Source organism: Oncorhynchus gorbuscha, linkage group LG01, assembly GCF_021184085.1.
Source record: "Oncorhynchus gorbuscha isolate QuinsamMale2020 ecotype Even-year linkage group LG01, OgorEven_v1.0, whole genome shotgun sequence".
In the NCBI taxonomy this organism is placed as follows: Eukaryota; Metazoa; Chordata; class Actinopteri; order Salmoniformes; family Salmonidae; genus Oncorhynchus; species Oncorhynchus gorbuscha.
Window position 1 is genome coordinate 65,680,341 of NC_060173.1, and position 144,179 is coordinate 65,824,519.

The 144,179-nt window shown below is 43.8% G+C and overlaps 1 protein-coding gene and 1 long non-coding RNA gene across 10 annotated transcripts; one reads left to right on the forward strand and one right to left on the reverse strand.

Moving 5' to 3' along the window:
• Positions 1 to 245: 245 nt before the first annotated feature.
• LOC124041089 (obscurin-like protein 1) lies at positions 246 to 82,658 on the reverse strand. 9 transcript variants are annotated; one of them, XM_046358261.1, is made up of 38 exons: positions 82,427 to 82,658; positions 78,094 to 79,212; positions 76,389 to 76,658; positions 75,902 to 76,162; positions 75,380 to 75,691; positions 74,429 to 74,695; positions 74,020 to 74,295; positions 73,539 to 73,814; positions 72,960 to 73,235; positions 72,371 to 72,646; positions 71,758 to 72,030; positions 71,273 to 71,548; positions 71,086 to 71,160; positions 69,413 to 70,378; positions 68,626 to 68,901; positions 58,032 to 58,307; positions 56,719 to 56,994; positions 55,837 to 56,112; positions 55,252 to 55,527; positions 54,313 to 54,597; positions 53,451 to 53,726; positions 52,926 to 53,198; positions 52,486 to 52,761; positions 52,009 to 52,284; positions 51,456 to 51,731; positions 44,680 to 44,955; positions 44,291 to 44,560; positions 43,919 to 44,185; positions 40,958 to 41,230; positions 39,556 to 39,822; positions 37,761 to 38,027; positions 28,808 to 28,920; positions 23,789 to 23,942; positions 13,333 to 13,494; positions 12,240 to 12,344; positions 9,375 to 9,641; positions 2,810 to 3,079; positions 246 to 1,530 (listed from the first exon to the last, which is right to left on the reverse strand). In XM_046358261.1, the coding sequence occupies exons 2-38, from the start codon at positions 79,109 to 79,111 to the stop codon at positions 1,520 to 1,522; spliced, it is 10,566 nt and encodes a 3,521-aa protein (XP_046214217.1). In that variant the 5' UTR covers positions 79,112 to 79,212; positions 82,427 to 82,658; the 3' UTR covers positions 246 to 1,519. The 9 variants fall into 9 exon arrangements, with proteins under 9 accessions (XP_046214217.1, XP_046214226.1, XP_046214207.1 ...); XM_046358270.1 differs by having other exon boundaries at positions 71,086 to 71,157; positions 82,316 to 82,658; XM_046358251.1 differs by having other exon boundaries at positions 82,316 to 82,658.
• Positions 82,659 to 140,057: 57,399 nt separating this feature from the next.
• LOC124041134 lies at positions 140,058 to 141,715 on the forward strand. Its single transcript, XR_006839853.1, has 3 exons — positions 140,058 to 140,349; positions 140,443 to 140,510; positions 141,287 to 141,715. It is a non-coding gene; the product is annotated as an uncharacterized LOC124041134 (long non-coding RNA).
• The last annotated feature ends 2,464 nt before the right edge of the window (positions 141,716 to 144,179 follow it).

A 144,179-nucleotide genomic window follows, 5' to 3' on the forward strand; every position in this document is an offset into this window, starting at 1 on the left:
GACTACTTGTCTGTGCATGCGAGTCTGCGTTACCCTAAAAGTAAAATGCAGCATTCATTTGACAAGATAGACATCTATCGATTACAAAAAATCTTTCAATTACTATAATAATTTGCTGTTTTGTTTCACTGCATGCAACAAGTGTTGACATCCGAGTAAAGAAACTTGAGCTAAATCAAGTGTTTGAATGAGTAAGAGCTGCTCATCAATTTTAAGAATAGAAAGAAGTAGAAAACGATTTGTACTTTACCATAATAAAGCATGATTTATTGAAAGAGGTAATATCCCATTACAATTATTCCTGCATACACTAATGGAGCTTATCAATACATTGTGGGGGGTGTTGGAAACAAATTAAATTGAAAAGAAAAAAGAATATGGAACTGACTTCACTTCATATGAAAACCATATTCATTAATTATTCAATACAATATATGTTATTCAGGTAACTCTGCATTTAAACTTGAATATAATCTAATAAAATGATCAATATTAACTACCTTTCTAAATTAACCAATTTTGGCCCAATGTATTTATATTACAAGCCAATACTACTTGACAGAACCCATTCTTCATAGTAGCTTGAATTTCTGCCTCCACAAAACAACTTCAAAATGTAAAAAACGATGTCTATACAGTGGACACGTGATGAAAAATACAAATGAAATTATGCAATTATAAGTAATGATGATAAAGAAATTTGAGAGCGAGAACGGCGCTGTTCCTCAAACAGCTTGACTGACTGACTAAATGGACACTTAGAGTAAATAGAACTAATGGAACCTTTTAAGAACCTTTTTAAACTTAGGACTGAATCCTAACTTGAGAAAAATGTGTATCTCAAAGTTCTAGATAAATGCATTGATGTCAAAGGGAGATTTATGTGAAAAAGTTGGTAGCTCATTAGGATTCGTCACTTCTAAACAACTTTCAGTTTCTCAATACTTGCTATAAGTAACCATTATGGCCCAAATTCTGACATAGTATGCCAGTGCACAACTCAGACATTTGCATAAAGCATGCATTCATATCTATGTGAGATTTGCAAGCAAATGCCACTCAAACATGGATCTCAAGTTAGGATTCGGTCCCACGCCTGTAATCAATTGCATTCTCCAACTGTATTTTACGATTGACTTCAGAACACATTTTTATATTACATAAAATGTTTATATTACATGTCATTTTATGGATGAATTACTTGCTCGTATTCAGAGAGACAATTTAGTCAACTCTGTACTTATGTTGGTTGATATTTACCAAGAGCCTCTTTAGAGGACATTGTTTCAAGTGAATAGGGGTATCTGCATTGGGAAATAATTATACAAAATATTTCAATAACTTATTGTTAATTTTGACAAAATATTCACCCCCTTTTTAAAGACAGGAATATATCTTACAATTCTATTCCATACATTCCAATTTCACATGACAAATATGAACACAAATAAATTGGTGAATAAAATATCGATCCATCTCATTCTGATGTTGACACTGCATCACGACGATACTGCGTCTGTCAAGGATCACCTGTTGAAGAGAAAAAATACACAAATACTCAGAACTGTCAATCCTATATGTACAGTAGGTTCTATTCAAGCGAAATGGTAAACAGGTTTCCCCAGTAAGACAAGAATGTGCATTTGTTATGCTAATTCACACAAATGTCTATAGTTATAGTTGATACAAGTTTTTTAAGGGATTTGAAGTTAAGACAGCCTGAACACGTGAAAGTTTGTCTTTAGCTTAAACGGTTCAAGAGTTATCCCCCATGTGTAACGATCATGATGTTTATTTCATTTCTTGATATTCCACACCTGTCATGTGGATGAATTACCTTGGCAAAAACAAATTGCTAACTAACAGGGATGTAAACTAATTTGTGCATTTTAGAGAAATAAGTATTTTGTGCTTTTTTAACATTTCTGGGATCTTTTACTTCAGCTCATGAAACATTTATATTTTGTTCAGTATAAATATTGTTTAAGTTCAGAAAGTATATAAATGCTATCCAAAATATTTTCTTGAGTAATCTAAATTGGGTCTGTTTGGGGTGATATCTTAACTCAAAATAGCAGAATAAACATAATTATAATACAACTATGAGAGAAATCTAGAGTTGTGCATAGCTTTGAAAGCACACCTTATCTCTTTGGCATGACAATTGTTTTTGTTTTATTTTATCCTGAAATACAATAATAACACAATGGTTTTGATTGAATAGGGACAAACAGCTGCATAAATACTACAATGCAGGTTCAATTGAATTGGGGACATCCAGTAATCCTCAAGTAGCCACCATGAGCCAAATCCTAATATAAGAGCCGAGCTTCGGTCTCCTGAAAAACAATAATCCAAAATATAGTATAAATGTTGCAACTGCATAAATACTACAGTAAAGGACGCTATAAGTAGCCTGTAATCTTAAGTCGCGCATAATGGCTCAAGTGATACAGTAGGAGAAATTAGCTTGAATTAAAATATTTATATTTTAGGTATAAAGGGGTTCTTCTGTATGTACAATCGGTTACACTTACGGCAAACAGACCACATTTAATGTGATGAAGGAACATAATACTTATTCAATTTTAGATCATGTTATAAAATTTAAAGTATTTTATTACTGTCAGCCTGTAAATATAGCCTTAGACGTCTACCGGGAAATACATTCCGTCTTGTCTGACCTAGATGTCAATGCCAATGGAGAACTGCACATAAACACCAAACATAGCTTACAGTATGTCACACTTCTCTCGCCATGTGCCGCTGTTATGCCAAATCACATGTAAAAGTTAAAGGGTTTGCCTACTCTTGACGTGGAGCTCGGCGCTGCTCTTGGCTTTTCCCGATGTGAACTCCACCAAGCCGTTCATGTCAACAGAGGTCTGTCGGAGGGTGAGGCGGTGGACCATGCCCATCTTCTCTAGGCTGACTTTGGGCCCCTGCTGCAGGGCCTCCCCCTTCAGGCTCCACACGGGGGCTTTGAGGACGGGGACCGAGACTTCACACTCGAAGCAGGCCTCATCCGGGGCAACCACCTCCACGCTCTTCAGTTCCCTCACCATCAGGAGAGACTGGGCTGTGTTGACCAGAGAAAGATAAATACATTGAGGGAACACTTAAAAGTACACTCAACAAGATGGCATCATAATCCATTACAAAACAACATAAGACCACATTGTCACCAAAATTCATATGTACAACTACTGCCAGTGTTGGCCTTTCACAATTTGTACCTTCCCCAATAATGGCTGTTTTGAAGTCTGTTGTCCATGTTGTGTGAGTTTACCCCTGTTGTGTTTGAGGATGTCACCTTGCTAAGTATACCGTTAAATATGATTATACAATACACTCTATTCATTATATGATTCATTAAATGAGAATCAAATTACTCTGTCATGTTTGTCATTTATTATCATGTCTTGTCCCTGTGCTCCCCATTCTATTCGTTTCCCTCTGCTGGTCTTAGTTGGTTCTTTCCCTCTTTCTATCCCTCTCTCTCCCCCTCCCTCTCTCACTCTCTCGCTCTCTCTTCTCTCTATCGTTCCGTTCCTGCTCCCAGCTGTTCCTATTCCCCTAATCATCATTTAGTCTTCCCACACCTGTTCCCGATCCTTTCCCCTGATTAGAGTCCCTATTTATTCCTTTGTGTTCCGTTCCTGTCCCGTCGGTTCCTTGTTTAGTATTCACCATGCTGTGATTGCGTTTCGCCCTGTCCTGTCGTGTTTTTGCTGTGATTGTGTATCGCCCTGTCCTGTCGTGTTTTTTGCCTTCATCAGATGCTGCGTGTGAGCAGGTGTCTCTGTCTACTACGGCCTGCGCCTACCCGAAGCGACCTGCAGTCTGTGGCCGCTTCTCCAGTTATTCCCCTCTACAGACTAGAGGATTTCTGTTATTCCCTGTTTGGACTTAAATAAACTCTGTTTCTGTTAAGTCGCTTTTGGGTCCTCTTTCACCTGCATGACAGAAGGAACCGACCAAGGAATGGACCCAGCGACTTCAGACGCTCGTTACACTGCCGTCGAGATCCAAGGAGCCATGCTCGGCAGACACGAGCAGGAATTGTCTGCTGCTCGCCATGCCGTGGAGAACCTGGCCGCTCAGGTTTCCGACCTCTCTGGACAGTTCCAGAGTCTACGTCTCGTGCCACCTGTTACTTCCTGGCCTGCCGAGCCTCCAGAACCTAGGGTTAATAACCCACCTTGCTACTCCGGGCAGCCCACTGAGTGCCGCTCCTTTCTCACGCAGTGTGAGATTGTGTTCTCTCTCCAACCCAACACATACTCTAGAGAGAGAGCTCGGGTTGCTTACGTCATTTCACTCCTTACTGGCCGGGCTCGAGAATGGGGCACAGCTATCTGGGAGGCAAGGGCTGATTGCTCTAACAAATTCCAGAACTTTAAAGAGGAGATGATTCGGGTTTTTGACCGTTCAGTTTTTTGGTGGGGAGGCTTCTAGGGCCCTGGCTTCCTTATGCCAAGGTGAACGGTCCATAACGGATTATTCTATTGAGTTTCGCACTCTTGCTGCCTCTAGTGAGTGGAACGAGCCGGCGCTGCTCGCTCGTTTTCTGGAGGGACTCCACGCAGTGGTTAAGGATGAGATTCTCTCCCGGGAGGTTCCTTCAGATGTGGACTCTTTGATTGCTCTCGCCATCCGCATAGAACGACGGGTAGATCTTCGTCACCGGGCTCGTGGAAGAGAGCTCGCATCAACGGTGTTTCCCTGCTCCGCATCGCAACCATCTCCCTCCTCTGGCTTTGAGACTGAGCCCATGCAGCTGGGAGGGATTCGCATCTCGACTAAGGAGAGGGAACGGAGGATCACCAACCGCCTGTGCCTCTATTGCGGAGTTGCTGGACATTTTGTTAATTCATGTCCAGTAAAAGCCAGAGCTCATCTGTAAGCGGAGGGCTACAGGTGAGCGCAACTACTCAAGTCTCTCCATCAAAATCCTGTACTACTTTGTCGGTCCATCTACGCTGGACCGGTTCGGGTGCTACATGTAGTGCCTTGATAGACTCTGGGGCTGAGGGTTGTTTCATGGACGAAGCATGGGTTCGGAAACATGACATTCCTTTCAGAGAGTTAGAGAAGCCTACGCCCATGTTCGCCTTAGATGGTAGTCATCTTCCCAGTATCAGATTTGAGACACTACCTTTAACCCTCACAGTATCTGGTAACCACAGTGAGACTATTTCTTTTTTGATTTTTCGTTCACCGTTTACACCTGTTGTTTTGGGTCATCCCTGGCTAGTATGTCATAATCCTTCTATTAATTGGTCTAGTAATTCTATCCTATCCTGGAACGTTTCTTGTCATGTGAAGTGTTTAATGTCTGCTATCCCTCCCGTTTCTTCTGTCCCTACTTCTCAGGAGGAACCTGGCGATTTGACAGGAGTGCCGGAGGAATATCATGATCTGCGCACGGTCTTCAGTCGGTCCCGAGCCAACTCCCTTCCTCCTCACCGGTCGTATGATTGTAGTATTGATCTCCTTCCGGGGACCACTCCTCCTCGAGGTAGACTATACTCTCTGTCGGCTCCCGAACGTAAGGCTCTCGAGGATTATTTGTCTGTGTCTCTTGACGCCGGTACCATAGTGCCTTCTTCTTCTCCGGCCGGGGCGGGGTTCTTTTTGTTAAGAAGAAGGACGGTACTCTGCGCCCCTGCGTGGATTATCGAGGGCTGAATGACATAACGGTTAAGAATCGTTATCCGCTTCCCCTTATGTCATCAGCCTTCGAGATTCTGCAGGGAGCCAGGTGCTTTACTAAGTTGGACCTTCGTAACGCTTACCATCTCGTGCGCATCAGAGAGGGGGACGAGTGGAAAACGGCGTTTAACACTCCGTTAGGGCATTTTGAGTACCGGGTTCTGCCGTTCGGTCTCGCCAATGCGCCAGCTGTTTTTCAGGCATTAGTTAATGATGTTCTGAGAGACATGCTGAACATTTTTGTTTTTGTCTATCTTGACGATATCCTGATTTTTTCTCCGTCACTCGAGATTCATGTTCAGCACGTTCGACGTGTTCTACAGCGCCTTTTAGAGAATTGTCTCTACGTAAAGGCTGAGAAGTGCTCTTTTCATGTCTCCTCCGTTACTTTTCTCGGTTCCGTTATTTCCGCTGAAGGCATTCAGATGGATTCCGCTAAGGTCCAAGCTGTCAGTGATTGGCCCGTTCCAAGGTCACGTGTCGAGTTGCAGCGCTTTTTAGGTTTCGCTAATTTCTATCGGCGTTTCATTCGTAATTTCGGTCAAGTTGCTGCCCCTCTCACAGCTCTTACTTCTGTCAAGACGTGTTTTAAGTGGTCCGGTTCCGCCCAGGGAGCTTTTGATCTTCTAAAAGAACGTTTTACGTCCGCTCCTATCCTCGTTACTCCTGACGTCACTAGACAATTCATTGTCGAGGTTGACGCTTCAGAGGTAGGCGTGGGAGCCATTCTATCCCAGCGCTTCCAGTCTGACGATAAGGTTCATCCTTGCGCTTATTTTTCTCATCGCCTGTCGCCATCTGAGCGCAACTATGATGTGGGTAACCGTGAACTGCTCGCCATCCGCTTAGCCCTAGGCGAATGGCGACAGTGGTTGGAGGGGGCGACCGTTCCTTTTGTCGTTTGGACAGACCATAAGAACCTTGAGTACATCCGTTCTGCCAAACGACTTAATGCCCGTCAAGCTCGTTGGGCGTTGTTTTTCGCTCGTTTCGAGTTTGTGATTTCTTACCGTCCGGGTAGCAAGAACACCAAGCCTGATGCCTTATCCCGTCTGTTTAGTTCTTCTGTGGCTTCTACTGATCCCGAGGGGATTCTTCCTTATGGGCGTGTTGTCGGGTTAACAGTCTGGGGAATTGAAAGACAGGTTAAGCAAGCATTCACGCACACTGCGTCGCCGCGCGCTTGTCCTAGTAACCTCCTTTTCGTTCCTGTTTCCACTCGTCTGGCTGTTCTTCAGTGGGCTCACTCTGCCAAGTTAGCTGGTCATCCCGGTGTTCGAGGCACTCTTGCGTCTATTCGCCAGCGCTTTTGGTGGCCGACTCAGGAGCGTGACACGCGCCGTTTCGTGGCTGCTTGTTCGGACTGCGCGCAGACTAAGTCGGGTAACTCTCCTCCTGCCGGGCGTCTCAGACCGCTCCCCATTCCTTCTCGACCATGGTCTCACATTGCCTTAGACTTCATTACCGGTCTGCCTTTGTCTGCGGGGAAGACTGTGATTCTGACGGTTGTCGATAGGTTCTCTAAGGCGGCACATTTCATTCCCCTCGCTAAACTTCCTTCCGCTAAGGAGACGGCACAAATCATTATTGAGAATGTATTCAGAATTCATGGCCTCCCGTTAGACGCCGTTTCAGACAGAGGCCCGCAATTCACGTCACAGTTTTGGAGGGAGTTCTGTCGTTTGATTGGTGCGTCCGTCAGTCTCTCTTCCGGGTTTCATCCCCAGTCTAACGGTCAAGCAGAGAGGGCCAATCAGACGATTGGTCGCATACTACGCAGCCTTTCTTTCAGAAACCCTGCGTCTTGGGCAGAACAGCTCCCTGGGCAGAATACGCTCACATTCGCTTCCTTCGTCTGCTACCGGGTTATCTCCGTTTCAGAGTAGTCTGGGTTACCAGCCTCCTCTGTTCTCATCCCAGCTTGCCGAGTCCAGCGTTCCCTCCGCTCAAGCGTTTGTCCAACGTTGTGAGCGCACCTGGAGGAGGGTGAGGTCTGCACTTTGCCGTTACAGGGCACAGACGGTGAGAGCCGCCAATAAACGCAGGATTAAGAGTCCAAGGTATTGTTGCGGCCAGAGAGTGTGGCTTTCCACTCGCAACCTTCCTCTTACGACAGCTTCTCGTAAGTTGACTCCGCGGTTCATTGGTCCGTTCCGTGTCTCCCAGGTCGTCAATCCTGTCGCTGTGCGACTGCTTCTTCCGCGACATCTTCGTCGCGTCCATCCTGTCTTCCATGTCTCCTGTGTTAAGCCCTTTCTTCGCACCCCCGTTCGTCTTCCCTCCCCCTCCCGTCCTTGTCGAGAGCGCACCTATTTACAAGGTACATAAGATCATGGACATGCGTTCTCGGGGACGGGGTCACCAATACTTAGTGGATTGGGAGGGTTACGGTCCTGAGGAGAGGAGTTGGGTTCCGTCTCGGGACGTGCTGGACCGTTCACTCATCGATGATTTCCTCCGTTGCCGCCAGGATTCCTCCTCGAGTGCGCCAGGAGGCGCTCGGTGAGTGGGGGGTACTGTCATGTTTGTCATTTATTATCATGTCTTGTCCCTGTGCTCCCCATTCTATTCGTTTCCCTCTGCTGGTCTTAGTTGGTTCTTTCCCTCTTTCTATCCCTCTCTCTCCCCCTCCCTCTCTCACTCTCTCGCTCTCTCTTCTCTCTATCGTTCCGTTCCTGCTCCCAGCTGTTCCTATTCCCCTAATCATCATTTAGTCTTCCCACACCTGTTCCCGATCCTTTCCCTGATTAGAGTCCCTATTTATTCCTTTGTGTTCCGTTCCTGTCCCGTCGGTTCCTTGTTTAGTATTCACCATGCTGTGATTGCGTTTCGCCCTGTCCTGTCGTGTTTTTGCTGTGATTGTGTATCGCCCTGTCCTGTCGTGTTTTTTGCCTTCATCAGATGCTGCGTGTGAGCAGGTGTCTCTGTCTACTACGGCCTGCGCCTACCCGAAGCGACCTGCAGTCTGTGGCCGCTTCTCCAGTTATTCCCCTCTACAGACTAGAGGATTTCTGTTATTCCCTGTTTGGACTTAAATAAACTCTGTTTCTGTTAAGTCGCTTTTGGGTCCTCTTTCACCTGCATGACATACTCACCTGTACAAGTTCATTGTAGATAAGGGGCATGGAACAATGCTTGAATTGAATTTATAGCACTTTACTTTCATACCTGAGTAACACAAAGTACACTAGGAACAACATGTTGATACAATGTTGTTACCTAGTACTTTAGGAACTGCATTATAATTGCACAGAACTAGAGTTGACCTATAATCCTATCAAATACTGAACTGAGTGAGTGGCAATGTGTAATGAATAGGAATGTCTTTACTGCCATGTTCCCAGTAGATGGAGCTGATATTCAGGATACCGATCGTTCTACACTCCTGGTAGAAGTTGCCCTTAGACAGACCTAATATCAGCCTACTCTCCCCAAATCCTAACAATTAGGGGGATGCAAAACTTAACTTATATTACTGATCTCACTGTATTACTGAATACAATTTCTATTCATTTGAATTTGAGACAAATACTGTGGCTGTATCAACACAATAAATGGAGTGGGACGTGGCCTCATTTTGACCAAATGCAAATGTTCATGTCAAACATCTGACAAACTTTGATTGTGGGGTGAACTGACACTTTAATAGATTATCTTACCTTCTACAGTCAGTTTTGCAGAGCATGTGTGCTCTCCAACCTGCACACTGTAAGTTCCCTCATCGTCCAGTGCCACCTGTTGAATGACCAGCTTGCGATAGCAGCCCTCACTGCAGATCTCAAAGCGCTCTGAGGGCAGGATGACATTGCTGCCTTTGTACCAGCGGATACTGCACCGAGGGTTGGATACTGAGCAGTCCATGATCGCACGACTCCTCTCAAGAGCTACCTTGTCCTGGAGAGGGTTCGTTATGTTCAATGGAAGCTCTGCAAGGATAAAATACAAATTTGCTTTATTTCTGAATGTGTCGCAAGGTTTGTTCTGAGACCTGACAATAATTGATTTGGACAGGTGGCAGGCACCAATATCAATAATTCTATATTTACCTACCGTACTAGTCAAAAGTTTGGACACACCTACTCATTCAAGGGATTTTCTTTATTTTTACTATTTTCAACATTGCAGAATAATTGTAAAAAACACATGTATTAACAAAAGATTCAAAATATATTTTCTATTTGAGATTCTTTGAAGTAGCCTCCCTTTGCCTTTATGACAGCTTTGCACACTCTTGGCATTCTCTCAACCAGCTTCACCTGTAATGCTTTTCCAACAGTCTTGAAGGAGTTCCTGCATATGCTGAGGAGTTGTTGGCTGCTTTTCCTTCACTGTGGTCCAACTCACCCCAAACAATCTCAATTGGGTTGAGGTTGGGTGATTGGAGGCCAGGTCATCGGATGCAGCATTCCATCGCTCTCCTTCTTGGTCAAATAGGCCTTACACAGCCTGGAGGTGTGTTGGGTCATTGTCCAGTTGCAAACAAATGATAGTCCCACTAAGCGCAAACCAGGTGGGATGGTGTATCACTGCAGAATGCTGTGGTAGCCATGATGGTTAAGTGTGCCTTGATAAATAAATCACAGACAGTGTCACCAGCACAGACCCCCCACACCATCACACCTCCTCCATGCTTCACGGTGGGAACCACACATGCGGAGATCATCTGTTCACCTACACAGCGGTTGGAACCAAAAGTCTCAGACCAATGGACAGATTTCCACCAGTCTAATTTCCATTGCTTGTGTTTCTTGGCCCAAGCAAGTCCTCTTCTTATTGATGTCTTTTAGTAGTGGTTTCTTTGCAGCAATTCGACCATGAAGGGCTGATTTACGCAGTCTCCTCTGAACAGTTGATGTTGAGATGTGTCTGTTACTTGAACTCTGTGAAGCATTTATTTAGGTGCTATTTCTGAGGCTACTAACTTTAATGAACTTATCCTCTGCAGCAGAGGTAACTCTGGATCTTCCTGTCCTGTGGCTGTCCTCATGGGAGCCATCATCACGCTTGATGGTTTTTGCGACTTGAAGAAACTTCCAAAGTTCTTGAAATGTTCCAGATTGACTGACCTTCATGTCTTATAGTAATGATGGACTGTCATTTCTCTTATGTTTATTGGAGCTCTTCTTGTCATAATATGGACTTGGTCTTTTACCAAATAGGGATATCTTCTGTATACCACCCCTACCTTGTCACAACACAACTGATTAGCTCAAATGCATCAAGAAGGAAAGAAATTCCACAAATTAATTTTTAACAAGCTACACCTGTTAATTGAAATGCATTCCTTGTGACTACCTCATGAGAAAATGCCAAGAGTGTGTAAAGCTGTCATTAAGGCAAAAGGGGTCTACTTTGAAGAATCTCAAATATAAATATATCTTGATTTGTTTAACACTTCTTTGGTTACTGCATGATTCCATATGTGTTATTTCATAGTTTTGATGTCTTCACTGTTATTCTACAATGTAGAAAATAGTAAATATATATTTTTTAAACTTGAATGAGTAGGTGTGTCCAAACTTTTGACTGGTACAGTAGGTCTATCCTATTGGGAACAAAGCATCTGATATTGACATAGATTTTCTATATCCGCCCCCATATGCCATTTTCCCCAAAAATATTATTTTGTTACTACAATAATATATATATATATATATTTATATATATATATATATATATATATATATATATATATATATATATATATATATATATATATATATATATATATATACACAGTGCATTCGGAAAGTATTCAGACCCCTTTCCTTTTTTCACATTTTGTTACCTCTTCACTATTATTCTAGTGTGCCAAACTTTTGACTGGTACAATTAAGCAATACGGCCTGAGAGGGTGTGGTATATGGGCAATATACCACGGCTAAGGGCTGTTCTTATGTACAACGCAACGCAGAGTGCCTAGATACAGCCCTTAGCCATGGTATATTGGCCATAAACCACAAAGCCCAGAGGTGCCTTACTGCTATTATAAAATGGTTACCAACCTAATTAGAGCAGTAAAAATAAATGTTTTGTCATACCCGCGGAATACGGATATACCACGGCTGTCGGCCAATCAGCAATCAGGACTCGAACCATCCAGCTTATAATACATATATATAATATGCCATTTAGCAGACAATTTTATCCAAAGCAACTTAGTTGTGAGTGCATACATTTTACGTACAGTTGTCCACAGGAATCAAACCCACTACCCTGGCATTGCAAGCACCATGCGCTACTAACTGAACTACAGGGATGAGTTTACCTGATATTTAAACGTGGGCCAGTATTTTCCTGCCTACACTACATCAGGAGATTTGACTACATGTCATATGTACAGGAAAGAAGAGGTGGTCGAGAATGGTTAGTGCCAGCAGAGTTGACAGGGGTTTAAATCTGAACCACTGCCCTTCCGACTCGCACTCCTCCTACCTTTCCTGTCTCTTCACTGGCCTATCCATTCAATAAAACCACACAAGTATGAAAGGAGTGTGAATACAAAGATGAAGTAATCATATTACCCTCCACCTCCAGATAGGCTGTGCATTCCACGTGTTTGGCGACAAACTTGATCTCTCCGGAGTCCTCTCCTCTCACGTTGCACATTAGAAGAAAATGCTTGGTCCCTAAAAAGACATGCAAAATCAGTTACCATAGAAGCTTTGTTTTTTCCCCGGCTATATTAGTGTGTTGAGAATAAAGTCATGTTTTTAAGAGCCACATGTTACAAAGCATTAGACATGCACTTAAAGCCTGAATCCTTAATTTAAACAATAACAAAGCTTTCCCTGCCCCTGTTTCGCTAAAAAGCTACGGGTTGGGGCTGGACAAACGTAACAACTCTCAAATTCTTAGACCGCTATGGATGCTAGGGACTGACCATACATGATATAAAATGTATAGTTTTAACCATGTTTTGCATTTACGTTGTTTATAAACATTGGAGTAAAACAAGCTCATATTTTGGGTTCTGGTGAGGTACGATGAGTTGAACTAAGCTCATGAGGCATTTATAAGTTATATCTGTATACCCACTGATTCTTGAAGAATATATCATGAATTTAGTCCAAAAATGCATTTAGCGACTAAGGATTCTAGCTTTAAGGTGCCAAGTGTCACCCCATAGGGCATTATAAAATGTATTATAAGCACTTATAATAGGTGGTAAAGTGCATCATAACATTTGTTTTAAACAATCATAGCTGATCCTCGACTATTCAAACATATATAAATACCTATAATGTATAAATAAATGAGCTGCTCATAGAAAGTATTGTCACTATCTACAGATCGACATGCGCAGACTTTGATATAATGTTTAAATCCTAGTCAGATGTCTTACTGGACCAAGACAGAATAATGTAATGTTTTCAAAGGTAGGCAGGTAACACTTTATAATAACTTTCACAACTAACTATAAATACAGCACATACTATTGATAAATGAGTTTATCATTAGTTGTAAACATAAATAATTTTATAAGCATTCAAATGCATATGGATTGGTAATATATATAAGAATTTATAAAGGCTTATATATGAAAGTTATTATCAAGTGTAAACCCCCAAATGATTACTACGTGTCATAAGAGATGATAACAACTGTAAGGATGACCTTCCTGGCGGATCTTGATGGTGCTGGTTGGTGTAATTCTCACTCCATTTTTGAACCACTCTCCAGGCACATCCTCCAGGGAGATCTCAACTACAAACACAGCATTCTGGTCTTCCTGTATGTCCAGGTCCTCCAGGCCTTGCAGGACCAACAGCTCCCGTTCTGCCAAGGGAGGTAAAGACAGAAGCTCTCATGTCAACACGTCATTCAAATATTTTACAAGGTTGATTTTTTTTTACCTGTTTGTGTCATGTGAAAGGAAGCAGTTTCAGAAGGGAAGCAATGTTTTAGATGTGCAAGTGTGAAAGAGTAGTTATAATCTTTCAACGTACTTCTTTATAAGCTTTGTAGAAGCAATGTCTGTAAGTACATTTGTTTATTAACACAAGATAAATGTTTATCACATTTAATTGTCATGTTTCTGTAAAATATTAATTGAGTTAGCTGTTAGCTACTTTGCATTAGATTTAGTGCTATTTCTCACTAGGGACACCTAGCTGAACAATATCAAGCATTCAGTTGCATCCTAGTAACTTCATTTTATATTTGACTCTAGATTGAGCACTCTTAATCCTTATTTCGCACATTTAGTGCAGTTATTGTGGAAGACATTCTGTGCTCTATACTACTGTAACTGAAAACATGTATTTATGTGTTTGTTGCAGTTTAACACTGTGATTCAAGTAAACTTCCAACCCGGCACCCTGCTTCCCACGGAGTTATTTGAATGAGTGTTTAGCTAACTGGATAGCTGGATAAGGGCTACTGTACATTTAGCGAGCCCAGTATATTACCCCTTCAAAACAATAAAATAGTGGGAAAAATGTCTTTTTTTTATAAAGACCCCATGTAACAATACTGCCCTACAAAGGCAAAACTCAGTAACTATGCCAATGGTAAAACTGAGAAAAATGGCTTTAAAATATGTTTGCTAACCTGCCAGATATGTTGTAGGTAGGTAAGTGATAATGCACTGATGTATCATCTTTATATCAAAAATATTTATGCATATCAACCATGACCACTGATTTGACCTATGACCCCTTAAATGCAGATACTGCACCCTGCGTTTGTATGACCTGAAACAACTATATGTGTAAAGTGCAGTATCTACAATCTAAATGTGTTAATCCAACTTTATTGTTGTTTTTCTGTTTGGCTTTGTATGGTCATTTATTTGACTTTGGGGTCATAGGTCAAATCAGTGGTCATGGTTGATATGCATAAACAATTACTTCATAATAAGATAATAAATCAGGGTATTGTCACGTGTCTACCTACAACATATTTTGTTGGACAGCAAATCAACTTTAAAGCCATTTTTATCAGTTTCATAGTGGAACAAAGCCAAAGTACAGTAACTTTAGTTACTGCTGTTTGCCTTGGTTTTTACTTGGATTTTGTAGTTACTGAAAATTTCACACGCCATTTTCCCTGAAACAGAACATAATTGAATCCGGATACTTTGTCACAAGATAAAACTGATACAAAAAGCCGAATTTCAGATCTTAACTAAATGTTGACCAAAAGTGTAGTTACTGCATTTTGCCTTTGTACGACAAAGGTCGGTCTAGGTCGGAACCATCCATGGTGGTGATGCTATTCGGGCGTGCGGGTGCAGGAAGCGAACGGTTGAAAAGCATGCATTTGGTTTTACTAGCGTTTAAGAGCAGTTGGAGGCCACGGAAGGAGTGTTGTATGGCATTGAAGCTCGTTTGGAGGTTAGATAGCACAGTGTCCAAGGACGGGCCGGAAGTATACAGAATGGTGTCATCTGCGTAGAGGTGGATCAGGGAATCGCCCTCAGCAAGAGCAACATCATTGATATATACAGAGAAAAGAGTCGGCCCGAGAATTGAACTCTGTGGCACCCCCATAGAGACTGTCAGAGGACCGGACAGCATGCCCTCCGATTTGACACACTGAACTCTGTCTGCAAAGTAGTTGGTGAACCAGGCAAGGCAGTCATTTGTGAAACCGAGGCTACTGAGTCTGCCGATAAGAATATGGTGATAGACAGAGTCGAAAGCCTTGGCAAGGTCGATGAAGATGGCTGCACAGTACTGTCTTTTATCGATGGCGGTTATGATATCGTTTAGTACCTTGAGCGTGGCTGAGGTGCACCCGTGACCGGCTCGGAAACCAGATTGCAGATAAAGTACGGTGGGATTCTAGATGGTCAGTAACCTGTTTGTTGACTTGGCTTTCGAAGACCTTAGATAGGCAGGGCAGGATGGATATTGGTCTGTAACAGTTTGGGTCCAGGGTGACTCCCCCTTTGAAGAGGGGTATGACTGCGGCAGCTTTCCAATCCTTGGGAATCTCTGACGATATGAAAGAGAGTTTGAACAGGCTGGTAATAGGGATTGCGACAATGGCGGCGGATAGTTTCAGAAATAGAGGGTCCAGATTGTCAAGTCCTGATGATTTGTACAGGTCCGGCTTTTGCAGCTCTTTCAGAACATCTGCTATCTGGATTTGGGTAAAGGAGATACCCCGATCAGGGTGACACTGGGGATGGGAGGATGGTCGACCTTCTGGCGATGAAGGGAGATGGCCTCCCAACGTTCTAAGCCCTTTTTGTCCACCCCCCAGCGATCTCGGGATCACCGCTGTCTCCGCTCCGCCACTCACAGACCCCCTCGCCCATGGATCAAGAGGACCTCAATATCCTGGACGACACCACCTTTATGAGCACGGTGACTCTCCCAACAGACTGAGCTCTCCCAACAGATACACATGGAGCTATCCCACCGGCAGGTTGGAGGTGGTGCCACCGCCTCCAATTCCAACCTCCTGTCAGCCCTGTCACCCTCCCCCTCTGCCGCCTCCCCACATGCCACCAACCTTGCTGCTGCCTCCGGAATATCACCATCTGGTGGTGGACCTGGGGAAATCCCCGGCAATCTCCTCGACTCTGACGGAGAGCATCCATCAGCAACTCGTTAAGGCCTGTCAGCCCCTGGCAGCAGGATTGCCCTGCTCCCCATCACAGGTTGAGCAGCGAGACCCCGGGCCGGCCCACCTGCCACAGCAACAGCCCTGTCAACCACATCGGCCCGACGCCGTAACCACCTTCGACGCCGCCACTCCAACCACACCAACAGTAACGGAAGCACCATCGACGCCTGACACAAGTCGCTTCTTGTGTCATCCCGGTGCTCACTACAAGCCCGAGTGGAGGGTACAGCCCCATTGTCCCATCCTCATCCTGGGAGACTCCAACATCGCCAGGCTCCTTTGGATCTTCTCCGACCAGATCTAAGTGGAATCCATCCCCGTTGCCCGCTTTTGCCACGGCATCCTCCTCCTCGACTTCCTGCGAACCGAGGGCTGTCCCGAGGTGGCCAAGGTCATCCTCTCCTTTGGCCTCAACAACCGAGAAAAGGGAATGACTACCACCTCCCAAAAGGCCTCAAATAGTCCAGCTTCCCAAACACTGCCATCTTCGTGCTGAAGATCAATTACTCTCCTACGATGCCGTTGGCCGACCGGATCAACTTGGATATCCTGAATGGATTGATCGGCCACAGACAACATGTCCCTCTGCTGCCTTCATCACAGTTCCACTCCCGACAGGATGGCCTGCACTGGACCCCGGTTATGGAGATGTGGCAATTGTGGAGCCTCTGTGCAAGTGTTCCGCTCACTGGCCCAGACCAGGGGGACAGTGACCCTCTTGACGGCACCAAGCCACCTGCCCACCTTCCCGTGCCCCGACCGGCGGGGCCGTACCCCACCATGACCAAGACCAAGACCCTCAGATGGACTCGGGTGCCGGGGACCACGCACCCGCCCGCCTCCGACCCAAATTCAGGTAGACCGACACTGACGGGCAACCCCGCCGATGACCACCACACCACCGAACCAAGAGGAGGACAACAGGGGGCTGGACTCTGCCACACCGCACCCACCGCACTCTGATCGAAGCACGGGGGAGACCGGCATAGAGGTAGTGGTCCTGTCACGCATCTTCACACCCATAAAGCCTTAACTCTCCCTGTCCAGACGAGGCCTCTAATTCATGCCCTCGACCCGGGCAAGGAGGCATGTATTCGGTTCCGACCTGAGTTTGCCGCCTACCACCGTCAGCTCAAAGTGGCCGATTACTTTGAAAGCGGCAAAGGCAATGCACACCGCGGAACCCAGAGGGAACAGCGACTGTGGAGAGGGCCCACCAGAAAATAAACAACTATTCACGGAACCTTCAGGGAAGGAGCCGCCCGACACGAATCTGCCGCAGGGCGTCCGCTACCTACTGGAAACCGACAGGAAAACCTTAAACCCCCCCGACCTACAAGGGTCACGGGACAACCTGCCCAAGTAGGAGGTGACCGCTCTCAGACAACTGGAGAGGAACACGACGATCATCAAACCGGCGGATAAAGGGTCAGCTGTGGTCATCCTGGACAGGGGTCAGTACGTGAAGGAGACTGAGATCCAACTTGACCAGGAGGAGAACTACTGGTGGCTGGAGCACCCCATCTTCCAACGGATGGCTCTGCTCATCAGAGGTGTGCTCGATGGGCTGGTGACGGACGGGACCCTGGGGCCCAAGCAATGCGGCAACCTGGTGGGAACCACGCTGGCTAAGAGCAGGAACCTCTACCTCTTGCCAAAAATCCACTAGGTGCCCCACGGTTGACTCATCGAGTCCGAATGCGGCAGCGAAACCTACAGCGTGTCGGAGTGGCTTGACGCCTACCTACGCCTGCTGGCGATGAGGCACGACAGCTACATCAAGGACATGGTGGCCTTCCTGGACAAGGTGGCAGCAACCAAGGTGGGCGCCGGTCGACTTCCCGTTTACCATGGACGTGGACAGCCTCTACACCAACATCAAAGTTGGAAACGGCCTGGCCGCAGTCAGCGCTCACCTCGAGCGCCACCCTCAGGACAGTAGACCGTACAAGCAACTGCTGCGGCTGTTAGAGCTCTCGCTCACCTGCAACGACTTCGAGTTAAATGGAAACACCTACCTGCAGGTCAAAGGAGTGGCCATGGGAAAGCGGTTCGCCCCCGCCTACGCCAACATCTACCTGGCAGAATGGGAAGCCACTGTGTTCCCCCTGCGCGCTCCGACCATCATGCTTCCACCGCTTCCTGGACGATGTGATGGGAGTCTGGCTCATTTAAGGACCAAGTTTTCTGCTTGAGCAAGAGGACAAGTACATTAGAGTGTCTTGTTTGAGAAACAGACCCTAACAAGTCCTCAATTGGCAGCTTCATTAAATAGTACTCGCAAAACACCAGTCTCAATGGCAACAGTCAAGAGGCGACTCCGGGATGCTGGCCTTCTACTATTTAATGAAGCTGCCAGTTGAGGTCTTGTGAGGCATCTGTTTCTCAAACTAGACACTCTCATATACTTGTCCTCTTGCTCAGCTGTGCACTGGGGCCTCCCACTCCTCTTTCTTTTCTGGTTAGAGGCAGTTTGCACTGCTCTGTGAAGGGAGTAGTACACAGCGTTGGCACAGCTGTTGATTTGTTTGGTCCTTAAATGAGCTACAGTAGTTGCTGTGGTAACCAAGCAAACACATTTGCTAGTTTAGCTAACCAAACCATTAATCCAAGCTTGCTATAAGTTAAATAAACTTCAACAATACCAATAATGTTTTAAATTAGACATTAAGAATGAACTATAGACATTGAGTTTGACCGTGCTGATATACCGTGAGTTATAGGGAAATAATGCATGCTCTAGAATGCCCTTCAAGCAAATAAGAAACTAATATTCAACAATGCCATGGTATAATAGTGTTTATCATGATTTTTTAATGACTACAACATCTCTGTAGATACAATTATCTTTAAGGTACCTCAGTCAAGCAGTGAATTTCAGCAACAAATTCAACCACAAAGACCAGAGAGGTTTTCAAATGTCTCGCAAAGAAGGGCACCTATTGGTAGATGGGTAAAAAATAACAAAAAAATAACAAAAGCAGACATATCAATTTGAGCTGGGTGTATTGATACCCAGTCAATACAAAGATACAGGTGTCATTCCTAATTCAGTTGCATGAGAGGAAGGATCAGTTGCATCTGCACCCAATCTGGACACCTTCCAACACTAGACAAACACTCGCTACCAGGAATGGACGGCGAGCAACCGGAAGCAAAAAACGTGGCACCTGACGTGGAGTGACAGTCCCAAACAGGAGCTGCCTCCTAACCGGGGATCACCCACCTCACTTGTCCCCATTAAAGGGGAACACCCTTTCCCTAACCCTAACACTACCTAAACCAAACCCTAACCTTAACCTAAGCCTAACCCTGACCCTGGCCCTACCCTAACACTAATGAATGGATGGAACCCACGCTCAGGAGGAACCCACAACACAGATACTTAACCATCGCACCCCATAAACAACTTTCCAGACGTGGGCGGCTGGTGTGCCGGCGGTGGCATGAGATGGATAACTGTTGCTGCAATAACAGGAGGTACACAAGACCACACTCTTCACCCCTGGGCTGGTTGTGCCTGGAACCCCCGGTGGTCCTGCTCGGCAAGAAGAGTGGTGCTCTCCCCCTTGTATCCACACTATGGATAAAGGGCAACTACAGCTGGCAGGTGTAGGACAACGGGTGCTACAACACTTAAAGGGATGGAACCACCAAGACCCCACTCTACCGTCCTGGGCTGGTTGTGCCCGGACCCCCCTGGCGCTCCTGCTCGGCAAGCGGTGTGCCCCTCCCCCCGGTCTCTGCACAGCTTGAAGGTGTCAGATCGACCCTGCGGATTCATAATCAAAACATAACCTGGCCAGACTCTTGGGTGTTGTGCACCTGGGGGCCCGGACATAGTCAGCCCCAGCATCGTTCCATTGCACCGAACGGAACCTCCACCAAACGGAACCTCCACTAAACGAAACCACTGCTTTACAGATAGAAAGGCAACTGCAACGGGCAGGTGTTGAATAACAAGTTCTACAACAACATACAGGGGATGGAACCAACATCTTTACTCAAGACCCCACTCACACAGAATCCCCCACTCACCGGAAACAAGGTGGACCAGAATGGACAGGTGTGGGACAATGGGTGCTGGTGCAACAACACAAAAGGGATGGAATCACCACCTTCGCACCAGCCAGAGGAGTGGCTAAGACGGGCAGGTGGCCAACACTCAACAACGCAATGGAACTACCACCCTTACCCTAGCCGAAGGAGTGGCTACTATGGATGGGTGACCAACACTCAACAACGGCTGGACACACAGCCCAACAGGAGAACCAACTGCGACACATGGTGGGTCAACACAGGGTGTTAAACACAACAACGGATGTTTCTATGGTGGATTTCAGTGGTTGGATGATAACAACAGGGAAAGAGGTTAGAGGTGGTGATTTGGAACCTGAGCTCATTAGACACCTTTCATTGGAATGGGGCCGCACACACACACACAAAACATACAACAGAACCTCAACACATCACCAAGAGGACAAAACCATGAGGACCCATCCAGGTAAGTATTGTTCGAAACAAGTGTGCCCACCCCAGGAAAGTATCTTCTTAGCATTGGTGGCACACTAAACGGACAGATGACTCACAGGTAGCGACCATTCACCAAACAGAGGATAAAGTGCACAGCTATGAAGATCCCATGGGACCACAAAACACCTCACAGAGGCTGCCCCCTGGGCTAGTTAGAACCCCACAGGGTCTGACTACTGCCTCCAACACTTACGGAGTCTATGGGTTGGAACCAAAAGAACACAGGAGGAGTACATCGGAACCCAAATTAGAAGACATTGTGAGGTTGCCAAACACCGCACAGAGACTTCCCCTTGGGCTGGTTAGAATTCCACAAGGGTGGACCACTGCCTCCAACAGGTCCTGAGCCTGTCGCTACCTCACAAAGGGAGCAGGAGTACATCACTCCCAAATCTCTATAGAGAGACCAATAGGAAAATGGAGGTCAAGGCACCCAACTTAGAAGGCCCCCTGTTTCAGAGCGGGGCAGCCAGGGACAGTGGGGAGGCAACAGCCTCCGACACATACCCGATGCCTCTGAAAGCGCACTGCCAACCCTATGGGGTTACGCCTCCTTCCCCTCGTCTTCCAACAGACACCCTATGGTTGGCAGGTACGGAGCAAACGGCACCGGTGTCCGGTGTCAAATGGCACCGGACACGACACTGGACACGACACGGAGGCAGGAGTTCACAATGGAGGATAAACTACCGACCAATGATCCAAAACACAGTAGGGCCGAGTCGGTAGCCACCTTCTTCTTCCACCCCAGTGTCAAGGCCACTGCCAAGACACTGCTCATCAGATCTTGACATTACCTGGAGGAGATCAACAACCACCTCTAGGGAGAGCCGTTGTTACCAGGATACCAGCGGAAGGCGAGGGAGATGATCGATGGACTGTCAGTGGCTTCGTCGGAGTGGCTGTGGCAGAGCAGCTTTGTCCATCCCCTCACCCGGGTGTTGGCGGAAAGTAAGGCAGAGGACGGGGAGTCCGATGGAGCGAGGGCGACACACGGGCATTGGCGGCAACAAAGGAAGCCTCATCGGAAGAGGAGGAGAGGAGTCCATCTCCACACTCAAGGCAGAACATATGCAACCTGGCGGAAACACCACTTGGCTGGAGCGCATAGAGAAAGGAGACTAGGGGCCACAAGGAGGACGTTGGGAGACACCACCAGAACAGACACGCAGATGTGGGAATAAAGAGAGAGCCCCTCAGACCGCACAACGTGGAGGAAAGTGGATCGGCAAGACCAATAGGCCGACACCACCATCCCCAGAAAACCCAAAACCCGGCCAAACCCAAACCCGGGTGGCACAGGGAAGGCTTCCGATGTGGAACACGACACAGTCTGACCTCGGCTCAGACCATGCTCCGACCAGGGTGACTGGACACAAATGGCCCTCGGCCACACGCCAACCAGGGGGGCAGAAGACCCCATGGACATCAGTGAGGGATGGAAGGAGAGCCATACCACACCCAGAACGCTGACCGGACCGATCCGTCATACCCCAAACAAGGTGACACCGGGGATTGGGAGGATGGTTGAGCTTCTGGCAGCCAAGGGGGATGGCCTCCCAATGTTCCAATGACCTCTCCGTCCAACCCCCGGTGATCTTGCGACCATCACTGTCTCTCCTCCGCCCCTCATGGACCCCCTCGCCAATGGATCAAAAGGACCTTAACATCCTGGACAACGCCATCTTCATGAACGCGGTGACAGAGCTCTGTCAACAGATACGAATGGACACACCAGAAAATAAACAACTATTCACGTAACCTTCAGGGTGGGAACCACCCGACACTGACCTGCTGCAGAGTGTCGCGTCCCTCTCCCACCAGGGGCACGGGGCAACCTGCCCAAGGAGGAGGTGACCGCCCTCAGACAAATGGAGAGGGACGCGACGATCACCATCAAACCGGCGAAAAAAGGGTCAGCTATGGTCATCCTGGACAGGGGTCAATACGTGAAGAAGGTGGAACGCCAACTCGGCCAGGAGGACAACTACCAGAGGCTCGCAGGACACGGCGGCCTTCCTGGCCAAGGTTGGCACCAGCGACTTCCTATTCACAATGGATGTGGACTGCGTCTACTCCAACATCAAATTATTACAGGTTACAGAAAACGTCTACATTCTCATCTCTCATTTCATGATGGGCATGGACACGTAGGTCACATCATGGAGGGGGTTTTAAGCCCAAAACGAGACCTGCATGGTTTAAAAAATGTGGGCCTGCTTACAATGCAGATATAAAATGGGAATGTCAGCTAACTGTTTTACTCCTCTCAAACTTAATATTTTAATAAAGCTTTGGTGATTAAGATTTATTTCCAAGTGGTCTCAAGAGCCAAAGCCTTTATCGACAATCTTAACTACTTTGCGATTGCATTGGGCAAAAAGAAACTGAATTGAGAGGAGGGGAGGCTATGCTTGGTTTGAAATCAAATTAAACTAAATTGTATTATTTAAAAGGTATAGAGGCACCAAAAGCAGATTAGGGCAGTATGTTTCACGGCTGGATAGGTTGCATTTACGCTTTCAAAATTCATACCATAACCAACTCTGTTACCGCTAAAACCAGCATTTGGTTGGTCATAAATATCCCTGCCTGAAATTAGCTCTTTGGATAATATTTTTAAAGGACACAAAAATTTCCATCCCGCCCATCTGAGCACAAGCGAGCTGATATAAGACAGGTAAATTGCCGAACCTAGCGTCAGGGCTGGAAAATGCCAGTGCCCCAGATTTTACATGACGAAATTGCATTTGACACTAGCTCCGCCTTAACGCCAGCCGAAAACAAAGCCCTAACACTGTAGTGTTGCCATACTTTAAAACACTGAAGTGTTAACATAAAGTACAGTATATCTGATCAAACCTATAGGTGAGGCAATGAATGACTAGCAGATTTTATTATAAGCTTAGTTAGTCATCAAAATATTGTTCATATGGGAGATTATTAAGGCGGCAGACAGTACCGTAGACCGCTATATTGCAGGATGTACTGGAGTCTCCAGCGTCACATGAGTATGTGCCAGAATCACTGACTTCACACTTCAGGATTTGGAAGTAGTGTTTTCTTCCCATAGCATAAATACGCAAATCCTTGCGTGGTTTCACCTCGATCCCATTCTGAAGATAAAACATTTTTAATTGAGAAATAGTCATCATATCCACAGAAATCTGTCATATCATTTGAGTAAATGAATAATGTATAAGTAAACTGACCATTGTCGATGTTGTATTTTACAAACCTAGCTATTCATGGACTGCACTTCCCGTCATTGCCAATGTTATCAACGTTCTACAGATGCCGCAGCATATTGATGTACGACTGATGGTTAATGATCAGTCTTTTTGAACGGTTGTTAATGACTGTTTGGTAAAAATTCTACTATAGTGACCTGGAAATACAATGACATTGCTAAAGTTGGTAAATAATTAGTAGGAAACAATTTTGACACCATTATGACGTAGTCAAGTTTACTTTAGAGAGATGGCAATGTTGCCATGAGCTAGCAAATTTTGTCAGAAATAGCTAGTAATACTAATGTTAGCTAGCCTCTACGGGACCGCTGTTCCTATACCGGGGCGGTTGTGTTAATGTGATTAACATGACAGTTGTAAGTAACAGCAAACTTTCCAGATGTCTTATACGGGCAGAAAGCTTAAATGATTGTTAATCTAACTACACTGTCCACTTTATAGTAGGTATTACAGTGACAAATACCATGCTATTTGTTTGAAGAGAGTGCACAACAACAACAAAAATGATTACGGCAACTGGTTTGATACATTCACCTCTGAAGGTATAAATAATGTACTTACATTCAGTAATCTTGCTCTGATTTGTCTTCCTGAGGGTCCCAGAGATAAAACATAACATAGTTTGGTCTGATAAAATCTATTTTTATATTCAAATGTAGGAACTGGGTTTTACAGTTTGAAACCCTACTGTCTCTGGCTCCACACCCACCCATTCCGGCTATCTAGAAAGTTAGTGTATAAGTTAATGATCCATCATCTATGACATTCCTGGGAGGATGTAAACTTAAATGTTGTATTGCCATATCATTTTTGTATGTTCTCTTTGGTTATGTACTTGAAAATATAGCAATTGACCAATTCGGCTTGGAACAAAATATTGTCCAGTATTGTAACGCTTCATTGGATCAATATGAAACTTGCACACACATTGCTGACATCTAGTGGCCAAAATTTAAATTGCGCCTGAACTGCAATATTTAATGGCGGAAAAAAGAAATAGAAATGGAGGAAAAAAGGAGGAAAAAAGAAATAGAAAACACATGTTTTTTTGTTTGTATTATCTTTTACCAGATCTAATGTATTATATTCTCCTACATTACTTTTACATTTCCACAAACTGGTGTTTGTGGAAAAAAAGTGTTTCCTTTCAAATGGTATCAAGAATATGCATATCCTTGCTTCAGGTCCTGATCTTCAGGCAGTTAGATTTGAGTATGTCATTTTAGGCAAGAATTTTTAAAAAGGGCACGATCCTTAAGAGGCTAACTAAAGTTCTGGCGTTCTTCCCTCAATTTTAGCTAGCTAACTAAAGTTGTGCTGCATCTAAAGTTAATCTGGCGACATCACAATGATTACTAAAGATTGTCCTACTAATTATTTTGAAAGCCATAGTCAATCAATCAACAATATAATAATACTCTTAGGAAAGGTTTTCATCTTAACTCACAATATTTTAAAAAATATATTTTTTAAACGTATTTAACCTTGATTTAACTAGGCAAGTCAGTTAAGAACAAATTCATATTTTACAATAACTGCCGACTCCGACCAAATCCTCCCCTAACCCGGGCGACGCTGGGCCAATTGTGCGCCGCCCTATGGGACTCCTGATCACGGCCAGTTGTTTTACAGCCTGGGATCGAACTAGGGTCTGTAGTGACGCCTCTAGCACTGAGATGCAGTGCCTTGAACTGATGCACAACTCAGGAGTGGATCTGTGGATACTATGCGGTTAGAAAGGATAAAAATATATGTATAACATCACAGCACAGTAAAATATATGGCACATGGAAACCAAACGAGGGTGGTCTACGGTGATAGGTGGGATGGGCTGAGAGTAGCTGAGGGGTGGGATTAAAGAGCTCATGGTCGGTAATGGTATTATTGAAAACACTACACACAATATAATGTATACCGGAGTAAAATCTAATGTATGTATACTGAACAAAAATATATATATGCAACATGTGTTGGTCCTATGTTTCATGAGCTGAAATAAAAGAGCCTAGAAATGTTCCATGCGCACAAAAGCTTATTTCTCTCAAATTATGTGCATAAATTTGTTTACAGCCCTGTTAGTGAGCATTTCTCATTTGCCAGGATAATCCATCTACCTGAATGGTGTGGTATATCAAGATGCTGATTAAACATCATGATCATTAAACAGGAGCACCTTGTGCTGAGGACAATAAAAGGCCACTCTAAAATTTGAAGTTTTGTCACGGAACACAATGCCACAAATGTCTCAAGTTTTGAGGGAGCGTGCAATTGAAATGCTGACTGCAGGAATGTCTACCAGAGATGTTGCCAGAGATTTTAATGTTAATTTCTCTATCCTTTACCACCTCCAAAGTTGTTTTAGAGAATTTGTCAGTACGTCCACCCGGCCTCACAACCTTAGACCATGAGTATGGCGTTGTGTGGGCGAGCGATTTGCTGATGTCAACGTTGTGAGCAGAGTGCCCCATGGTGACGGTGGGGTTATGGTATGGGCAGGCATAAGCTACGGACAACAAACACAACTCATTTTATCGATGGCAATTTTAATGCACATGATGAAATCCTAAGGCCTACTGTGAGGCCCATTTTATTTTAGCTATCTGTGACCAACTGTATTCTCAGTCATGGAAAATTCATAGATTAGGCCCTAATGAATTTATTTCAATTCACTGATTTCCTCATATGAACTGTAACTCTTTGAAATTGTTGCATGGTGCGTGACATTTTTGTTCAGTATATTTATGTATGTACAGTGCATTTGGAAAGTATTCAGACCCCTTGATTTTCTTGTTTGTTAAGCCTTATCCTAAAATGGATTTAAAGTAGTTTTTTCTCATCAATCTACACACAATACCCAATAATGAAATGTTTACAAATGTATTTCAAATAAAATACTGAAATACATTATTTACATAAGTATTTAGACCTTTGCTATGAGACTCGAAACTGAGCTCAGGTGCATCCTGTTTCCATTGATCATCCTTGAGATGTTTCTACATCTTGATTGGAGTCCACCTGCGGTAAATTAAATTAATTGAACATGACTTGGAAAGGCACACACCTGTTTATATAAGGTTTCACAGTTGACAGTGTATGTCAGGGCAAAAACCAAGCCATGAGGTCCAAGGAATTGCCTGTAGAGCTCCAAGACAGGATTGTGTCGAGGCACAGATCTGGGGAAGGCTACCAAAACTGTCTGCAGCATTGAAGGTCCCCAAGAACAGTGGCTGCCATAATTCTTAAATGGAAGAAGTTTGGAACCACCAAGACTCAAACTGAGCAATTGGGGAGAAGGGTGTTGGCCAGGAAGGTGACAAAGAACCCAATGGTCACTGTGACAGAGCTCTAGAGTTTCTCTGTGGGGATGGAAGAACCTTCAAGAAGGACAACCATCTCTGCAGCACTCCACCAGTCAGGCCTTTATGGTAGAGTGGCCAGACGGAAGCCACTCCTCAGTAAGGCACATGACAACCCGCTTGGAGTTTGCCAAAAGGCACCTAAAGACTCTCAGACCATGAGAAACAAGATTCTCTCGTCTGATGAAACCAACATTGAACTCTTTGGCCTGAATGCCAAGCGTCACGTCTGGAGGAAACCTGGCAACATCCCTACGCCGATGCATGGTGGGGGCAACATCATGCTGTGGGGATGTTATTCAGCGGCAGGGACTGGAAGAATAGTCAGGTTCGAGGGAATGGTGAACGAAGCAAAGTACAGAGAGATCCTTGATGATAACATGCTCCAGAGTGCTCAGGACCTCAGACTGGGGTGAAGGTTCACCTTCCAACAGTACAACCACCCTAAGCACCCAGCCAAGACAATGCAGGAGTGGCTTCAGGACAAGTTTCTGAATGTCCTTGAGTGGCCCAGCCAGAGTCCGGATTTGAACCTGAACATCAAACATCTTTGGAGAGTCCTGAAAATAGCTGTGCAGCGATGCTCCCCATCCATCCCGACAGAGCTTGAAAGGATCTGCAGTTAAGAAAGGGAGAAACTCCCTGAATACAGGTGTGCCAAGCTTGTAGCGTCATATCCAAGAAGACTTGAGGCTGTAATCGCTGCCAAAGTTTCTTCAAGAATGTACTTGAGTAAAGGGTCTGAATACTTATGTAAATGTGTTATGGTGGTATTGTTTGTAGATTGATGAGGGGGAAAAAACTATTACATCCATTTCAGAAGAAGGCTGTAACGTACCAAAATGTGGAAAAATTCAAGAGGCCTGAATACTTTCCGGATGCACTGTATGTATGTGTGTGTGTGTGTGTGTGTGTGTGTGTGTGTGTGTGTGTGTGTGTGTGTGTGTGTGTGTGTGTGTGTGTGTGTGTGTGTGTGTGTGTGTGTGTGTGTGTGTGTGTGTGTGTGTGTGTGTGTGTGTGTGTGTGTGTGTGTGTGTGTGTATAAACTTAGTGTACATTAAGGACCACCGCTCTTTCAATGACATAGACTGACCAGATTAATAAACAATATATATATACCTCATTTTGAAATGTCATCATGTTTCCAAGCCACAGTAATGCACTTTAGACTAAATCTTAATTAACCCCTATTGAGACTGCACTGAGTAGAATGCTCAGTTGGGTATCAGTCCCAAAACTACAGTTTAAAACAACATTGTGACGAAACGCGCAACCCATGAATATGACTTCATGCGATGCATCATAATATTATTGAGTGGAAGGTTGCTAACAAAATAGTGTAAAAATTGGGTGGAAAGGGTATGAATTGTTTACCTTCATCCATTTCACTTCAACATGAGGCCTTGATAGCTCACAATCCATTGATGCCATAGCTGCTTCTGGAAAGCGCAAGTCCTCCAGTTTTTTAATGACTGTCACTGGTGGCTCTGAGAACAAAATGAGAACAAAATCAAGGTGAGAGAAAGAGTAGAGATGAAACTGTATAATTAGTGTGAGTCTGAAATGAGTGTGAAAAGCTTTGTGTACTGTGACACTGCCTCGAGTGTGAGGTGACATGAGCACATACATATTTCACTGGCTTAAAGTTATAAAACCTTTGTATCTTTTCATTTTCATAATCTTTACGTAAAGTATCTTCCAGTTCTGACTGCATTATTTGGACTGGCAAAATCCATGACTGGTCAAATCCATTTATGTTGGGTAAAAGTCTAAGTGTGATCCTTGGGACGTCCAACTCTGATGTCACCCCCATTGAATTTGACATTTAAAATGTTTAAGGTTACGTTTAGGGTTAGGTAAGGGTTAAGGTTTGGGTAAATGTAAGGGTTAAAGTTAGGGTTCTGGTGGGATCATCCCAAGGATTCCTCTTAGCAACTTAGCATATACCATTTATGTTGCACTTCCCTTTATTTAAAAGGGGATGTGGATGTGTCCCTTTAAGCAAAAGTAGCATTTGGGGAAATGTTTGGTGTACCTGGGGCTGAGAATTTATTGGCTTAAAAAGCTTAGAAATAGCCAATAATTAAGTCGATAAACTGCTCATATTTGTGTACTTTACTCACCCTTCAAAGGAGTAAGGTTTTCGTTGGCTTTGAGAATACCATTCCGAGGAAGTCTTTAGAAGGCCGGATTTCCCTTTCTACTTGCAGCTTCAGAGCTAGGAGAAGCCTAGTCACAGTGACTAAATGGTCACGTGGAATTTGACTGCCGTCAAGTCTCGTGACCGCCGTTGTGGCAGTAATATGATAGACCGAGTCAAGTCAAATTCAAGACCATGATTGTAATTTTGTCAAATCACCACCATAATAAGAGATCAAAATGTCCAGTATTTCTGTGTTCATATTTCAGAACAACATATGGATTCTTTAGACATTCAGATAGAATAAATGCATGCTGATGGAAAATAGAGACACGCTACAAATTATTACTAACCCAAACACAGTGGTCAACAATGGGCATTCTACGCCTTCCGAGAAGAGCTAAGGACTTCTAAATAATAATAATAATTATATTACTATTTTCAATCATGTTCTGATTTAATCTCTTCAGTTTTTGATGGAAAGGAAAGGGTTAACACTGAAGAGAAAAAAATATCCAATTAGGATTTTGTTGGTCAGGACTTTGCTGGTCTCTGGGGGGATACATCGAGCTAGCTAAGTCAACCATTTGCTGATATTCAGAAGTTGATGCTTTTGGAGGACTTTAAAAGCAACCTGCCTGATAGAATTGTAGTTAATTTAAATGAACAGAAAGTGGTGACATTGGCCCAGGCAGCAGTGTTGGCAGATGAGTACACGTTGACACACAAGACTGTCTTTGGTGCGCCTCATTTTGAAGGCTGAACGATTAGGTCATCAGTGCCTCATTTGGGTTACTTTTCCTTCCTCCGATCCATGACTGTTTTTACTGTCACCAAAAGGGTCACGTGATTGCGGACTTGAAAAATAAACTGAAACAGTCCCTGTCACCATCCCCTAAATTGAAAAGCATGGGTTTAGTCCAGTCTTTCACAGTCTTTGGCTCGTCTGCTGCTTTACCCTGGTTTCCTGAACCGTATTGTGGCTCGCATGTCATATTGCAGGGTATAGAGTCAAAAACCGCACCTGTACCATTACACTGGGTCCACTTAGTGTCAGGCTTGGTATCAGGACATTTTCTTGTTGGTGTAGTGTCTATAAAAGAAGTGCCAGTAAAAGAAGTCACAACTAGGGAAGAAGTCCATACTAGGGAACGATATCACTGGTGGTAACATCACTCTTGTGTTAGAGGTAGTAGACAAGCCAGAAATCAAAACTACAGATGATAAGTTGGTTCAAGCATTTCCCCATGTTTTTCCTGCATGTGTGTTAACGAGGGCACAATCTCACAAGCTGGGAGATGTGGATTTAACTAGTTCCATGTTTGAGAATGTTGAAGTAGAAGGCAATGCACCGAGTATTCCTTCTTGCTGGGCCGATGGTTTTTACCCCCGTAAAAACTAAGGCAGGGGAAAGCGAAATCGCACCCCAATTACATGAAATTCTTTTGTCTGTCACCCCCGAGAAGTTGATTGAATGTCAAAAGGGAGACACCAGTCTTCGCAAGTGTTTTGCTTTGGTAATTTCCATTGAGGAAGCTAAAACTAGGGAGACCGCCTACTTATGGAAGCAGGATTTTGATGTGTAAACGGGCAGCTCATAACACAGTTAGTGACTGGAGTAAAGTGTGTCAAGTGGCTGTTCCTACACCATTCCGACAACAGGTGCTGTCACTCGCCCATGACCAGGCATGGTCCGGACATTTGGGGATCATGAAGACTTATAACCGAGTCCTTTGACATTTTTTTCTGGCCAGGTTTGAAGTCTGACGTGGTTCAATTTTGTAAAACATGTCATGAATGTCAACTCACTGGGAAAGCGAACCAAACAGTTCCTGGTGCGCCGCCCTGCCAGATTCCTGTGGTGGGGGAACCATTTGAACGCATGATAATCGATTGTGTAGGTCCGTTGCAGAAAAACAGGTCAGGTAACCAGTAGTTACGAACAACAAGTAGTTACAACAATAATGTGCAGTGCTACTTGATACCCAGAGGCTATCCCTCTCCGTAATATAACGGCTAAGGCTGTGGTGAAGGCACTAGTGAAGTTCTTCTCTACGTTTGGACTCCCAAAAGTAATCCAAACTGATCAGGGAACCAACTATATGTGAAAACTGTTCTCAAATGTGTTAAAGTCGCTGTATTTCCCATCAGGTCTCCAGTCTGTATCATCCGGAGAATCAAGTGGCCCTCGAACGCTGGCATCAGACGCTAAAGGCGATGCTATGCAAGTATTGCATTTACATTTACATTACATTTAAGTCATTTAGCAGACGCTCTTATCCAGAGCGACTTACAAATTGGTGCATTCACCTTATGACATCCAGTGGAACAGTCACTTTACAATAGTGCATCTAAATCTTAAAGGGGGGGGGGTTAGAGGGATTACTTATCCTATCCTAGGTATTCCTTAAAGAGGTGGGGTTTCAGGTGTCTCTGGAAGGTGGTGATTGACTCCGCTGTCCTGGCGTCGTGAGGGAGTTTGTTCCACCATTGGGGGGCCAGAGCAGCGAACAGTTTTGACTGGGCTGAGCGGGAGCTGTACTTCCTCAGTGGTAGGGAGGCGAGCAGGCCAGAGGTGGATGAACGCAGTGCCCTTGTTTGGGTGTAGGGCCTGATCAGAGCCTGGAGGTACTGAGGTGCCGTTCCCCTCACAGCTCCGTAGGCAAGCACCATGGTCTTGTAGCGGATGCGAGCTTCAACTGGAAACCATTGGAGAGAACGGAGGAGCGGGTTGACGTGAGAGAACTTGGGAAGGTTGAACACCAGATGGGCTGCGGCGTTCTGGATGAGTTGAAGGGGTTTAATGGCACAGGCAGGGAGCCCAGCCAACAGCGAGTTGCAGTAATCCAGACGGGAGATGACAAGTGCCTGGATTAGGACCTGCGCCGCTTCCTGTGTGAGGCAGGGTCGTACTCTGCGGATGTTGTAGAGCATGAACCTACAGGAACGGGCCACCGCCTTGATGTTGGTTGAGAACGACAGGGTGTTGTCCAGGATCACGCCAAGGTTCTTAGCGCTCTGGGAGGAGGACACAATGGAGTTGTCAACCGTGATGGCGAGATCATGGAACGGGCAGTCCTTCCCTGGGAGGAAGAGCAGCTCCATCTTGCCGAGGTTCAGCTTGAGGTGGTGATCCGTCATCCACACTGATATGTCTGCCAGACATGCAGAGATGCGATTCGCCACCTGGTCATCAGAAGGGGGAAAGGAGAAGATTAATTGTGTGTCGTCTGCATAGCAATGATAGGAGAGACCATGTGAGGTTATGACAGAGCCAAGTGACTTGGTGTATAGCGAGAATAGGAGAGGGCCTAGAACAGAGCCCTGGGGGACACTAGTGGTGAGAGCGTGTGGTGAGGAGACAGATTCTCACCACGCCACCTGCTAGGAGCGACCTGTCAGGTAGGACGCAATCCAAGCGTGGGCCGCGCCGGAGATGCCCAACTCGGAGAGGGTGGAGAGGAGGATCTGATGGTTCACAGTATCGAAGGCAGCCGATAGATCTAGAAGGATGAGAGCAGAGGAGAGAGAGTTAGCTTTAGCAGTGCAGAGTGCCTCCGTGATACAGAGGAGAGCAGTCTCAGTTGAATGACTAGTCTTGAAACCTGACTGATTTGGATCAAGAAGGTCATTCAGAGAGAGATAGCGGGAGAGCTGGCCAAGGACGGCACGTTCAAGAGTTTTGGAGAGAAAAGAAAGAAGGGATACTGGTCTGTAATTGTTGACATCGGAGGGATCGAGTGTAGGTTTTTTCAGAAGGGGTGCAACTCTCGCTCTCTTGAAGACGGAAGGGATGTAGCCAGCGGTCAGGGATGAGTTGATGAGCGAGGTGAGGTAAGAGGGAAGGTTTCCGGAAATGGTCTGGAGAAGAGAGGAGGGGATAGGGTCAAGCGGGCAGGTTGTTGGGCGGCCGGCCGTCACAAGACGCGAGATTTCATCTGGAGAGAGAGGGGAGAAAGAGGTCAGAGCACAGGGCGTAAGCTTAACGTAAGCTCAAGAATCTTGCATGGACACCAGTACTGATTGGGGTGAGGGGGTGCCCTTTGTCCTATTTGTTATCAGGGAAACAATACAAGAGCCCTGGGGGTTAGCCCTGTTGACCTTGTGTTTGGACACACCCCGTGAGGTCCGCTAAAAGTTTTGAAGGAGCATATCATATCTCCTACACCCAGTAGCGCCACTAAATGTGTTGGATTATGTCAGTAAGATGTGGGAGAGACTGCATGCCGCATGTTTCTTCCCACAAAAGTCTCTCTCTTCATCTCAAAAACGCATTAAGTTACATTATGACAAAGAAAATGTTGGCCGTTCTTATGCACCAGGCGATCAAGTTTTAGTTTTTTTGCAAATCCCTGGCTCATCTCTGTCGGCACGTTTTTCTGGGCCATATCTTGTGGAAAAGAAACTCAGTGACATGAATTATGTGATAAAGAACCCAGATCCTAGGCGTTCTTCCCATGTGTGTCATCTTAACATGCTGAAAGCATATTATAAGTTTGACTCTCCAGACAGCTCTTCAGGTAAGCTGGTCCAGCCCATCTCCAGTGTGGTTGTTGTGGTGCTGAAGCCTGGCTGGGACCTAGGAGGAATATAAGGAGGACGGGTTGGAGTAACGCCATACTTTTATGTAATTCGGAGATGCTGAAAAAGTTACCCTCTCAAATGGAACATTTGGATAAAGATCAAACTAATGATCTTATCCTATTGATAAATAGTTTTCTCAATGTGTTTCAGGACATTTCAGGTTGCACGTCCATCTTGGAACGTGACGTGGACAACACTGCTCCTATACGTCAGGATCCGTATCGGGTTAACGCTAAGAAAAGGGAGGTAATGAAAAGTGAGGTAGCTTATTTATTACAGAATGACATGGCAAAACCCAGTAACAGCTCCTGGAGTTCCCCGTGTATTCTTGTTCCTAAGCCTGACGGTATGTTCCGCTTATGTATGGACTATCGTCACGTGAATGCCATTACAAAGTCTGATTCTTTTCCTCTACCTCACTTAGATGTCTGCATTGATATAATTGGCTCTGCTGCTTAGCAGCTAGATTTGATAAAAGGTTGACAGGTGCCTCTGACCTCTCGAGCTTTTGACATCTCGGCTTTCGTTACGCCTGATAACTTCGTACAATACACTGTGATGCCCTTTGGAATGTGTAATGCACCTGCTACTTTTCTGCGCCTAGTTAACATTGTGTTCGCGGATGTGCCAAATTGTACTGCTTACCTTGACGATGTGGAGATTAATTTGTCTATTTGGTCTGATCATCACGCCACCTTTAAGTATGTTTCAGTGGTTGGAGAATGCTTCTTTAACCCTAAATTTGGTCAAGTGTGAGTTTGGGAAGGCTTCCGTGACTTACTTAGGGAAGCAAGTGGGACGAGGTCAAGGGCGCCGAGTAACTGGCAAAGTGGAAGCAATTGTTGCTTTTCCTGCTCCCACAACTCGCCGCCAGTTGCACAGATTCCTGGGGATGGTAGGGTACTATCGTACGTTCTGTAAGATTGTTTCGGTAGTAGCTCCCCTTACATCTCTGCTCAGTCCCAAAGTACCATTTAAGTGGTCCCAGGACTGTAACTATGCTTTTGAGTCCGCCAAATGCTCCAGTGCTTGCCGCCCCAACTTTGACGAACCTTTTAAGTTGGAGGTAGACGCTAGGATAGTGGGGGTGGGTGCGGTTCTCTTGCAGGAAGATGAAGAGGGAGTGGATCGGCCCGTCAGTTTCTTCTCCCGTAAGTTCAACTTGTGTCAGTCAAGGTACTCCACCATTGAACAAGAGACACTGGCTTTATTGCTAGCCTTACAGTTTTTGCGGGGTATATGTGGGCTCCAGTGCCTCGCCTGTACTTGTCTTCACGGACCATAATCCTTTGGTGTTTTTGAAGCAAATGTACAATCAGAATCGCCTGCTTATGCAGTGGACTCTGATTGTACAAGGATGCAATATACAGATTAACTATGTGAATGGTTCGGCGAATGTGATCGCCGAAGCATTATCACGGGTTTAGTAACTGGGGATGCGTGTTGGTTTTTGTTACTGCAAACTGGAAGTTTGGGGTGGGCGTGTTACATTCCCCAGTTTCTGTGTTGTGGTTTTGTGTATGTATGTGTGTATTTCAGGAAATGGCTTCCTGGATTCCCCCAACTGCTTGGTCGGCCCCATTTCAGATTGGAGCTCTGATCCCGCCCTCTCGTTAGGGGATACAGCTGTCGGCAATTACCGACTCCTGCGGCAGCTTGAAAAGCCATTGTTCCTTTGTTAGGAGAGAGAGCTTCTTGGATGTCCTGTGTGGTTGTTGCGCAGGTTTTGTTAAGTATTTTGTAGCCGCTACTTTGAGGTATGTGTGTGCCAATAGGACTCAGTGTTTTTGATTATTGAAATGGTTCACTTTAAGATTGTTTTATTTTTATTTTTTTCCTGGGGGAAGGGGAAGACAACTTGGGAGTGCTTAGACAAGAGGCCTGCAGGCATACATATACCCGTAGTATGTACTCTGTCTATGCACACTAGGTAAGACCTGGTCGGACCACCCCCCCTGTATTTTGGTTATCGCGCCAGGTGGTGTTAAGGTTGGCAGGTAAGGTAGGAGAGACAGGACCTCTATACCAGGCGGTGTCAGAGGAAGGCTGTAAAAATTGTCAAGGACTCCAGCCACCCTAGTCATAGACTTTTCTCTCTGCTACCACATGGCAAGCGGTACCGGAGCGCCAAGTCTAGGTCAAAAAGGCTTCTTAACAGCTTCTACCCCCAAGCCATAAGACTCCTGAACAGCTAATAAAATGGCAACCGAGACTATTTGCATTGTCCCCTCCCCCTCTTTTGTGCTGCTGATACTCTGTTTATTATCTATGCATAGTCACTTTAACTCTACCTACATGTACATATTGCCTTGACTAACCTGTGCCCCCGCACATTGACTCTGTACCGTTACCCCCCTATATATAGCCTCGCTACTGTTATTTTACTGCTGCTCTTTAATTATTTGTTATTTAAATTTTTTACTTAACACTTATTTTTTTAATTGCATTGTTGGTTAAGGGCTTGTAAGTAAGCATTTCACTGTAAGGTCTACACCTTTTTGTATTCGGCGCATGTGACAAATAAAATGTTATTTGATTATGGTTGCTGTCCTTTCAGAATCACGAACCTGTCACACACACTGAAGGCCTATAGGTTTGACACTGTGCAAAATTGTCTGTAATAGATATAAAAGCCAGTCAGGAGCCCCTGAGTTAACAGAATATGAACTGTCCAGTGAGATTTTCACTGGACAGTTACTTTAATATCACTTTGCTTTTGTTGCTCTCATACTGAAAGTATTTCCTCAAACCTTTAAATTGTAACTCATTTGTTTGAGATCCAAGTTGATTCCTACAGTGCTGTTTTACCAGTATGAATCATTTGAAAAGTGAAAGTGCTCTCCCGCTAACTTAAAATCTCAACTACAATGTCTTCTGACAGTTAACAAGCCAAACTGAACGCCTGACACAAATTTGGGAGCACTATACTTACAGTACACACGCTCTGCATCACGCCATCATCAGTACAATAGCCTGTGTTTTAGTGATGTTTGGTATGGCAACTGAACTATTTACTGGGATGACATTTTAATCCAATTGTCATCCTTGATTTCAAAACCCTGGCTCAATTGGATGGGATGTATTGAGTGACTCTGTATAAGGGAGAGATTACTTTACAGTGTGAGGTTACGTTAGGGAGTGACTGAAAAGACCAAGCAACCTACTTGCGATGTATGGTACGTGGCTATTTTGTATTTGTAACATGAGGCGCAGTAAGAACGGTAGCAGAGCAGTCACTCCATTTCTTTATCATGCCGTCGCTTATTCTGACATAGACAAAACAAACTTGTCATTAAGCCTTACAAGCCCTGGCTGGCCGACCCCAGTGGAGTAGACAACACGAGAATTCAGGCTTTCCTAGAATTGTATATGACACCTCGGCATCAAATACATATTCTCATTCTGTATTGCATACACACCCTCACACTCTGCTTGTAACACTGCTATATAAAGCTGTTGTCTGTAAATCTTTTGCGATAATTGCATTTGATGTAGAAAATGCGTTGTGACATAAAATATTGTTATTTTGAGAACCGATGCTGAATCACTATGACAGCAAACTAGTGTACTGTTGCTGTCTGACCATCTATGTCCGTGCCCTACCTTTAACAATGAGCCTTGCAGATGATTTCACATTTTCCGCAGATAACACAAATGTGCCTGTGTCGTCCAAGGTGAGGTTGGAGATGGTGAGGCTGTGGACACACCCTTTGGCACTCATGCGCCAGTGGTTGTTGGGCTTTAGCTGGTTCCCATCTTTTAGCCAAGTGGCTTCTACATTGCTGTGAGACAGCTCCACCTCGAAAGATGCTGTTTCACGTTGAATGGTTTGGATGTCAGTGAGTCCTCTCCGAATTGTAATTTTTCTGGCTGTAGGGAGAAAATGGTATTGTAGCCAAAGGCAATAATAACAACAATAATCACTTAATTAGTAAGTTAATCATATAAATCATGTAAATCATCTAGAACAGGGGTAGGGAACACTTGTCCTGGAGTGCCTCAGGCACTCACTGAACTGATCAATTAGCTCAGTTGGTCAGGTGTGGTGTCTAGTTGTAATAAAATCCAGCAGTACCTGCGATACTCCAGGAACAGGGTTGCCTACCCCTGATCAATAATTACATCAACAGATTTACATGTTGCATGTTTGACAGGGACAAACAAAGAAGTCATGTGTATGATGCCGTTTTTATATCAGCAGTTGCTTTTACCGTAGCCCGGCCTAGACCCCAAAGAGCAAGCAGAAGCAGAAAACCTCTAGAAGGAAGAAACCTAGAGAGGAACGTGGCAAAAAGGGACTCGATATATACCTGTTTTTTTTAATATATGGTTTTAACTTCCCTTATAGAAGTGTTTTATTCAATCATCTGTTATTTCATGTATTATTTCATCCCTATCCCTCTACAAATACTACAAATACCAAATCCAAAGGCTATTTCTTAGCATTTATTTTCATGTTTCTTCCATTTTCATATAGAACGTCACTATAACAGAAGTTATGTTACAGTATGTGTGATACAGACAGACAAATAAAACATGTAGCCAGTTGGAATGAAAGAAGCAAGTCTTTCTATCATTCAAAAACAGTACTTTACACCAAATCCTGTTTCAAATCTGCCAACATTTTTACTTATTCTAACACAGATATTCATTCCCCAAGGAGAAGAAGTATTCATTTCTTAGACTTGATGACAACAAACTCGATTTTGAAGGCCAGTGCATAAATTTAGATGCAATGAGAGGAGATCCAAATTCATAAGCGGTGCCAACAGCAGCCGAAGTCCAGACTTACCCCTTCCCAACCAAGCTGCTGCTGAAAACACAAGCTCTATCTCACCCGCACCTCACAGCACTAACTCACCCACAAAACAAGAACAAAAGAGCTACAGTACATCTTAACTATTAGACCCTTTGGGGTTAAAGCAGCCCTTAGATATAGCTCGACTCTGCAATAGTAAGCAAAGAGAACGCTCTCAGAGAGCTGTGCTTGTGTAAATGTAATCCTAGTGCTCGTCTGATAACATCTATATCTTCAGTGCCAAGCAAAAGGGGCTTAAATAGTTCCTGACGAGTACTTCCTTATAGCCTCCAAACTGATTCCCCTTTGACACGCTTAATGAAATCATTATGGTTCCAGTGATCCTGTGTCAATACACAAATCTGCTCCCTGAGAACCAGAGGGTGGGCTAGCGGTCTGTCTGTGCGTCACCTGTTTGCAGCCATCACCATGGAGGAACAAGTGCCACCCCGGTCCCATTCGTTCAAATTACTCTTACTCAGTTACTGACGTTGCTCCAAAAGCAACAACGGCAACAACAGGGGCAGCGTGCGAAAGCGATGTTGCCGGCAACGGAGGTAAACAAACAACAGCGCATAGTGACAACACGTGCGCACTCACGTTCCACGATGAGTTGGGCTTGCGTGCGGTCGTGGAGAGTTTCGCAACTGTAGGTGCCCCGGTCAGAAAGGGCGAGCTTGTGGATGGTGAGGCTCCTTCGCTGGCACTTTTGCTTCAGGGTGAACTTCGGCCCCGGGTGGATGACTACACCCTGCCTCATCCATTGCACCTCTCCAGAGTCGAGACCCACCTCCACCTCCAGGGTAGCTTCCCCGAATTGCTCAGCCACAACGGGCACCATGTTTTTGGTGAACAACACTTGTTGTTCTGAACAGATATACCCACAATTACTGTGTGTGTGTGTGTAAAGCAACTGGTATCACACAAGTATTATATTTGAACTCTAATTGAAATTAAACTACATATCCAGACTGCCATACACAAAGTGAATGTAAGCTACATTATAACTATATAAAGATTCTAATAAAATTATATGATAAACAAACAAAAATGTAGCACAAGTTCTGTTAAGGAGAGGCGATTCAATCATCTTAATAGTCCTGATTTCCTAAGTGTTGTGGCATGTCTCCGGCACCATTTGTCTCTGTCAGTTACCCCAGGAATCCTAACAGGAGACACTGCTAAGCGCTAGCCGTCAAAGGCGCCCCTTCAACAATTTGAACTTGCCTGAAGAGGTCATTATTTATTGAAAATATGTTGTGGCATTAAGGAGTCTTTCCAAGAGCACACTGTAGCACTCATTCCCCCAATAGTTATAAAGAGGGAAGGGGAGGCAAGGATGATGAAAGTCATTTTTGTCAAAGCTTACTTCAAAATGACTTCAAGGAATTAACAGTTGTATAAAGTTATGTCGAATGACGATTACAATTAAATGTCTCGAAAACATTGACATACACTGTTGTTCAATGGTCTCAACAGCGCAACTATGAGAATCAAGGGAAATTAATACGATTAATAAAAGGTTTGGGGGGAAATTTCAATTTCCTAATTAATCAGGGAAAATAACATCTTGTCAAACTGTAACTATATAATCATAAGAGCACAGTCATGGGGCTACTTATCAATTTAAAGGTGCTCTGTTTGTTGTATGATATTTATATTTTGGTTAGCTTAGAAAAACCTGAAATAGCTTAGCAATACTTTCTTATCTCATCATCATTTAAATAAGACATCCATTGTTTTCAACCTCCAAGAATGAGAATAAGGAAGATGCTGCTGTTTGAAGGGTGACATTCCAGGAAAAACAAGCAACTTTACTAGCTTCAAATGCCATTCTAAAATTATATTTTTATCCCGTGGGATTTTTTTTCTTTACTACTACAATTATATCGTTGACATTTAGGTCTATTTGTAGTTGGAATTGTTGCATATAGCACATTTAAAACTGGACCAGAATATCTTGAGTACCAAGCTAGCACAATGTTTACCAATGGTGTCTCACCTTGAACCTGGAGGTTTGCTTCAGACACCAGCCCTTGTGCCTCGGCAGTCACCGTGGCGCAGTCTGAGACCTGGCAGTTGTAAATGCACAGCATGTGGCACAGTCCATTACTTGAAATGACAAACCTCTCATCTGGAGCTATAGGCCGGCCGTTCAGGCTCCACACTAGCTGTGTGTCCTCTGGCGAAACCATACACTTAAATGTAGCATCTTCCCCCTCCAGTACAGTGATGTTGTGTAGCTCTGCGATAATCTCGACAGTAGGTGGAGGCACTAAGGGATAGAACATGAAAATGACTTAGAATAATAACACACAGGGTTGATTTGCAATGAATATCATTGAGACACTGTATCATTCTTTTAAACCCTAACATGAGATCCATGCGCTTAACTCACACAACTTCTGCATTAATCATGCAATGAGAGGTCAATGGGCGGTATGAAAACAGTACACAACTTAATTTGTTGCAAAGCCTTGCTTGGAAATGTGTTTACTCTCAAAGGATTTGTCCCATTGAGAGTTAAAGGTCCAATGCAGCTTTTTTTTTAAATCTCAGTATCAAAACATTTCTGGGTGACAATTAAGTAGTTTACTGTGATTGTTTACAATTAAAAAGGACTGTCTGCCAGGACTGTCTGGGAGTAAGTAGTCTGAGTGGTGAGGGGAAAACTGAAAATTAGCTGTTATTGGCAGAGAAGTTTGGAACGCACTTTCTTTTTGGTCTATGACCTAATTTACTGTATTTTAATTATCTGTATTGTCTAGATGTTGAATGTTTGTGAAGTCTTGATTGTGGTTGTTTGTAATGTCTTGTTAATTCGTGTTGGACCCCAGGAAGATTAGTTAGCATGATGGTGTTAGCTAATGGGGACCCTAATAATAATTTTTTTTTTAAATATCACCATGGAAGGCTAAAACTACATCCCACAAAAACATTTCAGGCAGCTTTTTAAACAGCTCTTACACTAAAGGGGCATTGTCAAAAGTTTCACAATTTCACAGTATTATTCCAACCTCATAGTGTGGAAATATATATATATACACAGTACCAGTCAAAAGTTTAGACACACCTACTCTTTCAAAGGTTTTTCTTTATTTTTACTATTTTTAGAATAATAGACATCAACACTATGAAATAACACATATGGAATTATGTAGTAACCAAAAAAGGGTTAAACAAATCAAATTATATTTTATATTTGTGATTCTTCAGAATAACTTTGATGAAAGTGTTGCACACTCTTGGCATTCTTGATGACGTAGTCACCTGTAATGCATTTCAATTTACAGGTGTGTCTAGTTAAAAGTTAATTTGAGGAATTTCTTTCCATCTTAATGCGTTTGAGCCAATCAGTTGTGTTCTGACAAGGTAGGGGTGGTATAGAGAAGATAGCCCTATTTGGTAAGATACAAAGTCCATATAATGGCAAGAACAGCTCAAAGTTGCCAGCCTCAGAAATTGCACCTAAATAAATGCTTCACAGAGTTCAAGTAACAGACACGTCTCAACATCAACTGTTCAGAGGAGACTGCGTGAATCAGGCCTTCATGGTCAATTGCTGCAAAGAAACAACTACTAAAGTACACCAATAAGAAGAAGAGACTTGCTTGGGCCAAAAAACAGGAGCAATGGACATTAGACCAGTGGAAATCTGTCCTTTGGCCAGTCTAGATTTTAGATTTTTGGTTCCAACTGCTGTGTCTTTATGAGACGCAGAGTAGGTGAACAGATGATCTCCGCATGTGGGGTTCCCACCATGGAGGAGGAGGAGATGTGATGGTGTGGGGGTGCATTGTTGGTGAGACTTCATTTAGAATTCAAGGCACACTTAACCAGCATGGCTACCACAGCATTCTGCAGCGATACGCCATCCCATCTGGTTTGCTTTTAATGGGACTATCATTTGTTTTTCAACAGGACAATGACCCAACACACCTCCAGGCTGTTTAATTAAGGGCTATTTGACCAAGAAATAGTGATGGAGTGTAGCATCAGATGACCTGGCCTCCACAATCGCCTGACCTCAACCCAATTGAGATGGTTTGGAGTAGGACTGGAGAGTGAAAGAAAAGCAGCTAACAAGTGCTCAGCATACTGTATGTGGGAACTCCTTCAAGACTGTTGGAAAAGCATTCCAGGTGAAGCTGGTTGAGAGAACGCCAAGAGTCTGCAAAGCTGTCATCAAGGCAAAGGCTGGCTACTTTGAAGAATCTCAAATATAAAATATATTTAGATTTGTTTAACCCTTATTTGGTTACTACATGATTACATATGTGTTATTTCATAGTTGTCATGTCTTCACTAATTATACAATGTTGTAAATAGTACAAATAAAGAAAAACCCTTGAATGAGTAGGCGTCCAAACTTTTGACTAGTACTGTGTATAAAATAAATCATGCTTTTTAACTTCACTGAGCCTTTTACATAATATGAGTCATGCTGTCTTCACGTGCTCGTTGGATATAGGAAACTGGAAAGCGGTTAGTCCGACATGATTCTATTCAAGTGCTTTTGGAGTCGCAACAATTCGTCAACCAATAACATTTTGGCTAGCTTTATAAGCATGCTAACATTGCTTATAATAAAGTTAGCTAGCTTGCTTAACATTGACAGTATGTTCAGACTAGCTATTTTATACATATTGACGAGGTTGTAATTGACAACAACTGATTTGTTGTAATCTTTTGGTTGAATAGGTAAAAAGAAAAAAAGGTCAGTGGTGAAATGTCAGGTAACAACATTTTCTCAGTTTCCCACTTGTAATTCCAACTTGGAGGGTCATTCAAGTGAAATTCCCACTGGGAACTAGGAGCATCTGATAATTCCGATAGCACATGAGCATGGCATTAGACATGCGCTGACATTTAAAAACTAAGTTTGATTTATATGATTATCACCCAATAATGTTAATTCAGTTATTTCAAATATTAGCATAACCGTATCTGCCCATATCCTTACTTTCTACGCTGACAGTGGCAAAAGTCTTATCGTCTGTGGATTCACAGGCATATTCCCCAGCATTGTCTAGCATTAGCTGGTGGATAGTGATGCTTCGCTCCCGACCCTGTGCCCTTATCGTATGTCGACGGCTGGGCTTAATCTCCTGGCCATCTTTGAGCCACTGAACATCTCCTTTAGGTTTGTTGACCTCACACCTCAGCGTAAGGGTACTGTCCTTCAGGGCTACGATATTCTGCAGAGGTCTGGAGAATTTCACTTTCATTTCTAGCAAAACAAGGTTAATAATCAGTTTTCCAGTTATGGTAGCATAAATACTGTGTTTAACTATGTTAAAACTTATTCTTAGGCATTTTGTCCAAAAAATCTTACCTTTGACCTGGACAATGAAATACATTTCATCCGTGTTGATGTTACAGACAAACCCTCCACTATCTGATAGTTTCAGGGGGTTGATGGTGAGGGTGTGCATTTTACCCACACTGGAGATGTGAATATTATCCCCATTCAATAGTTCACCATCTTTAAGCCATCGCACATAGGCTTGCTCCTGGTTCACCATGGCACACAGTGTCACACTTTCATTTTCGTAGCCAGAGATGGTGGTTCTGGCTTGTTTGTTCACAAACTGGACTGGGGGCTCTGAGGAGTAAAACATAATTTGAACATGGCATCTTGTGACTTTTATGTTTATGTCATGTCAATAACATAGGTATCTTTTTGTAATGTATTACATGCATTGAAAATGTAAACACTTTTACCTTGGACCTCAACTATGGTTACCATTTTGTCATTGATGGCATCCAATATGTACTCTCCAGAGTCCGAGGGCTGAAGTCCTGACAAAACAAGTTTCCTGGTGGCACCGTCACTGTCTATGTGAGTGCGAGCATCTGAACTCAGTAACTTTCCATTCCAAAGCCACTGGACAGTGGCATTCGGACAAGATATCTCACACTCCAAGATGAGTTTGTCGCCTGCGACCAGGCTATGATGTTCTGGGTTACCCGAGTTGCCAATGATGGTCACAGGGGGTTCTAAGGAGAAAAACAACAGTCTTATTTTATTACCACTTTAATTCAATTGAAATCTCCCAATTTTTCTATTTCATATTCATCATCTCCAGCCCCACCCCAACATCAACACGTGAAAATGACTGCACTCTACGTTTTGTAATAAACCACATGAAACAAAAGTATTTCTGGATGATGTAGGAAGCATCAAGTGTCAGCATCAAGTGATTTTAACCTGTTCAGAATAAAGGTTCAAACCTGTTTGGCTATGCCTGGATAAGACAATTTCCTAAAGAGTGCCATGAACAACACCTAGCTCTGATCTGATCTTCACATTTCAGGTTAATCTATTTATGAGATGTAGTCACTTTTCATCACTTTACTAGCAAATAGTACAAATATGATAAATTATGAAAATGTGATGATCTCATGTGCTATGAACAGAAAAGAAGGCTGAATAGGGTCTTAAATATTTTCTAAATCAGGTAAGTACACTGCATTACCAAACGTATGTGGACACCTGCTCTTTCGAACATCTCATTTCAAAATCATGGGCATTGGTCCCCTCTTTGCTGCTATAACAGCCTCCACTCTTCTGGGAAGGCTTTCCACTAGATGTTGGAACATTGCTGCAGGGATTTGTTTCCATTCAGACACAAGAGCATAAGTGAGGGCAGGTACTGATATTGGGCGATTAGGCCTGGCTCTCAGTCGTCGTTCCAATACATCCCAAAGGTGTCCGATGGGGATGAGGTCAGGGCTCTGTGCAGGCCAGTCAATTTCTTCCACACCGATCTCGACAAACAATTTCTGTATGGACTTCACTTTGTGCACGTGGGTAATGTCATGCTGAACAAGGAAAGGGCCTTCCCCAAACTGTTGCCACAAATTGGAAGCACAGAATCATCTAGAATGTATTGGTATGCTGTAGCTTTAAGATTTCCCTTCACCGGAACTAAGAGGTCAAGCCCGAACCATGAAAAAGAGCCCCAGACAATTATTGATCCTCCACCAAACTTTACAGTTGGCACTATGCATTGGGGCAGGTAGCATTCTTCTGGCATCCACCACATCCAGATTCATCCAGATGGTGAAACGTGATTCATCACTGCAGAGCATGTGTTTCCACTGCTCCAGAATCCAATGGTGGTGAGCTTTACACCACTCCAGCCGACGCTTGGCATTGCGTATGGTAATCTTAGGCTTGTGTGCAGCTGCTCGGCCATGGAAACCCATTTCATGATGCTCCCGACTATAAAAACAAAGAGAGTCGCACACTCCATATTTATAACATCCCAGTAATTTATTGGGTGAAAAACACCAATGTTTCGGCATCCTTGTGCCTCACACTCAACATCAACAAAACTAAGGAGATGATTGTGGACTTCAGGAAACAGCAGAGGGAACACCCCCCTATCCACATCGATGGAACAGTAGTGGAGAGGGTAGTAAGTTTTAAGTGCCTCGCCATACACATCACAGACAAACTGAATTGGTCCACTCACACAGACAGCATCGTGAAGAAGGCGCAGCAGCGCCTCTTCAACCTCAGGAGGCTGAAGAAATTCGGCTTGTCACCAAAAGCACTCACAAACTTCTACAGATGCACAATCGAGAGCATCCTGGCGGGCTGTATCACCGCCTGGTATGGCAACTGCTCCGCCCACAACTGTAAGGCTCTCCAGAGGGTAGTGAGGTCTGCACAACGCATCACCGGGGGCAAACTACCTGCCCTCCAGGACACCTACACCACCCGATGTTACAGGAAGGCCATAAAGATCATCACGGACAACAACCACCCGAGCCACTGCCTGTTCACCCCGCTATCATCCAGAAGGCGAGGTCAGTACAGGTGCATCAAAGCTGGGACCGAGAGACTGAAAAACAGCTTCTATCTCAAGGCCATCAGACTGTTAAACAGCCACCACTAACATTGAGTGGCTGCTGCCAACACACTGACACTGACTCAACTCCAGCCACTTTAATAATGGGAATTGATGGGAAATGATGTAAAATATATCACTAGCCACTTTAAACAATGCTACCTAATATAATGTTACATACCCTACATTATTCATCTCATATGCATACGTATATACTGTACTCTATATCATCTACTGCATCCTTATGCAATACATGTATCACTAGCCACTTTAACTATGCCAATTTGTTTACATACTCATCTCATATGTATATTCTGTACTCGATACCATCTACTGTATCTTGCCTATGCTGCTCTGTACCATCACTCATTCATATATCTTTATGTACATATTCTTTATCCCCTTACACTGTGTATAAGATAGTAGTTTTGGAATTGTCAGTTAGATTACTTGTTGGTTATTACTGCATTGTCGGAACTAGAAGCACAAGCATTTCGCTACACTCACATTAACATCTGCTAATCATGTGTATGCGACAAATACAATTTGATTTGATTTGATTTGATTTCTTCAGGGTATTGTCATGAATGCTTGAATCAGGTTATGTAGCCAAACAGTGCAACTAATGACAATAGGTAAGCGGTGTGTCATAATTGCTACATTGATCAGAATGAATTGAGCTAAATTGTTAAAAGACAAAAACCTACAACATATTGAATATATTATGCCATTGTTATCATTAGCATAACATTAGCATCAACAATTGAATTTCACTTATTAAATATTTCCAATTTCATTCAAAAAAATTCTTACATGTAATCTTTTTGGTTCAACCATAATGCATAATAAGCATCATCAACAGGGTGAACATACGGGTGTACTCTGATGAGCTGTAGAAAGAATACATTCATTGACAGGACCTAATCACAGAAAATACAATTGGTCCTACAAAGGGCCAGAGATCAAAGTCAATATTCAGACCACTAGGGGTCAATGTTTTGAAATAGGATATCAAGTAGCCCTCCCTCTGTAGTAGTAGGATCTCAATGTTATTGTGTATTTGAGGAAGAGTTGGGATGGTTAGCTTCAACAAAGTGAGCTGCTACTGGATAGTCAGTGATCTTACACTTGATTGAGCTGCCGTGTTCAGCTATGCGTTGTTTAATTGTCTTTTTGTTTGTACTACGTAGGCTTTCCCACATGTACAGGGATTCTTCGGCCCGTATGTAGGTGTCTGGAGAAGAATGTCTTTGTAGTGCTATTGCACCGTGTGCATGAGAAATATTTGTAGTTCCCATTTGTAATGGAGGTCAGTGGCTGAGTGTGAGTGAATGAGTGTCTGAGTGGCCAGGTCAGATCTAACCAATCTATCCCCAATATTGTGACCATGTTTATAGACCACCAGTGGGGGCTCCTTGAAGAGGTATGCAACTTTTTGGTCTGATTGCAGAATATGCCAGTGCTTTTTCAGGATTGCTTTCATTTTCTCCAAACACTTGATGTACTTTTAGTGAAAAACACTGTTGTGTTGTTTGTCTTCTTTGGTTTAGTTTTGAGCCAATTCCTCTCTTGGTTTTTGAGATATTTCCATCATTGCAGCATGAAGAGGTTTGTCTTCATAGCCTCTCATTTTGAATGTATCTTTCATGTTCTTATTATTACTGTAAAAATCTGACTGGTGGCCACGGATTCTTTTAACCCTGGATAACTAGCTATATGGTAAATCATTCTTGAGGGAAAGGGGACGCATACAATCCGCACGTAGCAGGGTATTGCGGTCTGTGGGCTTTGTGTATGAATCTGTATGTAAATGCATCATTATCTTTGATGATCAATAAGTCCAGTTAATGTATGTTTATCTCATCAATCTGCATGGTGAATTTGAGATATCCAGAGCTCCAGAGTTTGGAATTCATTTAGTTCCTGCTGACTTCCTTCCCAGAGCACAAAGACGTCATCTATGTATCTCTTCCATAGGATGATTTTAGAAAGTAGGTGGTGTGTCTCTGTTTTGTAAATGAGTGTTTCCTCAAATTGTCCCACATACAGGTTCACATAGTTGGGGACAAAAGGGGAGTTCATGGCTACACCACGAATTTGAAGGAACAAGTCTGACTCAAAGATGAATAGTTCTTGTGCTGAAGTTGCTTCCAGAGGAAGTTTGGAACTCGGTCGTGAGTGCTCCAACCGAGTACAGGCCATTCTTAGGTGCCACACGCTTCAGCACTCGGCGGTACCATTCCGTTGTGCTCCTAGACGTTTAAACTTCACAATAAATGTACTTACAGTTGACCAGGGCAGAAATTTGATGAACTGATTTGTTGGAAAGGTGGCATCCTATAACGGTGTGACGTTGAAAATCACTTCAGTAAGGCCATTCTACTGCCAACATTTGTTCATGGAGATTGCATGGCTGTGTGCTCGAAATAACCAAACCCACTAATTTGAAGGGGTTTCCACATGTTTTTGTATATACCGTACATACATACATACATACACACATTTGAAGTCGGAAGTTTACATGCACATAGGTTGGAGTCATTAAAACTCATTTTTCAATAACTCCACAAATGTCTTGTTAACAGACTATAGTTTTGGCAAGTCGGTTAGGACTTACAAAGTTATCTACTTTGTGCATGACACAAGTAATTTTTCAAACAATTGTTTACAGACAGATTATATCACTTATAATTCCCCGTATCGCAATTCTAATGGGTCAGAAGTTTACATACACTAAGTTGACCGTGCCTTTAAACAGCTTAGAAAATTCCAGAAAATGATGTCATGGCTTTAGAAACTTCTGATAGGCTAATTGACGTAATTTGAGTCAATTGGAGGTGTACCTGTGGATATATTTCAAGACCAAGTCTGGTTCACCCCTGGGAGCAATTTCCAAACGCCTGAACGTACCGGGTTCATCTGTACAAACAATAGTACGCAAGTATAAACACCATGGGACAAGGCAGCCTTCATAACGCTCAGGAAGGAGATGCGTTCTGTCTCGTAGAGATGAACGTACTTTGGTGCGAAAAGTGCAAATCAATCGCAGAACAACAGTAAACGACATTGTGAAGATGCTGGAGGAAACAGGTACAAAAGTATCTATTTCCACAGTAAAACAAGTCCTACATCAACATAACCTGAATGGCCGCTCAGAAAGGAATAAGTCACTGTCACAAAACTGCCATAAAGAAGCCAGACTACGGTTTGCACCTGCACATGGGGACAAAGATCGTACTTTTTGGAGAAATGTCCTCTGGTCTGATGAAACAATAATAAAGCTGTTTGGTCATAATGACCATCATTAGGTTTGGAGGAAAAGGGGGAGGGTTGCAAGCCGAAGAACACCATCCCAACCGTGAAACATGTGGGTGGCAGCATCACGTTGTGGGGGTGCTTTGCTGCAGGAGGGACTGATGCACTTCCCAAAATAGATGGCACCATGAGGTAGGACAATTATGTGGATGTATTGAAGCAACATCTCAAGACATCAGTCAGGAAGTCAAAGCTTAGTCGCAAATGGGTCTTCCCAATGGACAATGACCCCAAGCATACTTCCAAAGTTGTGGCAAAATGGCTTAAGGACAACAAATGCAAGGTATTGGAGTGGCCATAACAAAGCCCTGACCTCAATCCAATAGAACATTTGTTGGCAGAACTGAAAAAGTGTGTGCGTGCAAGGAGGCCTACACACCTGACTCAGTTACACCAGCTCTGTCAGGAGGAATGGGTAAAAATTCACCCAACGTATTGTGGGAAGCTTGTGGAAGGCTACCCAAAACGTTTGACCCAAGCTAAACAATTTAAAGGCAATGCTACCAAATACTAATTGAGTGTATGTAAACTTCTGACCCACTGGGAATGTGATGAAATAAATAAAAGCTGAAATAAATAAATCTCTACTATTATTCTGACATTTCACATTCTTAAAATAAAGTGGTGATCCTAGCTGACCTAAGACAGGGAGTCTTTACTTGGATTAAGTGTCAGGAATTGTGTAAAACTGAGTTTAAATGAATTTGGCTCGGGTGTATGTAAACTTCTGACTTCAACTGTATATGGGGGATTGGAGATGATGCAAACAATTGCATTGATCGAAGCTACAATCTCTCTGTAATATTAAAGCTGATCTACCCCCTAAATTAAAAAATGTAATTAAATAAAAAATAAATGGGTCTATCAGACAAAACAGTCAGGAAGTTAATAGGCTTTACAGGGACTGATTCATTAAGCAAATTGCCTTGATAAAACAATTCAAATAAACAGATCAGGGACTTTACTCTTTTAACCCACTATGAGCAGGCAAAGGTTAGTAAAGTCCCCCCCCTTGCTTTCTCAAAGTTAGTAAAAATCATGATGCACACCAGATGATGGCGGTAACACTTGTCTTCCTCTATCTTTTTCACAACAAAACATAGACATGTGCTGTTTTCACATATGTTGATGTTGGAGTGGTGCTGAAGATGATGAATATGAAGTTGACATGTGTATTTATTTCTCTGTTAACTAACACAAACATGCAATGCTTCATGAAGCCTTCATAAACCTTTCGTAAGGACTATATAGACACTTCAGAATTATTTTTAGAATGTGCCGCTACATAAACAAGATAGCATGAACCTACGAAACAAGAGTTTGTACCTTTCACGGTGATACAGAACACCATCTTATCATCCCCGGCATCACAGGTGTACTCTCCAGAGTCGTCGATCTCAGCATTTAAAACCACCAGTGAACGGAAAACACCCTGCTCCTCACTACAGTAGCGCTCATTGTCATCGATTTTTTTGTTGTCTTTGTACCAGACGACCATGCAGTTGGCTCTTGAAAGCTCACACCCTAAGACAATGTCATCTGATGCAAAGAACTGCTTTTGAGTATTCACATCGTTTTTGCTCAGGATCTTTACAGGTGTCTCTGAGAATGAAAACAGCGAGAAAGCAAGTGAAGGGTACTTTAAATGGCATCTGAATGGACTAACATAAAGTGAAAGGTACTCTAATGGGCAGCTGTATGGAGTAACATGAAGTTAAAGGTACTCTAATGGGCAGCTGTATGGATTAACATATAGTGAAAGGTACTCTAATGGGCAGTTGTATAAGAGTAACATGAACAGTGACAAAGCAAGTGAAAGGTACTGTAACAGGCAGTTGTATGGACTAACATGAATATGTGATTCAATTTATATATCTACCTTTGATCTTGACCTGGAAGTCCATCACATCATCCTTGGCGTCACAGACATATTGCCCAGCGTCCTCCAATGTCATGGAGTGGATGGTTAATTGCCGCATGACGCCATCCTCAATAACGGTAACATTGCTGCTCTCTTCCATTTCCTCCCCATTCTTCTTCCAGCTTACAGTGGCATTTGATCTGGACACCTCACAGTCAAGAACCAAAGAATCTCCAACAAACATCTCGACCCGACTTGCCATCTTTCTTGGGCGTACGAAACGGACAGGAGGATCTGTGCATAAAAAATAATCACTTCAAAATTAAGCATCTCTTCAGCAGTAAAGAGTTTCTTCTTGTGACATATGATGCACTCTGCACCAGCAACAGATCACTAAGGTACCATTAATAATTCAACACTCATAAGTAATCTGTCTGGTTCTACTTTGGATATCAAGTGCCCTTGAAAAAAGTATATGATAATAGACATCTGCACCTGCAATGTTGACAAAGAACGTCATGTTGTCATCAGCCGTGTCGCACACATATTCGGCTGAATCTTTGACTGTGGTCTCAGGTATAATGAGTCTCCTGTAGACCCCATCCACCTCTAAGATGAGGTTGTCATTTTCCTCCACCTCAAGCCCGTCCCTATACCAGCGCACCACAGCATTGGGCCTTGAGATCTCACAGCTCAACACCATCCTCTCAGATGTTTGCTGGCAGAGCTCCATTTGCGACTGACTTGGAGATATAATTTGTACTGGAGGCTCTAGAAAAAGACAGCACCGACAATGCATCAAGACATGCAGTATGACCAAAACACTTATTGTTTGAGTAAATAGTGATCTCGTGACAGAGAAAGCCAGTTACTACAGCAAGCATTGTGAACCTGCATGAAAACAAGATGTTATGCTCTTTGATTGCTCTCCTTACCTGTTATGCTGAGATGAAAGAATATTGAATCATCAGCCGTGTCACAGACATATTCGCCAGAGTCTTCGACTCCACTACAAAGAATCTTCAGTCGCCTGTAAGGGCCCTCAATCTTAAGTTTAATGTTTTCGCTTTCTTGTAACTTTTGCCCATCCTTGAACCAGTTTACGACACCATTTAGACGTGAGAGTTCACAGCTGAGAATGATCTCCTCCGGCACATGCCGATCAAGGTGGACATCTTCTTTAGGGTATACAATCATCACTGGTGGCTCTGTAGATGACACAGAGTTACGTGAGTGAGAACATCACAGCAAGCATGACATCTCAGTATCACAAGTCATAGTATAGTCTTCAAAGCGCAATTCACAATTGCCAAATGCTTGTTTTACAGTTAAGTCACAAAGTTTATGAATGCAGTATGCCACTAGATTATGAATCATTCACAAAAATGATATTCTGTAGGCTTGATTTGATGTTGTACTTCATTCATAGTAAGAATGAAATGTCCTTGCTAAGTCATTACCTCGTATGTTAACCTTGAACATTAAAGCTCTGTCTCCGGCACGACATGTGTATGTCCCAGAGTCTGACAGCTGAGCTGACTGGATGGTCAGCATCCTAACAGTGCAATCTGCTTGTACAGCAATGTTGTCACTAGACTGCATTTCAACCCCATCTTTGTACCACTGGACAATGGCGTCAACCCTGGAAACCTCACAGGACATAACAAGAAGATCCTGTTCCACAACACTTTTGAAGAGGTCTTCCTCAGGGATATCAACAAACGTCACCGGAGGTGCTGCAGAAAGCAATACAAATGGTTCAGTGGAGTGAAATAACAAGAGAAGTCTTATTAGATGTAAAAGGCCTGCTTTGTGCAGGTTAAACATGCATCGACTTCAAGCACTGACGATGATGCATTGACTTCAAGCATTGCCGAGGATTGCCTGGATAGTTCTAGAGAAGTCTGCGTCCACTGTTGAAGCAAAGATAAACGGTTAATAAAAGCTGTGCAAGGATGAACTGTAGTGCAATTAAGTCATTGGGAAAATGACAGATCACGGTACATGCTTTTTTTCTCCTCCGATGGCCTCTTCAGGTGTTTAGCCTTTAATGAAAAGTATCAAAATATCTTATGAATGGCAACAAGAGATGACAAAAGGGAAAAAAACTATTATGATGACCATAGCGCAGTTTAAGAACACAAATGGCTCCTACGTTATGTGTTTCTAAGGGTGGATGCATAAGTAGCTCCTAAAAGCAAAACTCAATGAACATGTCCAATGTCCAAAGATTGCGTGCTCTGAAAAGGAAATGTTTTATCTGCAACATGAAGTTATTAGTCACGCCGAACTTGACATTAACGGAAAAGCTTTACATGTCACCTTTCACATCCACATAGAATTCGCTGATATCATCTGCTGTTTTACAACTGTACACCCCAGAGCTTGAAAATGTGGCTGATTGGATAACCAGGGTCCTCATGGTGCCCTCTGATTGGATGTGTATTCCATATTGTGGGAGGAGCTTTATTCCATCCTTGTACCAGCAGATCTGTCCACTGGGGTCTGAGAGCTCACATTGCAGTACAATAGGACAGCCTGCTTCAATGGACTTGTTCCTCTCAACCTCTGGGGCAGCTGAGAACCTCACTGGTGGAGCTATAGGTGCTTTAATTAATTTAAAGAAATATATTCAATGGAGGTATCATTCTAACATTAACATGTACATACAAAAGCAATTTGATTAAGTAAATCTGAAGATGTATGATGTGGCTACCGTCCTGGCTACTTGTTAGATACTAAAAAAAGGGCACAATTGATCAATAGTTGTGTCTAGAGTCACCAGAGTTGAAGTTATTGCTTTAACAAATTTATATTTTGTAAATATCATGAGATGATTTGAAGGAGATAGTGGTACTTCACTCATCGCAGGAGGTTAGACACTTGAATGTTGAGGCTATTAGATACACTGCTTTGAGTATAGCTTTCCAATTTGTACCTGAAAAGGTATTGCTTTTCCGAGAGTATTTAGTGGTAAATCTCACAGATCCTTTGAATTAAATGAATGAATTTAATTCCATGCAATCAAAATCAGCATTTCTCTTAATCAAATCTGCTACTAGAAATACTATCAAGGATCCACTTTTCTACTGTGTATATCACATAACTACCTCTTCCAAACGATGCTTAGGCCTACTAACGACTGATGGAATAAAAATGAAGATTTGATGTTCAATACAAACCGAAAGCTTGCACACATTACAAAGCATTAATCAACATATTAGTTAGTGATTTTGACCAAACTCAAAATTCTTAGATCACCTGCAACATCCACCTTGAATGCTATGCAGTCATCTAAAGCCTCACAGCTGTACACCCCAGAGTGACTGAGCTCTGCTGATTGGAGGATCACAGCCCTCAAAGCGCCCTCTGATTGGATGTCGACTCCATTGTCTGGGAGGAGCTTTGTTCCATCCTTGTACCAGAACACCTGGGCAGTTGGATCTGAGAGCTCACATTGTAGAACAATGGGGCAGCCTGCTTCAATGAACTTGTTCCTCACAACTTCTGGAAGTGCTGAAAACCTCACGGGAAGAGCTATGGGGTTTTCAAAGCATTTAGGAAAAATATTTAACAAAACACGAAATGCACCTGTTTCAAAGTGCTAATTCTTGTTCTATGTTATATTAAAAAGCTATGGGTACCTTTAAAACCTACTGTAGATCCCCATTTTTCAGGGATACACTCATTATTACAAATATATATATATACTGTATCACAACTATTAGTTACAATTACAAAAATGGAATGAAATAGATATTACTATTGGTTCTTTGTAAGTCATATAGAGCATGTGCTACACCCCTAAAAAGCTGTTAAAAAGGGATGCATAAAGAGGAAAATCACCTTGAACATCCACCTTGAATGTCATTGCATCGTCAGCAAGACTACAGCAGTAGAGCCCAGAGTCAGAGAGCTCCGCAGAGTGAATTACTAGTCTCTTCACATTGGCTTCACTTTGGATATCGAGGCCAGTTTTGGGAAATAGTTTCATTTCATCTTTAGACCAGCAGACCTGGGCTAGAGGATCTGAGAGCTCACACTGCAGTACAATGGGAGTGCCAATTTCTACAGACTTGTTCCGCTCCATTGGTGAAAGTGGCATGATCTTCTGTGATGGAGCTAAAGGGTATGAATATGTGTGGGGAGAAAATGGTATGGCTTTGAAGTTGTGTTGCAAGACAATTGTATTAAATCTTGTGCACACCGGTTGCGTCAAACTGTATGTGTTCTGGTGGAAGTCCATTTATTTCAATGGAAGGCAATCCGCAACTGCTCTGACTCGTCTGCCGGACTAGGTTGCGGTGCATAGCTCTGTGTGTAGTGTGTCGCACACAAAGGATTTTGCCAACTTGCTTTGCGGTGCGGTATCAGACACGTAAGTAGATAAACCATCGAAAAAGTATTTTTGTTATGTTGTGGCGCATGGACTGAGAAGACTATGTAAAATGTACTGTACGGCAATGTAATGATGCAACCTGTGTGCACGTGACGTTAGGCTAGTTCATTGATTAAAAAACACATATTCATCTAGCGGTGCTAAAGTTCAAGTAGTTGTGGAAGGAAAGTAGTAGTTAATGTCCTCCCAGACCATCAAATATAAGAACACATTAGATACTGTAAGAGTTAAGGAAAATATTGCAATAAATGAACAGTGGCTACACCAATGAGAATATAAGCATAAGCTCCTATTATGTGTTGTGTAGCTACAAAATAGATGCAAATCACCTTTGATCTCCACTTTAAATGTGATGGTATCACCTGCTGTTGAGCACTCATATGTTCCACCATGTGATATTTCAGCTGATTGGATGAGTAGTGTCCTTTTGATGCCATCGGACTGGATTTCCATTCCACTTTGAGATAGGAGCTTCGTTCCATCCTTGTACCAGTAGACCTGGGCAGTTGGATCTGAGAGCTCACATTGCAGTATAATGGGGCAGCCATCTTCAATGAACTTGTTCCTTTCAGCTTCTGGAAGTGCTGAGAACCTCACAGGTGGAGCTATGGGTGTCAATGATTAGAAAGGGGATCACAATGTTAATTTTCTTACATGTTTTTAAATTATTCAAAGATTTTCAAGATAAACAATACATATATTTCATTATGAGGGAAGAAACTGCAAGCACAGCAAACTGATTAAGACCTGGCTCAAATGACAGAAAAACATTAAAACCAGATGCCAGACACAGTTAACAAAGATAAGACACAAAGCAGGAACAAACAAGAAACGAAGAGCAGAGAGTGCAAGAGTCAAGGATTGTGCAATCTCAAAGCCGCTAAAGGTTTACAGAGAATAACATGAAGGACAAGAGACAGGCAAGTGGGGCAGCAAATGACAAAGAGGTGTCTTCATAAGAATGAAAGGCATTTGGTTAAACAAAGGATAAAGGTAATTGTTTAAATAAAAGATGAGTCAAGATGTGGTAAGTAGGCACCAGGGCATAATTCACATGCGTATCAATGGATACTTACAGAATGGTTTGGCAATATCCCCCTTACAGCCAATTGTAAGTTATGTACCAGTACACTAATCTCAATAGCCAAATAGGTATGAACAAATTCTCCTCAAATGTTTTCCATTGGGTCGTCACTACCTTATTTTTATCTGCATATTCGGTCACCATATTACTTGAACATATTGTCATCTTAGCAATGGTTGTGTTTTCATGTGATTGTTTAGCCTTCATAGAAGACTATCCACTAATTGTGTGGCTGAAATAAGTACCCCATCATCAAGGCTATCTGTGACATGATTAAGTTTGGCTTCGGCCAGTTAGGGCAGTATACAGACTAAAGATCTGTTTACGTAACTTTCACTTTAATTATTAATTGTGAGTTATGCGTGCAGATCTCAGGTGTGAGTATCTACCTTATAAGATCAACAAACTATGGAAACAAACAATGGAAACGGACAAGTGATATCTTTTCTGTTAGATACTCTGCCAAGCAACACCAGACACCACCAGCCATCAGTTAGTTACCACTGCAGAACATGATTGGTTGATTTGTAATTAATTTATAGATAGTTTTAACATCACCTTTTACTTCCACAGTGAATTGGAGGCCATCCCCCATTGTCTCGCAACGGTACACTCCAGAGTGAGACAGCTCTGCTGATTGGATAACTAGAGTTCTCATAGTTCCATCTGATTGTATGTCTACTCCACTTTGGGTTAGGAGCTTTGTTCCATCCTTGTACCAGTACACCTTGATGGTAGGATCTGAGAGCTCACATTGCAGTACAATAGGGTAGCCTGATTTGATGTACTTTTTCTTGTCAGCTTCAGAAATTGCTGAAAACTTCGGAGGTGGAGCTACAGGGTTTAATATGAAGAAAATGTGGGTTACTGAACATGTAATGTAGGCTTATCATCTGAAATCATCTGCAACATTCTCTACTGAATATTCATTGACTTGTTTCATATATCGAGAAATCTGAAGGAAAAACTGAAATGTGTGAGATAACGCCTACAAAACACTGTCACAAGCATGACAGACCTAATACCTGCTGTAACATTCCACCACCAATTATATCTGATTTAAATCAGGGTTGGGCTCAATTCAGAATGCATTATTTTAACGATCAAGTTGACCCTGAGGCCTTCAAAAATAAGCCAAACAAATTAAATTGTTGGTGGAAAAATAATTGGCTATTCTAAGCACAAAGGTTGAAAGAGTATTTGAACACGGTTTCCAGAGAAAAGTTATATATCCTTTGGCATCTGGAAGTGCGACCAGTCAGATTCAATAAAATGACTGAGTATGACTGAGTGGAATTTATTTTAATTACACCAGAGAGGAAAAGAGTAAAAGAGAGAGGGTTTAATCCACCCAAAATCTGTCCACATGAAGCAGATCATTAATAATTAAGCAAGTGAGTAGTTTTTGTATGGCAGAGTCGAGATAAAAACAAATGGTTATTTTTGTCCAAGAAGACCAAGACCAAGACGCAGCGTGAGTAGAGTTCCACATTTTTTTAATAAACCGAAACTCAGCAAAACAAAAACAAATAAGCACAAATGAAAAGCTACTGGTACACACAGGCAACTATCCATAGACAAGATTATTATTTTACCTTTATCTAACTAGGCAAGTCAGTTAAGAACATATTCTTATTTTCAATGGCGGCCTAGGAACATTGGGTTAACTGCATGTTCAGGGGAAGAACAACAGATTTGAATTTGCAACCTTACGGTTACTAGTCCAACGCGCTAACCACTAGGCTACCCTGCCACCCCAGATTCCACAAATAACAAATGAGGAAATTGCTACCTGAATATGATCCCCAATCAGAGACAACGATAAACAGCTGTCTCTGATTGTGAACCATATCAGGTCAACATAGACATACAAAAACTCCAGATGACCCACCCTAGTCACTATCATGCCCCAACCAACATAGCTTACAGCTTACTATGGGCGTGACAGTACTCCCCCCCAAAGGTGCGGACTCCGACCGCAAAACCTGTCAATAGGGGAGGGTCCGGGTGGGCATCTATGATGGATGACATAGGACGTCGGGGGCAGCTCCGGTGCGGGACGCATCGCCGGAAGCTCCAGACTGTGGGTCGTCGCCAGAGGAACCGGATCGTGGATTGTCACAGGAGGATCTGGACAGAGAACCCTTGCTGACAGCTCCGGACAGAGAACCCTTGCTGAAAGCTCCGGACCGCCGACCGTCGTTGGAGACTCCGGACCGCCGAACGTCGCTGGAGGCTTCGGACCGCAGACCGTGGCTGGAGGATCCGGACCGCAGACGTCTCAGGAGGTTCCGGACTGTAGACCGTCTCAGGAGGTTCCGGACAGTAGACCGTCTCAGGAGGATCCGGACAATAGACCGTCTCAGGACGTTCCGGACCGTAGACCGTCTCAGGAGGTTCCGGACTGTAGACCTTCATTGGAGGTTCTGGACTGTGAAACATCACCGGAAGCTCTGGACAGGAAACTGTCGCCGGAAGCTCTGGACTGGAAACTGTCGCCGGAAGCTCAGGACTGTGGAGGTGCACTGGAGGCCTGATGCGTGGAACCGGTACAGGTGGCACCGGGCTGATGACACGCACTTCAGGCACAGGACGCACTGAACTCTGGAGGCGCACTGGAGGTCTAGAGTGCAGAGCTGGCACAGCCCTTCCTGCCTGGATGCTCAGTCCAGCCCGGAAAGTGTGGGAAGCTAGCACAGGATGCACTGGGCTATGAAGGCGCACTGGGGATACCGTACATAGAGCTGGCACAGGATATCCTGGGCCGAAAAGACGCACCGGAGGCCAGGAGCGCTGAGCCGGCACAATCCGTCTTGGCTGAATGCCCAATCTAGCATGGCAACTGCGGGGAGCTGGAACAGAGCGCACCGGGCTATGAATGCATACTGGAGACATCGTGAGCATCACTGCATAACACAGTGCCTGACCAGTCACATGCTCCCCATGGTCAGTACGGGGAGTTGGCTCAGGTCTAAACCCTACCTCCACCAAATCTCCCCGTGTGCCTCCCCAAAAACGTTTTTTTTGGGGGGGGGCTGCCTCTCGTGCTTCCGTCGTTGGGCTATCTCCTCATATCGTCGCCATTCTGCTTTCGCTGCCTCGATCTCCTCCTTCGGACGGCGATACTCCCTGGCCCTTGTCCAGGGTCCTGCTCCCTCCAGGATTTCCTCCCAGGTCCATTCCTCCTGGCCACGCTGCTTGGGATCTTCTGTCACGTTCGTCATAATGAGTAGACCAAGGAGCAACGTGAGTAGAGTTCCACATATTTTTTATAAACCAAAACTCAGCAAAACAATACAAACAAGCACAAATGAAACATGAAGCTACTGGTGCACACAGGCAACTATTCGTAGACAAGATCCCACAAATAACAAATGAGGAAATGGCTACCTAAATGTGATCCCCAATCAGAGACAATGATAAACAGCTGTCTCTGATTGGGAACCATATCAGGCCAACATAGACATACAAAACCCCTAAATGACCCACCCTAGTCACTATCACGCCCCAACCAACATAGAGAATAAACAGCTACCTATGGTCAGGGTCATGACAATTTTAATATGTAATGCTTATTTGAAATGCAATAGAAGTTTCGTAATGAGTAGGTTGTTACGAGTGTACTGTAAGTGGGATGCACATGACATCAACATGTCAACACCCCTTACTGAATATTTAAAAAGTATTCAAATAACGAGATGTATCCACCAATCCAAAGAGAGAACAGGAGCTTGACATCCTGCCGTTCCACTCTGAGGACAACGGCATAGGCATCTCGTCATTATATCCAGTATCTCCGATTGCACCAAATTCCTTTTTATATTCCTGTCACTCAAACTCAATTTCTACATCCAGTAAGGTGTTCAATTCAATTAGGATTTCAACTCATGAGTTTTATAGTAGTCAATTCCAAAATTCTTAATTGAGCAAAACCCTGATTTAAAGGGGGGGGGGGTATAGTGAAGGGAATGGGGTGGGGGGGGGGGGTGACCACTGAAACTGCATTGAATGAATTTACAATGATTATCAAAAATGCAGTCAATGATCCTCAATGATTTTATGGGATGCCATTAAAGGTGTTATTAAAACCAGTGCCACTGCATTCACATCTGGGCTGAATTAATCACAATTAAAGAACATTTCTGAATTGGAGAAGTTATAAACACTTTTTCAGACCTGGTAGCGACTACTCTTCTCAAAGTCAAGACAGAACTAAATCTACTGGTAACACAGACAGCAGAATTTTCCATTCATCGAATTAGATGCAACCATTGATTCCAATTAGCGGATATTGCAAGTATTGAATCTGAATCAGGTGAATTACTATCAGAAAAAAGTATATATATATATATATAATTTTAAAATCCTGAACCAATACTTGCACTTGTCTCCCCCATCCCACCCCCTTCTAGCTCTGACTTTGCTGATTGCTACTTTATTGAGGAAAAGTGTAATTACGATGCCTGTGATACATGGTTGTCCCATCTACAGTAGCTATCTTAAGATGAATGCACTAACTGTAAGTCACTCTGGATAAGAGTGTCTTGCTAAATGACTAAAATGTTAAATGTAAATGTAGAACCAAAATTCATCAACCAAAGATTATCCCGCTTCTGTATTGTACACCTCGTATTGTAAATAAATCGATTGAGTAATTGATTGAGTAATTCAAAAATATATATAAGAACTACTCTTCTTTCAACTGAGGAAGCTGGCTTGCTGGGAGCCCTCATCTCTCTTCATGAACTCAAAAGGGCATTGGGTAATATAAATACAGGCAAAACACCTGGTTGTGCTGGTATTCCTCCTGAGGTCTATTTAACATGTTGGAACCAGTTAGGTCCACTATTTATTAATTGAAATTATTAACACAGCACAAATGTTTGTTTTTATAGAGAGAAAACATTTGGACCAAAGCAGGTTTGTTATTAAAAAACTATTATCCTCAGATAACCTCCGTTGCTTATTACATATCTTACATGCTTCATCAGAGATGAAAGATCCTTGGGCAGTTCTATCTCTCAATGCAGAAAAGGATTTTGATAGACTAAAATGTCATATCTTCGGTTGGTTTTGGAACATAAGGGAATTGGCTCCAATTTCATTCATATATTTAACAATTATATGCCAATCCCTCAGCCCTAATCATAACAGGCAATAAATGCTCTGTTCCATTCAGAATAACTAGAAGTTGTAGGCAAGGTGATCCCATCTCACCTCTGCTATTTTTATTGCCTATGGAACCCCTGGCCAAGGCAATTTGACAACTGAAAAAAATTACAACATCTCTCAATTCCATGGATCACATAATCTCATTATATGCCGGCAATGTATCTCAATCCCTCCCAAATGCTCTGAAGACCATAGACAAATTCAATTCGATGTCAAGTTTTAAAATAAATCTAGCGAAATCTGCCTGACTGCCTCTCGAGACCCCGATGGAGGACTCCATCTCTACTTATGGAATCCCAATCGTTTCCCAATTTAAATATTTGAGAATAGATATATTTCCTCCCTTCAATAAAACCACTGGCAGAACTTTAACAGAACGCTCAAATAAATTAAATTCATCCTCAGTAGATGGACTAATATCTATTGTCAAATATACTACATTGCGATATCAACATTTCTGTATTTCTGTATCCCCCTTCTGGCTATTGGGATAAAATCCATAGTGCGGAATAAAACATGTATATTGTAAGGTAACCGGGCCGGATAAAATTAACATACTTGCAAAGAGGGAAAGACGTAGGAGTACTATCTGTACCAAACTTTAAATTGCATTTAGTCCCATCCTAAATTTGTTTAGACATGATTCTTCCGCCCCCGTGGCTGAGTATAGAGAGACATATGGTGTTTCCTATTGCCTTGAAAGAGGTGGTCTTCGCTGATATATCCTTTAAATAATGTAAACTATGCTTTGGTCCTATTATTGTGCGCACAATTTCTATTTAGCACAACATTTTAAAACAATGTACCTGGGAACTGGCTTGCCCATTCTCAAATATTTCACAACAAAGCTTTGCGATTGAAGGGTGGCCTTTAGCGTCCGCCCAATGGTCCAAATGTGGAATCTATCCCCTGGTTTGAGAATATTCCAATATTTGAAAGACACAAATTATCAGGCATATCTTTTTTTCTATATTTACAATTTAGGTCAGCTATGCTGGCTATGGAGTCCCTTGGGAAAACAATGATGCGATTTATAAATAATGACACGTGGTGTTGTTGGGAGGTTGTTTATACCCCCCAACAAAAAAATACAAAACAAAGAAAATGTTGGTCACCAAAAAAAGAAGAGAAGTTATTTGACAACATCAATCCACCATGTTTACATGCAATATATCTTAGCATATTACTGTGTACTCGATGACAGGAAGTGCCTATTTCTCATTTCACCAAGGATTAACTTCAACCCAATTGCCAAGACCGGCGACATCGTCCTTCTGTAGCTCAGTTGGTAGAGCATGGCGCTTGTAACGCCAGGGTAGTGGGTTCGATCCCCGGGACCACCCATACGTAGAATGTATGCACACATGACTGTAAGTCATGTAAGTCAGCACAACGGTTTGATTTGTTTGATCGTAGCTAGCTACATAGCTAGCTACATAGCCGTCTGTGTATCAAAGATAATTGTTGTCGTTCTTTTAATGCAACGTAACGTAATCAACACTGCTAGCTAGCCAGCTAGCCCCCGAATAGCAGCACTGTAGAAACTATTACACTCAACGGAACAACTTGATTAGTGTAGTGTCAACAACGCAGCCACTGCCAGCTAGCCTACAAAGTCAACAACGCAGCCACTGCCAGCTAGCCTACTTCAGCAGTACTGTATCATTTTAATCATTTTAGTCAATAAGATTCTTGCTACGTAAGCTTAACTTTCTGAACATTTGAGACGTGTAGTCCACTTGTCATTCCAATCTCCTTGCATTAGCGTAGCCTCTTCTGTAGCCTGTCAACTATGTGTCTGTCTATCCCTGTTCTCTCCTCTCTGCACAGACCATACAAACGCTCCACACCGCGTGGCCGCTGCCACCCTAATCTGGTGATCCCAGCGCGCACGACCCACGTGGAGTTCCAGGTCTCCGGTAGCCTCTGGAACTGCCGATCTGCAGCCAACAAGGCAGAGTTCATCTCAGCCTATGCCTCCCTCCAGTCCCTCGACTTCTTGGCACTGACAGAAACATGGATCACCACAGATAACACTGCTACTCCTACTGCTCTCTCTTCGTCCGCCCACGTGTTCTCGCACACCCCGAGAGCTTCTGGTCAGCGGGGTGGTGGCATCGGGATCCTTATCTCTCCCAAGTGGTCATTCTCTCTTTCTCCCCTTACCCATCTGTCTATCGCCTCCTTTGAATTTCATGCTGTCACAGTTACCAGCCCTTTCAAGCTTAACATCCTTATCATTTATCGCCCTCCAGGTCCCCTCGGAGAGTTCATCAATGAGCTTGATGCCTTGATAAGCTCCTTTCCTGAGGATGGCTCACCTCTCACAGTTCTGGGCGACTTTAACCTCCCCACGTCTACCTTTGACTCATTCCTCTCTGCCTCCTTCTTTCCTCTCCTCTCCTCTTTTGACCTCACCCTCTCACCTTCCCCCCCTACTCACAAGGCAGGCAATACGCTCGACCTCATCTTTACTAGATGCTGTTTTTCCACTAACCTCATTGCAACTCCCCTCCAAGTCTCCGACCACTACCTTGTATCCTTTTCCCTCTCGCTCTCATCCAACACTTCCCACACTGCCCCTACTCGGATGGTATCGCGCCGTCCCAACCTTCGCTCTCTCTCCCCCGCTACTCTCTCGTCTTCCATCCTATCATCTCTTCCCTCTGCTCAAACCTTCTCCAACCTATCTCCTGATTCTGCCTCCTCAACCCTCCTCTCCTCCCTTTCTGCATCCTTTGACTCTCTATGTCCCCTATCTTCCAGGCCGGCTCGGTCCTCCCTCCCGCTCCGTGGCTTGACGACTCATTGCGAGCTCACAGAACAGGGCTCCGGGCAGCCGAGCGGAAATGGAGGAAAACTCGCCTCCCTGCGGACCTGGCATCCTTTCACTCCCTCCTCTCTACATTTTCCTCCTCTGTCTCTGCTGCTAAAGCCACTTTCTACCACTCTAAATTCCAAGTATCTGCCTCTAACCCTAGGAAGCTCTTTGCCACCTTCTCCTCCCTCCTGAATCCTCCTCCCCCTCCCCCCCCTCCTCCCTCTCTGCAGATGACTTCGTCAACCATTTTGAAAAGAAGGTCGACGACATCCGATCCTCGTTTGCTAAGTCAAACGACACCGCTGGTTCTGCTCACAGTGCCCTACCCTGTGCTCTGACCTCTTTCTCCCCTCTCTCTCCAGATGAAATCTCGCGTCTTGTGACAGCCGGCCGCCCAACAACCTGCCCGCTTGACCCTATCCCCTCCTCTCTTCTCCAGACCATTTCCGGAGACCTTCTCCCTTACCTCACCTCGCTCATCAACTTATCCCTGACCGCTGGCTACGTCCCTTCCGTCTTCAAGAGAGCGAGAGTTGCACCCCTTCTGAAAAAACCTACACTCGATCCCTCCGATGTCAACAACTACAGACCAGTATCCCTTCTTTCTTTTCTCTCCAAAACTCTTGAACGTGCCGTCCTTGGTCAGCTCTCCCGCTATCTCTCTCAGAATGACCTTCTTGATCCAAATCAGTCAGGTTTCAAGACTAGTCATTCAACTGAGACTGCTCTTCTCTGTATCACGGAGGCGCTCCGCACCGCTAAAGCTAACTCTCTCTCCTCTGCTCTCATCCTTCTAGACCTATCGGCTGCCTTCGATACTGTGAACCATCAGATCCTCCTCTCCACCCTCTCCGAGTTGGGCATCTCCGGCGTGGCGCACGCTTGGATTGCGTCCTACCTGACAGGTCGCTCCTACCAGGTGGCGTGGCGAGAATCTGTCTCCTCACCATGCGCTCTCACCACTGGTGTCCCCCAGGGCTCTGTTCTAGGCCCTCTCCTATTCTCGCTATACACCAAGTCACTTGGCTCTGTCATAACCTCACATGGTCTCTCCTATCATTGCTATGCAGACGACACACAATTAATCTTCTCCTTTCCCCCTTCTGATGACCAGGTGGCGAATCGCATCTCTGCATGTCTGGCAGACATATCAGTGTGGATGACGGATCACCACCTCAAGCTGAACTTCGGCAAGACGGAGCTGCTCTTCCTCCCGGGGAAGGACTGCCCGTTCCATGATCTCGCCATCACGGTTGACAACTCCATTGTGTCCTCCTCCCAGAGCGCTAAGAACCTTGGCGTGATCCTGGACAACACCCTGTCGTTCTCAACTAACATCAAGGCGGTGGCCCGTTCCTGTAGGTTCATGCTCTACAACATCCGCAGAGTACGACCCTGCCTCACACAGGAAGCGGCGCAGGTCCTAATCCAGGCACTTGTCATCTCCCGTCTGGATTACTGCAACTCGCTGTTGGCTGGGCTCCCTGCCTGTGCCATTAAACCCCTACAACTCATCCAGAACGCCGCAGCCCGTCTGGTGTTCAACCTTCCCAAGTTCTCTCACGTCACCCCGCTCCTCCACTCTCTCCACTGGCTTCCAGTTGAAGCTCGCATCCGCTACAAGACCATGGTGCTTGCCTACGGAGCTGTGAGGGGAACGGCACCTCAGTACCTCCAGGCTCTGATCAGGCCCTACACCCAAATAAGGGCACTGCGTTCATCCACCTCTGGCCTGCTCGCCTCCCTACCACTGAGGAAGTACAGTTCCCGCTCAGCCCAGTCAAAACTGTTCGCTGCTCTGGCTCCCCAATGGTGGAACAAACTCCCTCACGACGCCAGGACAGCGGAATCAATCACCACCTTCCGGAGACACCTGAAACCCCACCTCTTTAAGGAATACCTAGGATAGGATAAAGTAATCCTTCTCACCCCCCCCCCCTTAAAATATGTAGATGCACTATTGTAAAGTGGCTGTTCCACTGGATGTCATAAGGTGAATGCACCAATTTGTAAGTCGCTCTGGATAAGAGCGTCTGCTAAATGACTTAAATGTAATGTAAATGTAAGTCGCTTTGGATAAAAGCGTCTGCTAAATGGCATATATTATTATTATATATTACTATGCTGTGCTAATGCTAGCACTGGCTTTCACTGGTTCGCACTCCTCAAAAAAATTCTTAAATCTAATTCTTCTTCTTCTTCTTCTTCAATCTAATTTATACCGTGAGAAACAGATTTGACTTGGAATGAAAGATTTTGGAATCGAAATGGTTCCAATGATTATCATACGTTTCTACACTACATTTCCTTACAGGCTCTACAGAAAGTCCTTTGAAGTACAGAAAGCATGAAATGTAAGTATAAAATCTTGGTTTAATACAGTTCTGTTCAAATAACTTTATTTCTTCTGTTGCGATAATCCCGATATAAATTGGAATAAAGAAAGAACTGTTTTAGGATGTTTTTATGCAAATAAATTAAATACCAATAGTAGCAATATGCTAACATGAGCACTATAACATAGCATTGGGTGAGCGTCTGCTAAATGGCATATTTATTGGTGGATTGCTCTGAAGTCGTCAAAAGATTTCTCTCCATTTGAGAAAACGTATTGGGGTAAAAATGGAAAACTATGCATTTAACACTGTGGTGCTGTCATGGTTACAATTTGAAGTCTAAAATGGTGCTCTTCTACATACATTTACATCTGTCCATTTACTTCATATGTTTTATTTTATTTAACCTTTATTTAACTAGGTAAGTCAGTAAAGAACAAATTCTTATTTACAATAACTGCCTACCCCCTGGTCAAATCCAGACGAGGCTGGGCCAATTGTGCGCTGCCCTATGGGACTCCCAATCATGGCTGGATGTGACACAGCCTGGATTCAAACCAGGGACTGTAGTGATGCCTCTAGCACTGTGGTGCAGTGCTGTAGACAGCTGCGCCACTCGGGAGCAAGGTATTCGTGAAGACAATTGAGGAAGACGATTTTATATGTCACTGTAGTGACCGATTCCAGGTCTCTTGCACACCCCAGGGATAAACTAAAGCCTAGCCATTAGCCTTGGACCTAACACATCTCCAAAGGTCTAATTACTGTATCATTTCATTAGTAAATTATTAAACTGTCCAAAAAAAACTGAAAAAAGGATTACCTTTCACATCCACATGAAACTGCATTGTATCATCTGTTGTCTTACAGCTGTAGCTCCCTGAATCAGACAGCCTTGCAGATTCCACATCCAATGTCCTTATGGAACCTTTCGATTGCATTTCTAGTCCATTCTCTTCATGTAGCAGCATTCCGTCCTTGTACCAGGAAACGTGTGCATTTGGGTCTGATATCTCACAACGCAGGACAATGGGACCACCTGCTGCGACGGACTTGTTCCTCTCAGCTTCACAAGGTGTTGTGATCCTCACAGGAGGTGCTGGGGGTGTGTGAAGTAGTATTAAGAGAGAATCACATCACCATTAAGAAATATGTGCTACAATAAAATTACTCAAGTATCTTAAGAGCAAATATCACTACAGAGATTAGTCATGCCAATAACTCTCAAGAATCTCAAATGAATAAGCAAATATCACTAATTCTGTCACGTTTACCATATAAGTATAACTTAATTGTTTTTATTAGAGTTGATATATAAAATTTAAGGGGAGGATATTTTTGGTTAGACTGAGATACCTATGAATACAAGTTAATGTGACTTTGAATCTTACATATAAAATAATCAGACAAATCGTTATAAAGCACCCAAGCTCAAAGTATCACAATGACTAATTTTCAGTATTATTTTAGTATGAGATAAATTGAATAAGAGTAAATGTAGCAATTGTCAAGTGTAAAAGATTACTTATAGCAATCAGTTGACTTTTACACAATGTCAACATTGTGCCTGTCAGTTGTTTTGTTTGATAAAGCTAACCATATTTAATCACCTTCAACATCCACCTTAAATGCAATGTCATCGTCATCCAATTGACTGTCACATTCTCCTAATTGATAGAGCTCTGCTGGTTGAAGAGTTGGTGTCTTCATGGAGGTATAGAGCTCTGCTGATTGGAGAGTTGGTGGCTTCATTGAGCAGCAGAGCTCTGCTGATTGGAGCGTTGGTGTCTGTATTGAGCCACAGACCTCTGTTGGGTGGAAAGTTGGTGTTTGCGTGGAACCACATACCTCTGCTGATTGGTGAGTTGGTGTATGTATGGAGCCATAGAGCTCTACTGATTGAAGAGTTTGTGTCTGCATAGATTCATAGATGTCTGCAGACTGGAGAGTTGGTGTCTGTATGGAGCCACAGACCTCTGCTGATTGGTGAGTTGGTGTATGTATGGAGCTATAGAGCTCTGCTGATTGAAGAGTTTGTGTCTGGATAGAATCATAGAGCTCTGCAGACTGGAGAGTTGGTGTCTGCATGGAGCCACAGACCTCTGCTGATTGGTGAGTTGGTGTATGTATGGAGCCATAGAGCTCCGCTGATTGAAGAGTTTGTGTCTGCATAGAATCATAGAGCTCTGCAGACTGGAGAGTTAGTGTCTGCATGGAGCCACAGACCTCTGCTGATTGGTGAGTTGGTGTCTGCATGGAGCCATATAGCTCTGCTAATTGGAAGGTTGCTGTCTCCATGGAGCCATAGAGCTCTGGTGAATGGAGAGTTGCTGTCTCTATTGAATAGTGTTCTGCTGATTGGACAGTTGGTGTCTCTATGGAAAAGTGCTCCACAGATTGGAGACTTGGCGTCTCCGTGGAATATATTCCATATGTTTGAAGATGTTGACCGTACTTGTAGTGGAGGATCTGGACAGTAGAGTCCAAGGGCTCACAGTGAACCTCAATGGGGCAGACCTCTTCAATGGACTTGTTCTTCTCAATCGCTTGGTCAGCTGAGACCCTCACAGGTGCAGCTATATGCATTGTGGTGCACACAGAGAAAGGTTTTCAATTGATGTTCTGTGTGCCTTCTCTTATTTAAAAATCCTTTTCTAAAGGTACTACTCATCATTGTGTGTTAGCATGGATGAGTTAAGAGAAAACCGATGGCAAAGGTTAACAATTAAGAGAGGCGACCAGATTAAGAGCTGGTCTAAAGACAAGATAAATAAGACCTAACAGTACATTTCCTTAACACAGAACTCAGTTCTACATCACTACATCACTCATTCCTGTTTAGCCACTCGTATAAACATTTTCACATTTTGTGATAAAGGCTCGTTGAGACAGGTACAGATTCTGGGCAGCAAAGGGATTGTGAAGATTGGATGATGAGCAAGACATAAGATGTGCTATCAAGAATGGCAAAGCTGCTTGTTACAAGCGTCATTGTTGTTTGACTCTGTTAAGAATGACGATATGATATACTAAACAATTAACATGAATTAGTATGAAGAAATTCAGCCGCTCACAGACCATTCAGATGTTTGATTAAAAGCCAAAATAGCAGGGAATCAGATGAGATTGGGGGGTGAAAGGATCACAAAAAGAAACACATTTAAAATACTGTCTTTATATGCTTTGAGGATGGAATACACTAGCTAATTCACCACCATTGTTAGTGGCATGTATATGTTGGGTTAAAATGGAGAGTGCTAATGTTGAAATAGCATTATATCACCTTTGATATCCATAGTGTATTGGGAAGACTCATCAGATATCTCACCCTTCTCACTGCCAGGGTGAGACAGCTCTGCTGTTTGAACAAAGCCACAGAGAAAACAGTAAGCTGGATGATAGCTTCAACCATGTAAATGCTTCTGTCAGATTTTGATATGGAGTAGAAAAGGGTTTATGTGGAGCACCACCTTTGATGGCCACATTAAATTGTGTGGAATCGCCAGTTGTTTGGCAGTCAAACCTCCCACCACAGGACATGTCATCTGGTTGGATGAACAAAGTCCTTATGCTGCCCTTTGATTGTCTGTCAAGTCCACTATGTGGGTAGATCTGTGTTCCATCTTTGTCCCAGCAGACCTGGGCAATGGGGTCTGAAATCTCAAACTGTTGTACAATTGAGAGGCCTGCTTCTATGGACTTGTTCTTCTCAACTTCAGGGGCCACCAAGTATGTCATGGGCGGAGCTATAGGTAATCATTGAGGGGATAATTCAGTGTGAATTATTTTGAGTGGTTATAAAATGGCTAATGTAAAGAGACAATATCAACACTAAAGCATCTAGCTTTTTAAGTATTAGCTCAGAACATGTAAGAAGACAATTAATCCAAAAGCTACAGAAAGAGAGTTAGTCGCAACTGAAACTAGAGAAAAACAAACATTTGACAAAAATCACCTTGGTTCTGTACAATTAACAGGGCAACATCTTCCGCTGTAGCACAATAATACGCCCCAGAGTTGGAGGGGTGTGCCGGTTCGACAACCAGGTTCCTCCTGATGCCCCCCATTTCGAAAGGTCCAGTGTCAGAGATGAGCTCTACTTTGTCCTTCTGCCGTGACACCTGGGCAATGGGGTCTGAGATCTCACAGGGTAGGTCAATGGGGCAGGTTGCTTTAAACGGCTGGCTCTTCACAACCTCTGGTGAAGGTAAGAACTTCACTGGTGGAGCTAAAGATGATTATCCATGTTATAATTGTGGAATTTACAGCAGTTAACAATATTTTGGGGGAGGGAGGGGGCTTACAGTAAAGCTTCCCCAAACTGACTAATCTGTCATTTCTCAAACCAGTTTCAAAGAGGCAAACCTATTGCTTCAAACAGTAAACAAACAACAAATATTTCCTTATTTAATGAGATGAAAAGCAAGTGTCTCAATTAACTTAAGAAGAAGAAGTAAGTCCCCACAGACAGACAACACAAATAGCCACCAATGTTAGTTGCATCTAATCTCCACAAAACTGTCTAGGGTTACTCTGTATGAGATTTGAACCAAAAAGCCACAAATCACCTTTGATATCCACAGTAAACTGGAGAGTGTCGTCAGAAGTTTCACAGTTGTACAGCCCTGAGTGAAAGACCTCTGCTGATTGGACAATGAGCCTCCTCATGGTGCCATTAGATTTGATATCCATTCCAGTCTGTGGGAGGAGCTTTTCCCCATCCTTGCACCAGTAGACCTGGGCAGTGGGATCTGTAACCTCACATTGCAGTTGAAAAGGGCAGCCTGCTTCAACCGACTTGGTCTTCTCAACATCAAAGATAGCTGAGAAGGTCACTGGCACAGCTAGCAATGAGGATGAATGAAATACCATATTATAGAGATAAATATTTAAATGTATGTCATACAGTATATACACTTTTATGTGGCTTGAAATGATTTGAGAATACAAAATGAGTAAAGTGATCATCAAGTATGTGTAAATAGATAGCCACAGCATTGCAAATCAATCGAGCACAGGAAGCAAGGCTATATACAGTATTCTGTTCTGTAAAGTTATTTGTTCATGAACACAGAGAAAGCAGGGATTATTAGTTGCATTTGGAAAAGGACACGAATGTTAAAGGATGTAAAGCAAAGGCAGAAAGGGCAATATCACCTTTGATATCCACATGGAACTCCATGGTATCATCCACTGTGGTACAACTGTAAGTGCCAGAGTGAGTCAGTTCTGCTGACTGAACAACCAACATCCTCATGTTGCCTTCTGATTGGATGTCTAGTTCATGGTTTGAAAAGAGCTGTATTCCATCCTTGTACCAGTAGACCTGGGCAGTTGGATCTGAGAGCTCACATTTCAGTACAATGGGGCAGCCTGCTTCAATGACCATGTTCCTCTCAGCTTCTGGAAGTACTGAGAACCTCATAGGCGGAACTATAGATATGTTTAAGTCTTAGATTATGGTAATCCATAATTACATTGTTGGTTTGATTAGAGAAATCATGATTTCATGACTTTTGTCAGTTTAAAATGGCAGTTAAAAAAAATTATTATCGAAGATCAAGCAGGTTAAGCATTGTATTGTAATAAAAGAAGGGATGATCATAAAGCTCATTGTTAATAGGCAGCAAGAAAAAGAGCGACAGAAAACATACAGTACAAGACCATCATTGTTAGTAGCTTTGTTAAGAGGGAGCTTGTTAATTTTTCGTAGAGCCCAAATTAAAACTTTTTCACCTTTGACGTCCACATTGAACTTGATGGCATCACCCTTTGTCTTGCAGCTGTACGACCCAGAGTAGAATATCTCTGCTGACTGGACGACTAGTGTCCTTGTGATGCCATCTGACTGGATTTCTATTCCACTTTGAGGTAGGAGCTTTGTTCCATCCTTGTACCAGTAGACCTGGGCAGTTGGATCTGAGAGCTCACATTGCAGTATAATGGGGCAGCCTGCTTCAATGGACTTGTTCATCTCAGCTTCTGGAAGTGCTGAAAACCTCACAGGTGGAGCTATGGGTGTTTAGATGTTATGATGTTTTTTTTATGTCTGTGTGTTATACATTCATCTTATGTTTGATTTGTGATGTTCAAGTGCAATCATCAAATTTAACACATACTTGTGGAACAGATGTCTATCAGGTCAGAAGGTCACAAGAAAATGTTTTAGTAACCTTGCCAGAAGAAATTAGTTCAACAGAAACCACTTGCCACTCACCCTCAACTTCCACGTTGAACCTTATGACATCATCAATGGCATCACAGCAATACACTCCGGAATGGGAGAACTCTGACGATTGGATGACAATTCTCCTCATTGTGCCTTCTGACTGAATATGAAGACCCTCGACTGTGTGTACCTCCACCCCATTCTTGTACCAGTGTACTGGAACTGCGGGGTCTGACAACTCGCAGTAGAGTACAATGGGGTTGCCAAGTTCAACAAATTTATTACGATCCATCTCTGACAGTGGTGTGAACTTCACTAGAGGAGCTGCAAATTTCAGAAAAATCATGAGCATTTTTCTCATCACAATTATAACACTTTGACCAGAATTCAATTGGTACAATACAGTAAGAAAGGACATTTTTCTCACACCTAATTTTTGGCAGTAATTAATACGTACCTTGAATATAGAGTGCTGCTGAATCTCGTATTCCATAGGCAATGAATGTGATCTCGGCCCCGTTGTCGGTGTCTCGTACACCTTGTATGCGTAGGGATTGGTGCGTTCGAGACCGCCGCATGGAGTAACGGTCATCCTCCAGAAGCTGAGTGCCATTCAAGAACCATGAGCCAATAACTGAGGCAGTGAGCTCAATTGAGAAGCAGGCATCCTGGCCTTCTGGCACCAAGGCATCCTGCAGAGGGGCTTGTATTCTGGTCACAGGGACTGAAAAACATAGCAATATTACACCTCAATTATGCTCTGCATTCTACTTCAAACTCAAATTCGGTCACCCCTTATGCAAAGCAGGTTTCAAAATGGTTATAATGTTAAGTATCTTTAGGGTTTTGTTTCCGCTAAGAGCTGCTCCACATTCAAGCCGGCTTGATTTCTGATTGTCTCCACTTGTGGTGTTTGCTGAGCACAGCATTCAAACTATCTCACAGTTCAGTCATTTGAACTCAGAGTAGCTAGCTAGCTAGCTAGCTTTTAGGGATCAGGTTTGGATCATTAGCTAGTTGCCGAATGGCTAGCATGGTAAGAATGATAGTTAGCCAATACTAGCTTAATATTATGCTAGTAGATGATAATGCTAACCAATGTTTTGCTGGCTAAACATTTGGCTAGCTAGCAGAATGGGAGTAGTTACAGTAGTGAATTCTTTTGACAGACATCACACTAGCTCTAGCTAGTTGTCTAGCAATGGCTATCATGTTACACCAATTACATTAGCATACCTAGCTAGCTAAAGTTTTACATTAGCTAGCTAGCAATGCAAAAAAACATAGCAATGGAAATACAAATTAAGCTTTGCCATCTAGTCCAGTTTGGCTTGAATCCAGCTTGGCGCTAATGTGCCAATCGAAAGGTATATGTAGCAGATTTTCAGTTGGGAGGGCTTCTGCTTACCCAGGTGAACTGCCCTTGGAAACTCCACATTGTTGCTCCTGCCATACTTGTTGACACTGCATATGCGAAAGCGATAATCTGCCTCGCAGGGTACGCTGTCACCAAGAATCTCCACTGAGGTGGCCGAGTCGGTGGTCAAGCATTGCAGCCACTCCTGAGAACCGGTGCCCACCTCTTGCCTCTCCAACACGTAACCCGATGGGGGGTTCTTCCGGGTGTCCTGTGCCGGAACCCAGGAGAGGAGGGCAGCGTTGGCACGCTCTGTGTTGATTTGCACACCCACTGGACAGCTGGGTGGGCTATGCCTGGCCGCTGAAAGCAGAATATACTATATACTGTATGTAATGTGTAAAACGCTAGCACATGTTCTTATATTTGGATATAGATTCATATTGGTGAAATTGGATATGAATTCAGTAGAATTAGGCTTGACCACCTTAGGAACACAATTTCTATCCCTTTTGTCTGACAAATTCACCACCTACAAAATCTAATCCCAAACATATGTCAAGAGTATTGTACCTTTTACCCTCAGCTGAGAGGAGGTTTTGGATCTTCCCACAAAGAAGGTCACAAGGCCAGAATCCTGGGGCGTTGTGTTGACAAAAACCAGAATGTGAGTTTTTCCAAAGGACTTCAGGATGGTCTGATGAGTCTCACGCAGCTCCGTCCCCTCTTTGTACCAGTGTATGTCCATTTCCTCCTCCTCCACTTCAACACAGAAGGCAGCATTTTCCCCCTCCAAAACATCCACCTTACGTGGAAGCTTACGCACGATTGTGCCTACAAGGGGACAGAGTAACTTGTAAGGACATCAATAGCTGTGAAAAAATAACTGCGCTGTACTGTGGTGTGACGTCAAACTGTAAGCGTGCCAAATTTGTTCATTCAACTCCACCAGATCTTACATGAATTTCCTAAATCCACCCCAACCATGTCATGCTAACGATGGCTTTCTGTGTGTATCAGTCCAGATACTGTGTGTAGTATATATAAATACAGAATTTACCTTTAACTGCCACCTCAGCAATACTCCTCCCCCCATCCGCCATCTCGCAAAGATAAATCCCATCGTCGTCGACTCCGATGTCACGAATAGTGAGACGTCGTTTTGTTCCCCACTCTTCCATCCCATATTTGGCCCCTGGCTGTAGCCGCCTGTCCTCCAAATACCATGTGATGGGAACAGAGTCCTCAGGAACCTCACACTCCAGAACAGCCAGGTCCCGTTCCCACACCTCCAGATCAATGAGGGGCTGCTTAAACCGCACAGGCGGCTCTGACATTAAGGAGACAGAGGGATACCATTAAACGGGTTAACGGCCACCTACGTAGGACTCAATCGAAGGAGATGGAAAAAGAAAAAATGACTCAGACAAGCAATTCATATGTTCCTTTTATCAGAGATGTCTGGCCTCAAAGCTAATACAGTAGTATAACATTGTAAAGAGGTAGCTCTGACACAGAACAAAGTCTACTGATTTAGCAAGACTAGTTATTATTTTGATAAATCACTTTAGTGCACTACAATATGGTGTTTTAGACATGTTACCCCAAAACGGTCTTGACTGTAGCCAGTGGAAAATCATGTTAATTTGTATTTATTATATTGGTTTAAATATTTGAATGTCAGTTTTAAAACATGGTAAAGGTGTTACTTTATATAGTGCTGGTTTACACTAGGAATAACTCCTGTTAAATTCAGACAACACTCACTACTGTTCGTGCAAATACTGTCCATGTGAAATTCCATAGATAGCTGACAACTGCACTTAATCTGTGTCCTTGGTCTAGAAGTATGTTATAATCTGTAAATTGAAATATATTTCATAGTAAATACCAATATAGCAAACAAGTTAAGAAGAATAATACGAGACAAGTGGCTTCATTCAGTTGGTATGGAAAGACCATTAACACATTGGGGCGTTGGATAGGCAATAAACTGTTTGTAACTGACACCATCAGACAGTGGCAGTTCTAAACGAAAGAATGTGAACTGCTCTTTGAATTATATGTGTATTCAGCTGACTATATCTGACCCACAAAGAGCTTGATGATCCAATAATTGAGGAAAGACTCTTAACAAATTCACCTATTTAAACCTCAACACCCATCTCCATTACCAGGATAGCAGTGTGTAAACATATACTTTCTAGCCTGCCATAGCTCTAACACAATGTTGCTTTCCAGCCTGCCCTAGCTCCAATACAATGTTGCCACCAGTGCTTTTCTCTGCACCATGTGCGAAACATGATCCCACCTCTAGAGACTTCGATCACATGTATCCCCCCTCCCAGACCTTTAAAAACTTAAGTGACTTTGCAGACATTGGACCGGTTGGAATCCACTTCATGTCGATGAGCTTGGCCAGGTCAGGTACTTTGAAATATCTCTGTTCAAGTTTCAGATAATTAAGACGTATCATTAATCCTCTGGTGGATTAGGGATTGAATTGCTTTGCAGGAGCCAAATAATTTGGCTGCTGATTACATTGGCCATATGCAGCTAATTGACTTGTTAGCGTATTCATTTAGCAATGCTGATTCCCTTTTAAAAGGCTTATATATGGTATTAAGTCAATGGGAGATGTACACACCTGGATGGAGTTATATTTTTATACATGTTATATTGTTCCATGAAAGTCATTCTAGTTCTCTACTGAAGTAGTTTAACAGCCAACTCTGTAGCAATGGACAAATACCAGTTTGACTTACCTTTCACAGAGAGATGTACAGCACTGAGGGTTTGTCCTGCAGTGTTGGATGCAGCGCAAACATAAACCCCATTGTCCTGTTGCTTACAATACAGCACTTTAAGTGTGAAGTAGCCCTCCCTGTCTTCATATAACAGGTACCGTCTTCCGGACATGATCAGCCTGCCATCTTTCCTCCATATTATTTCTGGTTTGGGCTTCCCAGTCACAAAGCAGCGGAATTTGGCATGCTTGCCCTCTGTCACGGCAAACATTTTCACTTGCTTGGCTTGGTTGGTCACTGGGTCGTCTTTGAGCCGTGTGGTCAGCTGCCTACCACTCCGCTGTTTGCCTTGATGGCCTTTCCAGTGGCCATTTGTGTAACCGTTACGGTTTCCCTCTTCCTCGTGACCCGGCCCTGCATCGACGAGCAACACGGCTCCAGCCAGCCCCTCTCCAAACTCATTTCTGGCCTTGCATGTGTACACTCCACCGTCGGGTGCACGAGTCTTGAAGATTTTAAGCTGGAACCATCCCCCGTCCTGGTAGCCCACATTGAAATGTGTACTCTCAAATATCTCATTGAGTTTTCTCCCGTCCTTTTCCCAGACCACCTCTGGCCGCGGGTTTCCCCACAGCTTACAGGAGAAGACGGCGTCTTCGCCGCGGCCCACCCGGGTGGAGAGGGGCTTGATCAGGAAACGAGGCTTGTTCTCCTCCCGGAGCTCCATCTCTTGGGCCTCACCCTCCACCTTCAGGGTCGCCGCGGCATATGTTTCCCCGATGCTGTTCTTGGCCTTGCATGTGTACTGGCCGCTATCCTCTGTGGTCACCGATGAAATTATGAGATTGTAGACATTTCCATCCTCGAAGAGACGGTAGCGACCCTCTGGGTGGATCTGTTCGTTGTTTCGCTCCCAGATGACCGCTGGCCTGGGGTCCCCGCCGATCTGACACTTCAGGACAGCATCAGTGCCACTCTGCACTACTATGGGGCGAGGGTAGGCCAGGAAACGTGGGGCACCACCAAACACATCCATCTCTGCTAGTTTGCCAGCCTCACCTCACCATAGGCAGGCCACCGGCATGTAGTTGCTCCCTCACTGGAGTTGGGCTGCCCACTTATGTACTGTATAAGGTTCTAAAAGAAAAGAAACAGAAAGATACAATATGATGCAATACCTGGCAGACAATGTGTTGGCATACCTATGTTTTTTGTCAGCGTTACAGACGGCTATATCGGTCCGCTAATACAGGACTAGTAAAGGACCAGTGCACTTTTTTGAGAATGTTTTTATTTTATTTTATTTATTAAGATTTTATTTTATTCAAATATTTCAGGGGAGGCTGCAGCAACTTCAGCACCCCTACATCCTGCGTCTATGTGTGTTGCTGCAATCTGATCATTTCCTTTTGAAGATGGAATGGAGCTGGAATGAACAAAGAAATAACTAGGAATTGTTTCATATAAAAAATGTATAGACTCTTCAAATGTGTTTTGATTCATTCTCTGGGTATGCCCATGTTAATTACGTCATTTTCATTTTCAAAAATATTAAGAGCGCTGTGTAATTTATTCAAATATGAATGCTAAATCAGGAACATTGAACTATTCTGACACATTGACCTAAGCAGCCTCTGCTATTCTTAGATAATTATGCATTTATAAGGAGTGGGGCAGAGACATTCCTCACCTATATATATTGTTTATTGAGTAGAGAAGAAATTTAGAGGCGAGAGCTGCTGAAATAGTAGTTGGCCTGATTTGAACGGGTTCAAGTCCGGGCTCTGGCTGGGCCACTCAAGGACATTCAGAGACTTGTCTTGATGCCACTCCTACATTATCTTGGCTGTGTGATTAGGGTCATTGTCCTGTTGGAAGGTGAACGCTCCAGTCTGAGGTACTGAGCGTTCTGGAGCAGGTTTTCATCAAGGATCTCTCTGTACTTTGCTCCGCTCATCTTTGCTTCGATCCTGACTAGTCTTGCTGTCCCTGCCACTGAAAAACATCCCCACAGCATGATGCTGCCACCACCATGTTTCACCATAGGGATGGTGCCAGGTTTCCTCCAGATGTGATTCTTGGCATTCAGGCCAAAGAGTTCAATCTTGGTTTCATCAGACCAGATAATTTTGTTTCTCATGCTCTGAGTCTTTAGGTGCCTTTTGGCAAACTCCAAGTGGGCTATCATGTGCCTTTTACTGAGGAGTGGCTTCCATCTGGCCACTCAACTGTAAATTCCTGATTGGTGGAGTACTGTAGAGATGGTTGTCCTTCTTGAAGGTTCTTCCATCTTTACAGAGGATCTCTAGAACTCTGTCAGAGTGACCATTAGGTTCTTGGTCACCCCCTGAGCAAGGTCCTTCTCCCCTGATTGCTCAGTTTGGCCGGGTGGCCAGCCCTAGGAAGAGTTTTGGTGGTTCCGAACGTCTTCTATTTAAGAATGATGGAGGCCACTTGTGTTCTTGGGGACCTTCAATGCTGCAGACATTTTTTGGTACCCTTCCCCAGATCTGTGCCTCGACACAATCCTGTCTCAGAGCTCTACGGACAATTCTTTCGACCTCATGATGTGGTTTTTGTTTTGACATGTACTGTCAACTGTGGGACCTTATATAGACTGGTGTGTGCCTTTCCAAATGATCTCCAATCAATTGAATTTACCACAGGTGGACACCAATAAAGCAGTAGAAACATCTCAAGAATGATCAATGGAAACAGGATGCACCTGAGCTCAATTTTGAGTCTCATAGCAAAGGGGCTGAATATTTATGTAAATACATTTGCAAACATTGCAAAAAAAATGTTTTTGCTTTGTCATTATGGGGCATTGTGTGTAGATTGCCGAGGATATTATTTATTTAATCAATTTTAGTTTTTTTACTTAAAATGTAACTAAAAGGACAATACAGCGTAAGAACTTGGACAACTACACTAGTTCAGAATACTATATATTGTCGCAGGGTGGAGACTGCATAACAGCTTATAACACTAAAATGTGTGTGGAAAAATACTTGTATCATTAAAACATTGCACCATTTTAGTATCCATGATGTGTTTTGAGTGATTAGGTGGCATTACTCTTAGTGTTAATTGAATTACAGGGGGGGGGGTGTAAGACAGAGGCGCAAGTTAGCCATTCAGGGGTGAACGGCCTTTACTTTAGTCCTATTGCAACAGCAGCCACCACAACACATAGCCAGCACAGCTGGTGCTGTATTTCAATGGGAAAGTGCTTAATATAGTATGCCCTAAATAAAGACCTGTGAGAGAGCCTGTGTCAGGTATCACAAAGCACACCCTGGAACCCGTGTGCTCACACAAACATAGATCTAACTCACAGTGCTCACACCCCTAGAGAACTTACAGTCAAAACATGCTAAGCCTTCATCACACCCATTGTTGGCACTCTTATTCAAGAATTCATACTCTAAATATCATTGTTAAAATTGGTTTTCTCTGTCATTTTCCAAAATAAATAGAATGCAGGGATTAATCATTCTCTAGCATAAATCATTTATATTCACAGTGTTATTGAACAACTTGGTCCTCTCAATTGTATATCTTTTTGGCTCCTCAATTTTGTTAGCAGCAGTTGAAGGTTTGCCCTGATGGACATTGGAGCCATCTATTAGTCAGGCTATGACTTTATTCACTTTAAGCTCAATGTGTATGTTTGCTTTCTGTCCGCTCTGATGCATGGTTAAGGTCTCAAGGAAGGTGAGCCAAATCTAGAATGCTTCCGAGCCATGTTTGTCATGCATCCACCAGTTTACTGCATAGGCCACAGTGTGCACACACACATGCAACACACACACAGTCAAAGGCACATATAATAAGAGTAGTATATGGTGATACATGTACTGAATCTTAAATCATATATTTAGAAACCAATATGACAATGTGTAGTAGTCTGGTTTACCTCTAAAATCATCGCTATTCTGTCACCCTTTCAACCCTTTCTCTCATCCCGAACCTGTGCCACGTCAATATGCTGAAAAACCTTTTCATCAGTCAGAACTCGTAATATCCACTTTATCACCTCCAAAGGCAGGTGCCAGTAATTATTTCCATGTTAGCCACCTGTTCCACAAAAATGATTGAGGACAATACATTGAAAGTGGTCTCAATATTCCCCCTGGGGGTTTAAGAGGAGATTAACCTTTGTGTTTACTCATCTGGTTTAATTGGAAGGACCCTTGCCCCCAGTGAATCTGCACTACGTACTCCTCACATGACCTACCTCTCTTTGGTCCCAAGGAGCGACCGTCAACATACATTCCGCACTGGCACTCTTCTTCAAGCCACTGAGGCTATATTCCCCGCCTCCAAACTGCTGAGTAATGTCACTTACTGGTCGATTCTTTCCCCGACACCAACTGTAATCCGGTTGGGGTTCTGTCTCTCAAATATCAACCAATGTGGAGCTTTGTTTTCACAGTTTCCAAGTGATCTTTTAGTACATATTGACGGGCCTGTGCCAGACGCATCCAAGAAAAGTAAAGAGAATTAGAGTATTTCCCCCTCAGCGCCCTTTCTACACTCCAGAGCGGTGCCCCAATCTGTGGCGTTCAACCCTGAGACACCCCGAGTGTCATTGTTCGTGGAAGAACGTTAAATGCTTTTGCAGCTGCTGCTGTCCCCTAAAAATACCATCAGCCTTGATGACAGCAGTGAAGATAAGTTGGGCACTTCCATTCACTTGCTTGCATGGGCTAAAGATAGCTTTAGATGGCTGGTTCAGGGCAGACTGCTTAGCTTACTTGAGACCTTGCAATAAAACCTAAGGAGAAGGGCAGTCTTCTCTGGGCTCTAAAAAAAATCTTTAAGACCCCTCCATGTTTTCTTGTAATTCACCACAATCTAGAAAAGGGGAGGTTAGAGATACTGATAATACTCATCATTGTAGATATCCAGAATAAGTGGCTTCCGGATCATGGCATCCACTGTAAATTGATGCTCTCCGCCGGCTGAAACCATGTGCTTAGCAAGTGAACAGTGAGTTTTATGTTAAATTTAGATTATTGTGTGGTGTAGCAGGGGTTGACCACACTCAAAAGGACCATGCATAGGTGTGGTCTCATTCCAAAAGCTTAGGTGTAAAAAAAGAACAATCTAAACAATTACTGATGTACAATGATAATTTTAAAAATGATACATACCAATTGATTCTTGAAGAATATATCTTGTAAATCAGGGCTGCCCAACCCTCTTCCTTGAGATCTACCGTCCTGTGGGTTTTCAGTCCAACCCTAATTTAACACACCTGATTTTACTAATTAGCTGCTCAGCAAATCAAATCAAATCAAAGTGTATTTGTCACATGCGCCAAATACAACACCTTACAGTGAAATGGTTACTTACAGGCTCTAACCAATAGTGTGAAGAAAAAAATGTGTGTATGTGTGTGTGTAGGTAAGCAAAGAAATAAAACAACAGTAAAAATACATTTGAAAATAACAGTAGCAAGGCTATATACGGACACCGGTTAGTCAGGCTCATTGAGGTAGTATGTACATGTGGGTATGGTTATAGTAACTATGCATATATGATGAACAGAGAGTAGCAGTAGTATAAAAGGAGGGATTGGCGGGTGGTGGGACACAATGCAGATAGCCCGGTTAGCCAATGTGCGGGAGTACTGGTTGGTCGGGCCAATTAAGGGAGTATGTACATGAATGTATAGTTAAAGTGACTATGCATATAAGATAAACAGAGAGAAGCAGCAGCGTAAAAGAGGGGTTGGGGGGGAACACAATGCAAATAGTCCGTGTAACCATTTGGTTACCTGTTCAGGAGTCTTATGCTTATTTTATTTAACCTTTATTTAACTAGGCAAGTCAGTGAAGAACAAATTCTTATTTTCAATGACGGCATACGAACAGTGGGTTAACTGCCTGTTCAGGGGCAGAACGACAGATTTGTACCTTGTCAGCTCGGGGGTTTGAGCTTGCAACCTTCCGGTTACTAGTCCAATGCTCTAACCAATGGGCTACCGGGGGTGGCAGGGGTAAAAACTATTGAGAAGCCTTTTTGTCCTAGACTTGGCACTCCGGTACCGCTTGCCATGCGGTAGTAGAGAGAACAGTCTATGACTGGGGTGACTGGGGTCATTGACCTTTCAGGGCCTTCCTCTGACACCGCCTGGTGTCGAGGTCCTGGATGGCAGGCAGCTTTGCTCCAGTGATGTACTGGGCAGTACGCACTACCCTCTGAAGTGCCTTGCGGTCGGAGGCCGAGCAATTGCCGTACCAGGCAGTGGTGTTGCAGCTATAGATCCTTTTGAGGATCTCAGGACCCATGCCAAATCTTTTTAGTTTCCTGAGGGGGAGTAGGCTTTGTCGTGCCCTCTTCACGACTGTCTTGGTGTGTTTGGACCATTCTAGTTTGTTGTTGATGTGGACACAAAGGAATTTGAAGCTCTCAACCTGCTCCACTACAGCCCCGTCGATGAGAATGGGGACGTGCTCGGTGCTCCTTTTCCTGTAGTCCACAACCATCTCCTTAGTCTTGGTTACGTGCTGTAGTTAATGAATAGCATTCTCACATAGGTGTTCCTTTTGTCCAGGTGGGAAAGGGCAGTGTGGAGTGCAATAGAGATTGCATCATCTGTAGATCTGTTTGGGCGGTATGCAAATTGGAGTGGGTCTAGGGTGTCTGGGATAATGGTGTTGATGTGAGCCATGACCAGCCTTTCAAAGCACTTCATGGTTACAGACGTGAGTGCTACGGGTCTGTAGTCATTTAGGCAGGTTGCCTTTGTGTTCTTGGGCACAGGGACTATAGTGGTCTGCTTGAAGTATGTTGGTATTACAGACTCAATCAGGGACATGTTGAAAATGTCAGTGAAGACACTTGCCAGTTGGTCAGCACATGCCGGGAGCACACGTCCTGGTAATCCATCTGGCCCCACAGCCTTGTGATTGTTGACCTATTTAAAAGATTTTACTCACGTCGGCTACGGAGAGCGTGATCACACAGTCGTCCGGAACAGCTGATGCTCTCATGTATGCCTCAGTGTTGCTTGCCTCGAAGCGAGCATAGAAGTGATTTATCTCATCTGGTAGGCTCGTGTCACTGGGTAGCTCGCGGCTGTGCTTCCCTTTGTAGTCTGTAATAGTTTGCAAGCCTTGCCACATCCGACGAGCGTCGGAGCCGGTGTACTATGATCCAATCTTAGCCCTGTATTGACTCTTTGCCAGTTTGATGGTTCGTCGCAGGGCATAGCAGGATTTCTTGGAAGTCTCCGGGTTAGAGTCCCGCACCTTGAAAGCGGCAGCTCTGCCCTTTAGTGAATTTAGCCTGTAATCCATGGCTTCTGGTTGGGGTATGTACGTACAATCACTGTGGGAACGACGTCCTCAATGAACTTATTGATATAGCCAGTGACTGATATGGTGTATTCCCCAATGACATCAGGGAGAATCCCGGAACATGTTCCAGTCTGTGATAGCAAAACAGTCCTGTAGAACTGATTTAGCTTCTGCTTCATCTGACCATTTTTTTATAGACCGAGTCACTGGTGCTTCCTGCTTAATTTTTTGTTTGTAAGCAAGAATCAGGAGGATAGAGTTGTGGTCGGATTTACCAAATGGAGGGTGAGGGAGAGCTTTGTATGCGTCTCTGTGTGTGGAGTACACGTGATCTAGAATTTGTTTCCCTCTGGTGGAAATTATTATTATTATTATTATGGTGGGAAATAAGTATTTGGTCAATAACAAAAGTTTATCTCAATACTTTGTTATATACCCTTTGTTGGCAATGACAGAGGTCAACCTTGTGAAGACTTACAGAAAACGTTTTTCACACACTGTTGCTGGTATTTTGGCCCATTCCTCCATGCAGATCTCCTCTAGAGCAATGATGTTTTGGGGCTGTTGCTGGGCAACACGGACTTTCAAGATTTTCTATGGGGTTGAGATCTGGAGACTGGCTAGGCAACTCCAGGACCTTGAAATGTTTCTTACGAAGCTACTCCTTCGTTTCCCAGGCGGTGTGTTTGGGATCATTGTCATGCTGAAAGACCTAGCCACGTTTCATCTTCAATGCCCTTGCTGATGGAAGGTTTTCACTCAAAATCTCACGATACATGGCCCCATTCATTCTTTCCTTTACATGGATCCGTCGTCCTGGTCCCTTTGCAGAAAAACAGCCCCAAAGCATGATGATTCCACCCCCATGTTTCACAGTAGGTATGGTATTCTTTGGATGCAACTCAGCATTCTTTGTCCTCCAAACACGACGAGTTGAGTTTTTACCAAAAAGTTATATTTTGGTTTCATCTGACCATTTGACATTCTCCCAATCTTCTTCTGGATCATCCAAATGCTCTCTAGCAAACTTCAGACGGGCCTGGACATGTACTGGCTTAAGCAGGGGGACACGTCTGGCACTGCAGGATTTAAGTCCCTGGCGGCGTAGTGTGTTACTGATGGTAGGCTTTGGTCCCAGCTCTCTGCAGGTCATTCACTACATCCCCCCGTGTGGTTCTGGGATTTTTGTTCACCGTTCTTGTGATCATTTTGACCCCACGGGGTGAGATCTTGCATGGAGCCCCAGATCGAGGGAGATTATCAGTGGTCTTGTATGTCTTCCATTTCCTAATAATTGCTCCCACAGTTGATTTCTTCAAACCAAGCTGCTTACCTATTGCAGATTCAGTCTTCCCAGCTTGGTGCAGGTCTACAATTTTGTTTCTGGTGTCCTTTGACAGCTCTTTGGTCTTGGCCATTTTTACGGATACAAGTATCCTGTGTGTGTATTCTGTGTGTGTGTGTGTTTCTTTTCTCTCCTTGTCCCCTCACAGGTGAAAATCATCACTCCCCAATCAGTCACCAATCATCAATCAGAAGACACACCTCCTCCTGTTTCCTACCCAATCACTGTTCCTTTCCCTTGGTTTAAAAACCCTGTCAGTTTTTTGCTCTAGAGCTCAATCTCTCTGTAAATGCCATGTCTGTAGGTCTCTGTGTTTCACGCTCTCTTGGTGTATTAACCTCTCTTTTGTTTGAGCACCTCCATAGCAATTTGTCATCACCTGTGAGTATTGTTTTGGTTCTGGTGTTTGTTTGTTTGCTGGTGGGAAAAGGGGAAACCAAGACAAGTCGCCCATGGGCATACACTACCCGTAGGTAGACTTTGTTAAATACACTAGTTTTCAGTTGTCGTGGTTATTTCGTTCACACTTTTACTTTGTCACTATTATAATTTGCGTGAGTTATGTTACGGGTCTCATTACCATCCCCCCCTAGACTGTCGGGCCAAAAGGGATTTGTAACAGTCGCTCTGGATAAGAGCGTCTGCTAAATGACTTAAATGTAAATGTAACAGCCATAGTGGAGTTTGGAGTGTGACTGTTTGAGGTTGTGGACAGGTGTCTTTTATACTGATTACAATTGGTGGCTGACTAAATACTTTTTTTGCCCCACTGTAAACAGCCACGATAAGTATAGCTGAGAACTCTCTTGGCAAGTAGTGTGTCCGGCAATTTATCGCATTATACTCTACTTCAGGCGAGCAAAATCTAGAGATCTAGATTTCATGCACCAGCTGTTGTTTACAAATATGCACAGACCCCCCCCCTCCCCCTTGTTTTACCGGAGTGTGCTGTTCTATCCTGCCGGTGCAGCGTGTATCCATGGATCATCACTGGAGGCTTCTTGCTGGATCATCACTGGAGACTTCGTGCCATGGATCATCACTGGAGACTTCGTGCCATGGATCATCACTGGAGGCTTCGTGCCATGGATCATCACTGGAGGCTTCGTGCCATGGATCATCACTGGAGGCTTCGTGCCATGGATCATCACTGGAGGCTTCGTGCCATGGATCATCACTGGAGGCACAGGATATACTGGGCCGTGGTGGTCTCGAGAGCAGAGCAAGTACAACCCGTTCTGGCTGGATCTCCGCTTCCACCCGGCAAATGATGGACACTGGCACAGAGCACACCGGCCTGTGAATGCTCAACCGAGACACCGTTCGCATCACCCCATAGCACGGTGCCTGACCAGTCACATGCTCGCCACGGTAAGCACGGCGAGTTGGCTCAGGTCTGAATCCTGACTCTGCCACCCCCAAAAGAAATTTGGGGGCTGCCTCTCGGGCATCCTTGCTAGCCGTGTTCCCTCATAACACTGCAGCTCTGCTTTAGCCGCCTCCAGTTCCTCCCTTGGACGGCAATACTCCCCATCCTGCCTCCAGGGTCCCTTACCATCCAGGATCTCCTCCCATGTCCAGGAGTACCTTTCACCACGCTGCTTGGTCCTTTGTGGGTGGGAAGTTCTGTCACGGCTGTCGAATGAACTGGACCAAGGAGCAGCGTGGTGAGCATACATATTCCTTTTAATATTATGACGCCGACAAAAACAATAAACAATCCTAAAACCAACTGTGAAGTTAAAGCCTATCGTGCCAACAAAGACAACTTCCCACAAATACAGGTGGGAAAAAAGGCTCAATCGGAGACAATGATAGACAGCTGTCCCTGATTGAGAACCCTACCCGGCCAAACATAGAAATACATATAATAGAACATAGAATACCCACCCCAAATCACACCCTGACCAAACCAAATAGAGACATAAAAAGGATCTCTAAGGTCAGGGCGTGACAATGCCTGCAGGAGACAGGATTGGTCTGCTCCAGTTGTAATACGTTTGTAGCCTGCATTGTTTGACTTTCAACTGTATTGTTATATACAAAGTTTGCTAACATAAGCACACGTACAACCCATGGCATACAAGGATGTGCCAACAGTCTCTTGGGACATCGTCATCTGCAGACAGGCTTTCACAGCTCTCCATATCTGAGGACAGACAGCATCACAAATAAACACGCTATATTATATTACAATTAGACAGCACCTACTATTACATATGTCTGTCTTCATAGTTTTCCTCTCTAGAGACTAGAACTGGATAATCTTTACATAATGTCCTCCCACAACCTGCTCTAACGATGGTGCCTTCAGAAAGTATTCACACAGCCTAACTTATCACACATTTTGTTCCCCGCACGGTTCCCTGCTTCAGCATTGATTGTCATATTTCCTTATATACCCGTGTGCTGACGCTGTTCCTGTCTTGTTTCATGTCTGTTCCTGATTAAATGCTTGACTCCCCATACCTGCTTCTCTACTCCAGCATCTGTCCTTACAGAATGCTGAAGCCACCAAACGAAGCATCAGATAAATGTGGCATTCTGGTTGGGGGTGACGTTGGGTCCAGGGGCCTCCACTGATGGAACTGGGGATGCCTAAGCCAACTGGTTGGGTTGTCACGCCCTAGCTGGCTTGAGAGGTTTCTTGCACCGGTTGGCTCGGAAGGCGCCCATCCCACATCGAGCCTCAGCCGGATCGTCAGGTTTTTACACCCAGCCGGCTCACCAGGATGCTACGCCTCCACAGGATCATCGGCCTCCCATTCTCCCACGCTTCCCCCCTGGCGCTCGAGGGTGCCTTGCTCCCCAGCATAATGTACTACTGCAACCATCATTACATGCACCTGCCTTCCCATTACACATGCATCAGCAATTATTGGACTCACCTCAATCACCTCTTGTCATTACCTCCCCTATATCTGTCTGTTCCCCTGCACTGTTCCCCGCTTCCGAATTGATTGTCATATGTCCATATGCTTGTGTTCCTAGCTCCAACAGTGCAGTAGTATCTAACAATTCACACAAATCTAAAAGTGAAAGAAAGGAATTAAGAAATATATAAATATTAGGACGAGTAATGTCGGAATGGCATTGACTAAAATACAGTATATACATATGAAATTAGTAAAGAAGTATGTAAACATTATTAAAGTGACTAGTGTTCCATTATTCATGTGACCAGTTATTTCAAGTCTATGTACATAGGGCAGCAGCCTCTAAGGTGCAGGGTTGAGTAAACAGGTGGTAGCCAGCTAATGATGGCTATTTAATAGTCTGATGGCCTTGCGATAGAAAGGTTTTCAGTCTCTCAGGCCCAGTTTTGATGAACCTTTACTGGCTTGGGTGGTTGATGTCCTTAATTATATTTTGGGACCTTCGTGTGACATTGTGTGCTATAGGTGTCCTGAGGGGCAGGGAGTGTTGGGCAGACCACACCACCCTCTGGAGAGCCCTGCGGTTGCGGGCAGTGCAGTTGCCATACCAGGCGGTGATACAGCCTGACAGGATGCTTTCAATTGAGTATATGTAAAAGTTTGTGAGGGTCTTAGGGCCCAAGCCAAATTTCTTCAGCCTCCTGAGGTTGAAGAGGCGCTGTTGAGCCTTCTTCACCACACTGTCTGTGTGGGTGGACCATTTTCAGGAACTTACAGCTTTTCACCTTCTGTCCCTGTGTTCAGGATCAGCGTAGTGGAGGTGTTGTTTCCTACCTTCATCACCTGGGGGCTGCCCGTCAGGAAGTCCAGGACCCAGTTGCACAGGGCGGGGTTTATACCCAGGGCCCCAAAATTTATGATGAGTGTGGAGGGAATTATGTTTTTAAAGAGCTATAGTCAATGAACAGCATTCTTACATATGTATTCCTCTTGTCCAGATGGAATAGAGCAGTGTATAGTGTGATGGCCATTGCATCATCTGTGGAATTATTGGGGCGGTATGCAAATTCAAGTGGGTCTAGGTTGTCAGGTAAGGTGGAGGTGATATGATCCTTAACTAGCCTCTCAAAGCACTTCCTGATGACAGAGGTGTGTTCTATGGGGTGATAGTCATTTAGTTCAGTTACCTTTGCTTTCTTGGGTACAGGAACAATTGAGGGCATCTTGAAGCAAGTGGGGACAGCAGACTGGGATAGGGAGAGATTGAATATGTCCGTAAACACATCAGCCAGCTGGTCTGTGCATGCTCTGAGGATGCGGCTAGGGATGCTGTCTGGGCTGAAAGCCTTGCGAGGGTTAACATGTTTAAATGTCTTTCTCACGTTGGCCACGGAGAAGGAGAGCCAACAGTCCTTGGTAGAGAGCCACGCCGGTGGCACTGTATTATCCTCGAAGTGGGCAAAAAGGGGTTTAGTTTGTCTGGATGGAAGACGTCGTGTGTCCGCGACGTGGCTGGTTTTCCTTTTGTAATCCGTGATTGTCTGTTAGACCTTGCCACATTTGTCTCGTGTCTGAGCCATTGAATTTCGACTCCACAGTCTCTATACTGACATTTTGCTTGTTTGATTGCCAAGTGGAAGGAATGATTACTCTTTTTTTGTATTCTGCCATATTCCCAGTCGCCTTGTATGGTTAAATGCAGTGGTATGTGCTTTCAGATTTGCGTAAATACTGCCATCTATCCACGGATTCTGGTTAGGGTAGTCACATGATGAACTCAGTCACCGTGTCTGTGTATAAGTCAATGTTATTCTCAGAGGAAACCCAGAACATATCCCAGTCCACGTTATCAAAATAAACTTTACGAATGGATTCCCATTGGGCAGACCAGTGTTGAATAGACCTTAGCATGTGTACTTCTTGTTTGAGTTTCTGCCTATAGGGTACAGCAGGGAGGAGCAGGATTGATTCGTGAAGTGATTTGCTGAACGGAGGTTGGGGAAGGTAGCCATCACGGCAGGGAGAGTAACAATGGTAGAGAGTTTTTGATGTCCGAGTGCCACAGTCAAAGTGTTGATAGAACTTTGGAAGTGTTATCCTCATATTTGCTCTGTTAAAATCCCCAGGTACAATACATGCTCCCTCAGGATATGTGGTTTCCAGTTTGCAGTTCAGTGCAGTTCCTTGAGGGCCGTCATGGTATCGGTTTGAGGGGGAATATACAGTTGAAGTCGGAAGTTTACATACACCTTAGCTAAATACATTTAAACTCAGTTTTTCGCAATTCCTGACATTTAATCCTAGTAAAAAGGCCCTGTCTTCGGTCAGTAAGGATCACCACTTTATTTTAAGAATGTGAAATGTCAGAATAATAGTAGAGCTTCAGCTTTTATTTCTTTCATCACATTCTCAGTGGGTCAGAAGTTTACATACCCTTACATATCCTCAATTAGTATTTGGTAGCATTGCCTTTAAATTGTTTAACTTGGGTCAAACGTTTACTTACTTTTTAATGGTTGCAATCCCCCTATCGGGATAAGTGTCATCAACAACTGAATAGCATAGCGCTACATACAATAAATATTACTATAAATACTTATATTCATGAAATCACAAGTGCAATATAGGAAACCACAGCTTAGCCTTTTGTTAATCTACCTGTCGTGTCAGATTTTGAAATTATGCTTTGCAGCGAAAGCAATCCAAGAGTTTGTGCAAGTTTATCGATCGCACGATAAACATTAAGTACACTTAGCATCAGGTAGCTCGGACACGTAAATCAGAAAAGCAATCAAATTAATCGTTTACCTTTGATGATCTTCGGATGTTTTCACTCACGAGACTCCCAGTTACACAACAAATGTTACGTTTGTTCCATAAAGATCATTTTCATATCCAAAATACCTCCGTTTGTTTGTCGCGTTATGTTCAGAAATCCACAGGAAAGAGCGGTCACGACAACGCAGACGAAAATTCCAAATAGTTTCCATTATGTCCACACAAACATGTCAAAAATTTTTATTATCAAACCTCAGGTTGTTTTAAAAATATAGAATCGATAATATATCAACCGCAAATGTCTTTCACAGTAGGAGAGGGAAAGGAAATGGCTGTCCGAATTCTGTTGCGCAAGCAAAACTCATGTGACCACAATGCGATGTTATCGTTCTGGCTCATTTTTTCAAAATAAAAGCCTGAAACTATGTCTGAAGAATTTTGACACCTTGAGGAAGCGATAGGAAAAGGAATCTGGTACATATCCCTTTAAATCCAGCAAAGGGAGGCTATGGAACATGGAGTTTTCAAAATAGAAGCCACTTCCTGTTTAGATTTTCCTCAGGGTTTCGCCTGCAATATCAGTTCTGTTATACTCACAGACAATATTTTGACAGTTTTGGAAACTTTAGAGTGTTTTCTATCCAATACTAATAATAGTATGCATATATTAGCAACTGAGACTGAGGAGCTGGCCGTTTACAATGGGCACCTTTTCATCCAAGCTACTCAATACTGCCCCTGCAGCCATATGAAGTTAAGCTTTATTTTGATGTATCACTCCTGTGATTTTATGAAAGTTAAATATGTATAATACTGTAGTTTGAATTTTGCGCTCTGCAATTTCACCGGATGTTGTCGAGGTGTGTATATATTTTACATGATTGATTAAAATCACCCGCAACAATAAAGACACTTGCTGGCTACAGGATGTTAATACTTCTTATGGCTTCAGGGGCAGTATTGAGTAGCTTGGATGAAAGGTGCCCAGAGGTGCCCAGAGTCTCAGTTGCTCATATATGCATATTATTAGAAACCACTCTGAAGTTTCTAAAATTGTTTCAATGATGTCTGTGAGTATAACAGAACTCATATGGCAGGCAAAAACCTGAGTAGAAATCCAAACAGGGAGTGAGAAATCTAAGGTTGGTATATTTTCAACCCAGGCCCTATTGAATTCACATTGGGATATGAATTAAGTTGCACTTCCTAGGTCTTCCAATAGATGTAAACCGTCTTTAGAAACTTGAATGAGGCTTCTGCTGTGTTGTGGGACAGAATAAGAGCTGAATGAGTCAGCTTACTGGCAGAGTGTCATGTTTTGTCTTATATTGTCTTGTCATTATGCTTTCCCTTCTGTTCGTTTCCCCCTGCTGGTCTTATTAGGTTCGTTCCCTTTTTCTATCCCTCTCTCTCCCCCTCCCTCTCTCTATCGTTCCGTTCCTGCTCCCAGCTGTTCCTCATTCTCCTACTCAATCATCTAGTCTTTTCACACCTGTTCCCTATCTTGCCCTCTGATTAGAGTCCCTATTTCTCCCCTTGTTTTCCGTTTCTGTCCTGTCGGATCCTTGTATTATGTTCGCCGTGCTGTGTCTTTGTCTCGCCCTGTCGTGTCTTGTTTCCCTCAGATGCTGCGTGTGAGCAGGTGTCTGAGTCTGCTACGGTCGGTGCCTTCCCGAGGCTACCTACAGTTAATAGTCGAGTCTCCAGTCTGTCCTCGTCACTACGAGTGGAATTTAGTTTTTTATGTTTTGTTTTCTGCTCTGATTGTCCAGGAGTATTGCCTATATCCATTACTGGAATAAAGACTCTGTTTTCGCCAAGTCGCTTTTGGGTCCTCATTCACCTGCATAACAGAAGGATCCGACCAAGAATGGACCCAGCGACTATGGATTCTCTCTACTCTACTCTCGAGTTCCAGGGAGAGATGCTCGGCAGACACGAGCAGGAATTGTCTGCTGCTCGGCATGCCGTTGAGACCCTGGCCGCTCAGGTCTCCGACCTCTCAGGACAGTATCAGAGTCTTCGTCTCGTGCCACCAGCTACTTCCGGGTCTTCCGAGCCTCCGGAACCTAGGGTTAATAACCCACCATGTTATTCTGGGCAGCCCACTGAGTGCCGCTCCTTTCTCACCCAGTGTGATATAGTGTTCTCTCTCCAACCCAACACATACTCAAGAGAGAGAGCTCGGATTGCCTACGTCATATCACTCCTTACTGGTCGGGCTCGGCAGTGGGGCACAGCTATCTGGGAGGCAAGCGCTGAGTGTACTAACGATTATCTGAACTTTAAAGAGGAGATGATAAGGGTTTTTGATCGTTCAGTTTTTGGGAAAGAAGCTTCCTGGTCCCTGTCTTCCCTATGTCAAGGTAATCGATCCATAACGGATTACTCTATAGAGTTTCGCACTCTTGCTGCCTCCAGTAACTGGAACGAGCCGGCGTTGCTCGCTCGTTTTCTGGAGGGACTCCACACTAAGGTTAAGGATGAGATTCTCTCTCGGGAGTTTCCATCCAGCGTGGATTCTTTGATTGAACTCGCTATTCGCATTGAACGACGGGTAGATCTTCGTCACCGAGCTCATAGAAGAGAGCTCGCGTTAACTGTGTCTCCCCTCTCTCCGACACTACCATCTTTCCCCACTGACTCTGGCGTTGAGCCCATGCAGCTGGGGGGTATTCGCATTTCGACTAAGGAGAGGGAACGGAGAATCACCAACCGCCTCTGTCTCTATTGCGGTTCCGCTGGTCATTTTGTCATTTCATGTCCAGTTAAAGGCCAGAGCTCATCAGTAAGCGGAGGGCGACTGATAAGCGCTACTAGACGGTCCTCTCCGTCAAGTACCTGTACTACCTTACCGGTCCATCTACGCTGGACCGGATCGGCAGCTTCCTGCAGTGCATTAATAGACTCTGGGGCGGAGGGCTGTTTTATGGACGAAGCCTGGGCTCGGGAACATGACATTCCTCTCAGACAGTTAGGGAGCCCACGGTCATGTTTGCCTTGGATGGTAGTCCTCTCCCCAGTATATTATGTGAAACACTACCTTTAACCCTCACTGTATCTGGTAACCATAGTGAGACCATTTCTTTTTTGATTTTTTGTTCACCTTTTACACCTGTTGTTTTGGGTCATCCCTGGCTAGTGTGTCATAATCCTTCTTTTGATTGGTCTAGTAATTCTATCCTTTCCTGGAACGTTTCTTGTCATGTGAAGTGTTTAATGTCTGCTATTCCTCCTGTTTGTTCTGCTCCCTCTTCACAGGAGGAACCTGGTGATTTGACAGGAGTGCCGGAGGAATATCATGGTCTGCGCATGGTCTTCAGTCGGTCCAGAACCAACTCCCTTCCTCCTCACCGGTCGTATGATTGTTGTTCTGATCTCCTCAAGAAGCGTTTTGCATCCGCTCCTATCCTTGTTGCACCTGACCTAAATATACGGTATGCATAGTGGGGTTGGAAAAATTCTAAGCATGGCTATACAAAAACCTCTTTCATGCATAATTAATCATTAATAATCACAGTGTTACATGTGGTCAAAAATAATTACATTTATAAATACCAATCAGGCAGAGTTGCAACCCAAGCAGCACTTTATCAGGTATACCACATTTTTGTAACATGTAGGTCTTAGTCTTAATGGCCTTGCCCGTGATGGTGTGATTGAATGGACAGGCCTTGTTCATTTCTTGGGGAAGTTACACTGGGTACAGTACATCGGCCACATCTGTAATTGCCGTCCGGCACATTGTAGAGGAAGGTGCTACATGGTGCCGTTGGAAGATCAGACCAGACCTAACCACCATTTGACAGTGACTGATGTTGGGAGCGTGTTTGAAGACCACCAGCAGGGGTTCTTTAAACATATTTTTCAGTGTTAAAGACACCCTCTCCCTCTTTACCGAAAAGTCCAGAATACTTGTTCCATGAGCATCAAAGGTGAGAGTGAATTTCAGATGTTCACTGGCTGCAACACTGCAATTATTGATGATTGATTTAGCAGCAAGCAGCACTGTTGAATCAGAATGGAGCTCAGAGCTCTGTGGAAAGAGTGGGAATAGAATTTAAATATTGCGTTAATGTCAACTGGGCCACACACACCACTTGTTACACAGAATAAAACATTTGAAATACCCTGTTACTGAACAATATTATCAAGTTTATGAGGGCAATTCCATGGTAGCATAATTAGCTGAGACTCCGTTTTTTTCACTTATGCCGTATGCCAAACAAAAACCATTGATTACAAAGTTTAACAAACCATATAACTCTATGTACTACGTTTAACAATTTCCACTACAAAATCTACAAAAACTAATTTAGTGGAAGAATTGTACAGATGCAAACTTTGGTAACAGAAGTATGGCAAAATCTCCCTCAGGTTTTTATGCGACCATGTTTAAAAAAAAAACTTGAATGTCTGCTCCAAATTAAGATTTGTAACGTATAAGCAGGGAGTCAGGAAGCAGGTGCAGGTGGTGAGTTTAATAATGAAACGATACAAACAAACAAACATGAGAAGCTATCTGAACGTGAGATAAAACAATACTGCCTGATGACTGAGGCTTACTGAGGGCTACATGAAGGGAGAGTAATCAGGGTGGTGAAGTCCAGGTGTGCTTAACAATGGGGAGTGGGTGTGCACAATGATGGTTGGCAGATGTGCGCAATGTGGGTTGCCAGGACAATGGTTAGTAGACCAGTGATGTTGAGCACTGGAGGGAGCAGGAGTAGGCGTGACAAGATTCAAAGATGTCTGCAGAAATAATGGGGTGTTCAGCTATGACATGACACCTTGAGTTTGAAAAAATCTATTTTGGTTATTGAACTACAGCAATTGAAGTGAATTTACACCCGGTAAACAGAATTACCTAATGGAATTACATCATGCGTCCCTAATCTGGTTTATACAGAAATGCATAATTATTAACATGAATGTCATTCTCTTCATGTTTCACAAGTTTAGACATCACAGTGCAGGAGAGGAGAGCACAGTAGAGTACAGTGTAGTACAGCACAGCGGAGTAGAGTAGAGTAGAGTACAGTACAGTACAGTACAGAGTATAGTTAAATACACATTAGATTACTTTTGAGGTTTGAAAACATCCAATAAACTTTGATTTCAGAGTGAACTATCCCTTTCACATTCCCTTTTGAAAGCAGGGAATCTTAGGGAATGCACTTCTAAAGATAAGGTATAGAAACTGGAGTACAGTCACCTACAGTGGAAAGAAAAAGTATGTGAACCCTTTGGAATTACCTGAATTGTTGCATAAATTGGTCATAAAATTTAAGTCACTACAATAGACAAACACCGTCTGCTTCAACTAATAACACACAAACAATTATATGTTTTCATGTCTTTATTGAACACACCGTTTAAACATTCACAGTGCAGGGTGGAAAAAATATGTGAACCCTTGGATTTAATAAGTCGTTGACTGTAATGTACTTTGTCTGTTGTTTGAAGTGAGTCAGACCGAAATGCAGCGTGTAGGTTACTCATGACTTTTAATGGAGAAAATAGCGGTACATGAAATAACTGAAAAATACGAAAACAACAAATGAGTGAAACTAATACAGCCTATCTGGTGACTAACACAGAGACAGGTACAATTGCCCACGAAATACAACGCGCACTCAAGCTACCTAAATACGGTTCCCAATCCGAGACAACTAGAATCAGCTGAATCCAATTAGGAATCGCCTCAGGCAGCCAAGCCTAACTAGACACACCCCTACTAATACACACTCCCAATTAATACAAACCCCAATACGAAATACAACATATAAACCCATGTCACACCCTGGCCTACCCAAACATATAACAAAAACACAAGATACAATGACCAAGGCGTGACAGAACCCCCCTAAGGTGCGGACTCCGGGACGCACCTCAAGAGCATAGGGAGGGTCCGGGTGGGCGTCTGTCCATGGTGGCGGTTCTGGCTCGGGACGTGGACCTCACTCCATAAATGTCCTAGTTCCTCCCCTTCGCGTCCTAGGATAATCCACCTTCTCCGCCGACCATGGCCTAATAGTCCTCACCCTGATCCCCACATAACTGAGGGGCAGCTCGGGACCGAGGGGCAGCTCGGGACCGAGGGGCAGCCCGGGACAGAGGGGCAGCCCGGGACAGAGGGGCAGCCCGGGACCGAGGGGCAGCCCGGGACCGAGGGGCAGCCCGGGACCGAGGGGCAGCCCGGTACAGAGAGGGAGCCCGGTACAGAGAGGGAGCCCGGTACAGAGAGGGAGCCCGGTACAGAGAGGGAGCCCGGTACTGAGAGGAAGCTCAGGCAGGTAGTAGGCTCCGGTAAACCCTGGCTGGCTGGTGGACCTGGATGATTAAGGTTGTCTGGCCGATCTAGAAGATCTTGGCAGACTGGCACTTCTGGCGGATCCTGGCAGACTGGCACTTCTGGTGGATCCTGGCAGACTGGTGACGCTGGGCCGACTGGCGGCGCTGGGCAGACAGGAGACTCCGGCAGCGCAGGAGAGGAGAAAAGCTCTGGCTGCGCTAAACAGGCTGGAGACTCCGATAGCACAGGAGGGGAGAAAAGCACTGGCTGTGCTGAACAGGTGAGGCGCACTGGAGGCCTGGTGCGCGGTGCTGGAACTGGTGGTACTGGCGCGAGGAAACGCACAGGAAGCCTGGTGCGGGGAGCTGCTACCGGAGGACTGGTGTGTAGAGGTGGCTCTGGATAGACCGGACCGTGCAGGCGCACTGGAGCTCTTGAGCACCTAGCCTGCCCAAGCTTACCTGGCTCGATGCCCACTCTAGCCCGGCAAATAGGAAGGGCTGGTATGTGTCGCAGCTGGCTCTGCACCCGCACTGGAAACACTGTGCGCTCCATAGCATAACACGGTGCCTGCCCGGTCTCTCTAGCCCAACGGTGAGCACAGGGAGTATGCGCAGGTTTCCTACCTGGCATAACTATTCTCCCTTTTAGCTCCCCCCCAATATTTTTTTGGGGGTGACTTTCCGGTTTCCAACCGCGTCGCCATGCTACCTCCTCATACATGCGCCTCTCCGCTTTAGCTGCCTCTATTTCCTCCTTGGGACGGCGATATTCTCCCGGCTGCTCCCAGGGTCCTTGACCGTCTAATTCCTCCTCCCATGTCCAAATCTCCAAATGATGCAGTCTCTCCCATTGCAACTGCTCTTCACGATTAACAGGGAGAGTAGGCTCAGGTCTATTCTCTGACTCAGCCACTCTCTCTCTGCTCTTTCCCCCTTTACCTTCGGTTTTCGCTCTGTATAGCAATGCTTTCCTTCTCGATTCCATACGTGTATAGCCCTCTTCGCATTGCTGTAGGGAATCCCAGGCGGGCTCCTGCACTCGCTCTGGGTCGGCCGCCCACCTGTCGATTTCTTCCCACTTCATATAATCCCTGCTTCTGCCGTCCATAGCGTCCTCCTTTAGCTCCTGCCAGTTCACACGCTGCTCGGTCTGTGAATGGTGAGTGATTCTGTAATGTACTTCATCTGTTGTTTGAAGTGAGTCAGACCGAAATGCAGCGTGTAGGTTACTCATGACTTTTAATGAAGAAAATAGCGGTACATGAAATAACTGAAAAATACGAAAACAACAAACGAGTGAAACTAATACAGCCTATCTGGTGACTAACACAGAGACAGGTACAATCGCCCACGAAATACAATGCGCACTCAAGCTACCTAAATACGGTTCCCAATCCGAGACAACTAGAATCAGCTGACTCCAATTAGGAATCGCCTCAGGCAGCCAAGCCTAACTAGACACACCCCTACTAATACACACTCCCAATTAATACAAACCCCAATACGAAATACAACATATAAACCCATGTCACACCCTGGCCTACCCAAACATATAACAAAAACACAAGATACAATGACCAAGGCGTGACATTGACCCTCCTTTGGCAGCAATAACCTCAACCAAACATTTTCTGTAGTTTTTGTATTTGTATTTATTATAGATCCCCATTAGCTGCTGCCAAGGCAGTTTATACAATTTTAAAAACATTACCATACATTCAGATTTGTAACGTCAGGATAGTGATGGGTGTGGAGTCAGACGCAGAGAGCAGAAGGTAGACGGGATAGTGATGGGTGTGGAGTCAGACGCAGAGAGCAGAAGGTAGACGGGAGAGTGATGGGTGTGGAGTCAGACGCAGAGAGCAGAAGGTAGACGGGATAGTGATGGGTGTGGAGTCAGGGTGGTGAAGTCCAGGTGTGCTTAACAATGGGGAGTGGGTGTGCACAATGATGGTTGGCAGATGTGCGCAATGTGGGTTGCCAGGACAATGGTTAGTAGACCAGTGATGTTGAGAATAAGAGCAGAAGGTAGACGGGAAAAAACGTTTTAATGTCCTCAAGCACAGTAACAGGGACGAACATGGGTGAAGCCCAAAACACAGGCGCAACAAAACCCAAACCCACTGTTACCAAAACACAGGCGCAACAAAACCCAAACCCACTGTTACCAAAATACCGGACAGCGAAAACCCAAAAGTACACAAACACCACTAACGTAGAATAAACACAAGCCCGCACAAACACCAGCGGGCTAAACAAACTTAAATAACACCCATCCCAAATCCCCAACAAGGAGCAGGTGAAAACAAATAGACAAAAACAAACAAAAAGGAAAAAGGGATCGGTGGAAGCTAGTAGACCGGCGACGACCGCCGAGTGCCACCCGAACAGGAAGGGGAGCCACCTTCAGTGGTATTCGTGACAACATTTCACAACACATTGTGTGCCCTCAGGCCCCTACTCCACCACTACCACATATTTACAGTGGTTCCTCCCTTAAAAGTTGCAAGCTTGCACCGCGGGACTGAGAGGTACCCAGCGGCACGTCTTCATTGCTCCAGACCACCATAAGCATAATTAGAGCACTCATTATGCATTTGGATCCCAAGGTTTTTATATGACCAATCATATTGAGTGGTTCCAATGACACATTTTGACGCGATCCACCTGTCCCTGGTGGCCTTCTTCAACAACGACGGCTGACAAAACATTACGGTGAAACCAAATACAAGTAGTTATAACGTCATAACGAGGCAAGTAAAAACTGTACAATTAAGAGGAATATATTAGTTATTGTAGAGACAGATGTTTGTGCATATTTTTTGTTATAAAGTCAATTTACGAAAATTGCTATTCATTTCAATCCTGTCCACATTCCCACAGCTCACAAGTAAACATAAATTCGGAATGCAACGAGAATCAGAAAATCGATCGTAATGCCCATGTAAAATGTGGTTTGACTTTGGATATCCCTATGGGGCTAGTTAGGGACCATCGCTAAATTGCACAATGTACATGGGACAATATGTTAAAATTCCAATATCTTCACATTTCAATTACTTAAACACCTCAAGCCAACTATAAATTATAGAAATACAAGAGACACCCACATCAAACCACATCCCGAACCAAACTCATGTTTGAATTCAGTCATGGTTGCTAGAATTTCTTAATGAACCAAATCTAAAATGAAGCCAAATCAGGAAGTTCACCCGCCCTTTAAGATTTTATATTATTTAAGGCAAACAGAGCACTCAAGCTGTAAAACAATGGTCTGGTCCAGAATTAAACGCTAGAGTGCAATACAGCAATATGCCCACGGGTCTTTGCTTAAAACGAGAATCAGCAAACCTTTCTAATCCACTTTACTGGTGACATTAGGTGTCATGACTCATGATCCCTACAAAAGTTGTGCCACCAACAATTCGCTGTAACATTATTGATAACACTGACATCTTCAACAGTGTGGCTGTATTTACACGGAATGCAATCAATAATGATGATACACTAGTTATAAGCTTTTGCTTTGTCTGTAATAATAGCTATACAGTGCCTTCAGAAAGTATTTTCACCTTGTCATGTTCTGACCTTAGTTCCTTTGTTTTGTCTTTTGTTTTAATATGGTCAGGGCGTGATTTAGGTGGGTTGTCTATGTTAGTTTGTCTATGATTTTCTAATTCTGTGTTTGGCCTGGTATTGTTCTCAATCATAGGCAGCTGTCAATCGTTGTCCCTGATTGAGAACCATATTTAGGTAGCCATTGTGTTTGGTGGGTGGTTATTTTCTGTTTAGTGTTGTACCTTACAAGACTGTTCGTTTATTGTTTTGTTTTCAGTGTTCATTAAAATATTTAAAATATGAACACTTACCACGCTGCACCTTGGCACATTTTGCTGTGTCACTGGCCTACACAGAATACCCCACAATGTCAAAGTTTTACAAATGAATAAAAAAGGAACATCTGAAATGTCTTGAGTCAATAAGTATTCATCCCCTTTGTTATGGCAAGCCTAAATAAGTAAAGATTGGTTTAACAAGTCACATAGTAAGTTGCACGGACTGTGATAATAGTGTTTAAAATTATTTTTTAATGCCTTTTTCATCTCTGTACCCCACACATACAATTATATGTAAGATCCCTCAGTCAAGCAGTGAATTGCAAACACAGACTCAACCACAAAGACCAGGGAGGTTTTCCAATGCGTCTCAAAGAAGGGCACTTATTGGTAGATGGTAAAGGAAAAGCAGATGTTCTATATCCCTTTGAGCATGTTGAATTTATTAATTACACTTGAGGTGGTGTATCAATACACCCAGTCACTACAAAGATACAGGCGTCCTTCCTAACTCAGAGGAAGGAAACCACTCAGGGATTTCACCGTGAGGCCAATGGTGACTTTAAAACAGTTGCAGGGTTTAATGGCTGGGAGAAAACTGAAGAAGGATCAACAACATTGTAATTACTCCGCAATACTAACTTAAATGACAGAGTGAAAAGAAGGAAGTCTGCACAGAATACAAATATTCTAAAACATGCTTCCTATTTGCAAAAAGGCACTAAAGTAAAACTGCAAAAATGTGGCAAAGACATGAATTTTATGTCCTGTTGGTGGTGGCTGCATCATGTTATGGCTATGCATGTCATCGACAAGGAGTTTTGTAAGGAGGAAATTAACAGAATAGAGCTAAGCACATGTAAAATGCTAGAGGAAAACCTGGTTCATTCTGCTTTCCAACAGACATTTGGGGACAAATTCACCTTTAAGCAGGACAATAACCTAAATCACAAGGTCAAAGATACACCGGAGTTGCTTACCAAGATGACGTTGAATGTTCCTGAGTGGCCTAGTTCCAGTTTTGACTTAAATTGGCTTGAAAGAGCTTGAAGAATTTTTTAAAGAATAATGTGCAAATATTGTACAATCCTGGAGTGCAAAGCTCACCCAGAAAGACTCACAGCTGTAATCACTGCCAAAGGTGATTCTAGCATGTATTGACTCAGGGGTGTGAATACTTATGTAAATTTGATATTTCTGTTTCAATACATTAATAAAAAAATCTTAAAACAGGTTTTCACTTTGTCATTATTGTGTGTAGAAGAATGATAAAAACAATCTGGTAAGGTTGATAGACTTTAGAAAAGCAAGCATTTACTAAATATACTGAATTAGACTCCTTTCAATCTTTTACCAAGACTTTAGCAGAGATGCAGAGAAGCATATATAGCTTCTTGAAAAAAATACAAGGATACAGACAGCTCAAGAGGTCTGCTTAGATATGTAACTAAACATATTTTTGAAATACAATTAAGCATAATGATTTGGGCTCCTAAGTAGGCTACTGACTGGAACAGCGGTCTAAGGCACTGTATATCAGTGCTTGAGATGTCACTACAGACCCTGGTTCGTTCCCGGGGCTGTATCACAACACTCCGTGATTGGGAGTCCCATAGGGCGGCGCACAATTGGCCAAGTGTCGTCTGGGTTAGGGGAGGGTTTGGTCCGGGGTAGGCTGTCATTATAAAATAAGAATTTGTTCTTAACTGACTTGCCTAAATATACAATTGAAAAATAATGATTATGACTCTAGATTGCAGGAAAAAGCAGTTTCAGGTGTTTAAAAAAATTCCAAATTCACCACTGCCCAGACATCCTCATGTACTTGGTTCCCCAAAGCATTGGGAGTGGCTAACAAACTGTTGTATGGTTTGAAAACCAGGCATTGCTTGCAAGCAAGCCTACATGGAGCAGGAAACAGGTATCTTAATTTCTAGCGTTTTCAATCAGATAATGTTAAAATTTCATACCTCCTCACCAGTCGTGAAAGACTGCTTTGTGCTGCAAAAAAAATCACAGATTGGAAAGATGACTTGCAACATTTCTCATTCGTTGGCTATCCAGGTCATTAAATCAGGATTTCAGAACTGAGTGCTTCTTCATAATTTACAGATTCCTGAATTAACAATAAACTAGTTAGTTTAACTTTGGTTGTTCATCTAAACAGTTGATGAGTCCAACGTTAGCTAGCTAGCAGGGATAGTGGGCTGATGCCGAAAGCACACACTTAACGTTACAATTGCAATGATTGAATTTAACATTAACATGAATGAAAAAATGTTATACTCACATTTCATTAAGTTGTTGTTTATTATTCTAGCTAGAATGTGTTCTCCCTAGAAATGGCTGAATGAGAATGCCGTGATGTCATCACTCTCTACATCATGTGACACAAATATTATCCCAATTTATGGAAATAGCCAACTCTCATCTGAAGCCACATTTGTGGATTGTAAAAATGTCCTTTCTCACCTTGTCTTGTTAAAACTTCTTTGTGCTTTTGGGGGCAGTATTTTGACGTCTGGATGACAAGCATGCCCAAAGTAAACAGCCTGTTACTCAGGCCAAGAAGCTAGGGTTTGCATATAATTGGTAGATTTGGATGGAAAACACTCTAAAGTTTCCTAAACGGTTAAACTAATGTCTGTGAGTATAACAGATCTGATATGGCTGGCAAAAAACTGAGGAAAATCCAACCAGGAAATACTATTATTTTGAAATGCTGTTTTTCCATTGAAAGTCTATCCACCATACAAAGACTTAGGACCCAGTTCACTATCTCTATGGTTTTCTCTACATATGGCTAGTCTTTAGGCATTGTTTAAGGGTTTTACTCTGAAAAATGAGGGAGTTACAACACTTTCAATGAGTGAACAACAGTAGAAGACGGGAAAGGGGAGACCCCTTTCGGACAATCAGAGCCATAGAGCTGGAAGGCCAACAATTTTCCAAGAAGGCTTGCTTCTCACGAACGAACGAAGTCATTACACATGTAAATACATTCATGATTTCTTATTCCAGACAGGCGGTGGTTCGTGTGCCAGATATATGATTAATGTGAGGACAGTCCTAGAATGTATCCACAATAAGTGTCCTTTATCTCTCTCTCTCTTCCCCCCTCTCCATCTATGTTGTATAACAAGCTGTCATATCTTACCAGTCCACATGGGACCTTTATCTCACGTAAGCGTGTGTGTATTCTGTGTTATTATTTAGTTAGCTTGTAAACAAATTATTAAACCAATTTGTGTAGTATGATTAATAAAATGACTGTTTGTCAATGTTATAGGTAAAGACCTTATAGAGTTTAATTCAGAAGATGGTAACTCTCTAAACAAAATCTTCTGTGGTGCCACAAATCCTAATGAGTTAATTAAATAAATAAAAGTCATCAAATTAATACAAGCAAAGTCACAACAACACATTGCCAATAAAGCAGCCCTGTCCTCTACACATTTTTATGAAAAAAAAATAAAACTAACGTCTATCTGTCTTAGCTACTTAGTCAACGTCAGCTGGCTAGCTTGCAAGCATATCTCTGCATATCCTCTCAAGCTCTGTCAGGTGGATGGGGAGTGTTGCAGCACAGCTATTCAAGTTCAAGTCCAGGCTCTGTCTGGGCCACTCAACTACATATATAGACTTGTCCTGAAGCCACTCCTGCATTGTCTTGAATGTGTGCTTAGGGTCATTGTTGGAAAGTGAATATTCACCCCAGTGTGAGGTCCTGAGCGTTCTGGAGCAGGTTTTCTTCAAGGAACTCTCTGTACTTGGCTCCATTCATTGTTCCCTCGATCCTGACTCGTCTCCCAATCCCTGCCACTGAAAAACATTCCCATGGCATGATGCTGCCACCACCATGTTTCACCTTAGGGATGGTGCCAGGTTTCCTCCAGACGTGACACTTGGCATTCAGGCCAAAGAGTTCAATCTTGGTTTCATCAGACCAGAGAATTATGTTTCTCATGTTCTGAGAGTCCTTTAGGTGCCTTATGGCAAACACGAAGTGGGCTGTCATATGCCTTTTTACTGACGAGTGGCTTCCGTCTGGCAACTCTACCATAAAGGCCTGATTGTTGGAGTGCTGCAGAAATGGTTGTCCTTCTGGAAGGTTCTCCCATCTCCACAGAGGAACTCTAGAGCTCTGTCAGAGTGACCATCGGGTTCCTGGTCACCTTCCTGACCACGGCCCTTTTCCCCGAATTTCTCACTTTGGCACTGGCTCTAGGAAGAGTCTTGGTGGTTCCGAACTTAATCCATTTAAGACTGATGTAGGCCACTCTGTTCTTGGGGACCTTCAATGCTGTAGAAATGTTTTTGGTACCCTCCCCCAGATCTGTGCCTCGACACAATCCTGTCTCGGAGCTCTAGGGACAATTCTTTCGACCTCATGGCTTTGTTTTTGCTCTGACATCCACTGTTAACTGTGGGACCTTATATTGACAGGTATGTGCATTTCCAAATTATGTCCAATTCCAAATTATGTTCAATTGAATTTACCAAATGTGGACTCCAATCAAATTGTAGAAACATCTCAAGGATGATCAATGGAAACAGGACGGACCTGAGCTCAATTCCTAGTCTCATAGCAAAGGGTCTGAATTTTCAAAGAACCTGTTTTCGATTTGTCATTTTGGGGTATTGTCATGTTTTGTCATAGATTGTCATGTCTTGTCTCTGTGCTTTCTCTTCTATTTGTTTCCCCCTGCTGGTCTTATTAGGTTCTTTCCCTCTCTCTATCTCTCTCCCTCTCTCTCTCTCTATCATTCCATTCCTGCTCCCAGCTGTTCCTCATTCTCCTAACTACCTCGTTTACTCTTTCACACCTGTCCCCTATTTTGCCCTCTGATTAGAGTCCCTATTTCTCCCTCTGTTTCCGCTTCTGTCCTTGTCGGATCCTTGTTTGCTGTACTGTGTCCTTGTTCCGTCCTGTCGTGTTTTTGCCTTCTTCAGATGCTGCGTGTGAGCAGGTGTCTCTATCAGCTACGGCCTGCGCCAACCCGAAGCGACCTGCAGTCTGTGGTCGCATATCCTGTTGTTCCCCTCTACTGACTAGAGGATTTCAGTTATTCCTGTTTGGACATTACCTGTGAAAGTATTCAGGATTAATCGTTTTTTTGTTAAGACTGGAATAAAATCTGTTTCTGTTAAGTCGCTTTTGGGTCCTCATTCACCTGCATAACAGAAGGATCCGACCAAGAATGGACCCAGCGACTACGGATCCTCGCAACTCAGCCGTCGAGATCCAGGGAGCGATGCTCGGCAGACACGAGCAGGAATTGTCTGCTGCTAGTCATGCCGTTGAGACCCTGGCCGCTCAGGTCTCCGAGCTCTCAAGACAGTTTCAGAATCTCCGTCTCGAGCCACCAGCTACTTCCTGGTCTTCCGAGTCTCCGGAACCAAGAGTTAATAACCCACCGTGTTACTCTGGGCAGCCCACTGAGTGCCGCTCCTTTCTCACCCAGTGTGATATTGTGTTCTCTCTCCAGCCCAACACATACTCAAGAGAGAGAGCTCGGATCGCCTACGTCATATCACTCCTTACTGGACGGGCTCGGGAGTGGGGCACAGCTATCTGGGAGGCAAGGGCTGAGTGTACTAACGAGTATCAGAACTTTAAAGAGGAGATGATACGGGTTTTTGATCGTTCAGTTTTTGGGAAGGAGGCTTCCAGGGCCCTGGCTTCCCTATGTCAAGGTGATCGATCCATAACGGATTACTCTATAGAGTTTCGCACTCTTGCTGCCTCCAGTGACTGGAACGAGCCGGCGTTGCTCGCTCGTTTTCTGGAGGGACTCCACGCTGAGGTTAAGGATGAGATTCTCTCCCGGGAGGTTCCTTCCAGCGTGGATTCTTTGATTGCACTCGCCATCCGCATAGAACGACGGGTAGATCTTCGTCACCGAGCTCGTGGAAGAGAGATCGTGTTAACGGTGTTCCCCCTCTCCGCATCTCAACCATCTCCTCCCACTGGCTCAGGTATTGAGCCCATGCAGCTGGGAGGTATTCGCATCTCGAATAAGGAGAGGGAACGGAGAATCACCAACCGCCTCTGCTTCTATTGCGGTTCTGCTGGACATTTTGTCATTTCATGTCCAGTAAAAGCCAGAGCTCATCAGTAAGCGGAGGGCTACTGGTGAGCGCTACTACTCAGGTCTCTCCATCAAGATCCTGTACTACCTTGTCGGTCCATCTACGCTGGACCGGTTCGGCAGCTTCCTGCAGTGCCTTGATAGACTCTGGGGCTGAGGGTTGTTTCATGGACGAAGCATGGGCTCGGAAACATGACATTCCTCTCAGACAGTTAGGGGAGCCCACGCCCATGTTCGCCTTGGATGGTAGTCTCCTCCCCAGTATCATATGTGAGACACTACCTTTAACCCTCACAGTATCTGGTAACCACAGTGAGACCATTTCCTTTTTGATTTTTCGTTCACCTTTTACACCTGTTGTTTGGGGTCATCCCTGGCTAGTATGTCATAATCCTTCTATTAATTGGTCTAGTAATTCTATCCTATCCTGGAACGTTTCTTGTCATGTGAAGTGTTTAATGTCTGCTATCCCTCCTGTTTCTTCTGTCCCCTCTTCTCAGGAGGAACCTGGTGATTTGACAGGAGTGCCGGAGGAATATCATGATCTGCGCACGGTCTTCAGTCGGTCCAGAGCCAACTCCCTTCCTCCTCACCGGTCGTATGATTGTTGTATTGATCTCCTTCCGGGGACCACTCCCCCCCCGGGGTAGACTATACTCTCTGTCGGCTCCCGAACGTAAGGCTCTCGAAGATTATCTGTCTGTTTCTCTCGACGCCGGTACCGTTGTGTCTTCTTCCTCTCCCGCCGGAGCGGGGTTTTTTTTTGTTAAGAAGAAGGACGGTACCCTGCGCCCCTGCGTGGAGGGCTGAATGACATAACGGTTAAGAATCGTTATCCGCTTCCCCTTATGTCGTCAGCCTTCGAGATTCTGCAGGGAGCCAGGTTCTTTACTAAGTTGGACCTTCGTAACGCTTACCATCTCGTGCGCATCAGGGAGGGGGACGAGTGGAAAACGGCGTTTAACACTCCGTTAGGGCATTTTGAATACCGGGTTCTGCCGTTCGGTCTCGCTAATGCTCCAGCTGTCTTTCAGGCATTAGTGAATGATGTACTGAGAGACATGCTGAACATCTTTGTTTTCGTTTACCTTGACGATATCCTGATTTTTTCACCGTCACTCCAGATTCATGTTCAGCACGTTCGACGTGTACTCCAGCGCCTTTTAGAGAATTGTCTCTATGTGAAGGCTGAGAAGTGCGCCTTTCATGTCTCCTCCGTCACATTTCTCGGTTCTGTTATTTCCGCTGAAGGCATTCAGATGGATCCCACTAAGGTCCATGCTGTCAGCGATTGGCCCGTCCCTAAGTCACGTGTCGAGTTGCAGCGCTTTCTCGGTTTCGCGAATTTCTATCGGCGTTTCATTCGTAATTTCGGTCAAGTGGCAGCCCCTCTCACAGCCCTTACTTCTGTCAAGACATGCTTTAAGTGGTCCGGTTCTGCCCAGGGAGCTTTTGATCTCCTCAAGAAGCGTTTTACATCCGCTCCTATCCTTGTTACTCCTGACGTCACTAAACAATTCATTGTCGAGGTTGACGCTTCAGAGGTGGGCGTGGGAGCCATTCTGTCCCAGCGCTCCCATTCTGACGATAAGGTCCATCCTTGCGCGTATTTTTCTCATCGCCTGTCGCCGTCGGAACGCAACTATGATGTGGGTAACCGCGAACTGCTCGCCATCCGCTTAGCCCTAGGCGAATGGCGACAGTGGTTGGAGGGGGCGACCGTTCCTTTTGTCGTTTGGACTGACCATAAGAACCTTGAGTACATCCGTTCTGCCAAACGACTCAATGCGCGTCAAGCTCGTTGGGCGTTGTTTTTCGCTCGTTTCGAGTTCGTGATTTCTTATCGCCCGGGTACTAAGAACACCAAGCCTGATGCTTTATCCCGTCTCTTCAGTTCTTCTGTAGATTCTACCGACCCCGAGGGGATTCTCCCTGAAGGGCGTGTTGTCGGGTTGACTGTCTGGGGAATTGAGAGACAGGTAAAGCAAGCACTCACTCACACTCCGTCGCCGCGCGCTTGTCCTAGTAACCTTCTTTTCGTTCCTGTCTCTACTCGTCTGGCTGTTCTTCAGTGGGCTCACTCTGCCAAGTTAGCTGGCCACCCCGGCGTTCGGGGTACGCTTGCTTCTATTCGCCAGCGGTTTTGGTGGCCTACTCAGGAGCGTGACACGCGCCGTTTCGTGGCTGCTTGTTCGGACTGCGTGCAGACTAAGTCAGGTAACTCTCCTCCTGCCGGTCGTCTCAGACCGCTTCTCATTCCTTCTCGACCATGGTCTCACATCGCCTTAGACTTTATTACCGGTCTGCCTTCGTCAGCGGGGAAGACTGTGATTCTAACGGTTGTCGATAGGTTCTCTAAGGCGGCTCATTTTATTCCCCTCGCTAAGCTTCCTTCCGCTAAGGAGACGGCACAAATCATCATTGAGAATGTGTTCAGAATTCATGGCCTCCCGTTAGACGCCGTTTCGGACAGAGGTCCGCAATTCACGTCTCAGTTTTGGAGGGAGTTCTGTCGTTTGATTGGTGCTTCCGTCAGTCTCTCTTCCGGTTTTCATCCCCAGTCTAACGGTCAAGCAGAACGGGCCAATCAGACGATTGGTCGCATATTACGCAGTCTTTCTTTTCGAAACCCTGCGTCTTCGGCAGAACAGCTCCCCTGGGCAGAATACGCTCACAACTCGCTTCCTTCGTCTGCTACCTGCTATCTCCTTTTCAGAGTAGTCTTGGGTACCAGCCTCCTCTGTTCTCGTCCCAGCTCGCCGAGTCCAGCGTTCCCTCCGCTCAGGCTTTTGTCCAACGTTGTGAGCGCACCTGGAGGAGGGTCAGGTCTGCACTTTGCCGTTATAGGGCGCAGACTGTGAGAGCCGCCAATAAACGTAGGATTAAGAGTCCTAGGTATTGTCGCGGTCAGAGAGTGTGGCTTTCCACTCGTAACCTTCCCCTTACGACAGCTTCTCGCAAATTGACCCCGCGGTTCATTGGTCCGTTCCGTATTTCTCAGGTCGTTAATCCTGTCGCAGTGCGACTTCTTCTTCCGCGACATCTTCGTCGCGTCCACCCAGTCTTCCATGTCTCCTGTGTCAAGCCTTTTCTTCGCGCCCCCGTTCGTCTCCCCCCCCCCGTCCTTGTCGAGGGCGCACCTATTTACAGGGTACGGAAGATCATGGACATGCGTTCTCGGGGACGTGGTCACCAGTACTTAGTGGATTGGGAGGGGTACGGTCCTGAGGAGAGGAGTTGGGTTCCATCTCGGGACGTGCTGGACCGTTCATTGATCGATGATTTCCTCCGTTGCCGCCAGGGTTCCTCCTCGAGTGCGCCAGGAGGCGCTCGGTGAGTGGGGGGGTACTATCAGCTACGGCCTGCGCCAACCCGAAGCGACCTGCAGTCTGTGGTCGCATCTCCTGTTGTTCCCCTCTAGTCTATTGTGTGTAGACTGATAAGAATGCTGTAACGTAACAAAATGTGAAAAAAGTTAAGGGGTCTGAATACTTTCCGAATGCACTGGAGGCTATGGATTACAGGCAACATCTACACTGAGCTAAAGGCTGGAGCTGCCGCTTTCAAGGAGTGGGACAGTAATCTGGACACTTAAATAAATCCCGCTATGGCCTCAGACAAACCCCCAAACAAGCAAAGCATCAATACAGGACTAAGATTGAATCCTACTACACTGTATCTTATGCTTGTCAGATGTAACAGATCTTGCAAACTATTATGGACTACAAAGCAAAACCCAGCCGCGAGCTGACCAGTGATGAAAGCCAACAGTGGTTCTTCCTTTAAATGTTGTGGCGTACTGCAGCACAGCTTGCGGGGTGCCGCAGAATTCTATGACATGTTATTTAAGTGTCAGCCATTGTTGCCAGAATTGCCAGAATTTACCACAATCTCACCCCATCTACCACATACGGTCGTGTCATAAGCTCAAAACCATTAAAGGAAGAACCACTGTACCAAATGGGCTAAATGCCTCTTGTGCTAGCTTTTAAGCAAGCAACACTGAAGCATGCATGGAAGCACCAGCTGTTCCCGGTTGACTGTGTGATCAAGACCTTTAAACAGGTCACAATTCACAAGGCCAGATGAATTACCAGGACGTGTACTCAGGGCATGTGCGGACCAACTGGGAAGTGTCTTCACTGACACTTTCAACCTCTCCCTGTCCAAGTCTGTAATACCTATATGTTTCAAGCAGACCATAGTCCCTGTGACCAAGAAAGTGAAAGTAACCTGCCTAAAAGAGAACCGACCCGTAGCACTCATGTCGGTAGCCATGAAGTGCTTTGAAAGACTGGTCATGACTCACATCAACACCATCATCCCGGAAACACTATACCCACTCCAATTTGCATCCTGCCACAACATATCCACAGATGTCGCAATCTCAATCACACCTTGACAAAAGGACAAAGGAACACCTATGTGAGAATGCTGTTCACTGACTACAGCTCAGCGTTCAACACCATAGTGCCCAAAACTCTCATCACTAAGCTAAGGACCCTGGGACTAAACACCTCCCTCTGCAACTGCATCCTGGTCTTCCTGACGGGCTGCCCCCAGGTGGTAAAGGTAGGCAACAACACATCTGCCACACTGATTCTCAACATGGGGTCCCTCAGGGGTGCGTGCTTAGTCCCCTCCTTTACTCATTATTCACCCACAATTGTGTGGCCAAGCACAACTCCAACACCCTCATTATGTTTGCTGACTACACATCGGTGGTAGACCTGATCACCGACAATGATGAGACAGCCTACAGCGAGGAGGTCAGATACTTGGCAGTGTGGTGAAAAGACAACAACCTCTCCCTCAACGTGAGCAAGACTAAGGAAATGGTCAGGGACTACAGGAAAAGGAGGGCAGGACAAGCCCCCATTCACATCAACAGGGCTGTCGTGGAGCGGGTCGAGAGTTTCAAGTTCCTTGGTGTCTACATCATCAACAAATTATCATGGTCCAAACACACCAAAAAAGTTGTGAAGAGAGCACAGTAATGCCTTTTCCCCCCTCAGAAGACTGAAAAGATTTGGTATGGGGGTAGATCATCAAAAAGTTCTACAGCTGCACCATCGAGAGCATCCTGACCAGTTGCATCACCACCTGGTATGGCAACTGCTCAGCATCTGACCGTAAGGCGCTACAGAGGGGCACACTGGGGCCAAGTTTCCTGCCAGCCAGATGTAGGCCCAAAATATTGTCAAAGACTCCAGTCACCCAAGTCATAGATTGTTCTCTCTGCTACTGCATGGAAAGCGAGACCGCAGTGTCAAGTCTAGGTCCAAAAGGCTCCTTACAGCTTCTACCTCCAAGCCATAAGACTGCTGAACAATTAATAAAATGTCCAGCCAGACTATTTGCATTGCTGCTACTCACTGTTTATTGTCTATGTGCAGTCACTTTACCCCTGCCTACATGTACAAATTACATCGACTAACCTGTATCCCCGCACATTGACTCAGTACCGGTACCCCCTGTATATAGCCTCATTATTGTTATTGTATTGTGTTATTTATTTTAATTTACATACGTTTCTTTAGTACCGTAATTGCTGGACTATAAGCCGCTACTTTATTCCCACACTTTGAACCTCGCGGTTTATACAATGACACGGCTAATTTATGGATTTTTCCCGCTTTCGCAAGATTCATGCCGCTGCCAAAAAACTGAGCACTGTCACATAATGTGACGTAAATCGAGCGCGCTCAAACTTCCCATCATTCTGATTACGGTAGTAATTTTGTCACCCTCATCATGGCAAAGACACGGAGAAATGCATATGATGCAGCTTTCAAGTTGAAGGCGATCGATCTGGCTGTTGGAAAAAGAAATAGAGCTGCTGCATGGGAGCTTGGCCTTAATTAGTCGATTATAAGACTTTGTAAACAGCAGCGTGAGGAACTGACTTAGTGCAAAAAGACAACAAACCTTTCAGAGGGAAGAAAAGCAGATTGCCCAAAGTATTTGCATCCACTCGACATCAGTGTAAAACGTGCATTTAAGGTGGCGCTCCGTGTTCAGTGGGAGGCTTGGATGACAAGTGGGGAGAAATCCTACACTAAAACGGGCCGCATGCGAAGAGCAACTTATGAGGAAGGCTCTAGCAGCGCTGGACAGTCGAGAGGCACTATAGGCCTGATGTGTGGTGCCGGCACTGGTGGTACTGGGCCGAGGACACGCACCTCAGGGCGAGTGCGGGGAGGAGAAACAGGGAGTACTGGGCTCTGGACACGCATAGGAAGCCTGGTGCGGGGGGCTGCCACCAGAGGGCCTGTGCGTGTAGGTGGCACTGGATAGACCGGACCGTGCAGGTGCACTGGAGCTCTTGGGCTCGATGCCCACTCTAGCCCGGACGATAAGAGGAGCTGGTATGTACCGCATGGCCGTTGAATGAAGAGGACCAAGGTGCAGCGTTGTGAGCATACATATTCCTTTATTTATATGACGCCGACAAAAACAATGGAGCTGGAGGCTCCGGACTGGAGACAGTCTCTGGAGGCTCCGGACTGGAGGCCGCCGTTGGAGGCTTTGTGCCATGACTCCTCACTGGAGGCTTCGTTCCATGGATCATCACTGGAGGCTTCTTGCCATGGCTCATCACTGGAGGCTTCTTGCCATGGCTCATCACTGGAGGCTTCTTGCCATGGAAAATCACTGGAGGCTTCTTGCCGTGGATCATCACTGGAGGCTTCGTGCCATGGATCATCACTGGAGTGGAGAGACACACAGGAGGCCTGGCTCTGGGAGCAGGCACAGGACTCACCAGGCTGGGGAGACATACAGGAGGCTTAGTGCGTAGAGCTGGCACAGGGCTTACCGGGCTGGGCAGACGTACAGGAGTCCGGGTGCGTGGAGCTGGCACAGGATATACTGGGCCGTGGAGATGCACTGGAAGTCTGGAGCGCAGAGCTGGCACAACCCATCCTGGCTGGATGCTTACCCTAGCCCGGAAACTGCAGGGTGCTGGCACAGGACACACTGGGCTGTGGATGCGTACCGGCTCCTCAAAGCGACTGTCTTTCTCCATACTACAACCCCTCCAAACTATTTTGTCCCTCTCCACTGCCATCCACTCCTCGCTCAAACGGTCCAAGAATTCCTCCTCTGTCTCGGACTCACCCCTCAGCACCAACCCCACGTCATCTGCCCCATCAAAAAATATTTTGGGGCTGCCTCTCAGGTTTTCTCTCCTCCTGACCACGCTGCTTGGTCCCTTGGTGGTGTGAAGTTGTGTCACGGCCGTTGAATGAAGAGGACCAAGGTGCAGCGTGGTGAGCGTACATATAAACACATACCCTCATTGGGTTATGCTCTTACAGAATCCTGAGTCTTTACATTAAGAATTGACTGATTTACACAGGGTTGAATGCAGTGATTTTCACAATCCACAGGTAGGTTATATCAAAACACCTAAGCTCCAGGAAGCTTAGAATCGACACAGGTAGACCTCATAGTGGCCTGATGGATTGTCATCGAAGACAGGTTCATAAGGCATTATTAACAAACATAGGCTGAATTTAGGGGAACCGGAAATGTATTCCTATGGGGAGAGATGTCATTGTAATCTGTGAGATGAAAACACCCTGTTTTTACTGTTAAGGGTTAATGCCACACGGTCAATATTAGGCTTGCACAGATCGGGAGGACCTCAGCAACATTCCTATGGTTGAATTGTCCTTCTAACCCTAACGGTTCTGCCGCTGTTCCTCAAAAGCACCTGACATTTAGGGCCAGGCTTCATTTGGGCCTACTGTTTTCATGGTTGCTGCGCTCAGAGCGAGCTATGGTCAAGTGGGGCGTCTTGTTGAACTCGGCACGGCCTAGAGACTATGGTGATGCCATTTTTAGTGTTGATTTCAGTTTGTCATTTTGGTGATGGTTCCTCACATATTGCAAATGTACAAAAGTCAACTAGCAAGTCAGTGTCCATCAGTCAATTAGATATCATTCTGACACCAAACTGATATCATCTGACACCAAACCTACTTTTTACAACTTGTTTAGAAGCCAACTATGACATATTTCAGAGCAGGCCCATAATTCACAGCGCCTTCAGTTTAAACCATATTAAAAAGGTAAAACACGTAGTTACATTCTAGCTGCCGGTCCAGCTCTGACTTTATGTGTAGGCCTATGTGAGGCTCAATAGGTTATTCGGTGCCCGAGCAATGACCTTAAGTGGTGCTGAAAATCCACTGAAAATCCACTTTTTCCATGCTTTACTACGGGTTCCTTGAATGAGCTATCGGACAGAAACGTTGGCGTCCGAATCTATGGGCCGAGCCGGTTTCAATGCACCTAGTCTTGCGATTCTGGCACTTTTCTAAATGTCATAATTTTCGTAATGGTCAAAATGAATTGAAGTTATTGCAAATGTTCGGGGCTGTTTCTCGGTCTGAGAACCTTGTAGACTCACATTACTCACCACGCACTATCAACCTGAGCTCTAAAACAGGTTTCTAAAGTTTCAGAGCTCAAGTTCTGACAGTTCTTTAATAGTTCGAACAAAGGTAACTATTGCAGGCTCTGTGTGTCTCTAAGCCCCACACTTTGTCACTCCGTTCTAGCTGTGTGTGTGTGTGTGAATTTTTCTTGGGAATTTGATGGGAGACATGATTGATTTAAAGTTCATGAGGGTTGCCTAATCACACATATGAAGTTTTGGAAGGATGCGACTTCTTTAACCCTTCGAAACAGCCCCTAACACCCCAATTTAAGGCACTTCCGGTTGGCACAGGAAGCTGAACGTGAAAACATATCCTCGTTGGGGTAGGTTTTTACAGAATCCTGAGTTTAAAGTCTATACGTTAAGAATTGACGGATCTACACAGGGTTGAATGCAGTGATTTTCACAATTGCAGGTTATGTATTTCAAGACACCTTTAGGGTGAATTTAACCACTTCCGGTTGCGCGAGGAAGCTTAGAATCGACACAGGAAGACGTCATAGTGTCTTCATGAGTTGTCATCGAAGACAGGTTCATAAGGCATTAATAACCTACATAGGCTTCAGGTTGAATTTAGGGGAGCAGGCAACGTATTCTTATGGGGAGAGAAGTCTGTGAAAACTGTTTGATGTAAACACCTTCTTTTCACAGTTAAGGGTTAATGCCACATGGTCAAGGTTAGGCTTGCACAGATCGAGAGGAAATCAGGAATGTTCCTGAGGTCGAATTTTTCATCTAACTCTAACTGTTCTCCCGCTGTCACACAAAAGCACCTGCAATTTAGGGCCAGGCTTCATTATGGGCCTACCTTTTCATGGTCGCTGAGCTCAGACTGAGAAAGCTACGGTCAAGTGGGGCATCTTGTTGAACTTGGCACAGCCTAGAGATTATGGTAATGCCATTGCAGGCTCTGAGTGTCTTTAAAACCTGTTATGGCTGCAACCCTTTGTTCTCAATTTCCGCCTGAAGACATACCCAAATCTAACTGTCTGTAGCTCAGCCCCAGAGGCAAGGATATGCATATTCTTGGTATCATTTGAACATTCTGAAGTTTGTGGAAATGTTAATTGAATGTAAGAGAATATAACACAGTAGATCTGGTGGAAGAAAAGAGAAAGAAAGAGCGTATGTTTTTTATTGTTGTAGCATCATCTTTCACATGTACTAGAATAGCCACACAGTCAGATAGGATGCTGGAGATAATTTTGATGGATAACACAAGAGGGCATCTGTAGGTGTGCAAAGTTTGAGACTGATAACTTCAGGAATGGGTGAGCTACATGACATTTAGCATGAAGTCACCCAGGTGTCCCACACAAGTTGCCCAAATGTACCCAAGTGGCCGAATTGGTGAAATGACCTATAACTATATACAGCAGTGCAAAGAACTATATACAACATATCAAAAAGCAATTCTAACACACACACACACAAAAAAAAATAATAATATTAGAAAATAAATATTTGTAAAAAAAACAGTACACACCCCTTGGAAGTCCTCGTCATAATATTTTGCTGCCTGTGCCATGTCCCATAGCAGTCTCTTTATGATGTAAAGCAGAGGCAAATTGAACAAGTGGTGCATTTCATGCGACACAGAACCCAACGACGCCTCCATGCTGTGCCCTTTTGGCTCTGAGGCACAGTCATGCCTGCAGTCATGAACTGTGGCATATGAACACCACTGGGGGCACAGATAGAGCGGGCAGCTTATCACCGGGGCCTCCCAGTCGGAGTCGCTATCACTTTGATAGAAAACATTTAAAAAATATTTGTATTGTATGAGCCTTTTATCATCACATAAAATAAACAGATGTGTATTGATTGTATAGAACAGAGGGAACAGTCACTAAGGTGTTCCATTCAACTCCCGCCATTGTTGTGTATATATATATATATATATATATATATATATATATATATATATATATATATATATATATATATATATATATATATATATACACACACACACACATACACACCCAAACAAACCAACACACACACACACACAAACAAACTACACATTTCATTGCAAAAAAATAGATATAATATCCTTGCTGTGTGTGTGTGTGTGTGTGTGTGTGTGTGTGTGTGTGTGTGTGTGTGTGTGTGTGTGTGTGTGTGTGTGTGTGTGTGTGTGTGTGTGTGTGTGTGTGTGTGTGTGTGTGTGTCGGCATAAAAGAGCACCAGTAAGCCAGTGACTCAGCCCGTGTAATAGGGTTAGAGGCAGAGAATCCCAGTGGAAAGAGAGGAACCGGCCAGGCAGAGACAGCAAGGGCGGTTCGTTGCTACGGAGCCTTTCCGTTCACCTTCACACTCCTAGGCCAGACTACACGCAATCATATTCACTTACATGTGCCAAGTGAACCTGCAACCACAATACTTCAGTAACCCTTGACATAAGATATTCTCTAAGCATTACAGGGATATGTCTCTGAATATAAACAGCATCACCTCCCCCATAATCATTTCTGTCTCTTCTATAGATGTTATATCCTTGTATTGTAAGTGGTGTATCATCTCATGAATTATGTACAGTGGTTCCTCCTTTAAAGGTTGTGAGCTTACACCGCAGGACTTAGAGGTACCCAGCGTCACAGCGTCATTTCTCCAGACCACCGCAAGAGGGAGTTAGATCACTCATTATGCATTTGGGTCCCAAGGTTTTTATATGACCAATCATATTGAGTGGTTCCAATGACAAATTGGACACAAGCCACCCATCCTTGGTGACTTACTTCAGAAAATGGCTGACAAAACATTACGGGGGAAGCAAATGTAAGTAGTTATAACATCATAACGTGTCAAGCTAAAAATGTACAATTGAGAGGAATATGTTAGTTAATGTTAGTTAATGTAGAGACAAACGATTGTGAATATTTTTTTGTCGTGAAGTTAATTTACGAAAATGGCTATTTAGCAAGTTAGCTGACTAGCTAACATTAGACAGCTAGCTATCTGGTGTAATGACATGAGTTTGACAATGTCATTTGTGTTGTTTAATGTTTTAGGGACTCCTTAGAAAACCAGCAAACCAGGCTGTCGTCTTGAGAAACACTAGATCTAAAGAATCTAGCTAGCTAAAGCATTTACTACAAATTAAATTTACAATTGTGTAAGTTTGCCTTGACATTCAACGCAGCTGAAGTAATATAGCCAGCTATTTACTTGCTTATTGTGTAGTGGAGGATAAAAATAACTGAATGCCTATGTCACGTACGTGAGGAGAGACGGACCATGGAGCAGCAGATGTTGAGTTCCACATAATTTATTAACAAAGTGAAACTTAGCAAAAACAAAATAATAAATCAATAAACTAACAACGAAATGTGACTACGTGGTGCACATGCACAAAACACAAAATAACATCCCACAACCCAGGTGGGAACAATGGAGAACTTAAGTATGATCCCCAATTAGAGACAATGATAATCCGCTGCCTCTAATTGGGAACCATACCAAGCTCACCAACATAGAACTAGGAAAACTAGAACACAACATAGACATACATATACTAAATCACCCCCTAGTCACACCCTGACCTAATACACCATAGAGAAACAATGATTCTCTATGGTCAGGGTGTGACAGTACCCCCCCCAAAGGTGCGGATTCCGGCTGCAAAACCTGAAACAAATGGGGAGGGCAGGGGGGGTGATTAGTGTCGGTGGCGGCTCTGGTACAAGTCGTAGCCCCCACCCAGACCCTGGATCCGGCTATCGTGACAGGCTGAACGCCGTGCCTGGACTGGGCATTGGTGCAAAGGAGGACTCCGGTCATGGAGCTGGGTTGAAAGCCGTGACTGGACTGGGCACCTCCACAAAGGAAGGTTCTGGCCTTGGAGTGAGACTGAATGCCATGCCTGGACTGGGCACCGGCACAAAGGAGGGCTCCGGCCATATAGCTGGACTGGACGCCGTGCCTGGACTGGGCACCGGTGCAGAAGAAGGCTCCGGCCTTGAAGCTGGACTGGACGCCATGCCTGGAGTGGGCACCGGAACAGAAGAAGGCTCCGGCCATGGAGCAGGACTGGACTTATATGCCTGGACTGGGCACCGGCGCAGAGGAACCAGGATGTCTTGCTCCCAAGCAGACTAAATAACTTTTTTGCCCGCTTTGAGGACAATACAGTGCCACTGACACGGCCCGCAACCAAAACCCGCAGACTCTCCTTCACTGCAGCCGACGTGAGGAAAACATTTAAAAGTGTTAACCCTCGCAAGGCTGCAGGCCCAGACGGCATGCCCAGCCGTGTCCTCAGAGCATGTGCAGACCAGATGGCTGGTGGGTTTACGGACATTTTCAATCAATCCTTATCCCAGTCTGCTGTTCCCATATGCTTCAAGAGGGCCACCATTGTCCCTGTTCCCAGGACAGCTAAGGTGACTAAGCTAAACGACTACCGCCCCGTAGCACTCACTTCCGTCATCATGAAGTGCTTTGAGAGACTAGTCAAGGACCATATCACCTCCACCCTACCTGACACCCTAGACCCACTCCAATTTGCTTACCGCCCAAATAGGTCCACAGACGATGCAATCTCAACCACACTGCACACTGCCCTAACCCATCTGGACAAGAGGAATACCTATGTGAGAATGCTGTTCATCGACTACAGCTCAGCATTTAACACCATAGTACCCTCCAAACTCGTCATCAACCCTGTGCTGTGCAACTGGGTACTGGACTTCCTGACGGGCCGCCCCCAGGTGGTGAGAGTAGGTAACAACATCTCCACCCCGCTGATCCTCAACACAGGGCCCCAAAAGGGTGCGTTCTGAGCCCTCTACCGTACTCCCTGTTCACCCATGACTGTGTGGCCATGCACGCCTCCAACTCAATCGTCAAGTTTGCGAACGACACTACAGTGGTAGGCTTGATTACCAACAACGACGAGACAGCCTACAGGGAGGAGGTGAGGGCCCTCAGAGTGTGTTGTCAGGAAAATAACGTCACACTCAACATCAACAAAACTGAGGAGATGATTGTGGACTGCAGGAAACAGCAGAGGGAGCACCCCCCTATCCACATCGATGGGACAGTAGTGGAGAGGGTAGTAAGTTCACGGGCAAACTGAATTGGTCCACCCACACAGACAGCATCGTGAAGAAGGCGCAGCAGCGCCTCTTCAACCTCAGAAGGCTGAAGAATTTCGGTTTGTCACCAAAAGCACTCACAAACTTCTACAGATGCACAATTGAGAGTATCCTGTCGGGCTGTATCACCGCCTGGTACGGCAACTGCTCCGCCCACAACCGTAAGGCTCTCCAGAGGGTAGTGAGGTCTGCACAACGCATCACCAGGGGCAAACTACCTGCCCTCCAGAACACCTACACCACCCGATGTCACAGGAAGGCCATAAAGATCATCAAGGACAACAATCACCCCGCTATCATCCAGAAGGCGAGGTCAGTACAGGTGCATCAAAGCAGGGACCGAGAGACTGAAAAACAGCTTCTATCTCAAGGTCATCAGACTGTTATACAGCCACCACTAACATTGAGTGGCTGCTGCCAACACACTGACTCAACTCCAGCCACTTTAATAATGGGAATTGATGGAAATTGATGTAAAATATATCACTAGCCACTTTAAACAATGCTACTTAATATGTTTACATACCCTACATTACTCATCTCATATGTATATGTATATACTGTACCCTATATCATCTACTGCATCTTTATGTAATACATGAATCACTAGCCACTTTAAACTATGCCACCTTGTTTACATACCCTACATTACTCATTTCATATGTATATACTTTACCCGATACCATCTACTGCATCTTGCCTATGCCGCTCTGTACCAACACTCATTCATTTGTCTTTGTGTACATATTCTTTATCCCTTTACACTTGTGTGTATAAGGTAGAAGTTTTGGAATTGTTAGGGTAGATTACTCGTTGGTTATTACTGCATTGTCGGAACTAGAAGCACAAGCATTTCGCTACACTCACATTAACATCTGCTAACCATGTGTATGTGACAAATACATTTGATTTGATTCGAGTTTGATTTGATTTGAACAATTCCCCCCCGTTGGGGAATTGATCCCAGTCTCCCGCGTCTGATTTCTTCAAAAATGTCTTAGAGGCTTTGGACAGGTTAAGCACATTCAGCAATATCAATGGAACTACTGGTCAAATAACAAGGGATCAACAAAGGATGTTAACAAAGGATCAAGCTTTTTTCTTCTGGACAATTGAATGTTACAAAATGTAACACTGACTGTGTTACATCATGCGCCTATTTTTGGTGATAAGTTGATAGTGATATCAGCCACAGTATTGTTATCTCCTTTAATGATAGACAGTGACGTTTTGGGTTTCCTGCCAGCAGAGTGAGGGATGCACTGTGAAGGTTAGCAGGGTTAGAGGCAACTTGTATTCCAACACCCCTAAATGTTTTCCTGTCCTTGTGACATCTCCGTATCGACCATAAAATAAACAGAAGAGATGAATGCTACTGTCACCTATGTGGGTACTTTCCAGATATACTAGAGGATATAAATAAATATACTGACATACCACACACCCCCGCAGCCCCCTCACCAGATAGCATATGAATACCCCATAAACCATATCAAAAATGTTTAGGAAATTAGCTGTAAAACTGCATAATTTACTCTCAGCCTAATGGAAAAATGTATAGAATTGCAAGAAATTTGCTTTAAAACAGCAACATTTTATTTCAGTATCGTGTAAAAATGTGCAGAATAACAGGACAACTAGTTATGTTATTAGGGTTACTCTGTGTTACTAACTTGAGCAGTTACAGTATACACTGCTCACATCCAGTTAGCATCTCCTATGTATTTGACCCCAGACACAAATTTATAAGGGCAATTCCTTCCCAGTCAAATGACCTATCAAATCCTACTGATGTCAGGAGAGTATTTATAAGGTATGACTGCATCCTTTGTAGTACGTCATACAGCACATCTCGCCACGCTAATGTACTTTATTAGCTGACTTAACTGAGTTTAAGGGAATTGACCACAACCCTGGCCAATAGATTTATTTAATGGCCTGACTGGTAAACTCAATAGAATATCCTAAGCTTTGTTCAGAGAATGGTCTGCATGAACACCGTATTTCTACAAGCTAATTTTACCTCTAACCTACACTAGTGAGTGGTGTCAACTTACTTAAATCATACGTCAAGAGTTGAATACATTGCACTACCTCCAGGCACAGTTCTCAAGTTATAAAGGCCATCTGGGCCTCTTGAGGTCGCACTTTCATGTTAATGTGAGGAGAAAACAAAATCACAGCCAAAAGATAGTTGAATTTCCAATGTGTCATCAATATGCTTTCAACCATTTAGAAGTACAACCAAATTCCAATGAAAAAACAATGTCTTATCTTTGGTTTAGATGTCACCCAAATGTCTATCACCATTCAAAGCACAGCAAAGTCCAGATGGGAATACAATGTCAGATATTTTGTTTATTTATACAACATAAGTGTTATCACTGTGCTTCATCTGATAGCAGAACAAAATGACCTGGATTGCAGTTGAGATTACATTAAAAGTACATGGTGTAAGAGATTCTGCAACAATTGTAAAGATCTCCACAGACCTGTGATATCCTGTGCATGTTATCTTGAACATGCACACTTTATATGATTACATAAGAATAAATGTATAGGTCCAGTATCCTCAATTGGGCCATGAATGTTTACTCATTTTAAGTTTGAATGTTAAATTAAAATCTCACTACCATCAAATATTTTATTATTGTCAATTTCTTTCTGATATTGTAACGTCTGCTTCCAACTCACACTCTCAAACACATAGATCCCCTGAATGCAGCTCACTTTCCAGCTCACTTTCCAGTCCACTTTCCAGCTCACTTTCCAGTCCACTTTCCAGCTCACAAAGACATAGAACCCCTGAACGCAGCTCACTCTCCAGATCCCAATAACCAGAATTCTGGTCACCTGTTCACACACCTGTAGGTCATTTACACACAATATTTAGTTCTTTGCACCGAGGAATTGTTTGTTTTGTTACACTTTCTCTGTTCATTTTTCCATATTAGTCCTCCTGTGTATCATAGTTGTTGGCTATCCTCACCTACGACGCCTTTTTGCTTATTCCCTGCCTGTACTTTTGTATGTCAAATCTCAGAATTTTACTATATTAAACACTGAAATAGACACAAGTGTCAGCATTTAAATAAAAAAATGATTTCAATTCAGAATTTTAACATACGTCTAATTTTCTTGGGATTGTCCTTAAACATTTCAGACTGAGCTCAGAAAACATAAAATTCATATTTAAATAATCGTTGCCATTTTATTTAACAAATATTGTCATGTGACTGGGGTTGAGACTAGGGTGACAGGGTTGAATACTGTAACGGGGTTGAAGAGACACACCGCTTTCCATATAGACATGTTTAGTTTACTATTAAGATCCCTCCCAGATTTAACCCCAAAACATTGCATGTCATTGTATGCAATGATGTACTTGCAAAAGTATTCACCCCCTTTGCATTTTTCCCAATTTGGTTGCCATGCAACCTGGAATTAAATGTTATATTTGTGGGGTTTGCATCATTTGATTTACATAACATGCCTACCACTTTGAAGATGCAAAATATTTTATTGTGAAACAAACAAGAAATAAGATTTTTTTACACTGAAAACTTGAGTATGCATAACTATTCACCCCCTCAAACTCAATACTTTGTAGATCCACCTTTTGCAGCAATCACAGCTACAAGTTTCTTGGGGTATGTCTGTATATCCTTGACACATCTAGCCACTGGGATTTTTGCCCATTCTTCAAGGCAAAACTGCTTCAGCTCCTTCAAGTTGGATGTTTCCCCTTAAACCACTCGAGTGTTGCTTAGCAGTAGGGCCATTGTCATGCTGGAAGGTGAACCTCCATCCCAGTCTCAAATCTCTGGAAGACTGAAACAGGTTTCCCTCAAGAATTTCCCTGTATTTAGCGCCATCCATCATTCCTTCAATTCTTACCAGTTTCCCGAGTCCCTGCCGATGAAAAACACCCCCACAGCATGATGCTGCCACCACCATGCTTCACTGTGGGGATGGTGTTCTCAGGGTGATGAAAGGTGTTGGGTTTGCGCCAGACATAGCATTTTCCTTGATGGCCAAAAAGCTAAATTTTAGTCTCATGTGACCAGAGTATCTTCTTCCATATGTTTGGGTAGTATCCCACGTGTTTGCTTATTTTTTTTCTTTAAGCAATGGCTTTTTCTGGCTACTCTGCCGTAAAGCCCAGATCTGTCGAGTGTACTATGGACAGATACTCCAATCTCCACTGTGGAGCATTGCAGCTCCTTCAGGGTTAACTTTGGTCTCTTTGTTGCATCTCTGATTAATGCCCTCCTTGCCTGTTCCATGAGTTTTGGTGGGCAGCCCTCTCTTGGCAGGTTTGTTGTTTAATAATGGATTTGATGGTGCTCCGTGGGATGTTCAAAGATTTTGATATTTTTTTATAACCCAACCTTGATCTGTACTTCTCCACAACTTTGTCCCTGACCTGTTTGGAGAGCTCCTTGGTCCTCATGGTGCCGCTTGCTTGGTGGTGTCCCTTGCTGAGTGGTGTTGCAGAATCTGTGGCCTTTCAGAACAGGTGTATATATACTGAGATCATGTGACAGATCATGTGATACTTAGATTGCACACAGGTGGACTTTATTTAAATAATTATGTGACTTCTGAATGTAATTGGTTGCACCAGATCTCATTTAGGGGCTTCATAGCTAAGAGGTTGAATACATATGCACGCACCACTTTTCCGTTTGAACTTTTTTAAACAAGTGATTTTTTTCATTTAACTTCACCAATTTGGACTATTTTGTGTATGTCCATCACATGAAATCCAAATAAAAATCAATTTATTAAAACGATTCCTGGATGGCAGGAAGCTTAACCCCAGTAATGTACTGGGCCGTACACACTACACTCTAGCGCCTTGCGGTCGGAGGCCGAACAGTTGCCATACCAGGCGGTGATGCAACCAGTCAGGATATTCTCGATGGTGCCCCTCAATGGAGGTGTCATAATACCCATAAAACCTAGCAATCAAACAGGGAAATGGTTCCAATTGTTATTCCACCATTTATTTTTCCCGTAGCAAGTTTTTAGAAACACTTAAAATAAGGTCTGTGTTTCATGTAGGCTTACCCTTGTGTGATGTTTTGATAACCATGTAAAACTCTGTTTAATCTGATTCAAAAATGCAAATTACCATCAAAGTAGACATCATGCAAGACTACAAATTCATGCAAGCTACTACACATCATCTGACACTTTTGCTAACAGGTACTGTGTCAATATGCTCACACTGCCGTACCCTGTGCTCTGACCTCTTTCTCCCCTATCTCCCAAGATGAAATCTCGCTTCTTGTGACGGCCGGCCGCCCAACATCCTGCCCGCTCGACCCTATCCCCTCCTCTCTTCTCCAGACCATTTCCGGAGACCTTCTCCCTTACCTCACCTCGCTCATCAACTTATCCCTGACCGCTGGCTACGTCCCTTCCGTCTTCAAGAGAGCGAGAGTTGCACCCCTTCTGAAAAAACCTACACTCGATCCCTCCGATGTTAACAACTACAGACCAGTATCCCTTCTTTCTTTTCTCTCCAAAACTCTTGAACGTGCCGTCCTTGGTCAGCTCTCCCGCTATCTCTCTCAGAATGACCTTCTTGATCCAAATCAGTCAGGTTTCAAGACTAGTCATTCAACTGAGACTGCTCTTCTCTGTATCACGGAGGCGCTCCGCACCGCTAAAGCTAACTCTCTCTCCTCTGCTCTCATCCTTCTAGACCTATCGGCTGCCTTCGATACTGTGAACCATCAGATCCTCCTCTCCACCCTCTCCGAGTTGGGCATCTCCGGCGCGGCCCACGCTTGGATTGCGTCCTACCTGACAGGTCGCTCCTACCAGGTGGCGTGGCGAGAATCTGTCTCCTCACCACGCGCTCTCACCACTGGTGTCCCCCAGGGCTCTGTTCTAGGCCCTCTCCTATTCTCGCTATACACCAAGTCACTTGGCTCTGTCATAACCTCACATGGTCTCTCCTATCATTGCTATGCAGACGACACACAATTAATCTTCTCCTTTCCCCCTTCTGATGACCAGGTGGCGAATCACATCTCTGCATGTCTGGCAGACATATCAGTGTGGATGACGGATCACCACCTCAAGCTGAACTTCGGCAAGACGGAGCTGCTCTTCCTCCCGGGGAAGGACTGCCCGTTCCATGATCTCTCCATCACGGTTGACAACTCCATTGTGTCCTCCTCCCAGAGCGCTAAGAACCTTGGCGTGATCCTGGACAACACCCTGTCGTTCTCAACTAACATCAAGGCGGTGGCCCGTTCCTGTAGGTTCATGCTCTACAACATCCGCAGAGTACGACCCTGCCTCACACAGGAAGCGGCACAGGTCCTAATCCAGGCACTTGTCATCTCCCGTCTGGATTACTGCAACTCGCTGTTGGCTGGGCTCCCTGCCTGTGCCATTAAACCCCTACAACTCATCCAGAACGCCGCAGCCCGTCTAGTGTTCAACCTTCCCAAGTTCTCTCACGTCACCCCGCTCCTCCGCTCTCTCCACTGGCTTCCAGTTGAAGCTCGCATCCGCTACAAGACCATGGTGCTTGCCTACGGAGCTGTGAGGGGAACGGCACCTCAGTACCTCCAGGCTCTGATCAGGCCCTACACCCAAATAAGGGCACTGCGTTCATCCACCTCTGGCCTGCTCGCCTCCCTACCACTGAGGAAGTACAGTTCCCGCTCAGCCCAGTCAAAACTGTTCGCTGCTCTGGCTCCCCAATGGTGGAACAAACTCCCTCACGACGCCAGGACAGCGGAGTCAATCACCACCTTCCGGAGACACCTGAAACCCCACCTCTTTAAGGAATACTTAGGATAGGATAAAGTAATCCTTCTCACCTCCCCCCTTAAAATATTTAGATGCACTATTGTAAAGTGGCTGTTCCACTGGATGTCATAAGGTGAATGCACCAATTTGTAAGTCGCTCTGGATAAGAGCATCTGCTAAATGACTTAAATGTAAATGTAAATATAAAACTTGAAATTTTGCGAATTTATTCATCACTCTAGAGATTCTTACCTTTGCCCTGATTCGGCAGTCTCGTCCAACTCATCATGGCATTTGTAGTTCTTTATGATAGCCACACCAGCAGGTAATTATTATTTCAGTTTTGGGGGTAAATACAGGCGAATATATTGTTAAAAGCCACCGTGTCCTCGAGAGATATACACAGCTATCAAAATGTCATGCCACGGGAAACCTACATGAAACACAGCCCTTATTTTAAATGTCTCTAAAATCACCTATCGGAAAAATGTATGGTGGAGAAATTATTGGAACCATTTCCTTGTTAAGGTTTTATAGGTATTATGAATCATGCTGAATCATGGGGCGGCAGGGTAGCCTACTGGTTAGAGCGTTGGACAAGTAACCGGAAGGTTGCGAGTTCAAACCCCCGAGCTGACAAGGTACAAATCTGTCGTTCTGCCCCTGAACAGGCAGTTAACCCACTGTTCCCAGGCCGTCATTGAAAATAAGAATACGTTCTTAACTGACTTGCCTGGTTAAATAAAGGTAAAAAAAAATGCTGTGGTACTCTATACTGAACGATGTAAGAACAGCAGGACAATGGCAAACTATGCACCTTAACAGACACAGTAGGTTCACACAACATTGCCAAGGCCAACTGTTTAAATATGAATCAAAAGTTAATGAAATGTAATATGTTTCTCAGCATACAAGGTGAGTAGAAAGATACCTGTCTATTTCTGCGCAACTTGTTGCTTATAGCATATAATAACAGTCAAGGAAATGTACCCACAAGTGCAGTTACAATGTTGTCCGTTAGGTGGCACCAGCCATCTAATATCTATGAAGAACACTAGCCAAAATGATATGATGGCAGGCATATACAGTGCATTAGGAATGTATTTTTTCACATATTGTTACATTACAGCCTTATTATGAAATTGATTTTAAAAGACCTCATCAATCTACACAGAATACCCCATAATGACAAATCGAAAACAGGTTTTTAGTAATGTTTGCAAATGTATAAAAAAAATGTATTTACAAAAGTATTCAGACCCTTTGCTGTGAGACTCAAAATTGAGCTCAGGTGCATCCTGTTTCCATTGATCATCCTTGAGATGTTTCTACAACTTGATTGGAGTCCACCTGTGGTAAATTCAATTGCACGTGATTTGGAAAGGCACATACCTGTCTATACAAGGTCCCACAGCTGACAGTGCATGTCAGAACAAAAACCAAGCCATTAGGTCAAAGGAAATGTCCAAAGAGCACCGAGACAGAGTTGTGATGAGGGCACAGATCTGGGGAAGGTTGCCAATAACTGTTGTCAGTATTGAAAGTCCCCAAGAACACAGTGGCCTCCATCATTCTTAAATTGATGTAGTTTGGAACCACCAAGACTCTTCCTAGAGCTGGCTGATCGGCCAAACTGAGCAATCGGGGGAGAATGGCCTTTGTCAAGGAGGTGATCAAGAACCCAGTGGTCACTCTGAAAGAGCTCCATAGTTCCTCTGTGGAGATGGGAGAACCTTCCAGAAGGACAACCAATCTCTGCAGCACTCCACCAATCAGGCCTTCAGGGTACAGTGGCCAGACGGAAGTCATTCCTCAGTAAAAGGCTCATGGAATTTGCCAAAAGGCACCTAAAGACTCTCACACCATGAGAAACAAGATTCTTTGGTCTGATGAAACCAAGATTGAACTCTTTAGCCTGAATGCCAAGCATCACGTCTGGAGGAAACCTGGCACCATCCCTACGGTGAATTATGGTGGTGGCAGCACCATGCTGTGGGGATGTTTTTCAGTGTCAGGGACTTGGAGACTAGTAAAGATCGAGGGAAAGATGAACAGTGCAAAGTGCAGAGAGATCCTTGATGAAAACCTGCTCCAGAGCGCTCAGGACCTCAGACTGGGGCGAAGGTTCACCTTCCAACAGGACAACGACCAAAAGCACACAGCCAAGACAATGCAGTGGTGGCTTCGGGACAAGTCTATGATTGTTCTTGAGTGGCCCAGCCAGAGAACGGACTTTAACCCGATCTAACATCTTTTGGAGAGACCTGAAAATAGCTGTGCAGAGACGCTCCCAATCCAACTTGGCAGAGCTTGAGGGGATCTGCAGGGAAGAATGTCACATTGTACATTACGATGAAGCAGTATTTTAACAATCAAACACAAAATATGTGTAGGCTGTGCAAACAATTAATTGAATGTTTGTGTTAAAAAACAACATATTTAAGTAATCCATGTTCCTAAAGTAGGCTAGAGGGGCTTTATCTACTCAAGATGGAAATTGTTGGCTATTACATTGTTAACATAACATGTTATTATTATGTAATATAAACATATTATTGTTATATTATTATACATACTTGCATCAATAAATGTTTCTTAAATCTGATTAAATTAGTAATATTATCTAAAAACCAAAACGTAACTAATTAGAATTATATGTATTTGGTCAAATCAGACAAGACAAAAGCTCTTCAATGGATGCTACAGATGATATCTGGCCATGGTCGATGTTGATGGCTTTCTCAATGGCGTATAGGTGAGTCACATCTTAAGCTGTGTACACTGAATTGGTGTTGTGGGGGATATCATGCTGTGTTGTTGGGCCTGATTTGTGTTGTTGGGGGTCAGCTTTGGTAACGTGGGACAAGTGCCCTGCCACACATTCAAATGTGTTAATCTCACTGAGGAAATTAAAATTAAGAACATAAATATTTAATTTACATAATTATTCAAACCCCTGAGTCAATACATGTTTGAAACACATTTGGCAGCGATTACAGCTGTCTTTCAGGGTATGTCTGAAATCTTTGCACACCTGTATTGTACAATATTTATTACATTATATTTATTATTATTTTTAATCTTTAGGCTCTGTCAACTTGGTTATTGATCATTGCTAGACAGGCATTTTAAAGTCTTGACATAGATTTGAAAAATGATAACTAGGCCACTCAGGAACAGTCAATGTCATCTTGGTCAGCAACCCCAGTGTTTTAGGCTATTGTCCTGCTAAAAGGTAAATTAATCTCTCAGTGTCTGTTGGAAAGCAGACTGAACCAGGTTTTCCTCTCGAATTGTGCCTTTGCTTAGCCCCATTCCATTTGTTTTTTATCCTGAAAACCTCTCCGGTCTTTAAAGATTACAAGCATATCTATAACATTTTGCAGCCAGCACTATGCTTGAAAATGGAGTTTGGTTCTCAGTAATGTGTTGTATTAGATTTGCCCCAAACATAACACTTTGTATTCAGGACAAAAGTTAATTTCTTTGCCACATTTTTTTTGCAGTATTACTTAAGTGCCTTGTTTCAAACAGGATGCATATTTTGAAATATTCATATTCTGCACAGGCTACTTTCTGTGAATAAGGTTAGAATTGTGGAGTAACTACAATATTGTTGATCCATCCTCATTTTCTCCTATAACAGACATTAAACTCTGTATCTGTTTAAAGTCAACATTGGCCTCATGGTGAAATCCTTGAGTGGTTTCCTTGCTCTCTGGCAACTGAGTTAGGAAGGACACCTGTATCTTTGTAGTGACAGGGTGTATTGATACACCAGTCAAAGTGTAACTAATTACATCAGCATGCTTAAAGGTATATTCAATTTCTGCTTTTTTATTTTTACCCATCTACCAATAAGGTGCCCTTCTTTGTGAGGGACCTCCCTGATCTTTGTGGATGAATCTGTGGTTGAACTTCACTGCTCGACAGAAAGGGACCTTACAGATCATTGTTTGTGTTGGGTACATTTGAAACTCATGTTACACACTATTATTGTACACATAGTGAGTCCATGCAACTTATTATGTGACATTTTAAGCACATGTTTACTCCTGAACTTATTTAGGCTTGCCATAACAGTGGTTGAATACTTTTTGACTATAGACATTTCAGCTCTTCATTTTTATTGAATTTGTAAAAATGTCTAAAAACAGAATTCCACTTTGACATTATGGGGTATTGTGTGTAGGCTCGTGGATAAAGTGGAATTGGTCAGAGTGACCAGGAACGGTATGATGTTGATTTTGTGTGTCAAAAGTGCAAAAGGAGAAAGCTCTGTTGCTCTACAAGATGTTAACGTATGATGTGGAAAGCTATGATTGTCAGAGTAGGGCACCGGTGAAAGGTGTCATCTCTGGTGTCTCGTTGGACAAAGAATCTGTGTGATTTAAGGAAAACATTCCAGGAATGGTAGACGCACGTTGCTTGAATCAAATGATAGAAGTCGCTCTGGATAAGAGCGTCTGCTAAATGACTTAAATGTAAATGTAAATGTAAGATGGAAAGAAGATGCAAAGCCTATCGGTTTTACTGTTGTTTGATGAAGTGGTTCTCCCAATGTATATAAAACTTGGGTATGTGAGATTTGCGGTGAGACCGTATGTGCAGAAGCCATTGCAGTGTTACAATTGTAAAAAAAAAAAATTGGACCCATGGCAAGTGTTTGTTGAAGGAATAAATGTGTAGTAGTTGAAGACTCAGATTAAGCATCTTGTTGTAATTGTGATGGTGTCACGACTCCGACCGAAGGTGGCTCCCCTTCCCGTTCAGGTGGCTCCCCTTCCCGTTCAGGTGGCGCTCAGTGGCCGTCGTCGCCGGCCTACTAGCTGCCACTGATTCTTTCCTCCCCCTCCTTATGTGTTTATTGGTTACACCTGTTTTGAGTTTGTTGTAATTAGTTGGGCTTTATTAGTCAGCCGGCCCGCCTGTTTCTTTGTGCGGGATTTATTATTGAAACATTTGTGTTTGGTGTAGACGAACGTATTGGTTTATGTTCGTGGAGTTTGCTGGACAGTTTTCGTCCCCCGTGTCTGGGGCATTTGTTTTGAGCACCCAGTGTTTCGTGGGGTGGCCGTTGTTCACCGTGTGTGCATTAAAAGAGCACTATATTGAACTCTCTGTTTCCTGCGCCTGACTTCCCACTCACGACACCCAGAACGTTACAGACGGTAATTACATTCCCGAGTTCCCGGAATTGTCCTGTAAGGATGAAGGAGGTTGCAGGAGCTAGGATCAGGGCCATCCAGCAGGTCTCCTATGTGGAGGAGCAGTGAAAATAGCTGAAGGAGTGAATAAAGAAGAGATGTTAGTGAATGTCCCACAATCTGCAGTGAATGCCATGCAGGAGTAGGACCCCGACACACTAATTAGTGAAGGTGGATTTTGTTGTGTTTACAGCGCAAGTGATAAATTGTGCTACTCGAACTAATTTAAAAAATCTAAGCTATACATCATTGTCAAGGCGGCAAATAGATTTCTGGCTCTCCAAGGCTTTACGGCTGAAATATTACAGTGAGTACTGAATGACGAGGTTCCCCCTCCCAGGTTCCTGAGCCTGTGTAGGGATCTGACATTTAAATCCGACTGAAGGAGTTTTTGTTTGAAATTCAGGGTAGTAGCGTGAATTTGGTTAGTGTTTTTTATTTATTATTTATTTATTAGTATGAATTTGTTCATCAAAAACATATTTTATTTTAGGGGTATTTTTTACAACCCCGTACAGCAGGTGGCGGCACTACACATTGTGAGTGTAGTCTGTCAATAAACCTCAAAGAAGGAGAAGGAAAAAAGAAGACCACCTCATGCAGTCAGGCCCCTACAGGGCGAGAGAGGCAGGTTGCAGTTTCCTGAGTTATGAGTAGTGCAGAAGTTGTCATATGCTGAGGCAGTGAAGAAAATAGAGTAAGATGGGTCATGGGCAGTGGTAACCGGTCATTCAGGGCAGAGCCCCACCTGTTTTGAACCCCACATTTTTAGGAAAAAATTTATAAATAAATACATACATACATACATACATACATACATACATACATACATACATACATACATACATACATACATACATACATACATACATACATACATACATACATACATACATACATACATACATACATACATACATACATACATACATACATACATACATATACAGTGGGGAGAACAAGTATTTGATCCACTGCCGATTTTGCAGCTTTTCCTACTTACAAAGCATGTAGAGGTCTGTAATTTTTATCATGGGTACACTTCATCTGTGAGAGACGGAATCTGAAACAAAAATCCCGAAAATCACATTGTATGATTTTTAAGTAATTAATATGCATTTTATTGCATGACATAAGTATTTGATACATCAAAAAAGCAGAACTTAATATTTGGTACAGAAAGCATTTTTTGCAATTACAGAGATCATACGTTTCCTGTAGTTCTTGAACAGGTTTGCACACACTGCAGCAGGGATTTTGGCCCACTCCTCCATACAGACCTTCTCCAGATCCTTCAAGTGTTGGGGCTGTTGCTGGACAATACAGACTTTTAGCTCCCTCCAAAGATTTTCTATTGGGTTCAGGTCTGGAGACTGGCTAGGCCACTCCAGGACCTTGAGATGCTTCTTACGGAGCCACTCCTTAGTTGCCCTGGCTGTGTGTTTCGGGTCGTTGTCATGCTGGAAGACCCAGCCACGACCCATATTCAATGCTCTTACTGAGGGAAGGAGGTTGTTGGCCAAGATCTCGCGATACATGGCCCCATCCATCCTCCCCTCAATACGGTGCAGTCGTCCTGTCCCCTTTGCAGAAAAGCATCCCCAAGGAATGATGTTTCCACCTCCATGCTTCACGGTTGGGATGGTGTTCTTGGGGTTGTACTCATCCTTCTTCTTCCTCCAAACACGGCGAGTGGAGTTTAGACCAAAAAAACTATATTTTTGTCTCATCAGACCACATGACCTTCTCCCATTCCTCCTCTGGATCATTCAGATGGTCATTGGCAAACTTCAGAGGGACCTGGACATGCACTGGCTTGATCAGGGGGACCTTGCATGCACTGCAGGATTTTAATCCATGACGGCATAGTGTGTTGCTAATGGTTTTCTTTGAGACTGTGGTCCCAGCTCTCTTCAGGTCATTGACCAGGTCCTGCCGTGTAGTTCTGGGCTGATACCTCAACTTCCTCAAGATCATTGATGCCCCACGAGGTGAGATCTTGCATGGAGCCCCAGACCGAGAGTGATTGACCGTCATCTTGAACTTCCTCCATTTTCTAATAATTGCACCAACAGTTATTGCCTTCTCACCAAGATGCTTGCCTATTGTCCTGTAGCCCATCCCAGCCTTTTGCAGGTCTACAATTTTATCCCTGATGTCCTTCCACAGCTCTCTGGTCTTGGCCGTTGTGGAGAGGTTGGAATCTGTTTGATTGAGTGTGTGGACAGGTGTCTTTTATACAGGTAACGAGTTCAAACAGGTGCAGTTAATACAGGTAATGAGTGGAGAACAGGAGGGATTCTTAAAGAAAAACTAACAGGTCTGTGAGAGCCGGAATTCTTAATGGTTGGGAGGTGATCAAATACTTATGTCATGCAATAAAATGCTAAATAATTACTTACAAATCATACAGTGTGATTTTCTGGATTTTTGTTTTAGATTCCGTCTCTCACAGTTGAAGTGTACCTATGATAAAATTAACAAACCTCAACATGCTTAGTGAGTAGGAAAACCTGCAAAATCGGCAGTGTTTCAAATACTTGTTCTCCCCACTGTATATATATATATATAAAATAGGGGGCTTGTCTGTTTTGCATGTTATTTTGGCATTAATACGTGCCACATATCAGTTTGCAAACAATGTAAAAAAATATATATTTTTTGTTTTCTTGAGTAAGGCAGCTCCAAAATGTAGGTGTTTCCGCCTAGCTCAGTGCTTTCTGTGGTGGTCGGGGGAGCTAGCAGAAAACATGAGCATTGCGCCATGATTGGCTCAGTGTTCTGTCACTCATGGGGGCAGTACGTCATCGTCAAGTTTAAGTCCTTAGTAAGGTTAGACATCCACATTTTCAGCCCTTTTGGTCCTTCCATAGAGTTATATTGCAAGTACTCTTCCAAGAAGGCTCAAGGTCATTGGCCACAGATAAAATGACGTCAAATCACTTTATATGCACAGTAGCTTTGATTGGACTGATCATGTCAACATCTTAGTTTCAAAGACTTAGCTAGCAGTCATCATCATGAATCAAGTCGACAATCTACTGGCAAATCCTTTTTAATCCTTGTCATATGAAGAGAAATAATAAAGAGAAATTATAGATAAAAAGTATCGGTGCTCATCGACCATTGGACATAAAGAACATGTTGGAAATCGCAAATTCAACAGTGAGTCGTTTGGAAGGAATCAGTGGCTAACTGCAAGCTTTGCAAAGCAACCACTAATGTTAACCTGCTATTCAGTGGAGTGACTGTGTTTTTCCCCCCCGAGTTCCCACCATAAATCCAGAGAATGTCAGACTTTGATGACAAAATTTGCCCACAAAGGACCTCTGTGTCACCTTTGCAAGGTGAGTCCAAAAATGTATTGTATGCTGCTGCATAAATGATGTAATATGCAAGGAAGATATGTATACTGTAGGTAAGAAAGTAATAAAAAAGTGCATGATGTGTAGTAAGCTGTTAGTAGCCCATGTGCCTCAACCTAATAATTTGGTCTATTTTCCCCAACGTGGTAATGTAAACACATCGTTCGTGGCCTGGTGTGTGCTTGTTTGCCAACTTTTTTGTACAGCTCTGACAGTGCTATCGATAATAGTGGTGGCGCTTGGCTTGCACATTTAAATTCAGTACACACAACATTATATAATAGATTTGTGTTATTTGACGTGTCAAATTAAAAGTGTTATATGACATGTATATTTTTTGACACGCAAAGACCCAAACAGCAATTAATGTGCCTCACCCTAATCATTTGGTCTATTTTCACCTCTTAATTTTGCCTACTGTTCTAACTTGGTGGTGTACATGTAGTCTATAACCTGTTTTAGAGAAATGTAATCATCGAATATTGTATGAGTTTTCATTGTCTTATTATATGCCCCCTTTATTTATCTTACAGTTCTGACTTGTTGTTCAGGGAGTACACTGTAACAACGACCCATGTTCTGAATTTTGTTTCTGTAGTTTTCAAAAGTGCTGAACAAAGAGATATATTGACGACATCCGTCGTTGCTCGCTCATTAATGTCTTAATCGAAATGACGGATTGGCTCTTATCGCTGTTCGTCCTTATGCCATAGTTTGTACATCTCAACTGTCAGTAGAAGCCACATTTGTTTAAGCAAGTCAGCAATATCAGCTATGTTTTTTTAAAAGGCAGTAAATGAGGCTGAATGAACTGTTTCGATGCCAGACAAGGCTCCGCTGAAAGCCAGGTGTAGCAGTGGTAAGATGGTGGGACTGCTGTTTGGACAGCTTTATGTAGGCCCTAAAAGTTTGTGGGCACCGTTTGTCACCGTTATAGTGCAATTAATGTATTGTTTAGTGTTGTGTAGTGGCTTTGCTGGCATGCATCCCACATATTTTTTGATTCACCAAGATTTACATACTAAAATCACCACTGGTCAAGGGGGAGGGATCCTGAGAGGAGTGGTGTGAGTAGTAGATCTGTAACAGTACAGAGGGATAAACCAACAAGTGATATACAGTGGGGCAAAAAAGTATTTAGTCAGCCACCAATTGCGCAAGTTCTCCCACTTAAAAAGATGAGAGAGGCCTGTAATTTTCACCATAGGTACACTTCAACGATGACAGACAAAATGAGGGAAAAAAATCCAGAAAATCACATTGTAGGATTTTTTATGAATTTATTTGCAAATTGTGGTGGAAAATAAGTATTTGGTCACCTACAAACAAGCAAGATTTCTGGCTCTCACAGACCTGTAACTTCTTCTTTAAGTGGCTCTTCTGTCCTCCACTCGTTACCTGTATTAATGGCACCTGTTTGAACTTGTTATCAGTATAAAAGACACCTGTCCACAACCTCAAACATTCACACTACAAACTCCACTATGGCCAAGACCAAAGAGCTGTCAAAGGACACCAGAAACAAAATTGTAGACCTGCACCAGGCTGGGAAGACTGTATCTGCAATAGGTAAGCAGCTTGGTTTGAAGAAATCAAATGTGGGAGCAATTATTAGGAAATGGAAGACATACAAGACCACTGATAATCTCCCTCGATCTGGGGCTCCACGCAAGATCTCACCACGTGGGGTCAAAATGATCACAAGAACGGTGAGCAAAAATCCCAGAACCACATGGGGGGACCTAGTGAATGACCTGCAGAGAGATGGGACCAAAGTAACAAAGCCTACCATCAGCAAGGGCATTGAAGATGAAACGTGGCTGGGTCTTTCAGCATGACAATGATCCCAAAAACACCGAACGGTCAACGAAGGAGTGCCTTCGTAAGAAGCATTTCAAGGTCCTGGAGTGGCCTAGGCAGTCTCCAGATCTCATCCCCATAGAAAATCTTTGGAGGGAGTTGAACGTCCTTGTTGCCCAGCAACAGCCCCCAAACATCACTGCTCTAGAGGAGATCTGCATGGAGGAATGGGCCAAAATACCATCAACAGTGTGTGAAAACCTTGTGGAGACTTACAGAAAACGTTTGAACTCTGTCATTGCCAACAAAGGGTATATAACAAAGTATTGAGATAAACTTTTGTTATTGACCAAATAGTTATTTTCCACCATAATTTGCAAATAAATTCATTAAAAATCCTACAATGTGATTTTCTGTTTTTTTTTCTCTCATTTTGTCTGTCATAGTTGAAGTGTACCTATGATGAAAATTACAGGCCTCATCTCTTTAAGTGGGAGAACTTGCACAATTGGTGGCTGACTAAATACTTTTTTGCCCCACTGTATTTTTCAGTAAGATTGGATTTTTAGCATTTATAGCAAAGTTTAACAATTGTACTGCAGGGACAGAACGTAAATTGAGGCATTTGTCGCAGCTGCAGAGGTTTTTGGGTGTGCAAGACTTTTCCTCAGAAGAGTTACAGGGTGTGTTAAGTGGTGTAAGGGAATTATACTACAGTGTAATATGTGGCGGTAATGCAACATTTATTGGATGCCAACCGCCACTAAACCTCATTGAAGAAGAAGACGCAGAAGCCCCCTACAGTCAGATAAAAAAATACACTCTTTAGGACCCAGAAGGATTCTCCTTTGTCAGATTATGTAGGTCACTTTTCTCTCCCACAATTTTCTCTGTAACCAGCAGAGCCGACAGCCGAGCATCAGCTGTTCAACCGGCTTGGAATCAATCGTGGGGGACCAGGGAAATAGCGAAAAGTTTTACATTTATTTGCTCAGAAATCACATGTAGCCTTTGAACTTGGTCACTACCAAAACAGAGATGGAAATGAGGTATTTTTAAAATTCATTTACGCTCTTGGGGGATGTAAAAAAATCGAAAGATATGATTATTAATTGAATACACGATGTGCTACCTCGTTGCAGGTGTTGCTCGTGGCCAGCACTGTGCTTTGTCTTGGTTCTTCTGACACCAGTAGCATCGCAATGGCCAGGTAAGCCCTAAGAAAAACTATAAACAATTTGGAAATGTAGCTGCTCAGATGTCTACAACTTGTTGGGTCTTTGTCTCTCGAAACGTCGTAATGTTACCGTTTTCAGAAACGTTTGGGAAGATTGTTGGTAATGTAGGGATACAGTTTTAATAAAACCGTAAAATATTGAAATACACTTAGACGATGGTTTTACAGCTTTCATTGACCAAAACTATTGGAAGGTTGACACCTGTAGGCTAATGTAAGGTAGGGGCTGTCAGTAGGCCTGTCAATGCTAAATTACCTTTTTGTCCTGAACATAATCTACAGTTATTTGGGAAATGCTGTTTGCGATGATGTAACTGTGCTATAATGTAACCAGCGTCAGCTATTAGAAACATTGTCCGTGTCGTTTCTTATTGTGGACGGTAGATTACTTTCTTCGAGTCAATATTTATTGTATGAGTTATTTTATATTGGCACTGCTGATAAGGAACCATCAGGGGAGAAAAGAGTTGCAGGTGTACCGGTTAATAAACAACCTCAGGCTGTATTTCAACTTGCAAGGCTTTCTGAATTATTTAATTTGATCATCCCTGCACGTTTTTGTCTGAAATAAGTGTAAATGGACTGAATGATTGATATATTTAATTCCATGTGATCTTATAGACCAATTAACAGAGTTCCAAACCTCTTGGCCAATAAGAGCAAATTTTCAGTTTTCCTGCATTGGACCTTTAAAGCTGCATCCACAAAAAAAATCTCTCTGTCCAATTACAAAATGTGTATATTTGCAGGAAAGTGGCTTGGAAACGGCAAGATGTTCTCTCTGATGACAAGAGCCAAATCTTTAAAATGTTCCTAGCCGTTTGCCGGAGATTTGGTTCGTCCGGCCATGCACTGCAGAAGTCCTAGTAAAACTCATTGTATGCTATTTTTATCCCACTAGTTGTTTTCTGATTATGATGGGATCCCTGATTAATTTGCCATCACCAGAGGGGTCCCCATTCCAAAAAAGTTTGAGAACCCCTGCTCTAAGGCAAAAAATATTGGTGAAAGTAATGATACAATTAGTTTTCATTGGTATTTGGTGAATTATGTTGAACTGTGTTTTTAAGATTTTGGTCGATTCAGTGATAGTTGCTCAGTGAAAGTGTGTTCCATAGCATAGTCCCATGGATAGCATAGTTCCACAAGCAAACACCATGTGCTGGATTGACATTCTATACCCAATAAAAATTGAGTTGTGATTGAGACCTAGTCTATTGAATGTCGATAATCAGGTCAGGATGCAAAGATAACGATATCTTTCATCTGAACTTATAATTCCACTTTGATGTGCACAGAATGGCTTTGGTCTGTTGACAGGGGCTTTCTCAAGTCCAAAGTCTGCCCTCAGAACTCTCATTTCTTCACTGTTTGTCCAGTGTCTTGCTTCATATCTAACCAGAGGTTGGGATGGGGACACTTGAGTAGAGCTGGGATGATAAAATGAAAATTAACATCACCAACATTGCCTTCCTCTTACCGAAGCATTTTGATTATGTTGGTCATTTACTACACAACTGTTTCTGTAGATTGTTCTAAAACCATTATTTAGTCAACAGTAATAGCCTATGCATTATCTTAATACTTGCTATGAAAGTTTATGTGCCTATCCCTGTTTCACTGTGGGCTGCTGACTCTCACTCTCTCTCCCACCGTGCGCACATAGGAACTGAGAAGCACAAGAATGACCGTTGCTCAAAATGCTATTGCGGGGAAAAATACATTTTTCAAAGCAGCTACTATTGTAGTTATAGAGAGGAGTGTCACAGCTTTCTATAAATATAGAATGTATTTCTCACCTCTTAATATTGAGTTTGTGTTGAGTGCACCACTTCACAACCGGATTAGGATCTAGTTAGTATGGTTTTGATGCTCCTGCAGTGCGCGCCATTTGCAGTGAATATGCCTACATCAAGAGAGCGTAGTTATGGTAAAAAATTGTTTGATTTATCAGTATGTATTTTTGTTCATATCGCCCAGCTCTTCTCTGGAGTGTACTAAGCTCTGCAGTGCACACTAGTCTTAAGAAAGTGGAGTTACATAATTTAGTATGGAATAGTTCCATTCTGAATCTCTGAATCTCACTGCAGCCCATTATTTAATTTTTCAAAGTTCTGTCCATTGAATTGTACAGCTGTCAGATTGAATACAGGGAGGAGATCGACACTTTACTCACTTACCTCATAGAAGCTGTAGTCGAAATTGATAGATTGGGGAGCATTATCTACATAAATGTAATCATTAATGACGCTTGTTATTGTGTTAATAGTAGTAAGAACTCACAAGGGAAAGCTTAGTGGTGTAATACTGTGAGTAGGTGTTATGTCCAACGAGTTGGGATATTTTACACCTGTATAATTTGGTCCAAATGTCTTTCACGTGATTTAAATAACTATTGCTACATAAGAACCAAGTCAAACTATAATTGAATCATGTTCACTTTACCTAGCTCATTGGGATACATTTTTCCATTTTAAACAGTGTATTGTTGAGACCAGTGCCTCTGATAAAGCCTTCAGACTTTTACAAGGTGCCACGTTGGCAGCAAATACTTCAGAAACACTCTAATTCCAGTTGAAAATACAATGTTAGCGACAATGCCGACATACTTATTTGAGGCTAAATTGATTTTATTGATGTATTATATTAAGTTAAAATAAGTGTTCATTCAGTGTTGTTGTAATTGTCATTATTACAAAAAAAAAACTGCCCGATTTAATCGGTATCAGATCTTTTTGATTCTCCAATAATTGGTATCGGCGTTGAATAATCATAATCGGTCAACCTCTAATACACACATATTATTCATATTCCGGACACCTGCAGCTAATTTCCTGCAATTCTATCCAATGTGCTATGGGGTTTTGTACTGTGTTTTTATATACTGTATTCTCAATATACAGTTGAATTCGTAAATTTACAAACACTTAGGTTGGAGTCATTAAAACTCGTTTTTCAACCACTCCACAAGTATCTTTTTAAGAAACTATAATTTTGGCAAGTCAGTTAGGACATCTACTTTGTGCATGACACAAGTCATTTTTCCAACAACAGACAGATTATTTCACTTATAATTCACTATATCACAATTCCAGTGGGTCAGAAGATGATATACACTAAGTTGACTGTGGCTTTTAAACAGCTTGGAAAATTCCAGAAAATGATGTCATGGCTTTAGAAGCTACTGAAAGGCTAATTGACATAATTTGAGTCACTTGATGGTGTACCTGTGGATGTATTTCAAGGCCTATCTTCAAACTCAGTGTCTCTTTTCTTGACGTTATGGGAAAATCAAAAGAAATCAGCCAAGATCTCAGAAAAAAAATGTAAGACCTCCACAACTCTGGTTCATCCTTGGGAGCAATTTCCAAACGCCTGAAGGTACCACGTTCATCTGTACAAACAATAGTACGCAAGTATAAACACCATGGGACCACGCAGCCATCATACCGCTCAGGAAGGAGACACATTATGTCTCTTAGAGATGAATATACTTTGGTGCGAAAAGTGCATATCAAACCCAGAACAACAGCAAAGGATCTTGTGTAGATGCTGGAGGAAACAGGTACAAAAGTATCTATATCCACAGTAAAATGAGTCCTATATCGACAACCTGAAAGAAGCCACTGCTCCAAAACCGCC

What these genes read in the sequence shown, in the direction of transcription:
- LOC124041089 (XM_046358261.1), bottom strand. Translation starts at nt 79,111, where the DNA reads ATGGATGTGTTTGGTGGTGCCCCACGTTTCCTGGCCTACCCTCGCCCC. An exon ending in TGTACATCTCTCTGTGAAAG is followed by an intron (nt 76,659 to 78,093) that starts GTAAGTCAAACT and finishes CCTTAATGTCAG; the next exon opens with AGCCGCCTGTGCGGTTTAAG. An exon ending in CATCAAGATCCGCCAGGAAG is followed by an intron (nt 12,345 to 13,332) that starts GTCATCCTTACA and finishes ATGTCTTTTTAG; the next exon opens with GGACCAAGCATTTTCTTCTA.